The 144179-nt window shown below is 43.1% G+C and overlaps 5 protein-coding genes across 9 annotated transcripts in view; 1 reads left to right on the forward strand and 4 right to left on the reverse strand.

Moving 5' to 3' along the window:
- The window catches only part of LOC124047829 (fibroblast growth factor 10-like), an 18706-nt gene extending 4693 nt beyond the window's left edge, over positions 1 to 14013 (reverse strand). Inside the window, exon 1 of the mRNA XM_046368143.1 lies at positions 12752 to 14013. Coding sequence (XP_046224099.1) covers positions 12752 to 13076 — 325 coding nt within the window. The 5' untranslated portion in view covers positions 13077 to 14013. The remainder of the gene's footprint in view (positions 1 to 12751) is intronic.
- A 45832-nt stretch (positions 14014 to 59845) lies between these two features.
- Positions 59846 to 103862, reverse strand: rai14 (retinoic acid induced 14). Of its 4 annotated transcripts, XM_046369779.1 has the most exons (18): positions 103617 to 103862; positions 102941 to 103023; positions 84433 to 84563; positions 81007 to 81095; positions 80354 to 80418; positions 74438 to 74495; positions 73568 to 73638; positions 68786 to 68892; positions 68362 to 68549; positions 67990 to 68027; positions 67203 to 67289; positions 66574 to 66663; positions 66228 to 66377; positions 65782 to 65883; positions 64036 to 65571; positions 63663 to 63824; positions 62799 to 62864; positions 59846 to 62703 (listed from the first exon to the last, which is right to left on the reverse strand). In XM_046369779.1, exons 2-18 carry the CDS (start codon positions 102974 to 102976, stop codon positions 62617 to 62619), a joined length of 3063 nt encoding a protein of 1020 aa, XP_046225735.1. In that variant the 5' UTR covers positions 102977 to 103023; positions 103617 to 103862; the 3' UTR covers positions 59846 to 62616. The 4 variants fall into 4 exon arrangements, with proteins under 4 accessions (XP_046225735.1, XP_046225733.1, XP_046225734.1 ...); XM_046369777.1 differs by lacking the exons at positions 102941 to 103023; positions 103617 to 103862 and adding an exon at positions 95583 to 95669; XM_046369778.1 differs by lacking the exons at positions 102941 to 103023; positions 103617 to 103862 and adding an exon at positions 84687 to 84771.
- Positions 103863 to 110872: 7010 nt separating this feature from the next.
- On the reverse strand, positions 110873 to 115440 carry gzma (granzyme A). Its single transcript, XM_046368145.1, has 5 exons — positions 115236 to 115440; positions 114962 to 115109; positions 114428 to 114581; positions 111866 to 112135; positions 110873 to 111666 (listed from the first exon to the last, which is right to left on the reverse strand). The coding sequence occupies exons 1-5, from the start codon at positions 115318 to 115320 to the stop codon at positions 111487 to 111489; spliced, it is 837 nt and encodes a 278-aa protein (XP_046224101.1). The 5' UTR covers positions 115321 to 115440; the 3' UTR covers positions 110873 to 111486.
- A 5947-nt stretch (positions 115441 to 121387) lies between these two features.
- On the forward strand, positions 121388 to 123076 carry LOC124047831 (relaxin-3 receptor 1-like). Its single transcript, XM_046368146.1, has one exon. It carries the CDS (start codon positions 121520 to 121522, stop codon positions 122750 to 122752), a length of 1233 nt encoding a protein of 410 aa, XP_046224102.1. The 5' UTR covers positions 121388 to 121519; the 3' UTR covers positions 122753 to 123076.
- Positions 123077 to 127716: 4640 nt separating this feature from the next.
- The window catches only part of slc45a2 (solute carrier family 45 member 2), a 24934-nt gene continuing 8471 nt past the window's right edge, over positions 127717 to 144179 (reverse strand). Inside the window, exons 3-7 of one of the 2 annotated variants that reach the window (XM_046368148.1) lie at positions 138164 to 138522; positions 135121 to 135258; positions 134160 to 134283; positions 130138 to 130343; positions 127717 to 128312 (exon numbers count right to left, since the gene is read on the reverse strand). In XM_046368148.1, the coding sequence (XP_046224104.1) occupies positions 128085 to 128312; positions 130138 to 130343; positions 134160 to 134283; positions 135121 to 135258; positions 138164 to 138522 (1055 nt within the window). In that variant the 3' untranslated portion in view covers positions 127717 to 128084. Of the gene's footprint in view, positions 128313 to 130137; positions 130344 to 134159; positions 134284 to 135120; positions 135262 to 138163; positions 138523 to 144179 lie in introns of both variants that reach the window. The other variant, XM_046368147.1, reaches the window with a different exon arrangement.

Genomic DNA, 144179 nt, shown 5'->3' on the forward strand with positions numbered 1-144179 from the left:
AACTCACACTGACTCACAGTTAAACACACAAACACACAGGCCATTCCGGAATATCCGTCTTTGCGTTCTAAATATGCATTTTAGGGTATGTGAAAAAATTACATTTTATAGTACGTGGAATTTCCTAAAATGTTGTATACTTTACATGCCGGGATGTCAGATTAATTTCGGCGTTTCATCTAGTAGAATTCACTGCACACTGTTAAGGAAGAGATTTGTCTTTCCAGACACGTGTGTTTGATAACAGCTGCGAAATCAGCTGAGGGGACGTGCTTCACCTGACCAAAACTAACAAAAGGCAAGAATCAACGCAATTTTGCTTTAGGTTACAAATTCTCAGTAGGATGAGCCTAGTATCCTGTTATTTGCTGCTTACTGCATTAGCTTTACTAAACAGTACGTTCTAAATGCTGTAGTATGTCGTACTATTAGTACACAGTATGTCGTTTCAGTAAGTAGTAGGCGTGCCAGATCTCAGACACAGTCACAAACACCTTCCCCATCTGCACAAGAGTGAATGGTTCAAAACCAGTTTCAAGTCTGAGCTCCCCTGTAATATAAGTGACACTGCAGTATTTTAGGTAAGCTTGCAATGTCAAAATAAGATCTATCTCTGCCGTGTTGAAAGTCAGGCACCTGTTTTAGCCGTTTGCTTTGGGCCGTTTGATGTGGCGCGTTAAAGCGAAACACTTTTTTATGACCCCCTTGCCAAGTCACCAGAACCATCACCTGTACTCTGGAGTTGAAAGGCAGGGCTGTAACAAAAGGCTTAAATTGCAACAATACGACAGCACTGAACAGACCAGAGACTGAAACATGTTGTTCCTGGCAGCTCGGCAGGACAGGACAGGACAGCACAGGACAGCACAGGACAGCACAGGACAGGACATGACATGACAGGACAGGACAGGACAGGACAGGACAGGACAGCACAAGACAGGACAGCACAAGACAGGACAGCACAAGACAGGACAGGACAAGACAGGACAGGACAGCACAGGACAGCACAAGACAGGACAGCACAAGACAGGACAGGACAGCACAGGACAGGACAGCACAGGACAGCACAGGACAGGACAGGACAGCACAGGACAGCACAGCACAGGACAGCACAAGACAGGACAGCACAGGACAGGACAGCACAGGACAGGACAGCACAGGACAGCACAGGACAGCACAGGACAGGACAGGACAGCACAGGACAGCACAGGACAGCACAGGACAGCACAGGACAGCACAGGACAGGACAGCACAGGATAGCACAGGACAGGACAGCACAGGACAGGACAGCACAGGATAGCACAGGACAGGACAGCACAGGACAGGACAGCGCAGGACAGCACAGGACAGGACAGCACAGCACAGGACAGCACAGGACATGATAGCACAGGGCAGCACAGCATAGGACAGCACAGGACTGCACAGGACAGCACGGCACAGGACAGCACAGCACAGGACATCACAGGACAGTACAGGACTGCACAGCACAGCACAGGCCGGCACAGGACAGCACAGGACAGGACAGCACAGCACAGGACAGTGCAGGACAGCACAGCACAGGACAGCACAGGACAGCACAGCACAGGGCCAGACCCATTTCTCTTCAGCCCCTCCGTTCACAACAGTAAAACGAGTATCCTTACTCTCTCTCTCTTTGCTTCGTTCCTCTCTCTCTTATCCGTCGCTTATCTCTGCGCATCTGTTTCCCTCTATCTTTCTCCCCATTCTGCCCCCGTTCCTGTCTCCTCACTCTGGTTTATTTTTATGCTTGGGGTGGTTGTTTTTTTTTTGTACCTCTGGTTGACACATTGCCCAAAACTTTTATTTATATTTTGTGAGGGTGAACTTTTAAGTGCAGCGAAACAGTTTTATGACCAATATTGAAAGTGTAATAACCAGAGTTTTCTTAACAAACAAGCAAAAAAGGTGCTGACATTCTGCAATCGACATTTTTCAGAAACTACGAAGACAAACACCTGTGTATATAACAGGACTGTGTTAGTTTTATATGGCAGATTAATAAAAACCAGGCCCCAAGGTCCTGTAACAGTCGACTGCAGTCTTCAGTGCTAATGAAGGGTTAGTTCCAGATACAGTATGGACAAGACTATATAAGAGTCCAAAATCAGTTTTCCGCCTCATTTCACTCTATGAAGCTGTATTTGTGCTACCTAGATTTGAGGTCCAATGTTTGCTTGCCTCACTAAAGGAATTTACTGCTGCACACAAGAAGAGGCCGTGTGTTTATGGTGTAATGAGATACCGTATGAGTGCAGGTAAAACATTTCTGAAATATCTTTCTTTAGATAAGGTGAGTCATCTGACTTCTTTCTCTTTTCAACCTCAATTGGTCGATGTGGTTTCACAGTATTTGAGTAATTTGTGTTTCTTGGGTTTCTCCTACAGTACCATTGGCAGAGGCTATGGCTGCTAATTACAGCGTTACTGGAGAGCAGACAGTCGTCTGGTGGCTCAGTTCAGTTCTGCTGGCGGACTGTCCATTGGGTGGTCAAGTCAACCGCCTGGTGTGACTCCCATCGGCAGCAGCCTTGGCTTCTACCCTAGGCACTGTAGGTGGCCTCTCTCCACCCCTCCTCCCACAGACCCCCTATCTCCACATAAGGCCGTGGTTTCTTGGCAGGGTGACAGGACTCCCTTTATCGCATCTTGTCAAAATGACCTCAATGCTTTCACATTTGTAGCTTCATCCAGCCAGCTTTACCACTGAGCCTCCCCCACTTCTATCGCTGTGTACTGTATAGAAGACTACACACTACTATAGAACATACAATGTACGCCCTATTCTGAGATAAATACCTTTTCTCATCAACAACAGGCATCAATTCGATACTAAATTTGAAGCAGCTTAGACCACCATTGTCGTTAACCCAGAGTGTGTGCATAATTATCCTGGGAAACCTAACTTGCTGCCCCTATGACAGGCAAGTCTTTCCTATTAACCTTCCAGATTCAGGGGTGTAGAGGCAGCTCATGTCCTATTAAAGGGGTGCTGGGTTAGTGGCATGGGGGGGTGGGGTAGTGGCAGGAGGGTTTGGGGCTGGGGATAGGGGCCAGATGGGTTGGGGTTGTGGCCGGAGGGGTTGGGGTAGTGGCAGGAGGGGTTGGGGTAGGGGCAGGAGGGGTTGGGTTTGTGGCAGGAGGGGTGGGGTAATGGCAGGAGGGGTTGGGGCTGGGGGTAGGGGCCAGAAGGGTTGGTGCTGTGGCAGGAGGGTTTGGGGTAGTGACAGGAGGGTTTGGGGCTGGGGGTAGGGGTAGGGGTAGGGGTAGGGGCAGGAGGAGGTGGGGTAGTGGCAGCAGAGGTTGGGGTAGTGGCAGGAGTGGTTGGAGGTGGGGGTAGGGGCCAGAGGGGTTGGGGTAGTGTCAGGAGGGGGTGGGGTTTTGGCCAGAGGGGTTGGGGTTTTGACAGGAGATGTGGGGGGTGGCAGGAGGGGTTGGGGTAGTGGCAGGAAGGTTTGGGGTAGTGGCAGAAGGGGCTGGGCCTGAGCTGGGGTAGTGGCAGGGCAAGGGTGGGGGCTGTGTTAATGGCAGTAGAGGGGCCTGGGGGACTGGAGTAGAGGTAGGAAAGGGGGCGGGGGCTGGGGTAGTGGCAGGGGGGTGGGTAGTGGAAGGGCAGAGCAGGGGCTGAGGTAGTGGCAGGGCAGGGCAGGGGGGGCTGAGGAACTGGGTTTGACCCTGGGCTGGCTCCTGACAGCAGTGCCTCGCACCTTTGATCTGGCCTCCACAGGCCTCTGGCTCCCAGGCTCCTGAGAGATCAGTGCAGCAGGGTCTGGGCTCTCTTTAGGGGCCGGCTTCATTAGGCTGCAGAACAACACAGCTCTCCCCCCACCAACCCCACTCTACACCCCTCATCTCCCCTACAAACTCCCCACTGCCTCCTAAACATGGTCAGTGGTGACTCCAGATGAACTTAAGGTTAGGGAGGGCTGTAAAAGTGTTTCCCCAGTTTATCTTAGGCCCGTTTGAAGATTATATTGCTGCTCTGCTTCCATTGTATGGCCCACGACTGGATATGAGATGGTTAGGTACGTGTAAGTGTCTGCATTTTCAATTATAAAACCGGTTTTACCACTTGAGGTACCACTTGAGGTACAACTTTCAAAGAAAATTATGATTTATTTTAACACGAGGGAGGATGTTGGGATTTTAGAGATATATATTGACAATTATATATTATATTAAAACAATGAATTCAAATGCTCTTTGAGGGAATATACAAAATGTGTCACTTCTAAGAGTGTTAGGTTTCTGTACATCAACTGTCCTTCATGTTTTGTTTCCACTTTTCAACAATCCCAAGTTTGATTTGCATTACTTGAGGTTAGAGTGACTAACATCTAAGGCGAGAGATCCTCCCTCCGACAACTGCCGACAGCCTGATTGACGATCTGTCAAATTCACTATGACACAGGGGTTCATATCCGTGGAACGACTTCAGCGTTAAGGGCACGAGGAACACTAGATCCATTGAGAAACACAAACGCCAGTGTGGCGTTGTGGGAATTGTATACTTTGTGAGTCATTTAAATATTGGGGTAGATAAAGTCGGACAATATCCCTCTCCAGCTGGACAAGCCATCAAAAGGTTTGTGCAAAATAAAACTTGAGGATGTTTTTGCCATCCACTGTCATTATAATTTATAAGTACTCAATAACTTTTTGTTTATTAGTTACTTTTCACAGATATTTTACACCACGATAGGGGTTACTCATGTAAATTGCTAGTAACTCATCGGTGACTGGCTAAATCTGTATGAGGGTGCTTTCAGCTTCTTCATGGTGTAATGGGACGCGAGCTTGTGATGGATGCGGTGTAAATGTAGTCTATTGGTGCTAAATAGCGGACGGTGAGCAACATCCAATGAACACATCGCCTGTTCACTGTCTTCATCTTCACCTCGCGACAGTTAAGCCATATTTTCTTTTTGGTTTCATGAGGCTGTTAAGTTGTGTTTTAGATCCATCTCCACACAGAAGTTGTACATCTAATACTTCTTATCCATCCTACTGTCAATATTGTTTTCTTTGCCTGAAACGTGGATCCACAGCAGTCTTACACGGGAGAAACACTGTCAAGCTGTGTGTGATTTTCAACCTGGCAGCAAAGCGTGATTAAAAGCAAATCCAGATACTCAGAAGAAAATAATCACCTGTAATGAGTATAAATGTGTTGTTTCAAATACCTGAGCTCTGTTTTCCAGCCAACAGATAGCATTAGATTCCTCTGAGATAGAACATTCACATTCGCATGGTTTGAGATCAGCTTACCATGCCGGGTAATAGCACCACTGTGTATTATGTCATGGTGGTTTTAAGGACGTTGCAAAACCAAGTGAAGTGCATGTTGATGTTCACGGTGGTTTCAGAAAAAATGCAGTCTTCTCAGATAATGTGATTTACCCAATGCTATTGGTTCTGCAGCATAGTACCTGTGCCAGTAAATGTCAAAACGTGCCATCGGGCACTGAGTGCTTACCATATCAATGTGTGTTTACGGGTTTGATCTGGCAAGGTAATTTATAACCTTTCTTGCATTTTGCATACTATACAAAAACATAATGTCGTGATTCCAATTGTTCTGGACATTCTATAGACGCTTTGAGTCATGTTATGTCATGAACCCGGGGTCATTGGGATTTAAGGTCCCATGTTTTTGAAGTCCAGATGCCTTTTTACTGCTGGGGAAAGTACAATGCACTGCAGCACTCAAGCACTAGGCCTAACAAACTAATCCTCTCCAGAGCCTATCACCACAACTTTCAACATGTCCTGCTGAAAGTGCATCAACAGCTTTTCCTCTGGTTGTTGTGTTGGATCTGTTGTCTTAGGTCCCTCCAGATTCCGGGCAGGATTCGAGCATGTAACGCATACTTTTTCACACTTTACTCTGTCACCATCAAACACACACAAACACACACAACACACACACACACACACACACACACACACACACACAAACACACACACAAACACACACGTGGCGGCACATAGGCTTCTGTTCCCTCTCATAAATGTCAAAGCAGGCACCCATGTGGATGGGGACAGTGTTGGGCCAGCGTTGATCCAGTGTGGGAACGTGTTGTATTAGTGGCCAGTAAAGCAGTGGGGGTCTGGATATAGGATCTGTGACGGATACGATCCAGGGCTCCTGCTCAGCCACCAGTTGCCTCAGGACAGCCCCCATAGTGCCCCCCCCCCCCCCCCCCCCACATCCCTGCCTCTTGCGCACGCAATGGGTAATTAGCTGGCATTCCTGCCTGCTCCTTTAAAATGGGACGGGCTGTCCAGATGCGTCTCTGGTCCGAGCACTGTTCTCCCTGCGCTACCTTTGATGATTCCATTAAGACTCTCTCTCCTCTCTCTCTCTCTCCCAGACTTCCATCTGTCCAACCACACTCGGTGTGTGTGTGTATGTGTGTGTACATACATCTTGAATGTGTTGTGATGTCTGTGGTTCTCAATGTTGGCGACTTTGACCTAATCTAGCGAATGTTTGTAACATTGCAGCACCCAAACACATGAAACATGCTCCCATTTCTTTCACCTGGACAGCCTACCATTCAACGACATTGGCCTATACCATGGATGCCTTACCAGGTTAGATTTAGCAGTGCATCTTCCAAAGTAGAGGAAATGCCATGTATCTTAGCCAATCCTGCGCTCTGGGCAGCAACATACGATTGCAGAGCTGAAGGTATGTTCAAAAGTTGCTCTTCTGCTGAATCATTGTTCCGAATTGTGAGCCTTTGACTTTCTGGTTTGGTTTAAGGAATATAAGTCAAATCCTGCACGTCTGTGAGGGTATTGAATCCGCACATAAGGTAAACATTGAAAACTCAAAACCAGTTAATCAAAACAAAGATGGCCAATTTAAAATTCCAGGGAATTATAATCCATTCTTCAGAGAAGAGAACTGCCCAGTGAAGTGTTGACGTTTCCAGAGAGGTTGCTGACTGAAAGAATAAAGAGGTGGCTGGATGGTATAGTGGCAGGACAGCATGCGGTTCACGAAGTCTGTGTTTTATTACAAAAAATGTTCAGATGAGTCAATGATTGACACAACAGTAAATTGATGGGTGAATATCAGGAAACACTGAAAGAATATGCGTAAATAATTATTTTTAAAGAATAGGGGGAAATTGTGAGTACAGAGAGCGATGCCTCAGTTCCCCCTTGTCCCCTGCGACTTTGGTCAGAGTCACCGCATAGAAAAATATGAAAACTGCTAGCTTTCCTTATTTGAACATACACACGCGCACACACACACACACACACACACACACACACACACACACACACACACACACACACACACACACACACACACACACACACACACACACACACACACACACACACACACACACACACACACACACACACACACACACACACACTGACTGCAGCTTGTTAGAGACAGACAGGACAAAATGATAGTGGGGAGACAGTGGTGTTCTCCTTTAAACCAACCCTGGCACAAATGACCCTCTCTTTAAGTAATGGGGTCAAAGGTTAGTCATACATCTGGACATCCATACCTCCATTTGAACTCTAAATAGAGCCAACGAAGGGGCAGAAACAATAAGATGCTTGAGAGACAAATCTAGGCTTCCCTTGCCAACCTTCTTGTTCAAGAGGGGTTAGTTGAAGATGAGCGAATGATAAAGTATTAAGTTTGTAAAGAACTGGCTTGCCTTCATTCATTGAGGTTCAATTTCAATATGAATCATAACTTTCACACTTTAAACAAAACCGATTTGTACAGTAGGCCTTCACAAATCTACGTGACTGCACAACCTGTTGAAACAGCTCCAACTTCCCCTGCGATAAGGGAGATACTGCTGGGAAGGTCTAAAGGCAGAAAGTGTCGACACAAGTCTAATGACCCGGGGGTGTAGGAGGGTGCAGGGGTTGTGGGGGGGGGGGGTGTCCTGTGCCAGTGGTGTCTGCTTTTAATTACTCCCTTTTGGCTGAGGTCTTCCACTAATGAAGGTATTATGGGGATAATAATAATAATAATAATACATGCCATTTAGCAAATGCTTTTATCCAAATCCATTTCCAGTCATGCATGCCCTCATTTCCATATGGGTGGTCCAGCGGGAATTAAACCCAAACTCCGCCGGACTCTACCAACTGCTGCTATACTGTTATGCTACGTAACAGGCCTAGATTCAAATAATCCCTAAACATGTTGCTTCTAATTATAAGTGTAAAAGGACAGGACGTAGCAGCCAATTGGACGCATTCTCTAGACCCCTGGCCAAACAATTATTTATCAATCAGAAAAGAGAAAGCCTATGAAGATGTTAGGGTCAAATAGATTTTTTTTATTTAAAGCACTGACACGAACCTTTTGTACATCTACACAATCCTCATAACTCACTTGTATTGCCCGTGTGGTTGAGATTTCCCACGATAGCCACACATGGGCACTATAACCACAGAGAGGAGGAGAACACTCAAGAGAGAGTGCCATCCATGTGGTGCAGACGGGTGCAGTTACAACATACATTTACACATTTCACAACATGGTTTCTTGCTATCCTCTCATAAACACATTATAAAGACACACACACACACACACACACACACACACACACACACACACACACACACACACACACACACACACACACACACACACACACACACACACACACACACACACACACACACACACACACACACACACACACACACACACACACACACACACTTTTTTTCTCGCAATATTGACGTGGTTCTACTGCTGAAACATGGAACACCAGAGCCCCCATCCCCCATTTATGGTCTGATGGAACCATAAAAGTACTAGATTTACTTAGCCCTCCCGTCCTCTATGCTGCTAAGACTTCGTTTGCAGCACTTAAGAGGATTCCTGTTGTCAGAACCATTCCTTTCATAAATCTTCCAAGAAATGATGAATCCTGCTACAGAACCAGCCAGGAGAGCTGAGGATAACAAACACTATTAGGTTGGATAGTTATAGGGCCACGTTGAGTCAGTCAGAGGAGCTCAGGATTCAGCCAAGTTTGACTTCATTGGATATGGATCGTTGGAATATAAAACGAAACAGCACCTTGTCCAGGGTCCTTGTCTACATCAAGGAAAGGAGTGGACCATGACATGACAGAAGAAGTGCTGATACTACTTATTCACTGTGCTTGCTGTACACCAGCATCTCCTCCAGGGCTCAACACATCAACGATCTCCTAATGCACTAGAACTTGACAAAAACAAATGAGTTTGGCTTTAGAACAGTCCATTTTGTGAGGGATTGCCTGCAGTGCTAATTCCGCAGCATTAGATTAGAGCGAGGGCTAAATAGGGTGAGAGGAGGATAGATGGCTGCTGGCCTCACCCCTCCGTGATGGACAGCCCGCAAAGTTGGCAACGTGATTGGAAAGAGTCGGACTCTGTGGAGCTCACGATCCAACCTGCAGTTGAACCCTAAACTGCCCTAAGTCCCCTCAATCAAAACTGTCAGGGTCTCATGATGCTCATTAGCCGGACCCCCTTCTCCCCAGTATCCCCAGGTATATAACTTCAGACCACAGTCCGCTGTGGATGAATTCAGTCGTCTATTAGAGAGTGCTTTTTTCGATTCCAGTTTCTTTCATTGATAAGCAAAGTGAAGGGAGAGGAAAGGGAGAGTGGGACCCAGATGCCAAATGAGAGAAAATCACTAAGAGAAAAAAAAAACCCACCCATCTATTATAAACTGTTTGTTATTGGTCAGTGTCATTCTAGATTAGAACAGTAAATAAATTGGACTTGTTGAATAAGTCAGTATGAAAATAAGCCGTTTGTTTGCTTGGTTCACACATGCAGCGCCTTAATATTCTAATGCTGGAGAGAGAGTAACGTGCAGGAAAGCAGTGTGACACTGTAATACTGAGCAGATGGATTCTGAAAGGGAATCACACAATATGGGCTGGATTGGGTTTCAAACCGCACATAGATAGGTCTTTTGTAGAGGGCTGAGAGAGAGAAAAGGGAACCGGGTAACAGACCGGCAGACCTGATCAACCTGACCAACACAACACACAAACAAAGAGGCTCTAAGAACACAGGTTTGTGCTCCGACAGTGTAGCCTACCTACCTGCGTATTTCTACAATGGTTATCATGTCATTCTTCAAAAAGCTATGTTATCAGACTTCATTTTATTTAATTAGAAGATCTTTCATTCATTCGCCTTCTGACTCCACCGTACGTAAACAACGAGCCTCTGTACATGGGCATATCAAAGCTGCAGAGGATAAAGACCCTAACAGGCTGCAATTCTGTGGGCAGTGGAGGCCTGGCCAGGCAATGCCTACTGGTCATACACTATGTAATTAGAGACAAATTCACCGTCTTCTGCCACGCATCAGTCTACAGTGACATCTGAGTTTACAGACAGACACACCTTCCTCAATGTCTGCCTTACCTCACAAAGTGTGACACATTTTCACGCATGCTGGATACAATTCAAGTGAACATGTTTCAGAACAGCACGAAAACTGGAACTAACGAAGTGAAGGTGTTCCCACACACTACAGTCTCTGTCCTGATGAGGAAGGTCTTCTAATATTTGGTTCATTTGAACCCAAAAATGAATTCCATGATGTTGCAGGATACTACATTTACATTACATTTAAGTCATTTAGCAGACGCTCTTATCCAGAGCGACTTACAAATTGGTGCATTCACCTTATGACATCCAGTGGAACAGTCATTTTACAATAGTGCATCTAAATCTTAAAGGGGGGGGGGGGGTGAGAGGGATTACTTATCCTATCCTACTACCAGACTAAGAGGAGTTGACAGGCTAGATGAACATGTACTCAGCACCATTTTATTGCTAATTTTTCAGCTGTCCCAGGGTTTGTGACTGGACAAACTGCTGAGCAAGAACAAAAACAATCGCTCCCCCAGCATCTCACCCTCCACCACCAACTAATAGTAGTAACATTACCCAGCAGCTCTCTGTCTTCCTGCTGCTCTGAGACATTTCAACTAGGCAACAAGTCTCCCTTTCTGGGACCAAACCAGGAGACCTGAAATACCAGTCTGAAGTCTCACCTGTAGTATCTGCAGTTTCCAAATACATAAACCAAGAGATGTTTATCATCTTATCTTGTGCCACATTTGGACTTTTCACCACAAGGTTTCAAGTCAGAGAAACAGAGAACATTACTGCAACCTGGTGGGCATTTTCCTTTTGGATTACAGAAAATGTTTTGTGTTTAATTGTGGCACGTGTCCAAGCTGTTTCGATCGATTCAGATGTATCACCCCTTGGTAGTTCTCTTACTTTGCCTCCAACAGGCCCAGGTCCTCTGCCTCCCCCCAGACATTCGTTCCTAGCCCTGTCTAGCTACACTTCAAATGGGACAGTATTTGAGCAGCATGGGATCTGAATTCCCCAAGAAGTGCTCTGTCCATCTGGTTTCAGAATTATTACCAGGCAGGCTTGTGCCTAAGGTCATTGTGGGAGCTAATGACAACCGCATTATATTCACATGTGGTGGGCTATTGGCGGGAACCACTCACATGCAGCATGCATCGGACACTCACCATAAAACACTACGCACTTATCTTTTTTCTCTCTCTCTCTTTCTAACTGCCATCTTTCCATAAACAAGCAAGCATATTGTAAAGTGGATTTCAAAACATCTATGCATTACATTTCTGCCTAAATGTTTTGAAGCATTAAGGGTAATTTTAGGGTAGATCAAGCCTAGGTGTTATAGTCGCGACCTGATCTCAAACCTTGAACTTTTGGTGGTTATTGACACATCCGCTTCTGATGGTTAAACTCTGAGTGTGCTGAAGGCGAGAGGACGCTCTGCTAATTGAAATTCCTTCAGCCATGTCTTGCAGAGCCTCAGCGTCTGAGTGGCACTGTCTGAGAAGAGAAGCCTCGCACACATGGGCTCCACATGGCAAAGCCTTCTTTTATTGGGGCCAATGTGCGCACAGCGCACTGACGGGAAAGTGTACAACCAGCTTGGAGAGAGCGTGTGGCGGCCAGGTGCTGCGAGCATTGGCAGGAGTCTGGGGTATCGCTCGCTGCGTAGTAATATTTACTGTACCCAGGCAGGCAAGTGTAGTGATTAGAGCAGCATAACGATGAGCTGAGAGATATCATTCTAAGCAGGGGTGTGGATGGATACAAGCACTTCGATACAGATATTAATGTCAGCCCATGACGGACATAGCTACGCAACTGGGAAGTGATGATGATGAAAACCTCAAATGATGATAACACTATATATGCCACTAGTAGCACTAGTTGTATTACATATACAATTGTAATAATAAAATATAATAAGTCACCAAAGAAAGCATATAGGGATGTGATCCCGAAGATATTTGCTCAGAGAGAAAAGAGTTATTCGGTCTATTTCTAATTGGTTCCAGTAGACGTGCTCTAAAGGAAAGTCCACTGAATCAGAGGCAACAACCATGCTGCTTCCACTATCCAAGAACCATCTGCTGCCCAGGCAGAGACACAGGCTACACATCTATGCCCACTGATGCCCGCCACAATACCAGGTAAGTTTTGTGTTATGTGTGGAGGCAGTGGAGTCAAATCAAAGGCAGGGAACCAGAGAGCAGTGCCATAATAATGGGGGGGGGGGGGACCAAACTCTACGGGACTCACATGTGAGAGGGATGAGAAAAGAAGCAAAACTCACAAAACAGAAGCTGAGGGAGTGCATATTTTCCGGGGGGTTACTTACTGTAGAGATCGTCTTTGTTTTTGGTGCCATTGACTTTCCCATTTTTATCAATCCTGAGAAAGAACTTCTGATAGGAGTAGAGTTTCCTCTTGCGCACGTCTCCTTGGAGATGGTTATAGCTGCGCACATGCCGCCCCACAACAGTGTCTGAAGAGGCGTTGGCAGCCCTGGACAAGCGCGCCACGGAGCGAGTGGCGACCCCAGGTGCAATCGGATGACACGTGGAGGGCAGTGGACAGAGCAGCAGGACGAGCAGCACTGAGAGGATGGACAGACGAATGCAGGACCAGGCGGCGGCACCCTTAGTCACTGTCCATATGCACATTGTACTGGAGCTGGGAGGACTGGAGAAAAGCTCACAGAAAGGACCATGCTGGATGGGGGAGAGGGAGAAGGGCTGAGAGCGGGAGATGGAACCCCCGGCGGATGACGACGACAACACTGCTGCTGCTCTTTCTGCTGCTTATTCCTCCCGTGTTCCAAAGGAATGTGTCAACATACATAACTCAAAACTGGGAAACCAGCACCTCTCGCCCTCTGCCGCTCACTCTCCTCGTACAATACTCATGAGAAGCTATCTCTACCACCTCTGGAGAGGATGAGATCAGGGGAGGGTTAGACGAGGGGACGGGGAGACAACAAAAATGTCCAAAAAAAATGAATAAATAAAACAAATCTCAAGATAAACACTACAGCTGTTTCTCATCAAAATGAAGAATCAAAGGATGGGGGGAAAAAAGGAATCATGTAATCCTTGCTTTTCCTCTGGTCTCTGGATGTTCCTCTGAAGTTACTTGTCTGTTTAATAGAGCCTCTTAGCTGGAGTGTCTCTTTCTTGGTGTGCTGTGCTCCTCTATGTGGGGGAAGTGAGAATGGAAGCGCTGGGTCTCTGTGCCCTGGTCCCTCTGAGCTAGAGTAGAGTGTGAGCTGGAGCTCTCCTTCTCTTTTCTCCGTCTCTCTGAGCTGAGTCCCTGTGAGTGGAGTGGCTGCGTGCTGCTTCTCTTCTCTGAGTGCCCCTCTCTCTCTCTCTCTCCTGTTGGGATCCCTGTTGAGGAGTTCCTCTCCCTGTCTGTCTCGCTGCGCTGAGGTGACTGGGTCTTGTCACTCTTCTCACCTTATTTATCTGACGCAATCCCCCCAGATGTAATCTCTTAGGATAATTGGCGGTCTATGAAAGCCAGTTGGCTTTGAAGATCTATGTGTGCGAGTTTTTTTTAATTATGTTGCTTAGTTGCTAGTGTGTGTCTGTGTGTGTGAGGGTGAGTGTGCGTGTGTGTCAGATAGAGTAAGGGAGAGGTTGTTTTTCTCCCCTCCTATCCCTCTCTCTCTCTCTCTTTCTCTCCTCTACCCCTCCCTCTCACCCTGTTCCCTCCCCTTCTGAGTCCAAGTCCTACCAGTTGCTCAGAACAGGTTTGGAGTGAATTGTGGAAATTCTCTCTCCTCAATTTCTATCCTCTCGTTTCCTATTCCCATATCCCCCTCTCCCCCTATCTTCTGTATCTTTTATCTTTATCTATTTTCCTGTCTTTCACGGTGGAAGTGTTGCCGGACAGGTTAGGTCTCTATTGACTTCAGTCTTATCAATGCCACCTGGGTGCTTCTGACCATTGCTGGTATCCTTCTTAAAAGGTGAGGCTCTGAGTGTTTGTCTTCATCTGTTTCCTTAGGGCCTCCTCTTCTTTTTCGAAATAAATATTTGCTGAGGAGTTTGCTGTGGTAATCAACACGACAGAGATGTACCTTTAAAATACAGTCAGGTCCATAATTATTGGCACCGTTGATAAAGATGATATAATACTATAAAATAAATAACACAAATACTGAGCTGTATTGCATGTACAAAAGAAGAAAGGGGAAATTATATTATTTTATGCTGATATAATAGCTCAGGGAGAGATTTGGTTAAATAAGTCATTTAAAAAATCTTTAAAAGATTATGGTAAAAGTGATTGGCACCCGTGTGTTCAATACTCCAGCACCCATTCCTTGCGAGTATAGCGACAGTGAGCCTTTTTCTCAAATGTTTTATGAGATTGGAGAACACAATGGGGGGAATTTTAGACCATTTCTCCATACATAATCTTTCCAGGTCCTTAATTTCCTTTGTCTGCACTGATGAACTGCTCTCTTCAATTCAATGGGGTTTAAGTCCGGAGACAGAGATGGCCATTGCAAAATGTTGTGGTCAATTAATGATTCATTTGTAGATTTTTATGTGTGCTTGGGGTTATCGTCCTGCTGGAGATCCACTTGTGGCCAAATTACAGCCTCCTGGCAAAGGCAACGTGGTTTTTGGCTAAAATGTCCTGGTACTTGATAAAGTGTGTGATGCCGTTGACCTTAACAAGGGCTACAGGACCAGTGAAAACAAAATAGCCCCATAACATCAAAGATGCACCACCATATTTTAAATTAAGTATGGGGTTCTTCTGTTTTATGACGCCAAACCCACCACTTGAGGCCAAAGAGCTCTATTTTCATGTCATCTGACCATAGCACCACTTGGAGTTTGATAAACAGCATTCACACTTAGATTGGAACCCGTGCTATTATCAGATGACATGACAATAGAGCTCCTTGGCGGCAGGTGGCCTAGAGGTTAGTTAGAGAGGCAAGCCAGCAACCGGAGTGCTGCCAGTTGAAATCCCAGGTCCAACAAAGGAATCTATCAGGAAGTGAGCTGGCAACCGGAGGGTTGCTGGTATCAAGCACCAGATGCCATTGCCTGCTGTTGTGCCCTCAAGCAAGGAACTTAACCCCCCACAACAACAGCCCCCTGGGTTCCCAATGCAGCAGCCCCCCCCCCCCCCCCCCCAAAAAAAAAAACCTGTATATGTGCTGTATGTATACAGGTTGGACCTTGGGTGAAATTGACCAATAAAGTAATCTTCGTCTTAATCTATGAAGGAAAGGTCTAAGAACCCTCCCAACGTGTTCTCAAATGTCATAAACCATTTTAGAAAAGGCTCTGTGTCGTTATCCTTGCAAGAGGAGGGTGCTACAGTGTTGAAAACAGGGGTGCCAATAATTTTGACCACTGTCTTTTTCTATATATTTTTGTGTTACTTAATTAAAACAATTTAATTTTTCTCTGAGCAATTGTTTTAGTATAAATAATATCATTTTTTGTTTGGGGCATACAATACAGCTCAGTATTTGTATTATTTATTTTATTCAGTCTTTTTTGCTCATCTTTATCAAGGGTGCCAATAATTATGGATCTGACCATATTACAGATCAAAGAAACAACATTTGATGCAGTATTGCTACAATATTTAGAACTTGACCATGACTAGAATTAATGGACCATCCTGACAAATTACCACAAAACTAAGGTCTAACCAAGTCAGGCAAAGATGTGGACAAACAGACAACACGCTATACATTCAGTTGCAACGCAAGTGATTTACTAGGCTTTTAAAACCCAAAGTAGACCTTCCGTGTGTCAGTCAATTTCACCCTTCAAAGAATCTAGGTCTCATGTCTGGTTTGTTCATTGTTTAATTTCCTTTTCACATTGTCAGACAAAAGCCATATCTCCGGCCCTCTCCCTCCTCTTTACCGACCTATCAAACATCTTGTGTTATGGTGGTCATGCTAAAGCCATTTCCACCACAGCCAGAGAAGTGTCATGCATGTCTCTCAAGATCACGACACTGCTCAGTAAGGAGTGAAACCTTTACATTAAAGATACAGTTCTATTGTAAGACTCCAACTTTTGTCATCAATAAATGTGACACTTTATTTGTGGTGGTTTTGGACTTCAGCCTTTTGACTTTATTCATCCACGGGGAATCTGGCTCAGGTCTTGCGTGACTTCAGTACCTGCATCACAGACCATTCAGACTGTCTCTAGCGTCCCAGAGACGACTGGAATCCCTACCACCCATCCGAGGCAGTGAGAGAGGCCAAACAAACCATGGGATACAAGCAGGCACTCTAGGGAGGGGGATGGAGCGAGGGGCACAGAGCGAGGGGCACGGAGCGAGGGGCACGGAGCGAGGGGCACGGAGCGAGGGGCACGGAGCGAGGGGCACGGAGCGAGGGGCACGGAGCGAGGGGCACGGAGCGAGGGGCACGGAGCGAGGGGCACGGAGCGAGGGGCACTGGATTGGGGATTCCAGAGAGAGAGAGTACATCTGGTCTGTACAACACTGTGCTGAATTCATTGCTATACAATGGTAACACACGTCACTTTCACAAGCACATTTACACACTTGTTTGGTATAGAAGTAACACTTCTGGTCATACACACATGGATAGGTTCTGGAAGTCATTGAGCTAGATATACATATGCTAATAACAAGATAGATAATATGCTCAATTCCGATCATATTTTATGGCTGCCTTTCCAGAACCTCTCAGATGTTGTGGATTATTACTGAGCTACATGTAGGGAAAACGTGCTAAAAACAAACACAGAACTTCACTGAGTCCATCAAGTGAGATAAAAGTTTAAAGAACAGCAAAACAACATTATTCAACAAAAACTCCTCTGAATCCCATTTCTTACACGGTTGTTTGTCTAATCGGATTGTCATCTCACTAGAGAAGATGTCCCTCCCCCTCTTTCCCCACTGGTTGTTAGAGCTCCAACTACTTCTCTGGTAGTCTGCTGTCTGATCCCTTCTGGCCATGCCTTCCAGTTTCCAGTATGACAGCTCAGCACTTAATCTGGTGTTGTACAAACAGCCTAATGTTATCATTCACTTCCCCTGTACTATACTCTGCTTCCTGTAAACCTGATGCAGGGAGGGACAAACAGAATCAGGGGAGACATTTGACATTTTAGACATTTAGCAGACACTCTCATTCAGAGTGACTTACAGTTAGTGCATTCATCTCAGTAATAGTAAGTACATTTGTCCTCAATAAAGTATCTATCGGCAAGGTCAGAGCTAGTAAGGCGGACCTACTGGAGAACAGAATATTGTTTTTCCACAAAACACTTCTTTTAACAAGGTGCAGCAGGTAGCCAAGTGGTTAGAGTGTTTGGCCAGTAACCGGAAGGTTGCTGGATCAAATCCCCGAGCTGACAAGGTAAAACGATGTTGTTCTGCTCCTGAGCAAGGCAGTCAACCCACTGTTCCCTGTGGATGTTGATTAAGGCGGTCCTCTGCGCCTTTCTGAATCAGAGGGTTTGGGTTAAATGCGGAAGACACATTTCAGTTGGACAACTGACTAGGTACCCCCCTTTCCCTACTGTATAAGTCAACTCATCTGATGCATGAATCACCCTGTCATGCATTCAACAACTAACCTTAGTTTTTATCGAAAGCATCGTGTTGCAGGTTTGAAGATCAGTAACTCAGATGCTCAGGTTCTTTGAATGTCATGGATTTCATCTGCATTGCTTCTCTGATGCTCTTCTGTTGTGCAGCAATCCTAATTAAACTCAGATGTTGGGAAGGAGTTCTCTATGAGAAAAAAAAAGCACACTTTGTCACACAAGAAAACAATTTGTTGGATGTTTTGATGCACTGGATATCCGCCCCCCCCCCCAAGCTGCTTTAGGGAAACCGTGGAAACAATCACAGGGGTAGATAAAGGGGTAGCACTGTTAAAACACTATTGTTGGTCTCCTCTGATATTAGTCTACCTCTATGACTTTGGCCAGTGTTTTGTGTGAAGCACATCATTCAAAACAAAACCTATGTAAATACTCTCACCATGTGAGTGTAATTTGAACCCGGTGTCCATATCATGTCAGCTCAGTTGATTGTAGAGACCCACTACTTCATCGGGAATTGTGGCAGCATCAAACCAACAAGAACTCTACCCATGGTTGCGTCTCTCAGAAAGGGGTTAGTTTTGAAAAAATGTCAGCACTGTTCCTTGTGGTTAGCTGCCCCCATTCGAGATAGGAGAGCCTGAGAACTATACAACGGCACTACTAAACGCAATCCAATCTGTCCGCATAGATTTGAATCGCTAACTTACATGTATGAGTGTAGATGGTATCAGGATAACAAGGGGTCTGAATCCGTCTCTGTTACTTCAAAGAGGAGGGGGTGAAATTCTACCTGGTTTCTAGCCTGGATCAGGTCTTCCTGTGGGTCCTCTGTCATGTGTCTGTTTCAGGCAGTGCCTCTTCATAAAACCTGACCACTACTTCTTGTCATGTATTTTTGTCCCTGTTTAAAACCTTATTAAAAGAGCTGATAAAAATACACTATGTGGACACGTTGAACATGTCATTCCAAAAATCATGGGCATTAATTATGACGGTTCAGGTATGAGCCAGATGCAGACAGTGTCAAAGAAGCAAAAGTGTATTTCTAATACAGGGGCAGGCAGGTCAAAGGTAGAAAGGGGTCAATAATCCAGAGAGGGTGCAAAGGGTCCAGAACGGCAGGCAGGCTCAGGGTCAGGGCAGGCAGGGGTCAATAATCCAGTGATGTGGAGCAAGGTATAGAACAACAGGCAGGCTCAGGGTCAGGGCAGGCAGGGGTCAATAATCCAGTGATGTGGAGCAAGGTATAGAACAACAGGCAGGCTCAGGGTCAGGGCAGGCAGGGATCAATAATCCAGTGATGTGGAGCAAGGTATAGAACGGCAGGCAGGCTCAGGGTCAGGGCAGGCAGGGGTCAATAATCCAGTGATGTGGAGCAAGGTATAGAACGGCAGACAGGCTCAGGGTCAGGGCAGGCAGGGGTCAATAATCCAGTGATGTGGAGCAAGGTATAGAACGGCAGACAGGCTCAGGGTCAGGGCAGGCAGGGGTCAATAATCCAGTGATGTGGAGCAGACAGGCTCAGGGTCAGGGCAGGCAGGGGTCAATAATCCAGTGATGTGGAGCAAGGGATAGAACGGCAGACAGGCTCAGGGTCAGGGTCAGGGCAGGCAGAACGGTCAAAACCGGGAAGGACTAGAAAACAGGAGCAAGAAACATGCAGGAGCAGGGGTACAAACGCTGGTAGGTTTCACGAACAAAACGAACTGGCAACAGACAAACAGAAAACACAGGTATAAATACACAGGGGATAATGGGGAAAATGGGCAACACCTGGAGGGGGGTGGAGACAAGCACAAAGACAGGTGAAACAGATCAGGGTGTGACAGTGCCCCCACCTCTAGGGGCGCCACCTGGCGTCCTACCTGGGCGCATACCTGGTTGACCGGGGTGTTGGCATTGGAAATTCTCGATGAGGCCTGGGTCCATGATGTCCCTGGCGGGAACCCAGCCTGTTCAACCTCTCTTTCATATCGTCTGAGATCCCCAAGGACTGGAAAGCTGCCGCAGTCATCCCCCTCTTCAAAGGGGGTGACACCCTGGACCCAAACTGTTACAGACCTATATCCATCCTGCCCTGCCTGTCTAAGGTCTTCGAAAGCCAAGTCAACAAACAGGTGACTGACCACCTCGAATCCCACCGTACCTTCTCCGCTATGCAATCCGGTTTCCGAGCTGGTCACGGGTGCACCTCAGCCACACTCAAGGTACTAAACGACATCATAACCGCCATCGATAAAAGACAGTACTGTGCAGCCGTCTTCATCGACCTTGCCAAGGCTTTCGACTCTGTCAATCACCATATTCTTATCGGCAGACTCAGTAGCCTCGGTTTTTCGGATGACTGCCTTGCCTGGTTCACCAATTACTTTGCAGACAGAGTTCAGTGTGTCAAATCGGAGGGCATGTTGTCCGGTCCTCTGGCAGTCTCTATGGGGGTGCCACAGGGTTCAATTCTCGGGCCGACCCTTTTCTCTGTGTATATCAATGATGTTGCTCTTGCTGCGGGCGATTCCCTGATCCACCTCTACGCAGACGACACCATTGTATACACTTTCGGCCCGTCATTGGACACTGTGCTATCTAACCTCCAATCGAGCTTCAATGCCATACAACACTCCTTCCGTGGCCTCCAACTGCTCTTAAACACTAGTAAAACCAAATGCATGCTTTTCAACCGATCGCTGCCTGCACCCGCATGCCCGACTAGCATCACCACACTGGATGGCTCCGACCTTGAATATGTGGACACCTATAAGTACCTAGGTGTCTGGCTAGACTGCAAACTCTCCTTCCAGACCCATATCAAACATTTCCAATCGAAAATCAAATCAAGAATCGGCTTTCTATTCCGCAACAAAGCCTCCTTCACTCACGCTGCCAAGCTTACCCTAGTAAAACTGACTATCCTACCGATCCTCGACTTCGGCGACGTCATCTACAAAATTGCTTCCAACACTCTACTCAGCAAACTGGATGCAGTTTATCACAGTGCCATCCGTTTTGTCACTAAAGCACCTTATACTACCCACCACTGCGACTTGTATGCTCTAGTCGGCTGGCCCTCGCTACATATTCGTCGCCAGACCCACTGGCTTCAGGTCATCTACAAGGCCATGCTAGGCAAAGCTCCGCCTTATCTCAGCTCACTGGTCACGATGGCAACACCCATCCGTAGCACGCGCTCCAGCAGGTGTATCTCACTGATCATCCCTAAAGCCAACACCTCATTCGGCCGCCTTTCGTTCCAGTACTCTGCTGCCTGTGACTGGAACGAATTGCAAAAATCGCTGAAGTTGGAGACTTTTATCTCCCTCACCAACTTCAAATATCAGCTAGCTGAGCAGCTAACCGATCGCTGCAGCTGTACATAATCTATTGGTAAATAGCACACCCATTTTCACCTACCTCATCCCCACAGTTTTTATTTATTTACTTTTCTGCTCTTTTGCACACCAAATATCTCTACCTGTACATGATCATTTATCACTCCAGTGTTAATCTGCAATATTGTAATTATTCGCCTACCTCCTCATGCCTTTTGCACACATTGTATATAGACTCCCCTTTTTTTCTCTGTGTTATTGACTTGTTAATTGTTTACTCCATGTGTAACTTTGTGTTGTCTGTTCACACTGCTATGCTTTATCTTGGCCGGGTCACAGTTGCAAATGAGAACCTGTTCTCAACTAGCCTACCTGGTTAAATAAAGGTGAAATAAATAAATAAAATATTTTTTTTTAAACCTACCCCGAGGTCAAAACTTCAGCAGACGCCTCACCGTGTACGCCGGTTGGCCGTCGATGAGACGGGGAGAGGAGTGGGCCTGGAAACAGGAGACAAAGGGCTGTGAGACATGGGTTTGACAATGGAAACATGAAAGGTGGGATGTATACGAAGGGTACGGGGCAACAGATGACGAACAGCAGAGGGGCTAATGACTTTGGAGATGGGAAAAAGGTCGACAAACCGGGGTGAGAGTTTGCAGGAATCCACCCGGAGGGGCAGATCCCAGGTGGACAGCCATACCTTCTTCCCAAGACGATACCGAGGAGCCGAGGTCTGGTGGCAATCCGCTTGTCGTCGATACCTGGAGGTGGTCTTGAGGAGGGCCGACCAGGCTCTCCTCCAGGTACGACGACTGCGGAGGACAAACATCTGGGCAGAAGGTATGCTGACCTCTTCTGATACACCAGGGAACACTCAAAAAGTGATAGGCCCGTGGCAGAGCAGGGGAGGGTGTTGCGGGCGTATTCGACCCACACAAGCTGCTGGTTCCAGGTGGTGGGGTTGGTGGAGAGTAGTGAAATTGAGAGTAGTCTCAAGGTCCTGGTTGGCTTGTTCCGACTGGCCATTGGACTGGGTGTGGAACCCAGAGGACAGGCTGGCCAATGACCCAATGAGGGTGCAGAACACCTTCCAGAACCGGGACAAGAACTGAGGACCCCGGTCGGAGGCCATGTCAACTGGCAGTCCATGGGATCCGGAAGACGCGCTGCACAATGACCTGGGCCGTCTCCTTGGCAGAGGGTAGCTTGGGGAGAGGAACGAAGTGGGCAGCTATAGAAAACTGATCCACAATGGTCAGGATGGCAATGTTGCCATCAGATGGGGGGAGACCCATGATAAAGTCCCGGGAGATGTGAGACCAGGGACAGTGAGGAAAAGACAGAGGTTGAAGGAGACCAGCCGGAACTTGCAGAGGAGTCTTGTTCTGTGCACAGACCTTGCAAGCGGCAACAAATACGGAGACGTCAGGAACCATGGTAGGCCACCAAAAGGAGTGTGCCCTCTCCAGGACCGAGGAGCGGCCCGCGTCAGGCACGAACATCCGGTTATCTGGACCCCCCCCGGCTTTTGGCTGGGATCGCTGTGCGTCCTGAACCTGCTTCCCTATTTGCCAGCTGAGTACCGTCGCCAGGCACAAGGTGGAAAGGATGGTCTCAGGTTCCGGTGTAGTAGTCGTGGGGTTATAGCGGCGTGACAGCGCATCCGGCTTGACATTGTTAGATCCCGGCCGGTAGGAGAAGGAGAAGTTGAACCAGGTGAACAGTAGGGCCCACATAGCCTGCCGGGAATTGAGGCCCTTGGCAGTGTGGAGTATTCCAGGTTCTTGTGATCGGTCAACATAGTGCCTCCACTCCTCCAACGCCATCTTCACTGCGAGAAGCTCACGATTTGTAGTTCCTCTTCGTGGCGTTGAGGCGGTGGGAGAAGAAGGCGCAGGGATGCAACTTGAGGTCCAGGTCAGACCGCTGGAACAGGACAGCCCCCACTACGACAATCGAAGCCTCGGCCTCTACCACGATCTGGCGGGACTGGTCAGGATGAACCAAGATGGGAGCTGTGTTTGAGATCCCGGGAACGGCTGGTCAGCAGCTGGGGACCACGTGAACGGAACCTTGGGAGAGCCAGGGTGCTGTAGCCCCGGATAAGGTGGAGAAAGAAGTTGGCAAAACCCAGGAACCGCTGCAGCTGTACTCTGGATGTAGGCTGGGGCCAATCCACCACTACTCTCACCTTCCCGTGATCCATCTGTACGCTCCCTGCAGTGATGATGTAACCCAGGTGAATCGGCAGTGATGATGTAATTTTTTTTAAACATGTCAATACTTTGCCCCTTGATAACCAGCACACTTCTGTATGTTGTAAAAGCGTTACATGGTCACTGCCCATATCATTGCATAGTGCAGAAAATACACAAAAGTTCAGGGGCCTTGCCATAACAAAGTTAACCATTTTCACTGTAGTGTCCAAAATGTCTTTCAAGAAGTCAGGATATTTCCCTTGGCAGTAAGAGCCTCTCGGTGGATGCTGCAGTGTACCCAAGTGGCGTCGGGAGCAACTGCTTGCATGCATGTTACTACTCCACTATGTCTCTCTGTCATGGCTTTTGCGCCATCAGTACAGATACCAACATGAGCAGCAGCTACATTTGGCTACTTACAGACAGTTAGTGGAATTCGCACAAGAGAGTAACTGTTAATGTTATTGGATGTTAATTATTTGACTAGGCTACCTGTATTTGGCATTGTGTTGTTATTTCGTTGAACACTAGATGGTTTGTCCCTTGCGGGACAAGGCAACTCAGGCGAGAATTTATTATTATTTTTAATTAAAAAATTCAATTAAAAATATATAACGTCCCATTTTCAGGGCCCTGACATTCAAAGATAATTCATAAAAATCCAAATAACTTCACAGATCTTCGTTGTAAAGGGTTTAAACACTGTTGCCCATGCTTGTTCAATGTAACAAACAATTAATGAACATGCTCCTGTGGAATGGTCACTAAGACACTAACAGCTTACATACAGTAGGCAATTAAGGTCACAGTTATGAAAACTTAGGACACTAAAGAGGCCTTTCTACTGACACCAAACACCAAAAGAAAGATGCCCAGGGTCCCTGCTCATCTGCGTGAACATGCCTTAGGCATGCTGCAAAGAGGCACGAGGACTGTAGATGTGGCCAGGGCAATAAATTGCAATGTACGTACTGTGACACGACTAAGACAGCGCTACAGGGAGACATGACACACAGCTGATCGTCCTCGCAGTGGCAGACCACGTGTAAACAACACCTGCACAGGATCGGTACAACCGAACATCACACCTGTGGGACAGGTACAGGATGGCAACAACAGCTGCCCGAGTTACACCAGAAGGCCAGGATCCCGGAGTTGCCTTTTCACTGTTGACGTTGAGACTGGTGTTTTGCGGGTACTATTTAATGAAGCTGTCAGTCCTGTGAAGGTATTGGGATGGTGTGGTTATAGGTGGTCTATGGTTGTGAGGTCGGTTCGATGTACTGCCAAATTCTCTAAAATGACAATGGAGGTGGCTTAGGGTAGAGAAACTAACATTAAATTATCTGGCAACAGCTCTGTTGGACATTCCTGCAGTCAGCATGCCAAATGCACACTCCCTCAAACCTTGAAACATCTGTGGCATTGTGTTGTGTGACAAAACTGCACATTTCAGAGTGGCCTTTTATTGTCCCCAGCACGAGGTGCAGCTCGACATGCTGTTTAATCTGCTTCTTGATATGCCACACCTGTCAGGTGGATGGATTATCTTGGCAAAACAGAAATGCTCACCAACAGGGATGTAAACAAATTTGTGCACAACAATTTAAAGAAATAAGCTTTTTGTGCGTATTTAACATTTCTGGGATCTACTATTTTAGCTCATGAAAAATGGGACCAACAGTGTAAATGTTGCGTTTGTAGTTTTTTTTTACAGTGACAAGGGGCAATGAGGGGGATTTAGGTTAAGTTTCTGTGAAAGGGTCCCTGACCAAGGGGACATTATGAAGGACAGCCCTTAGCCGTGGGATGTTGGCAATATACCACAAACGCCCATGGTGCCTTATTGCTATTATAAACTGGTTACCAACATAATTAGAGCAGTAATATATACAGGGTACATATAACAGCCAATCAGCATTTCAGGCCTCGAACCACCCAGTTTATAATTCCCTTTCAAGTCCGTCTGAGCCAATATCTCTCATAGTTTATCTGGTTGATTTAATTTGTTTTCCTTATCAACCCCAACCTTATTCTAGCAATATACCTATATTGCATATTTTTCTAGAAATCAAGAACTTGGAGCAGAACCTGAGATTCAGGTTCCTCAAAAATTCAGACAAACCAGGCACCCCACTTGGAAATCCATCAAACATCTACCCACATTCCACAAAATTAATTTGATTTCTGTGCCTGAATTGGTGTTCCAGGATGTGGTTTTCACAATAACAATGCGCTCCGAATGAGATAAACAAAGATATTAAAACACAAATCAAACAAAATAAAACACAATCACTTGAGTTGCTTTCCTTTGAGGTAGACTACATAACACTGCAGATGGAGGAGGTTTAATTGCAAACAACAGTTCTCCTCCATGCTCCTCGGTCTTCTATCATTAGTCTGTCTCTCCATCTCTCCATCTCTCTCTCCCGCCTGTTCTCTCTCTCTCTCTCTCTCTCTCTCTCTCTCTCTCTCTCTCTCTCTCTCTCTCTCTCTCTCTCTCTCTCTCTCTCTCTCTCTCTCTCTCTCTCTCTCTCTCTCTCTCTCTCTCTCTCTCTCTCTCTCCTATGTTCCCTCCCTCCCGCTCTCTCTCTCTCTCTCTCTTTCTCTCTCTCTCTCTCCCTCTCTCTCCTATGTTCCCTCCCTCCCGCTCTCTCTCACTCGTCTCCTGGGGATCTGTGAATGGTGACTTACTGCTTTCGGTCTTCAGAGACTCTCCCATCATCTGATCGTGAAACGCTTAATGCTGCTAAATGTTTTCTGATCGTCTCCTTATGTGCTGGGGCCAGTGAGCAGTAATCTGAAGTCAACCAACTACAGTATGTGTTCACGTAACTACGTGGTCTTATCTTCTGACAATTCATCTGGGTTAATTGATTTCCCTTCATGGACAGACAAAGCATGTACTGTTGTCCTGCACCAGCTCGAAACAGATAACTGTTAGTTATGACCGGTCCCCGAGACCTAGACTGGTGTAACTCAATGACAAGAATGGCAGAAGAAGTCTCCTACTTTACCTTATTCCATTATCAACAAGGCTACCTAGTGCTTCTGGGGGTTTTTTTGATGACAGAAAGATATGTTCCTGAGAAGTGAGTAAATAATAGAAGTTACTGTATTTTCTGAAGACATAATGCTTCTAATGAGGACATAATGCTTCTAATTATACATGTGAAAGGAAAATGTTGCCTTACTATGTTTTAGATGCTTGGCATCTGTTACACAGACATGATTACTGACATCCGTCTTACAACCACCCATATACTAATTACACTAATGCATACAGTCAAACAATAGTAAGCTTAAAAACATAAACACATGAGAGAAAGAGGAAGTAAATACATCAGGTATAAATCAAACTCTAAGACACCGCTGTTGATCTGAAATCAGTGGAGGCTAATGGGAGGAGCTACAGGAGGGCGGGCTCATTGTAATGGCTAGAATGGAATTAGTGGAACGGAGTCAAACATGTGGTTTCCATATGTTTGATGTGTTTGAGACCGTTCCATGTATTCCATTCCAGCCATCACAATGTACCTGTCCTCCTGAAGCTCTTTCCACCAGCCACCTATGTTTGAAATCAAATTACATGCATGTAAACTGTCCTGAAATGGATGTAAGGATGATTGGGCACTTTTTTACTTCCTGTGACTAATATTACGCTACAGACCATCTGAACATTCAACGTTGCACTGCTATCTCCATCTCACCACTGGCCAGCATAGTGGTGAAATATTCACGGTCAAAGGGTTGGTTATTGGTGAATCATGTATTGGCAAGATTAGTTCTGTTTTCAGGGAAATCGAGTGAGCAAATGAATGAATCATCGTACAGAGCCATTCCTCTACTTGAGGGGATGGGGAAAGGTGATGGACAGAGGCGATGGACAGACTTTGTGGCTGTCAAATAACCAACCAGCAGATACAATTCTCAGGACCATAATAAACTACATTTGAATTGACACTGGCAGAACTACAGTCACATAGGCAAGGAGTTGTAAATTCTATTTTTTTCTTTTTTTTAAAATGTTTCTGTAAAAAAAAAAATGTCTTTGATTCTTATAGTCCTATTATTTATTTCACTAAGCGGAAAGTTAAAAGCGAAGGTCTGTAACCAATCAACGGTCCTATCATTAAAACGTGAGCAGAGTGCCAAACCGTCTTGTTGTCTGAGAGGTTAAAAATAAGCAGGCAATTTCACGTGAGTCATAAAAGCCTGAATGGTGGTTGCCGTCAGAGTGAAGGGGAATGTCTGAAGTGATGCTGATAGGATGATAAAGAACTGTATGTACACCTTTAGAGATGTCATTGCACACTTGCACCCCCTCATCCCCTAAAAGGCAGTTGCCACAGAGAAGTGACTTTCTGTTTGAAGTTCTGCTTCCTGTCTGAAGTTTACCTTTAAAGTCTACATACCTATGAAAACAGTTTAATTGACGTGTTTGTAAGGTGTTTTAGACATATTTTTAGAATGATCAGGACTCTATAGCAATGCTGACTCAATAAAAATGACTAATGGTAAGTGTATTCTGAGGACTCTATCCCTTCAACCTTGGTCCAGAGGTTGTGTAAAGGTCAAGATAATTTACTTCAATTGTGTGAGGTGGTGGAGTGCTTAAACTGAGGGAGACACACAATGGCACTCCCATCGAACTCTAGGTTCTGTGATTAATCGTTGCGTCAGCTGTCATGTGTGAAGCCTGGTTTTATCTGATGTCCAGCTGTTCTATGGCAGATATAGACTGTTAGGAACGGAAGCTCTGAAATGAGTGCCAGGTGTATGTAGGTGGGAAGAGGCTCGGGGCAATTAGGCCAAAACACTCCCAGCCCCTCCGGAATAAGGGGACCTCCTGTAGGTCAGACTCAACACGAGATGATATATCAGGCCCAGATATCTACTATTCAACATGCTAATAAACTTACATTCCCTCCAGCAGCCGATCCTTTTGGAGAACTTTACACAATGAACTGTGGGTTATCTCAGTCAGAACAAAGCCACCTGAGTCAATGGAAAGCTGAGACCTTCTGTGGTAATGGAATCACTGTCTCGGTGGAGGGGGCGACCCTTGTTCTCCTTGAGCCCTCCCTGGGCTGGAGGTCTTGGCTCTGTGTCACCCTGTTGTTGGTGGCCCTGCTGAGGGCCGCGGGCCAGGGAGGAGGAGGGGGCGGGAGGGGGACACACAGGAAGCTCTATCAGTGCACGCCTAGGGTTACTGACGCACATGGCTGCTGTGTCCACACTCCAATTATTCATTCCATCAAAGGTTGAAGGGTTCAACTGCAGTACAATCAACTCTTAACCTCTCTGGGTCCCATTTCAAACATGTAGCCTCTTTAACTATCACAATATTATTGTTATGTATTGCAAGTTGCTGAAATATTTTGATAGCAGTCTTGAGTTAATATCAAAACAGCTAAATGTAACTATTTTGTCTGCTCATTCATTTGTAGTCGTTGATACTGCTCTAATCTCCTGTGGAAAGATTCTGAGTGTAAGGGGACATTCGGCTCGAAACTTGCAAAGAGTGAAGGTGGAGCTCCTCATTACGATTCCACTCACCGTTCTAGAATTTCTTGATCTCTTCTCTTAGGTATGGACCCAGAACTTAATTGAGCAGCTGACCAATTACGTGAATCTTTAGTTTTGGATTAAGTTGGGTGAATTTTGGCCCATTCCTCCTGACAGAGCTAGTGTAACTGAGTCAGGTTTGTAGGCCTCCTTGCTTGCACACGCTTTTCAGTTCTACCCACAAATTGTCTATGGGATTGAGGTCAGGGCTTTGTGATGGCCACTCCAATACCTTGACTTTGTTGTCCTTAAGCCATTTTGCCACAACTTTGGAAGCTTGCTTGGGGTTATTGTCCATTTGGAAGACCCATTTGCGACCAAGCTTTATCTTCCTGACTGATGTCTTGAGATGTTGCTTCAATATGTCCACATCATTTTCTTCCCTCATGATGCCATCTATTTTGTGAAGTGCACCAGTCCCTCCTGCAGCTCAATTTCGAGTCTCATAGCAAAGGGTCTGAATACTTATGTAAATACGTTATTTATGGTTTTTATTCGTCATTATGTATTGTGTGTAGATTGATGAGGATTTTTTTTTTTTAAATCAATTTTAGAATTAGGCTGTAACATAACAAAATGTGGAAAAAGTCAAGGGGTCTGAATACTTTCCGAATGCACTGTGCATGTATCTGATATAATACCAGAAACACTTGAGTAAATGAGGGATACAAAGTATATTGAAAGCAGGTGATTTCACACAAGTGTTGTTCCTGAGTTAATTAAGCAATTAACATCCCATCATGATTGGCCATCATGCTTAGGGTATAAAAACACTGGGCAGGCCATTATTTTGGCTACCATGGCTATGCCCCCATAGGATGACAATGCCCCCATTCACAGGGTACGAGTGGTCACTGAAGGAGATTCTGGAGTGGCGCCTGAGACAGCGTTTTCCACCACCATCAATGAAACACCAAATGATGGACATTATTGTGGAAGAATGGTGTTGCATCCCTCCAGTGGAGTTCCAAGACTATTCGTGTTGGTGTTTCCTTTATTTTGGTAGTTACCTGAATGTTCATGTTCATTTAGTTTTAATACCAAAGACGGAATACATTTGTTTTTCTTGAATACATTTGTGGGTTCACTGGGGTTGTACTGACAAACATACATTGCTACATCCATTTTCGGACTTAATGAATTAATGACATGTACACATTCATTCTTGAAGAATGTTACTTCTACATTTCTCTTGGGCTTAGTTCAACTGTTGTTGAACACAAAATAGAAGCTTCTTTAACACCAATGTTTGTAAACAAAGTAAATTTAGACATATCATTTTATGTGATATCATGGATGGTCAGTACTTACATCCATAGCTCTGTCTTTAATGAAACAGGGGCGGTGTTTCAACTGCTGATTGCCGCTTTAAAGACCAACTACTACAGTACTTTTATGAATAGTCTGATTCTGATTCTCAGAAAAGTTGAATACATGCATGAAGTTAATCCTCACCTGTTTTCATTGAAATCAATATTGCAGTGTGAAGTGAACACACCATTGATAGAGCAAATGAAATACTGTATACAGACCTTTTATTGTAAGAAAGCGGCAATTGAATCAAATTAGAATAGAACATCTCCCTTGTAAACAACAGTGTCTAAAATGTTGCAGCTAAACGGGCTATGATGTCACCTGTTCTAAAAGAAGACAACAACCTGTTCTAAAAGAAGACAACAACCTGTTCTAAAAGAAGACAACAACCTGTTCTAAAAGAAGACAACAACCTGTTATAAAAGAAGACAACTTGTGTAAAATACGGAACAAACCAAATCAGGCAGGACCCCAATGTAAAAGTGAATTTAAAAAACGGGGCGGGGGGTGAACAGAATTATGAACAGAAATGTGTACAAATCAGTACAACGTTGGTATAAAATTGATGTACAGCAGGATCAAGTATCACACTTGTGACTTTACAAGGGACCACGTTCCTACAATCTCTTTGAGGGAAACTTTGGCACATGGGTTAAATATAAAGGGGATGATGTAGCCTAATAAGGGATTATTCATGATGCCCGCTGGGAGGATTTATTCCCATATTCTTCTGAAGAATTATTCCCCTTTGCTGGGTTGTATCTACTCTCTATGTTACAATGTGTGATTACCAACATAAAATCCGCTGTCCCTGACATTTTTGCCAGAAGTCCTCGAAAACATGCCCTGTGGAATTGCCAAATTCATCACAAACATTAACATGCACTCTCTTATAAAAAGGGATCTTTGGCTGTCCCCATAGGAGAACCCTTTGACGAACCCATTTTCTGCTCCAGGTCGAACCCTTTGGGTTCCGTGTAGAACCCTTTCCACGGAGGGTTGTACATGGAACCCAAATAGTTCTACCTGGAACCAAAAAAAAACAACGCATAAGCTGACCTTTTCACTTACGTCAGCACTGCGCTTTGTCTACAATCTTCCTTTTTGTTCTCTCAGCTACCAGCAGCCTTGTGAATAGGGCAGGGCCATTGAAGAGGAGCCATTTGAGTTAGTGTGGGACTTCATGACAAACCCTCAAACCCCCAGGTCTAGAGAGGATCCCATTACACACACTATAGATTGCAACTTCTGCCCCGATGCTGTGCTGCATACCGACGCGAGCCGGTAGCAGGGGACGTGTCCTGTTTCCATTCATTCACCAATGTCAAATCCTACAGAACACAGGGCAGGGGCTAGAAATAAGCCTTTGTTATCCTAGGCTCTGAGACTCTCCACTATACGACTCAGTTTCAGATCGGTGCTCCTCTTAAGCACATCATTCAGTACAGTACATCTCTCTTTTGATGTTGGTGGTAAGCTGGAATCACACAGACACAGTCTCTTCCTGCGCAGGTGGGGTTGGATACTAAGAAACAACTATGTGAAAACAACTCAGAGGCTCTTTTCATCGGGCTAACCTCCAACCTGCTTACACTCTTTTCTCTTATAACTATCTTTATCATACAGGTAAAAAATAAATAAAAAAAGAGACAGGGAAGTTGAAAGGTATGTCTGGAAATTAGAATGACTGAAAAGAACAGAAGAGCCTGAGGCCTGTGAGGGTGGTTTGTAACATCTCTACAGACAATGGCCCATGGACTCAAAGCCCAGCTGTAGTCTAGCCCGGTAGTCTAGTCTGTCTGAACAAGTCCAGAAAGAATTCAAACAAGGAAGACGATCAAGAGGAACAGAACATGTTTGTGTAATATCACTCTGTACAAGAAAGTAATTCTGCCTGCTCCATTTAACAACAAATGTTTTCACTACTATCAGATCACAAACATTCCGCATGGAAGCAACCAAGACCACAACAAACCCAAAACAAAGCATTTGGACACATTGTCTATTTAGTCATAGCTACAGTATAAATCACCAGATTCGGATACGCTCAGATGAAAGAATTAGTTCACCAACAAAAAAGTTTGCTGATGATGGTGTGGTGCCAGGCCATGCAATGTTGTTACTCCTAGCACATGTGCCTGTGGTTGGATGGTTTCTGTCTTTATTATGCCCGTAGCTATGTGATAAAATGCATTCTCACTCGCTGCACTTTCCCTCTTGTCTTGTATGTAGAGCCTTTGGTGCCACTGTCTGTTAGACTGCCTCCTCATCCCATCCCACCACCATCAAATCGTCAACATCAACTCAATTAAAACCTCTAAAGACCAACCCTTAAAAATGTGGGCAATATCAGGGCAACGGACGCATGTTACAACCGTGTATAAACGGGGCTAGAGAGACAGGGAGACAGAACCCTAACCCGACCCTAACCCTTAACCTAGCTTCATGTCCACGCCATGGCTCAACCCTAGCCATAACCCGAACACTTACTCTCACCCTAGCTTCATCTCCTCACACCCACACCCCAAGACAGGCAGACAGACTTTTGATATTTAATTGAAATGGTACTGATGAAACACCATGTATTAATTAAAGGGGGGAAATCCTCCACTCGCATATTTGTGTGAATTTCAAAGACGGGTCATGTGGGGACATTTTGTATGCAACTCTGATGTCCTTTATCAAGAATGTATCGACAGTGGCCAAATTCCCCATATGGAGGCAAACACATTTCGCTTTGATGTTCACACAGTACGCAGACCGCATGGCAAAAATGATGGATAGCAAATAACTGCAATAAATAAATATGGGACTTCATAATACAGGCGTGACTTCAAACATATGTTACATGCACGTTTGTACAAGCAAAAGTGTTTTGTTGTTTGTCTGTTTGTCTGTGATGTGGGCGCTGGCTCAGGCTAAACAGAAGCCACTAGCTAGAGAGCAAGTGTCTTGGGTCAAACTAGGCACTCAGCGGTAGTAGCCAATGGAAAAGGTTTTCTCACCAACCAATTGAAAGAGACTTGGGTTATGCGTGTGTACGGAAGCCGTGCTCCATGACCTATAATTGAATTCTCTCTCGCTCTGACATCGATCCTTGCATCAGCACCTAGCAGTGATGTAAGCTTCAGTGACTTGAAGATCAAACCCAATGGAACAAGACAAAGATGAAAACCCTCATCAAGAGAATCGGACTCTTTGAAAGCAAGCAGAAGAGCACAGCTATCAACCTTTATACCTTAATGACTAGCAATGGAAGAGGAGAGGGAAAGACATTGAGTCTGTGAGTTTCATCTGGTGATCAATCAAAGACTCTACACAACAGAGACACTGACCCTTCTCATCCTGGTCTCAGTTTCAGTTCTGTGTGTTTCGATGTTCTCCACCTTCCCCAACGTGACTGGTGCTGCAGTACTAACGGCTGTTCCCTCCGCAATGACTCAGGGCTAATGTTGTGAGTGGATTTCACAGCAGTGCTGCCTCATCCAATGATTGTGTAACTCTTTGGTTAATTAGTTGTATCATGTTCCTAATAGAATTTGAACTGTAAATGACTGTGAAGCACAAAACATAAAAACAGTTGTAAACCTTTATGAGTCACAAGCCAAAGCCTGGTTGCTTTCAAAGCTAAAGGCATCAGAGGAGGACGCAGCACTGATCAGAAATCAGATCTTAAGTCACAGTACTGTCATTACCACTTTAAAGTAGCCTTTATGAAGGATTCATACGTAGCTTATGGACTGTTTATTATTAATTTGCAGATATTTTATGCAGATTTAGAGTTTATATTCATTTTGCTATGTAAAATCAAAGATTTCTGCATTATAGACACCATTTGAAAGATCCATTAGGGCCAATACTAGTGGAAAGTGTCCCATCAGTGAGGGTCATATAGTAAACCCAACACATGGCTTCCGGGTGGGCTACACAAGCTGCACTTATAAACAAGTCTAGATCCTCCAACATACTCTACCGGGCCTATCTCGACACCACTGAAAGGCTTGTAAAATGGCTCACACATTCTCTATGAGCCATATGCAGACCTATCATCCCAGAGAGAATGGGGCCCCCGCCGTAAGTCAAAGGAGATATCCATTCGACTTGTTTGTTGGCATACCACCCTGACATGATCAGTCACAGATTACTAACATAATGATTTAGCAGCCAGTTTGCATTGAGACAACTAGGTCTTCTCCCCAGAGAAATAACCCTTCATGCAGAATGAAGAGCTCAAGTCAAGCCATCACCATCGCCCCCCCCCCCCTCCCCCCCACTTCTCATGATGTCAACATAACCCGATCCTCAGAGCCCCCCCATGGGACCCCTTTTTGTTGTCTGAGCGATCCATCGGCTCTAGCGCTGCGCTCTAGGTTGATTAGGGAAAGAGAACCCCGTCTGGTGATAATGGGGGAGCTGGCTAGTTTCATAATGACAGGACTGTTGCTCATCCTGACAGGCACTAGCCTCCTCTACCACAGAGCACATTACTCCAGGGACCCTCCCTCCTTCAGCTCCACGGCTGCCCCGTGCTGACACCCTCTGCCTGGTACTGTCAGAGAGGCCCTGACCATATCTCCTTGCCAACTCCTCCACATCCATCCCTTTTTCTCCCTGTCTCATCCATCCAGCTCCCCACAACCACAAAGACCCTCTCTCAACTCCCACTCAGCAGCCCCCCAGCCCCGACTGCACATGTCTCTGTCTGTACTCTTCATAGCCTTCCCCTGCCCCAGTTTGCTCTGCCACTTTACAATGTTCACGGTTTATGGGGCCCATGACCCGAGCCCGTCTTACAAATAAATCACACACGTCCGTCAGAAGAGACCACACACTAACACGTCACACACGTTTGGCTTCTTAACCAAGACACGATGGAGAATGCATTGTCTAAGATCATGTCACTTAATGGGCATAAGGTTTATACCTAAACTATGCAGGCTAACATTTTTGATGTTTTGTTTGTGACATATGTACATAGGAGTCTCCTCTGTAGTTACACTGAGCTATAGTAAAGACTAGAATTTCTCCTCCTGATGTAAGACAAATGAAAACGGTTTCATGGTGAACTATAGTAATACATCAGAAGTATGTTTGGCATAACAGCTGATTTAATGAAATCAGCATTTGCACGCGAGACTGTAGCCCCCAATCATCTCTCACCCGCTGTGGCTAAAACAAGCAATGCAGTTCCGATGACCCCTTCAACCTTTGACTGAAACCAACAGAGCTGGATTATGGTCATATCTCTGTGGGCTATCAATTAAAAGCCTTATCATATCAAGTCTCGTTAGGATTTTAATCCCTACCTGAAGACACCCACAGTATAATGGGATTGAGTAGATTTCCGATCCCGCGGAGAACGACGTAGGTGGATAACTAGGTAACGTTGGAGGCTCGGGGATGGTGGTCACTGTGTACAGGCCCATAGACAGGGATAAGATTGTAGTCATTCCGTCGCGTAACTTCTCCGGCTGACCTGCTCCGGGCTCGAGAAACAACGTGAACAGGCCATGTGGCAAACTCTCAGGTTGGAAAGACGTCCAGCTGGAGCGTTTGGTATTTCACAGCCACGCAGTTTGAGTTTCTCTCAGTGCCAGAACCAATGACCAGGTCTCAAGCCCTGCAAATGAGCGACAGTGACAGTTCAGAAATGGGTGATTTTTTTTGCACAGTCATCACAGAACTGCAATCAGGAACAGAATCATTTCAGAGAAATTCATTGGATTAACAGAAAGGTCAAAAAGGGAGCAATAAATTGCTACATCTGTTTGACTTAACTTCTTGCTCATATAAGCTACAGTAGCTGATTCGTAACTGATCGTTCTCATTAATAGTCGACTAATAGCTCCTCAACTATGGCCAAAATTCAATTATTTATTACGCAATGCAATTTCTCTCCGATTATTGAGGCAACGTTGGACCAAGTCAAGATAATGGCATATTGTTTGTATTGTTCAGTCTATGTGCACTTTGAAGTTATTTTGCTACATTTCCTTCCTTTGTCATGAGGCTGTAGCTGAATATTTTAGTGTCCCACTGTGTCCGGACCTCTGAAGAAGACATTTAGTGGACACTGGTGAGATAGTGTCTCTTTATCTGTCCACCTTTCTCTTCTCATGGCATTATCTCTGTTGTCCACCGCAACAACTTATAGTCATAACATATATTGGCCATGTCCGTATGGAGAGAGTGGTCTAAAGTCAGCTTTGAAGCTCTCAGGTCAGTCTTCTGCCAGATTAGCCCATTTCACATGGCCAAAGAAAGATACTTATTTAAGTCCGGATCTTAGCGTGCCCACACTTTATGGACCGGGACACAGCGTGTTGGCTTATTTGAGTGTTTGAACATCACATGACCCTGACTCCTAGGCCCATGTCAATAACTCCTTAAGCAATAAAACAGTCAATATGTCATGGAATTATATACGTCCATGTGTTCAGTCACAACCATGAAATCACGAGGAGCCTTTGGGATGTTGAGTGGTAGAAGAGGGTGTGTGAGACATGTTCATGGAGATCAGTTCTTTGGGTGATGGAGTAGAGAGTAGAGAGCAGGGGAGTGCAGCATGTGTCCAGCCAGGTAAATCCTTACTTAGAGGAGAAGAGTCAAGTGAGTGAATATATAAATGGCACTCTTGTTTTCAACGCTTCCATTTTTTTGGGCCAATGAAAAAGAAAGTTGACTGTGAACAATGTCACATTAAACGAAACATATTAGCTAGTGCAATCCACAATGACAATAAAGAAATATAATGTTTTATTCTTAGTGCGTTGAGATGGAGAACATAAACTCAGCAACAAAAAAAGAAACGTCACGTTTTTTAGAGCCCTCTCTTTCAAAAGGAATTCGTAAAAATCCAAATAACTTCACATATCTTTATTGTAAAGCGTTAGAACACTTTTCCCCATGCTTGTTCAATGAACCATAAACAATTAGTGAACATGCACCTGTGGAACGGTCGTTAAGACACTAACAGCTTACAGACTGTAGGCAATTAAGGTCACAGTTATGAAAACACAGGACACTAAAAAGGCCTTTCTACTGATTCCAAAAGAAAGATGACCAGGGTCCCTGTTCATGCCTTAGGCATGCTGCAACGAGGCATGAGGACTGCAGATGTGGCCAGGGCAATAAATTGCCATGACTATACTGTGAGATGCCTAAGACAGCACTACAGGGAGACAGGATGGACAGCTGATCGTCCTCACAGTGGCAGACCACATGTAACAACACCTGCACAGGATCGTTACATCCGAACATCACACCTGCAGGACAGGTACAGGATGGCAACAACAACTGCCTAAGTTACACCAGGAACGCACAATCCCTCCTTCAGTGCTCAGACTGTCCGCAAGAGGGTGAGAGAGGCTAGACTGAAGGATTGTAGGCCTGTTGTAAGGCAGGTCCTCACCAGACATCACCGGCAACAACTTCGCCTATGTGCACAAACCCAACGTCGCTGGACCAGACAGGATTGGCAAAAGATGCTCTTCACTGATGAGTCGTAGTTTAGTCTTACCAGGGGTGATGGTCAGATTCACATTTTTCGTTGAAGGAATGAGCGTTACACCGAGGCCTGTACTCTGGAGAGGGATCGATTTGGAGGTATGAGGGTCCGTCATGGTCTGGCGCGGTGGGTCACAGCATCATCGGACTGAGCTTGTTGTCATTGCAGGTAATCTCAATGCTGTGTCACAGGGAAGACATCCTCCTCCTTCATGTGGTATCCTTCCTGCAGGCTCATCCTGACATGACCCTCCAGCATGACAATGCCACCAGCCATCCTGCTCGTTCTGTTCATTATTTCCTGCAAGAGAAGAATGTCAGTGTTCTGCCATGGCCAGCGAAGAGCTCACATCTCAATCCCATTGAGCACGTCTGGGGCCTGATGGATCGGAAAGTGAGGGCTAGAGCCATTCCCCCCAGAAATATCCGGGAGCTTGCAGGTGCCTTGGTGGAAGATTGGGGTAACATCTCACAGCAAGACCTGGCAAATCTGGTGCAGTCCATGAGCACTGCAGTACTTAATGCAGCTGGTGGCCACACCAGATACTGACTATTACTTTTGATTTTGAACCCCCCCCCCCTTTGTTCAGGGACACATTATTCCTTTTCTGTTAGTCAAATGTCTGTGGAACCTATTATTCACTCTCAGTTGTTGAATCATGTTATGTTCATACAAATATTTACACATGTGAAGTTGAAAATAAACGCAGTTGACAGTGAGAGGACGTTTCTTTTTTTGCTGAGTTGAGAAGATGCCATTGTGTAATAGGAATATATTAGAATGTCAGGTCTAAGGAGTATGACATTTTTTTGATTGTATGGGTATTGCGATGGATCACAGTTGTATGTAGAAATGCAGTGTTACCCCAGTATGGACCATGTAAACATCCAGCTTTGTAAATGGAGCAGAGTTTCCAGGAATTCACTGCAGATGGTTTTAGCCAAATGCTACGCTGATTTATCATTGACTAACTAGGTCTGACTTTTCTTAAGCAAATTGGTCTCGGTTTGAGAAGCATCCAAAGACTGCGTAGCACATTTTCTCATGATGTCTGGAGTACACCTTCATTCCACCACCTCAAAGGGCACCAGGAATTCTCCTTGTCTGCCACTGGCTTATTCTTTAGCTTTTGCTTGGCAAGTACCAAATACAATGTTTTTAAGGCATAATTACTTCAGAAAGTGACATGTTGTTCTGAAGAGAGTTATTACTTTATCAACAGGCAACAATTTCAACCATTTTACTGAGTTACAGTTCACATAAGGAAATCAGTCAATCAACATAAATAAATTAGGCCTTAATTTATGGATTCCACATGACTGGGCAGGGGCTCAGACATGGGTGGGCCTGGGAGGGCATAGGCCCACTCACTTTGGAGTCAGGTTCACCCACTGGGGAGCCAGGCCCAACCAGTCAGAATGAGTTTATCACCAGAAACGGGCTTTATTACAGACCGAAGTACTCCTCAGTTTCATCAGCTGTCTGGGTGGCTGGTTTCAGTCGGTCCTGCAGATGAAGAAGCTGGATGTGGAGGTCCTCGGCTAGGGTGGTAATACATGGTCTATCTTTGTGAGGCCGGTTGGACGTACTGTCATATTCTCTAAAGCAATGTTGGAGGCAGCTTATGGTAGAGGAATGAACATTCAATGGACATACCTGCAGTCAGCATGCCAATCGCACGCTCCTTCAAAACATGAGACGTCTGTGGCATTGTGTTGTGTGACAAAACTGCACATTTTAGAGTGGCCTTCCATTGTACCCAGCAGAAGGTGCAGCTGTGTAATGATCATGCTGTTTAATCAGCTTCTTGATATGCCACACCTGTCAGGTGGATGGATTATCTTGGCAAAGGAGAAATGCTCACTAACATGGATGTAAACAAATATGTGCACCAAATTTTAGAGAAATAATCTTTTTGTGCGTATGGGACGTTTCTGGGATCTTTTATTTCAGCTCATGAAGCAGGGACCAACGCTTTACATGTTGCGTTTATATTTTTGTTAGTATTGAAAGGTTCTTTAGCATGGTTTGGGAGGGTTGTAAGGAATTGGAAGATAGTCCGCAAGAAGGTTAGTGGGAAAATGAAGTTGAGTATGGTGCACTCTCAGGCCCAACTTGAGGATCATGAGGATGCGGATGCATGAGGATGCATGGGGAGATTTGCCTTTCTGCATGTCGTAAGGGAAATATCCTGTTGTCAGGATAGCCATCCACGTCTTTCATGTGTTGTTTATCTTCATCTTCAACACACCTCCAAAGGTCTCTTTGAGGTTACATTCACCTGTTTACCCCTCTCCTTGTGTTTCTGTGGAACTACTTTAATCCGGGTCGCGCCCCACTAGAAGGTTTCATTTGTGTCCACAAGTGTCCAATACGCAAATATGTGGTTTTCCAGAACAGAGTGAGTATTTCTTACCATGTGTTCCCCATTCTTCAGCATGTATTCTCTTACCTTTGCTTTACTGGCATAGCAGTACAATAATCATGCAGAACTCTGTGGAAAACCCCAACTAACAGCTGAATTATGTAATGGTCCTATGATGTTACAATTCTATATTAGATTTACTTCTCTCTCACAACCAAGTTTGGTTTATAATCAAACACATTCACGCTGGTGTTCTGAGATAAAATAAAGATTCAGTATTGGGATACAGTAACACAGCACTGCACACGAAGTTTGCGGAATAGCAAGTTGCAGGTGTTTTGTGAGAGAAATGCATGTTGGCCAGATAGACTATAACTCTTTCCAAGTCATTAAAAACATGTGGTGCGAATGGCAGATGGCATGATGAATTTGGAGACAGTTGCACTGTTGACCAAAAGAGCCCAGAACCGTCCTTCTCAGTAACTACCATGTTGATGCATTGCCTCTGCAGCCAAAATGAATCAAAGCATGTAACTTGTATAGAATGACATTACCTGCAGCTTAATGATGCTTACTATCACAGTCCAGAACATGACATCAATGTGGAAAGAGAGAAGAAATATGTCTTTGTTTGTTCTCAGTATTTCTCTTTGTGATGATGAAAGAATTTCCCCGTGTTGATTGCTTGCTGCCATTACTGTACAAACACAACACATGTACTTAATGTATTTGTTTTTGTTTGTAATTGAGATCTCAAGTAAAGCCTGGGTCTCCAGAAGCAGACAGAAAGGGGAAAATAGTCACTTCCCACAAAACTAAATGAATCACTCTTTAACTCATTTCAGATTGTTTTGAAGAAGCCATTTCAAAAGGCTCAAAGGCCAAACATTAATAACATTAAAGGAGAAAGACACTCAGCTGAGGCATTAGAGTGACAATAAAAGCATACATAAAACGGGCTGTGAGTGGGTCGCAAGGAAACAGCCAGCAGAGTAATAGTGTTCAGATGTGACAAAGCGATAATCGTGAATTTGTATTGGAATGGACCCACAGGCGTTTGCCAGGAGTGTGTGGCCAGCTCTAAAAGTATCTCATGGTTTTATTATGTACAGAGATTATTAAGGACATGGGGAGAATATTTCACTCCTTGGCCTCCACTCACACCACAGAGCTAAGTGTATGGAAGAATGATTTTCTCAGATGAGAAAGACCTACACATTTTATTTACAATTTCATAAAATGTTTACTTTTAACTAATGAATTCAAATCATTAGAGACATTAGATATATTGTGAATATAACACAGTATCATGGAGTCACTTAGTTCTTTACTTATTCTCCCCACTGAACCAAAAAAACAGTAAATCTAACTTGGTAGACCTACTAAAGTTTCTGTTGTCACTTCTTCTTTCTGTGTGTAATCCTATTCGAGGTTAATGGAGTAGCCCAGCCCAGCTCTGCTGCTGAGAGGTACACAAAGAGGGAAGCGAGTACACAGAGAAACAGGGTTTACGACTCTTCTGCTGAGAGAAGACAGAGGAGGGAGAGTACTTTGAAAAACAGGCTTATTTACAGGCTGCTGGTAATCTGTTAGTCTGGACTAACACCAGCATTTCTTGGCAACATGAACATTGGGAGATTTGCTCAGCTTTTTGCATGCTGGCCCCTTCCATGCTGGCCCCTTCCATGCACCTGCAGTTTTATCTCCATTGTAGTAGACTTGTAATTATGTAGCTGTAAGTATTGAGGGATTATTTCCCCAGACAAAATGCAAACTTTTATATCAGTCGAGAGGGATTTCTGACCGTGATAATTATCAACGCTTTTGAAAGTTGCTTTTGATACTATTTCTGGTTCAGGTGTCAGAAACCACGGTTAAACGATATCAAAAACAGCAGCTGGGCTGTGTCTGTCAAACTGCCACAGGTTCAACTCAATTCACATGAACAAAAACAGCAGCTGGGCTGTGTCTGTCAAACTGCCACAGGTTCAATTCAATTCACATGAACAAAAACAGCAGCTGGGCTGTGTCTGTCAAACTGCCACAGGTTCAATTCAATTCACATGAACAAAAACAGCAGCTGGGCTGTGTCTGTCGAACTGCCACAGGTTCAACTCAATTCACATGAACAAAAACAGCAGCTGGGCTGTGTCTGTCAAACTGCCACAGGTTCAACTCAATTCACATGAACAAAAACAGCAGCTGGGCTGTGTCTGTCAAACTGCCACAGGTTCAACTCAATGCACATGAACAAAAAAAGCCTTGGAGAGACTGAGAAAAGCCATGACTATGTGTATAAAAGAGATTAAACAACTATTATATTAGAAATGAGGTGTTGAGTTTCAGCTGCCCTTTACGCTCATACAATACTCATGTACGTTCCCCCAGGCCTGCTGTGACCAGGCCATACCCTGTATGAGACACAGGATCTGACCAACCAAGTCTGGAGGCGTACGAGTGTCACTCCAGCTTCCACTCCCCCTCTCTGGCGCTCGAGGGCGCCAGGCGGCCCATCTTTACGCACACCTGTCACCCTCGTTACGCGCAGCAGCGCTTCATGGGACTCACCTGGACTCTATTACTTTATTGATTGCCTCCCCTATATCTGTCACTTCCTCAGTTTCTTCCTCGTGTCTGCATTAATGTTGTTTTGTTCCCCCGTCCAGACGCTGTCCTTGTTTTGTTTCATGTCTGTTATTTATTGAATATTCACTCTCTGTACTTGCTTCTCGTCTCCCAGCGTCTGTCCTCACAATGAGTATAAATGAACATAATGTCTTGCACTTTAACCTTTAACACACACTAACTAAAACTTCATTACAGATACAGATGATACATTCACAAACAAGTCTTCAATATACTGTGGAATAAAGCAAGTTATTCAGCATATTGTTGGTGTATCCCTTGTTGTGGTGCTTTGAAATATCGAGCTCTATAAATGGACTAGGAGTGAAGATGTCTGCTTCCTTACAGTTGTGTGGATAAAAGGGATGATGAATGAAATACTTCCAGAGCTGTTGATGGGAATGTTAATGTGAGCCCACAATGATAAGGCTCTTGTTGCCCAGACTCCTCTGAGAGTGTGTGTTTAGTCTAAGTTGGGTCAACCATCTGCTCCACAGCTGCCTGATTAATTGGAAAAATGTTCATGTCTAATCATCTACGCAACATTAACATCTAAGGGACTGTACGGTATTTATAATGAGGGATACCTGGAGAAAATCTCTCTGGGATAAAAATGATTGGCCCTCCTTTCAGGAAAAATATTTTTTTTAACCCGACCCTCCCTGAACACTTGAAAAAAAAAGGGGACCCCCTTATACCCAAAATTATTATGATAACATGAAGTGGATAGCAGAGAACATGGCTGACTTTTCACCCTCGCTCCTAGGACAGACCCGAGCCTTAGATATGCAGTTTTACAAACTGTTCTTCATGTTGTAAGCAACACATGGCAAAGTAGCCAGAAGGTTGTGGATTCGCAGACCACCACGGACAAGCATAGGGCTGAAAAGATATTCATTATAATAAAAGCATTGCATGAATCTATCATCTAACTTGTGGTCCGGGGAAAGAAATAGCCTTTTATTAACACAATTCTATGTCATTTTACATGACTGGGAAAATAATATTTTTTAATCCCACAACAGAGCATAACAACGAATGAGTGCATGCTGCAGCACCGGAGACATTTTGTTTTCTATACAGGCTATTGTTTTTAAAAAACAAGATAGACAACTTTAGCACTGTTCCAGGCTTAGTCTATCAACAGTTGAGCACAACAGAACCAGTTACAACTGAAGTATCTGATCATCAATGGATTAGAGAAAAAGCTATGTTGTTGTTTAACACAGCAGCTACGTAGGTAGGTCTATATTCAGAGTTGTGGACTTGGACTCAAGTCTGACTCGTGTAACAAATTTGATGACCGGAGACTCAACTTGATAGAAAATAAAATAACTTGAGACTTGGAACATCAAGCCTCAGGACTCGACTTTGACTTGAGACTGATGGCGGCTCTTCCCTTGCGCTCTCCAAACTCTCCCAGTGGAGAGTGCTTTTTTTCTCTTGTTGAAATGTTTGCTGTTGCTTTCACACGTTTAAATGCATAGGCCCTATGTGGTAAATGTATAGTCCATCTAGGTCACTGTGTTCTTGGGGACCTTCAATGCTGCAGAAATGGTTTGGTACCCTTCCCCAGATCTGTGCCTCGACACAATCCTGTCTCGGAGCTCTACGGACAATTCCGCCGACTTCATGTCTTAGTTTTTTCTCTGACATGCATGTCCACTGTGGGACCTTGTATAGACAGGTGTCTGCCTTTCCAAATCATGTCCAATCAATTGAATTTACCACAGGTGGACTCCATTCAAGTTGTAGAAACATCTCAAGGATGATCAATGGAGACAGGATGCACATGAGCTCAATTTTGAGTCTCATAGCAAAGGGTCTGAATAGTTTTATTTGTTATTTTTAATCTTTATTTAACTAGGCAAGTCAGTTAAGAACAAATGTTTATTTATGTAAATAAAATTCCAAAAACCTGTTTCACTTTGTTATTATGGGGTATTGTGTGTAGATTGATGAGGATTTTTTTTAATGTAATTTTTTTTAGAATAAGACTGTAATGTAACAAAATGTGGGAATAGTCCATGGGTCTGAACACTTTCCGAAGGCAATATAAGAGGATCTGATAGGCTAAATAAACAAAGTGCTGTTGTTGATGTGCTGTTGTTGATGTGTTGTTGAAATGCTGTGTGCTCGTGCCAGCCTGTAGCGTGTCACAAATGCTTCACAATGTATTTCTTAAATGGCAGGCTATAGCCTTAAAATAATAATAATATAACCTAAATAATTAATTTTCGTTCCTTCTTAGGCCACCCTGGCTTGCTCCTGACTGATATCGAGTTAGTATGCTGCTGAAATGTCGAACGTCAACTTCAGCAGTCAATTTCATGTCTCCTCGGCTCGAGGTTGTAGTGCAGCCTCTATGGGTCATAGAGACAAACCAAAGATATCCCATATGCATCGGAGTCACATCTTTCCCCTGCATTTTACAGCTTGTTTCTAGCAGGATTAAAGTGTCGTTATAGATCGCTTTATATAATCAGGTCCAAACTCATCTAAATCGTAAACTAACAAGGGGTAGGCCTACGTTTTTAGCAATTCTCTGTAACAAAAGAATATTACCCTCACATACCCCCTCATTTCAAGCTCTGGTTTTAACTCAACACACCAAGCTCTTCACTGACACAGAGATATTTAAGGAGTGCTTGGTGACTGAAGAATTTGGCTGACCAAATCTATGTATAGTAGACTATAGTTTTGTCTGTCAACTACCTTATATTTGAATAGGAAGACATAGGCTCCAACACAAATCCCTCTTGTTGTTAGTAGCCTAAAGTCTAATAAAAATGAAGACTGTTTAAATGAATTAGGCCTTCTCAAATTAGTCTACTTTCAGCACCCATGCGCTGTCCATCCGCTTCTTAGTGATGTAAGTCATGTAAATCACTCAAATATGGCTTATTGTGAGGTCAATAACTCTGACAAATAGCTTGATTACGGGCAATAAAACATTATAAAAAAAAAAAACAATGATAGCAGTAGCACGCTTACCTTCGGTCCCACTCATCTTCACGCTCGCCCTCTCAAATTGAATAGAAAATCAGTAGGCCTAATCCACCCGCACAGACATTGGTTAGGCAGCGCAAAAGGGTTAACATCAGCAAGAGCAGGGCAGGCCGGAGGTCATGATTGGGAATGGCTATCCATTGCCGTGTGTAATGCAGTGTAGCCTAGTGTTATATACACCGTCCCAGCAGTGCAACAACTCAGGAAGTACAATTTCATAGAAATTTAACTTTTCCCTGTGCTTCTCCGAGCATGATCTTCGTCAGTGGTATAAAGTACTTATGTAAAACTACTAAAGTACTATTTAAGTAGTTTTTGGGGGTATCTGTACTTTACTATTAATTTTTTTTGCCAACTTTTACTTCACTTCATTCCTAAAGAAAATGATGTACTTTTTACTCCATACATTTTCCCTGACACCCAAAAGGACTCGTTACGTTTTGACAGGAAAATGGTCCAATTCACACACTTATCTAGAAAACATCCCTGGTCATCCCTACTGCCTCTGATCTGTTAGACTCGTCAAACACAAATGCTTTGTTTGTAAATTATGTGTTGGAGTGTGCCCCCTGGATATCTGTCAATAAAAATAATCATACAATTGTGTTTGTTTAACATAAGGAATTAAGGATGTATACTTTTACTTTTGATACTTAAGTACTTTTGAGCAATTTCCATTTCCATTTGATACTGAAGTATATTTAAAACCAAATATTTTCAGACTTTTACTCAAGTACTATTTTACTGGGTGACTTTCACTTGAGTCATTTCCTATTAAGGTATCTTTACTTTTACTTAAGTATGACTATTGAGTAATTTTTCCACCACTGCTCTTCAAATGACCTAGGCCTATTATACTATAGTGTACGCTTTGGATAATTTTATTGAGACCACATTAGGCGCACTTGATATTGCGCACCCAGCTAAAGGGTGTCGTCGGACACACAGAAATACCAAAATACGCAACTAATTCTCAAACCCTGAACAATATGACATTTAATCGATTACAAATTACATGACCCTGCCATGGACTAAATAAAAAAACAATCCAAAATACCTCCCCCGTTTTCCTCTCGGTCACAATTGTGTAAATTTCGACCGCTCCCTAACCAAAGAAGTGAGGGAAATACTTTGAGAATCAAAGGATGTAGCATTGTCTTTAACTGAAATAGCGACCCTTTCAAGAAATCGCTCACACACTGGTATGCATTTTTTGCTTACTAATCTCTGATTTACATACATTGAATGCCAATGTTAGTCAATTAACAACTGTCCTACTGAGTTATTTTCCTTCTAACCAGGGACACTGGGTAATTAGAATGCCTTAAAAACCCTCCTCACCACTGAATGGTCCTTCGAGCTGGATAGTGACAATTATCCTGGTCCCTTGACCAGCGTCAGACAGGATGAGGAAATTCTCCCCAATGGTTGACAGCAAGAAATCCCCATGTGTCCTTTGGCAGTACAGTAAAAGCGGTCTTTCTTGGCATAACTCCCTATTCCTCAGTCTAGTCAGTTCTCAGTCATAAACACTAGTAGATCTGTGGAGATAATTGTAATGTATTCCAGAGGCAGACTCAAAAAAACCGTGCTGATTCTGATTCTCTCTTCCTAAAGCCCTGAATAAACTCACAAAGAACAACTAATCCCCACTGGAACAAAGTTTCAATATTGCAGAGGAAGAAGCCTGGTGACGTGCCAGTCTGGACACAGAGCAGAGCAGGCCCTGTGGACACAGAGCAGAGCAGGCCCTGTGGACACAGAGCAGAGCAGGCCCTGTGGCACTCACAGTAAAAGAGGATCAGCTCAACCTCACTAGAAAATAAAGCCCTTTCATCACCTCGGCATGCTGGCAGAGGACAGATTGAAGGACAGACCTTGATTGGATATGTCAGTCCACGTAATAACCAGCTGTAAGATCGACAGTCACCCCTAACAAGGTCACCCCTAACACGAACTTTCCCTGTCTAACCTGCTCCCTGTCTAACTCTTCCCCTGTCAGGCTTGTCCCAGTCTCCATTGCCTCAGTCAGAGACTGCCTCCCTCCACCTTCCCTTTCCAACCAGGCGGATTGTCTCCCTCCACATCCCCTCTCCACGAGGCAGTTTCAACTGCCACATGTCGCCACGCCAGAGAAGCAAACCCTTGCTAGCCACTTCCTCCCAGGGTTCCCTTCACGTTTGCTAACACTTTTTCACAAACACCACTAGCCTTTTGAAGTCCTTTTTAAGAGCACAATTATTCCCCCCTCCAGACAGTACACTCACTTCTCACCTTTTTAATAAGCCACTCATAGACAAGTGTCAGACTCTTAGACCTAAAGTACGTCCATAAAATCTCTGTCACTTGGCTGCAAACATTGAAATCCCTCCTTTGAACCCCCCCCCCCCCTCTCCCCTCCAAATGGGTCTGTTTGCTAGTTTTTTGACTCAGTGCAAACACAGCTTCCGGCACCCCTTCGATTTTTGGTGAGTCAGATGTCACGCAGGTTAAAGAAGCCATTTAATTAGGAACCTGTGTGTTAATTCGGGAGCTGTGTTTTAATTAGGGAGCTGTATGCGCTAATTGCTTTACATGTGCCACTCTGGCATCTAACCAAGGCATATTGGGGTGGTGTGGTTATGGGTTGGAGTGGCGCCTCGGAGGGTGGTTAAGGTCAAAGGGGACCAGGGTTTTAGTTCAGGGGTCGATAGCACCTCTGTTAACAGCATGTGTATAGTAGTGTGTGTGTGTGTGGGGTCGGGTGGGGTATGGGGGTAAGCTCTGTGTGTCCGGTTCTCTCTAGTTAGAGAAACTTCTCCAGTAGGAAGTGTGTTGAGATATTTAAGCCCAGCTGAGACTTTTTTTCCCAGCTTGAAACTCTCTGTTATTAATAATGCAACATCATCCCATCTGTTATGAAGTCCGATTGTGGCATGTGTTTCCATTTAGGCTCATCAGAACTTCATGTGTATGCTGTACAAAAAAAGAAAGCCATTTGCCAAAAAGAAAGCCGATTGCCAATAGATTTGCCATTCGCTGTGGAACGATCTCTTGAAACGCACATTGTGATCACTCACATACCTACCCGTACCTCAACGTATCTGAGCAGGTTCCATGATCCCACAAATTTCGATTAAAAAGTGGCAATGGAACTCAATCTCCATGACCTGGGTTCGGGAGCACCGCCACCACTACCACCACACTCCGTGTGCTCTATGGGTAAGCAGTTGGCCACACATCTTGCAGCAATTTAGCAGCATGTGCCTTGTACAGAAAATATATTAATCGGATCTGGTTTTCTGGGCCAGTGTTTATTAGGCAAAGTTTTTGATGGTATGGTTGAGGCATGATGAACAGAGGCAGAACATGTTGCGGACATCAGTTAATTACACGACAATCACATGCGGTTGCATTTGACTGAACACAAGCATGTAACCCAGATATCACTGGAGGTTTAGGAAAGTAATGGGCCTGTGCTGCATGGATGCATGTTTGGCTGAAGACAACATTGTTGTTTTGGAAGTCAAATATTGACAGCATATCAGTAACAACACTGATTTGAAAACGGAATACATTATTGGGTGATTAACCACAATAGGAGTTTTATTCAATAGATATCATTTACTTTAAAAGCTGTGGATAGATCATCATCAATCATTTTTATTTTTACCTGTACAGTTTTACTTACATAATGCGGTAGTAATTCTTCATATTAATGCGATTTGGAAGTCGAAATAATATAATTGACCTCTTATTGCCAACTCCATCCACACATCTTTCATATTTGGTTTTTGAATTGTTTGTTTGTTTTCCTCTAACTTCCTCTGGTACGTCCCTATTATGTCCAGATGCAGGGTCTAGAGACAAGGGATTGATTAGTACGACTTCATTTGACTGCAGTTTAGTTTCTGATGACAGCTTCGCTTAAAGAATGTGGTTGTCAGAAAAGGGAACTGTAATTTGGCCAATATTGTGCGTGATCATACTGTTGGTAAGTCCACACTGCCATCTACCAGAGGCTGAGAGAATTGCTATGGAAATGTTTCCACATTTCCAAAGAGGTGTGTGAATAGCATACAGTCTATGGTAAATAGTACACTTCTTCACTGGTGAAGTAAAGAAATATAGTCAATGAAAGCAAAGTGCATGTGAATCATAATTCGAAAACCTTTTTTTCCTGAACTTTGTCAAACTAATTTGAGTTGGACCTCCCAATATTGCGTTGGCTTCAATGCACTGGCTGGCATAGTGCCTGCATGAAACTGCCTGACTAAATATGGGAGTGTGGTTGTCCCCAGCCCTAGAAGTTTCCACAAGTTTCATCATTGCATCTCCTAGCAGGAATTGAGCCATTAACCCATTCTAACCAGGAAAAAAATATAGAATTGAAAGGTTATAAAGATCTATTGGCGTGAGTCATGAGAAGTGAACTAGTTTGTTGGCTCTAGGAGAGTCAGTATGTGGCAGAGGTTTATAGTGGTGGCTCTCTGTTCTCTGCCCTAGGGGAATGACAGTGGGCCAGGGGAGGAAACTCTAAAAGGGTTGTGCCACCGGGAAGAGGAAAATAGAGCGGATAAATTACCCCAAAATTCAGCTGGCAGCACATCTGAGGCCACGGCACAGCAAGGACAGTCTGTTGACATGTGTGTGTCGGGTGCATACCAAAAGGAGCTGTCAGTGTCCTGAGGTCAGTGCAGGCCTGCAGCAAAGTAAAGTGTCCTCTAACCTGGGCCTAGATTCAATCAGATCAAGCGTTAACCAGCGATAGCCCAGACACCCACATAGCAAATGTTTTGGAGGTGTTGGAGGTGCAACGTAGTCTGGCTGACACATAAAGATAGATAGAGGACATCTTTGTATCTGCACTATTGAGGCTGGACTTGACTCCAACAGGGTCACCAGGAGGGATCCGCCAATGAAATTGAATGTCCCACCCAGTTTATTACATTAAAATGGTGGAATCCCTCAAATGGTGCAACCCATGCTAGTATGGCCTTTTGGCTAGCCTCTAGCTCGCTAGGTAGTCACGTGGGTCGCGTATCAGCCAGGCCAGGTGGAACTGCCAAATCAATGAGCAGCTGCTCTTGATAATTGTTAAGAAGCCATACCAGTCCCACTCCCGTAAAAAGTTCAGAACGAGAAAGTTTAGGCTACAGTATATAGAAATAATTACACTCAAATTGAAAATCATGAAACAAAATCATGAGGATTTCTATCAGCCTAATTAAGGTGTAGATTACATCTCACATTCCAATATTTGAACTTGTAAACCATGCTCCATGGGATTTATTTTATTGCGACTCTGTGCAGCCATTGGAAATGTCCGCTTTAGGTATAATTCCAGGAGCTGCATGTGGATTTGACAGCTCTATCACAGTTCCACCTCCGACACCTCAAAATAATACCTATGCGGATTTTGGCTAAAGCGGATTTGATTGAATAGAGACCCTAGTCCCAAAAAGTGTTGGGTAGGTTACTTTCTAAATGTAATCCGTTACGGTTACCTGTCCAAAATTGTAATCAGTAACGTAACTTTTGGATTACCCAAACTCAGTAACTTAATCTATTTACATTGTTACTTTTAGATGACTTTCCCTTACGAGACATAAGAAGAAGACAACAATCTATGTTACCAATTGAACAACATCTATTGATTTATCCTGCAATGTTAAAGTTTACCTAGCTGGCATGCATTAGACTGAGTAATAAAAGTCCCACTTTATTTCTTAGGCTGGGATCCGCACTATGCAGCTGTTGCAACAGTGCATTTTCACTGGCTGTCCACTGGTTTCCAAAACAATGACTGATAGGCAGTTTAAACTTCTTGAAATGAACCATTATTGGGTTCATATAGACATTTTGATTTGTGAACAGCCACCCACAACAACCACAATCCATAAGACACAAATAGCTAAATGAGAGAGCAGCAGTGTGATTCACATCAATGTGCTATGTAGATATCAATAATAAGTGATATCTGTATCACCGTACACTACACCACTGCTGTCATCCTGACCTCCAAGCGTTTATTCAAGTTGGATAATCTTTGGATGCCGACAGCAGTCGCCCATTGGAAGACACAGCTTAGACTGTAGCCTACAAAAGCCCATTCCTGCTCTTTTCCCGTGATCCATCAAACACATTTGGCGTGTCATCGTAGTGGTCTCTGACTTGTGGTCAGATTCGCAAAGTTGGAACAAATTTAAACTTGCTCCTTTTTTCTAATGTCATTGAGAAAACAGAGAAGTGTTAAAGATTTATTTTCGCAAACATCCTTTCTGAATTCAAAAGTAATCCCTGAAATAATCATCTAGTTTTTCAAAAGTATCTGTAATCTGATTACAATATTTATTTATTTATGCTGCAGTAGTTTATGTGTCGGGGGGCTAGGGTCGGTTTGTTATATCTGGAGTACTTCTCCTGTCCTATTCGGTGTCCTGTGTGAATCTAAGTGTGCATTCTCTAATTCTCTCCTTCTCTCTTTCTTTCTCTCTCTCGGAGGACCTGAGCCCTAGGACCATGCCCCAGGACTACCTGACATGATGACTCCTTGCTGTCCCCAGTCCACCTGGCCGTGTTGCTGCTCCAGTTTCAACTGTTCTGCCTTATTATTATACGACCACGCTGGTCATTTATGAACATTTGAACATCTTGGCCATGTTCTGTTATAATCTCCACCCGGCACAGCCAGAAGAGGACTGGCCACCCCACATAGCCTGGTTCGTCTCTAGGTTTCTTCCTAGGTTTTGGCCTTTCTAGGGAGTTTTTCCTAGCCACCGTGCTGCTACACCTGCATTGCTTGCTGTTTGGGGTTTTAGGCTGGGCTTCTGTACAGCACTTTGAGATATCAGCTGATGTACGAAGGGCTATATAAATAAAGTTGATTTGATTTGAATATATTAGCTTGTAACGTAACGGACTAAAGATAAAAATATATATATTAGCCCTTACATGTAACGGTTTACATCTTTAATCTGTTACTCCCCGACCCTGGTCCCAACCCTTTCTAACTTCCCTGAGGCCTTTAACAGAATGCCTTTCCCTTTACCGGGGTACAGCAGTGATGTTAATATGAGGCTCAGGAAAAGTTTGAATGCTATTGGAGAATTACTTTCAGGGTAGATTACAATCACAAAGAACCACAGATCACAGTCATGCTCGCCTGCAGGCACAATAATATGCACTTGTGATGGGTGTGTTTGGCAGCAGGAGAACGACTGTGCATACAGTACATGTCTGCAGGGCACATTCATCTTATTCCCTCTTCTCTGAAGAAAATGATCAATTGAGAATGACTTCCAATAAGTCAAAGCGAGGGCAGAACTGTCAAATATGTGTGCTGCTTGCCGTCGGTGAGGCTACATCAGCAGTCAGTGTCCTCCTGTTTTTGAAAAGTTGAAGCTTATTAACTGCATTTCTATACAAATAAAAAAAACTTTATGCTATTTAGAGACCAGCAAAAACAAGCAAAAATGACCCCATCCATTATCACCTTGGCTGCTGTACGTTCATTCACCTCAGTCGATCTACAAACACATAGCCTATTAGCCACTGTAATGTTATTCCCCTGAAAGGGAGGAAATATGAGAAATGATTCACACTGACACGTGGCATCAGAGACTAAACGTTCCTAACTTGTTTGGTAAGATTAGTACTGATTTTCTCAAGGGATCCCACATGGTGCCCGACCCCAAGTTTGGGTACTAACTTCTCTGCTTCCTCCTGCATGCATTGCAGCCTGCCTCACCACTAAGCGCCACATCACTATCTGTCTCAGTAGCCTACGCTCTGTAAAACAAAGTTATTTTGAGAACTCAGCAAGAGCAGAAATTATGCTACTGAGGTAGGCTACGATTCACGTAAGCTTCTTACTTCCTTATAGCTGGCTAAGTAATACTAGCCAGAGCATTACTGCAACAGAAGTCTCTGCCGGAAGCTAGTCACCTGACTGACAGCGACTATTTACAAGTTGTGCACTCTTTCTCAGAGAGTCGGTTTTTGTTTGTTTGGGGGATGTTTGTAGACACCGCAGGAGTCGCGGGATGGTTTTAATCAGTGGTGGAAAAAGTAACCAAGTGTCATACTTGAGTAAAAGTATAGATACCTTAATAGAAAGTTACTCAAGTAAAAGTGAAAGTCACCCAGTAAAATAGTACTTGAGTAAAAGTCTAAAAGTATTTTATTTTTAAGTATCAAAATTAAACGTAATTTCTAAAATATACTTACAGTTGAAGTCGGAAGTTTACATACACATTAGCCAACTACATTTCAACTCAGTTTTTCACAATTCCTGACATTTAATCCTAGTAAAAATTCCCTGTTTTAGGTCAGTTAGGATCACCACTTAGTTTTCAAATCAAATCAAAGTTTATTTGTCACGTGCGCCTAATACAACACCATACAGTGAAATGCTTACTTACAGGCTCTAACCAATATTGCGAGAAAAAAAAGGTGTGTGTGTGTGTGTGTGTAAGTAAAGAAATAAAACAGGGTTGGGCACCTGTAAAACTGCTGCCATTCCTTCCAGCGCCAATGTGAAATGTCAGAATAATAGTAGAGAGAATGATTTAGTTCAGCTTTGATTTATTTAAATCACATTCCCCGTGGGTCAGAAGTTTACATACACTCAATTAGTATTTGGTAGCATTGCCTTTAAATTGTTTAACTTCGGTCAAACGTTTAGGGTAGCCTTCCACAAGCTGGGTGGAAGTTGGGTGAATTTTGGCACATTCCTCCTGACAGAGCTGGTGTAACTGAGTCAGGTTTGTCGGCCTCCTTGCTTGCACACGCTTTTTCAGTTCTGCCCACAAATTTTCTACAGGATTGAGGTCAAGGCTTTGTGATGGCCACTCCAAGACCTTGACTTTGTTGTCCTTTGTTGTCAATTTTGCCACAACTTTGGAAGTATGCTTGGGGTCATTGTCCATTTGGAAGACCCATTTGCGACCAAGCTTTAACTTCCTGACTGATGTCTTGAGATGTTCAATATATCCACATAATTTTCCACCAGTCCTTCCTGCAGCACAACACCCCCACAACATGATGCTGCCACCCCGTGCTTCACACTTTTTCCTCCAAACATAACGTTGGTCATTATGGCCAAACAGTTCTATTTTTGCTTCATCACACAAGAGGACATTTCAAAAAGTATGATCTTTGTCCACATGTGCAGTTGCAAACCGTATTCTGGCTTTGTTATGGTGGTTTTGGAGCCGTTGCTTCTTCCTTGCTGAGCTGTGTTTCAGGTTGTCGATATAGGACTCGTTTTACTGTGGATCTATATAATTTGTGCCTGTTTCCTCCAACATCTTCACAAGGTCCTTTGCTGTTGTTCTGGGATTGATTTGCACTTTTCGCACCAAAGTAAATTCATCTCAAGCAGACAGAATGTGTCTCCTTCGTGAGCGGTATGACAGCTGTGTGGTCCCATGGTGTTTATACTTGCGGACTATTGTTTGTACAGATGAATGTGGTACCTTCAGGCTTTTGGAAATTGCTCCCAAGGATAAACAAGACTTGTGGAGGTCTCCAAAAAATGTCTTTTGATTTTTCCATGATGTCAAGCAAAGAGTCACTGAGTTTGAAGGTAGGCCTTGAAATACATCCTCAGGTACACTTCCAATTGACTCAAATGACATCATTTAGTCAATCAGAAGCTTCTAAAGCCATTACATCACTTTCTGAAATTTTCCAAGCTGTTAAAGGCACAGTCAATTAGAGTATGTAAACTTCTGACCCACTGGAATTCTGATATGTGAATTATAAATTAGAAGTGAAATAATATGTCTGTAAACAGTTACTTGTGTCATGCACAAAGTAGATGTCCTAACCAACTTGCCAAAGCTATAGTTTGTTAACAAGAAATTTGTGGAGTGTTTGAAAAACTAGTTTTAATGACTCCAACCTAAGTGTATGTAAACTTCTGACTACAACTGAGTCCGCCAGACCATAGGCAGTAGGGATGACCAAGTGTTCTCTTGATACTGTAAGTGCATTTCACAATTTTCCTATCCTGCTAAACATTCAAAATGTAACCTGCCTCTTTGCAAATGAGTGGAATCATGAACAGTTGTATGTTCATTATGTTCGCCTGCGTCCTCCGGATTTGCCTCCCGGATAAGCCGTTTTAGCAGCACATTCACCACTCTCTCAAATGGCCCGAGGGCCTGAGACAATGGCGCCGACAGAGATGGTCACCTTGCTTCAGGTCTTTAGGAAACTATTCAGTAATTCGTTTTTTTATGTACTATTTCAATTATAGTCACAGAAGTGTATATCCCCCTAAGCAGATACCTCGACGGCTCTGAAAGAACTTCACTGGACTCTATGTAAACTGGAAACCATATATCTTGAGGCTGCATTTATTGTAGCTGGGGATTTTAACAAAGCTAATCTGAGAACCAGGCTTCCTAGATTCTGTCAGCATATCGAATGCGCGACACAAGCTGGTAGCATTCTGGACCATTGCTACTCTAACTTCCACGATGCATACAAAGCTCTCCCCCACCCTTCCTTCTGCAAATCTGACCATGACTCCATTTTGTTGCTCCCAGCCTATAGACTAAGACAGGAAACGTCCGTGCTCAGGTCTATCCAACGCTGGTCTGCCCAATCGGATTCCATTCTTCAAGATTGCTTCGATCACGTGGACTGGGATATGTTCCGGGTAGCCTCAGACAACAACATTGTTGGTGAGCGAGTTTATTAGCAAGTGCATCAGTGATGTTGTACCCACTGTGACATTTAAAACCTTCCCCAACCAGAAACTGTGGATTGATGGCAGCATTCGCACAAAACTGAAAGTGCAAACCACCACTTATAATCATGGCAAGGCGACTGGAAACATGATTGAATACAAACAGTGTAGCTATTCCCTCCGCAAGGTAATCAAGCAAGCAAAGCATCAGTGCAGAGACAAAGTAGAGTCGCAATTCAATGACTCAAACACGAGACGTATGTGGCAGTGTCTACAGTCAATTACGGATTACACACACAAAAAAAACAGCCCTGTTGCAGACATTGACGTCTTGCTCCCAGACAAATTAAACAACTTCTTTGCATGCTTTGAGGACAATACAGTGGCACTGACACGGCCCGCTACCAAAGCCTGTGGGCTCTCCTTCACTGTGGCCAACGTGAGTAAAATATTTCAACGTGTTAACCCTCACAAGGCTGCCGGCCCAGACGGCATCCCTAGCCGCGTCCTCAGAGCATGCGCATACCAGCTGGCTGGTGTGTTTACGGACATATTTAATCAATCCCAGTCTGCTGTGCCCACATGGCTACCATTGTTCCTGTTCCCAAGAAAGCAAAGGTAAATGAGCTAAATAACTATCGCCCCATAGCACTCACTTCTGCCATCATGAGGTGCTTTGAGAGACTAGTTAAAGATCATATCACCTCCACCCTACCTGATACCCTAGACCCACTCCAATTTGCTTAGCACCCCAATAGGTCCATAGACAACACAATCGCCATCACCCTGCCCTATCCCATCTGGAAAAGAGAAATACCTATGTAAGAATGCTATTCATTGACCACAGCTCAGCATTTAACACCATAGTACCCTCCAAACTCATCACTAAGCTTCAGACCCTGGGTCTCAACCCCGCCCTGTGCAACTGGGTCCTGGATTTTGACAGGCCGCCCCCAGGTGGTGAGGATAGGAAACAACATCTCCACCCCGCTGATCCTCAACACTGGGGCCCCACAAGGGTGCGTGCTCAGCCAACACCTGTACTCCCTGTTCACCCACGACTGCGTGGCCATGCATGCCTCCAACTCGATCATCAAGTTTGCAAACGACACTACAGTGGTAGGCTTGATAAACAACAACGACGAGACGGCCTACAGGGAGGAGGTGAGGGCCTACAGGGAGGAGGTGAGGGCCCTCGGAGTGTGCGGTCAGGAAAATAACCTCTCAATCAACGTCAACAACACAAAGGAGATGATCGTGGACTTCAGGAAACAGCAGAGGGAGCATCCCTCCATCCACATCAATGGGACAGTAGTGGAGAAGGTGGAAAGTTTTCAGTTCCTCAGCGTACACATCACAGACAAACTGAAACGGTCCACACACACAGACAGTGTGAACCTCAGGAGGCTGAAGAAATGTGGCTTGTCACCTAAAACACTCAGACTTTTACAGATGCACAATCGAGAGCATCCTGTCAGGCTGTATCACCGCCTGGTACGGCAACTGCTCCGCCCACAACCTCAAGGCTCTCCAGATGGTAGTGTGGTCTGCTCAACGCATCAAAGGGGCAAAGTACCTGCCATCCAGGACACCTACAGCACCCGAGCACAGGAAGGCCAAAAAGATCATCAAGGACAACAACCACCCGAGCCACTGCCTGTTCATCCCACTTCCATCCAGAAGGTACTGTCAGTACAGGTGAATCAAAGCTGGGTCCAAGAGACAAAAACTTCTATCTTATATCTAAGATCTTCTATCTTAAGGCCATCAGACTGTTAAACAGCCATCACTAACACAGAGTGGCTGCTGCCAACATACAGACTGAAATCTCTGGCCACTTTAATAAATGTAATAAATTGATATAATAATGGTAACACCTGTCACTTTAAATAACGTCACTTTAATAATGTCTACATATCCTACATTACTCATCTCATATGCATATACTGTATTCTATACCATCTACTGCATCTTGCCTATGCCGCACGGCCATCGTTCATCCATATATTTGTATGTACATATTCTTATTCATCCCTTTACATTTGTGTGTACAAGGTAGTTGTTGTGAATTTGTTTGATTACTTGTTAGATATTACTGCACTGTCGGAACTAGAAGCACGGAGTATGTTTGCGAGATGCCGGACAAAGGGCAATTTTAGAACCAGTGGTGTAAAGTGCTTAAGTAAAAATACTTTAAAGTACTACTTAAGTCATTTTGGGGGTATATACTTTACTATTTATATTTTTTGACAACTTTTACTTCACTATGTTCCTAACAAAAATATTGTACTTTTTAAAATATTACTCCATACATTTTCCATGACAACCTAAGTTCTCTAGGTTGTCAGAGAAAATGTATAAAGAAAAATGTAGTTAATTTCATGTCTCAGGCCCTCAGCTGTTTGAGACATTGGTGAAAGTGCTGATAAAAAGGCTTACCTGGGAGGCAAATCCGGAGGATGGAGGCAAACATAGTGAACACACAACTGTTCACGATTCCACTCATTCGCAAAGACGCAGGTGCGAATAGAACTCAGTCAGATCAAGGATATAAGCATTCTGAGCTTTGATCAACAACCGGGAGAGAAATGTTCAATGCTGACCCGTAATTGATTTTCTTTGTGTACAAAATATATATTTTTATTATTCATTTCTTTTTTCAAATTAGTTACAGCCATGGCAGCATTTACCTTGAATGTGGTCTCCTCGAACATGGGAACATTGCCTTTTAATTTAAATTCCGCACTATAGTGTAGATCTTCTGCGCTACAGATTGAATCTAGGCCTGAGAGGAACAGACATGAATAATGACCAGAGATAGGGAATAGTGACTGTCCAGGCAAAAGTCTTAGAAACAGGTCCCTGTATACATAAGGAGGATGTCATCAGGGCTGTAAATGCAGTCTGATGTCAGGCTAATAGAGATAAATCCGTATCTAATAGCCATTATACATATAACACACGACATCCATGCCTGGGGAAACCTGAGCCGCTTACCATTTCAACATCCATCTAATGCTCTACTTTTTCTAAAAAGAAGTACGTTTTCCAGAGAACAAATGATGTCCACCTGCTTTACGTCACCAAAAGTGGTATGTGTTGAAATCAGAGCTAGTCATTCTTTAATTGTTTGGCAGAAGCCCCTCTGTCATCCTAATTTATTATTGATTAGGGCCCTTGGGCTCTCTGGCAGGGGTTGAAATAAAAAGCAATCATCCCCACAGCCAATTGGATCAATACACGCCATATTTATGGAAAAGGCAACAGGCGAGGTCTTCACAATTTATTGAATTGGGTGAAAAACAACTGGCAAACAGACACATCAAAATCAGTTTCCATTACAAAAACAGTTGTAAAAACAACAGGAGACAAGGGGCATCTCATCCGTATCCCTTTCTAAATTCAAAACATTCAGGCAATGCTTATTAACCTCTGTCACAAAGAAGAAAAGTCTTCTTTTTTTAACCTTATTAACAAGAGATTTAGATAAAGTCATCGAGTGACCTGGGATATAACTTCACTCCTGTCTTCATCATGTTCTATTATATTCTATTGCTCCGGTGTAGTGGATCATCCTCAATAATTTAGGCTGTGTTTACACAGGCAGCCCAATACTGATATGTTGGTCGTTTGCCCATAATTGAGCCACCTGTGTAAACACAGTGAGGAGCCCAAAGAATGCTGAAACCACAGAGTACAGCACTGTGGTGGTATGTATAGGTTCGGGTTATGTATAACATCCATAACTGGAGTCATCCTGCATATCACGTGTCTGTTGTAATTGCACATCACTGTGATCACTATGGGAGTACACTGTGTAATACATGGCAGTCAATGTAAGAGTGTTCAACCCACTAATATACTCAACTATTTCTCATTGGATGCATCTTCAGCATTGTTCCTTGTACCAGTTTAGTGGTACAACTATAATGGAGCTTGTTTTCCAAAGAGTGATGATGATTTGTAGAGGTCAACAGTGGCAGTGCAGTTCGTACTATTACCAGGCCACAATGATACAGCACCAAATTGGAGCCCTACTAATCCCGGACATCCAGAACAAAATTATTGCGTAATTGCGCCAGGAGACGTGTTTTAAAAAATGTACTAACGAGACCACTAAACTAGAACTAGAGCGTCTAAAATGTCCGACCGTTGTTTCAACGTAATCTTCTCACGTTCGCACACGCCAACTCATGGACCGTCTATATTCGGGTTGCATCCGATTTACTCAGCCCAACTCACTAGCACTCAGTGCACACAGAGCGATTAGCGACGACATCATCACGTGATCCAAAAATATGACAGACATTGGATGAATAGAACATTTTTATATGTTCGGCTGTGTATGAAAATGTATATAAAAACAAATCTAATCTGCCCCAGCGACAATTATTTAAATAATTCAATGGATGTGTGTGCACAAAGGTGACGATTTAAGTGTCTTTTTTGGACTTTTTAAATATAATTTCTCTATTGTATCGTCTATGTGAATTGTCTTTCTTGGCCGGGCATCAGTTAAACTGCAGTACCGAAGAAAGACTGTAGGTGCAGTCGAAATCTTGCTTCTAGATCGGAACAATGGCCTCTTGAACAAGACTAGCTAAATCTCCACCCCTTTAAACGGATAAACCAGCCAGTGTTGGGCAAATCTATGGGCCGGATGTCCCCTTCCTAAAAACGAGAGCGCCTGCGAAATCGTGATTTGTCCAAATGATGAAGAATCTGCTTACCAGAACAAAGTTCCTCGTTCGTAACGCATCCCAGTCTGTCGACAGATGCTAGTACCATTATGTTACGTGCATCTGTCCACCGGAGATTATAGCCATATTTATGAGTAATGAACTTCGTGTTTTATGGTGCTTACTATACCTACTCTACTGCTCATGTACAGTATGTGGATGAAGTGGTTTGAATGAGGCTGAGCAACAGTCCAAAAGACTCACATGCTGCCATACCAAGATAGAGTAACACTGAAATAGTTGGTTGTTTCACCCCCCCCACCCCCCCCAAAAAAAAAAATATATATGACTACCTGCTACAGTTCTTACACTATAATGATATTACAAAATGAGGGAAGAAGATCAAGAATCAAGACAAGTCTGTCAGGCTTCAACACAGAAGGAGCAGGCACATGGGACACAAAAACTAAGATGTCCCGGATGGGACAGGTAATCTGCTGAGGCAATATGGAGTTTGAATGGGAGTACAGCATGATGAAAGTGCATTAGTCACATTGGTATTTTCTGTCCTCAGAGAGACACTCCCCAGAGATCTGATACCACCTCACCCTTCAAGTACTGGATCATTGCTCAATAAATATCATTGTTGACGCAATGGGGGGTTACATTACTCAAAAGGTCGATTCTGTTCATAAAGTCATATTGATTTAAAAAGCCTCCAAGGGAATATGGTGTAAATGAGGACAAAAACCCCCAGTTGGGTAAAATTGGCATTCACAGATCGCAGACACTAAAAAGGGCCTAGGTTATCACACACAATATTGAATTTATACAAAACCCCCAAATAGGGTTGTTAAAAAATACAACTACCAAACTTCTTTGTTTTAATTTCATAAATGTATCTAGAAAAAGCTTCCATACATTTGAAACTATTAGTTTTCATAAACATTTTATGCTATTAGGAAAATATTGATAAATGTGTCGAAAAAGCATTTTGCATGTGGTTGATTTAGGAAAAATTGCATGCAGAGGTCCCAAAAATTGGATTATATCATTGTCATGAAAACCAGAGTTACAATTAAAAACTAATTGACAACAATACAAAACTAACACTGCTAGTTCAAAGATAGGATGCCATTCAAATCTATTGACAAGGATTCTTCATATTGTAGCTCCCCTCTGAAATAATTTGTAGACAAATGAAGAATCATTATCTTTGATTTTGCTGGACGTGTGTCTTTGATGGACGGATGCGGCACACATGTGTGACAGGCCATGTAGGTTAGGAGACCAGCGTGTAAGGATGTCGTTTCCTTGTCTCCTCTCCAGCACTGGCAGTAGATAGATAGGCTGCTCCATCTCAGACACTTAATTTGGCTTCTGTTGGCATTTTGCACATCCTCAGAATCTGCTTCAAGGCTTTCTGAACGTCCTCATCCATCTGACCCTATGAGGAACAAAGCAATGACGTAATACCATTAAAACCACATCTGCTCCATTTAATATGAAATCACAGAGTACCCAGTATGCATAAAAACGTACCTGAACGGCGTATAGGAGATGCATCCTGTATACGGACACAATCTCATGGTGCTGCCTCTTTGACTCCTATAGTAAAGAGATGCAGAAACAGGCTAGCGCGTTAACCAATTGGTTAGTGGAATATCATACATCAGCTATAAAAACCATGATGAAACTGCTCAGAATCATGAAAGATAAGCAATAAACCAAAGACTGAATATTTTAGGCAAACACCCAGCAGTGACCGAAACAGAAATCATAAATTACAGTAGACGTCCTTCAAAGATCAGCATCTACATGTCAAATGTCCTTCCTCAGAGCCATCTGATTTGCACAGTACATCCAGAGGAACAGGGTGGTCAATGGCTAAGGCCTTGATCACACCGACAGCGTTAATGCGCAAACATATTACGCAGCATCATCTGGATGTGTGTGCAACAAAGGTTCAACATTCAACTCCTGCTACCATTTCTGTCAAGCCATCTACACATACAGTTTGATGCATAGGTTTGATAAAGCCAACGTATACACCAACGTGTGCAGCCTGTGACAAGCAGTGGCAGATGGTGAGATACAGGAGGGTCCCGTTTGGCCTCCCCTGGACCAGAGGAGGATGCCCTGTATCAGTACATTACATCTCTTGGCTCTAACACGGAGGCTAATCATGACAGTACAGAGATCTTAATTTCAGCACATAATTCATCGCAATTCCGCTTCCAACTGTCTGGCAGTTGTTCCAGGAAAGTCCTTAGTCGAAGGGATTTGTGTAAACAGTGTATCCTGTCTTCTCTGACGCTATCGGAGTGAGGGTGAATGTAGTATACTGATTCATGGTTGAATGAGCCATATTAGCTATAGTGTGAAGGTGTATGACTCACGACTCACCCCTAGCTGGTACTGCAGCTGCTTGACTTGCTGCTGTAGGTTGTCCAGCTGCTGCTGCTGCAGGGTCTGCTGTCTCTTGGCAGAGCCTGCACTGTAGGATAGCTGAGATAGGCTGTTTAAGGCATCCTTTAACTTCCCCACCTCTCTCGACAGGTCATCAATCTGAGACACAAACAACGCGGGGGATCAATACAAGGAACGAAACTGTCTATCATATGGCCACAACAAAATAAAATGTCATGAGGAAGCAAAATAGAGGGATAGCTTTCTAAACTCAAAGTATTTCCTTTGCCAAACCAGGGAAATTTGCTATATCATTACTGGTGAACATTGTACTAAACACTCTACCAACAGAAAGCTGTAACTTACAAACCTTCTTATTCTTCTCTCTCTCTGAGCTGACGTGTCCCTCCACCAGCTTCTTCAGCTGAGCTATGGCATCCTGGGCACCTCTGAGCTTGGTGCTCAGAGCGTGGTTCTCCTTCTCCCTGCTGACGGCCAGCTCCTGCAGGGCCTCCCTCTTGCTCCTTCCCTCCTTCAGCTCCTGCCACGCTGCAGCCGCATCCAGAGCCACCTCATCCTGCTTCCTCAGGGCCCCCTGGAGAAGCTGCGTCAGGTGGCCCACCTCAGTCTCCAGACCCCCTCTCATCTGCTCGTGCTCCAGCCGTGATATAGAGTCGTCCGGTGTGTGGTCCTTCTCCACGGTCAGTCTGTTCTGTAGGGCGTCCACCTGCAGGGCCCTCTGGGACAGCTGTTGTCTCAGAGCGTCTGCCTGGTCCTCCAGGTCCTTGATGGCGCTGCCCAGAGAGGACACCACCTGGGTGTGGTCAGCTAATGCCACTGACCCCTGGGCCAGAGCATCAGCCTCCTGCTTCAGGAGGGCGATCTCCTCCAGAGAGGCTGAGTACTTGCCCTGTGTGTCGGCTAACGATGCCTGCAGCTCCTCCACTCTGCTCCTCAGCGTGTCCTGCTCTTTGACTGGGGAGAATACAGGGCTGCCAGGCTTAGACTTGACAGCCCGGGTCTCCTCCAGCTGGTTCCTGGTGGAGCTCAGTTCACTCTTGGCCTCGCTGTAGGACTTGGAGAGCTCCAGCAGGCGGCGCTGCAGCCCATCAATAACACTCCCCAGCTCACCCTTCATCTCCTCAAAGTCATTAGCTGCAGCCTCCACAGGGACCGTCCCCCTCAGCGCCTCCTGCAGCATCCTGATTTCCTCCTGTGCCTCCTTGTACCGGTCCACCAGCAAACTCTTATCGTGATCAGAGCTGTGGTCTGCTGCCTTCAGCCTGGCCTCTAGCTCCCTGATCCGGCCTACATCCCTCTCCCTCTGCTGCCCTGACTGGGCCAGCTGGGACCTCAGCTCTTTCACTTCCTGCTCCAGAGAGCTTCTCAGTCTCTGGAGCTCCTGCTCTGCCAATTCTCTTCCTCCAGCACCTCCTCTTTCAATCTGTGCCCTGAGGGCCAGCACCTCCTCTCTGGCCTGCTGGTGTTTCTCCTGTGTCTCCGTCAGCTTGGCCTGGAGCTCTGCTAGACTCTCAAACAGCACCTTTCCCTCCCTTCCCTTCTCCTCATCCTGCTCAGGTATGAACCTGGCATGGAGTGTGCGGTTCTCCTTCTGCGTCTCCTGTAGTTTAGACTGGATGCTCCCTAGGGTCTCCCTCAGCAGCCTGATCTCCTCCTCGCCTCCCTCCTTCCCCCCCTCCTCACTCTCTTCCTCCTCCTGTCTCAGGGAGGTGATGCTGAGCTCCAGGGCGGACCCTTCAGACATGTCCTCCTCGGTCACTTGAGGCTGGAGCAGGGTCTCGCTGGGGGACTCGTGGGTGGTGTGGTAGGAGGCGTTAGAGTTCATACTATCTGGACGGGACGAGTCTTCATGGCCCCCCTCACCTCCCTGGGGAGATGGACGCTTCTACAGAGAGATGGAGAGATGAGAATTGAGGAAAAATAAGTAACCACTGTTTAGTCGATTTTTAGGATCTTAATGGATATTTCTTATGTAGAGTGACAAATTATAGTAAACAAAACACTGGTATTACGATTGACAGAGAAAGGGCCTATTATCACTATAATGGGATATCTACGCTCTTGGAATGACGAGTTGTTTCGTTTGACAGCTTACCTTGAGTATCTGGGCTAACTGCTGGTTCTCCAGAGACAGAGCAGTAATCTTTGCTTGTAGGGCCACTACTAGAGCTGAGTCTACCTTCCCACAGTCCTCTGCCTGTATCAACACAATTATACAGTTAACCTGCAATGGTTTGGACTACCAGGGAATATGTTAAGTTCTTGGGGCATCTCATGAGACTTCCATAACCTTCCATTAGTACATGTAGTAATATTAGTCAACAGTGTGGGTGACTGTGTGGGGTTTTGAGCTACAGCAGGACAGTGCCCTGGAGCAGGCAGGATTCTCTACCTGAACATCCCTAGCCATTAAAAACACAGCACAGCAGCTGTATAAATGGGTTCCAGAGAGATAGAAAGGGGACAGAGAATGCTAGAGGCCTGGGATCAAAGCAGCGCAGGCAAGTGATATTAAAGGCCTGCGCTGTAGCTGTAACTCGCCTTGGGCCCTGGCTCCGTCTCCGTCTGGCTTATAGTCACAGTCTGGTCCACAATCTGCTTCAGATCCTCAATGGTCTCTAGCAGTATGCACTTCTCCCCCTGTAGCTTCTCTACCTCCTCCCTCAGAGACACGCTCTGCAACTCCTCCTCCTGAGACCGAGAGGGGATGGGATGGGGGGGACGAGAGAGAGAGAGCGAGCAGTGAGCAAAACCAACATAAACAAAAATATTGACACAGAACAAAAACATGACGGGCAACAACCAAGATAATACTTTAGAGAAAATAGCTTTTAAATGAGAGCCCTGTAATGACTTCTAAGAAATGATTGAGTGTAAGTGCATGTACCTTATAATTGAATACTTTAGATCCAAAACATTTACTGGAAACCGGAGTTTCATTTGGGGTCATGTACGCGGGAGAGTTGGGGCTCGACATCTAGAAAGTTTGGAAACATAAAACATAAATGACATTTCTCAGTGTTTACTCCTGCGTTCGGAACTAGACCTTTCAGTTACAGTACTTCAGCAATAGTCAATACATACAATTACCCTGAGACAGACAGAATAACAACCCTAATGCACTGAATACAAAGAGTCCTTGAATGAAAGCAGTAGACAAGCAGGGTGAGGGTCCAAAACATTTAAGGACAACACTGGGTATCCAAACAGATACAAAGGTGAATTACATTTCTTACGCGTTTTGCTCTATAAGACACAGTAATTACTACTGGGAATTCAAACAGACACATACGAGGTCAACACATATTATAACGTTCAAGAACTTAATTCAGAGTAAAAGTAAAGCGTTACCTGACACAAACAGGGCTAAGGATCAATCAAAAGGGAAGCAGATACATAGATAGCCACACAGACGGGAAACTAACAGACCCAAAACAGACAGGCAGACTGATTGACAGGCAGGCAGTCAGACTGACAAGTAGGCAGACTGACTGACAGAGAGAGACATGCCTTTACCTGTACAGGACTTATGGGAGGTGGAGGTGCTTTTCGTTTTTTGGGAGTTGTGCTTGGATCGCCACCTAATCTAGCCACTTGATCATGCTGAGGTGTGAGTGAAGGAGTGGGAAGAAAGAAGAACAAAAACAGAAGAACGATCCCGCAGTGTTTAGTTAGGTTAGCTAGTGAAAAAGAAGAATCAAACATTTGGAGAACTTGTAATCAAAGAGAAGGTATTTATCCAGGAGTAGCAAGGGCTTGGAGAGTAATCTGTTTAGCTAAGGTGTTAGATTCATGCTCATACATTGTCCTGTTTTGGGGTGGCAGGTAGCCTAGTGGTTAGAGCGTTGGGCCAGTAACCGAAAGGTTGCTGGATCGAATCCCCGAGCTGACAAGGTAAAAAATCTGTTGTTCTACCCCTGAACAAGGCGGTTAACCTACTGTTCCCTGGTAGGCCGTAAATAAGAATTTGTTCTTAACTGACTTCCCTAGTTAAATAAAAAATAAAATACATGCTGCTTCAAGTGCATTTCAAAACAAGTTTCATTGTGTAAAAAAAACACAAGGTTTAAAAAGAAAGCTAACAATCTTATTCAAGATTGATTGTTTAATGATGATACTGTGGCAAGAGGTTGGTTCTGACTGTTTCATTTGTATTATTCCTTCTGATTAGACTAATAAGTGTAATTTATCACATTCATATCAAGTGAATGTGTGTAGGGTCAATGAGCAGGACAACAGGTTGCAGTTGTGAAGTTTGGAAGAAGATAGCAAGATTGCAGAAGCTGAAGTACTGGTAACTTACCTGAGGAGTTTTGGGGGACTTTGGAGACTTCGGGGTGTCTGTGAATGAGGAGAGGAGAGAAGGGGGGAACAACATTCATGGGACAGCCTGAAGATGGCAGTGTTGGGTCAATTCTGCATAACAGGCAAACTGAAAAGCTGCATTTCAAAGCTTGACCACAAAGAGGTCAATGATGTACATGGGTAGAAATAAATGTGTATTGTTGAGGGCAATGGAGGACTGGAGTTGGGAAACACTGTGCATGAATGTCATAACTTCCACACACCTCAAATAGATTTGAAGGGAAATTAAGCCTGAAGGAGTCTGCTAGAGTCTCTGGTCAACTGCCTCATACTAGGCACGATCCAGTAATGAAGACAGTTCCTGTCTCACCTGAGTCGGAGTGGGCCTTGTGCAGCGCTGCAGTGAGGACGGCCTTGACTTCACTGCTGCCAGACATTTTGGCGTAGTGCAGGACGTCGTGACCCAAAGAGTCCACAGCCTGGAGGTCAGCTCCTCTCTGGACCAGAACCTCCACTACAGACACACTGCTGCTCTCACTGGCCAGCATCACCGCTGTCCTGTATCACACAGTCAGAAATAGTATTGTCATTGTCGTCATCACAATACTCATCATTAACATCATCACCCTCCTTCTCACCATCATCATCACCCTCACCATCATTCTCACCATCATCATCATCATCCTCACCATCAAGGCATTATAATGTAACGTGCTTGTAGACAACCCTGTAATGATGAGATGAAGTTATGAAGTGGAAGGCACGTGTGATCTGCCAGATGAGTCCTCCCCTACCTGCCGTTGTTATCACACGCGTTGACGTCGGCTCCCCAGTCCAGGAGGCTGCCGCACACCTCCGTCTGGGCGTGTCTGGCGGACAGCAGCAGGGGGCTGAGGCCATCCTGCAGGACCCACACATCATAGTTCACTCACAGTAACAGTATCCTGTGTAGATGGCCTGTTCAGATGCCTTGATCATAGCAGGTGAACACAGAAGCACACATACGGCCCCAAACCGACATACTGACGTTCACTGTTAAAGGATCCACAACCTTGTTTTCTCGGGAAAGGAAGAAGTGGGAGAAGTGATTGGAATGTAAGCGCGACAGTACATATTCAGCTGCTGTACACTATAAGCATTGTTTGGTCTGCTGCAATGAAAACATACGAGACGTATAGCACAGAGAAAAAACAGCTGTTTCGCTCATGTAGTCTACGACCACAATGCAATTCCTAAGACGACAATTGGAGCATTGACGAGTGGTAACAGGCTGGGCTACATCCTTCAGCATCCTGCTGAAATAAAAGCAGGACTTTATAGCGCCAGCCTCCACTCAAACAAACCAGAGCAAAGGACTTTTATTATATTATTTTGGCATGCGGAGTTAGCCATTCTCCCCCACAGCTCAGAGAGGGAAAATGAGAAACTTTACTCTACCCCCCGCTCTCTCACACACACAGACTCCTTCGTACACCCCTCCACACACAGCGTTCACCGTCCCATGCACAGACAGTCCTCCTTATCAAATAATGTACACAACACATATGTTCCACATATTTTCTAGATTCCTTTCCTTATATCCTTTCTTTCCCAGGGTTTGGCTTGTCTTAGTAATACGGTTTAGGAAACTGACACCTCATCAAAAGCAGAGGCAGGCAATATCTACATGCGCAGCCTGTCCGCTTCACAGGACATTACACACACTGCACTGGGCGTTGACTCTTAACACAATCAAGAGGATTTACACAATTTCTGTCTCACTGTTAGATGGAACATTTCTCGAAAATCACATATTATCCCTGAAAGCTCTCGGAAAACACATTCTGGACGAACCATAAAAAGTGAAATACACTTCTTTCTTTTTTTAGCTGACACTAAACTTCATACAGATGTGGAATCTTAGTTTGAGCAAGTCTCCTACAGCAGGTAAATAATCCCGCAACAAAAGGAAATATGAATTATTATGTGGATTATAATTCATGGACATTTTTGTAGCGGTTGATATATTTTTCACAAGGGAAAATCAAGTCTGAAATTTCTAAGTGGAAATGACAAACTTTATGGAAGCCTTTTTAGAACCTTGAATTCACAACAAACAAAAAATATTTCCTGTGTTGCAGGAAATTCTCCTGACAAATCTCTGACCAGATTTTCCCTTGTGAAAAATGTATCAGTAGGAAATTCTCCTGCAATGCGGTGATCAAATTAAGATACCTATACCTTCAAAATCAACATCAAAGTAACTTAATTACTTCTAACTTCTACCATACACTAAAACCAGGAGCCAGTTTAAAAAGCATTTCACCATTAGCAACATATTGTCCCCAGAGATACACGTCACATACCATAACTAGTAGGTTGAGTGATTTCTCTGGTGATACCTACATTTCCAAGACCTTGTCTAGACGCTGACTACCAGCTCTGTCAAGGTGATGAGGCTTCTGACAGCCAGGTGTGAGAAAACTGACAGTGACAGCTCTTATTCACCATGAATGACCTTGGATGATTCTCTCGTGTATAAAATGGAACCTTCCAAGCTGTTTAACATATCCGACGTTCAGACCACACTCTGGACAGTTAGACCATATTCTTTGTCACTGGGGTGATTTCTGGTAAATAACATTGGAATCTTTTCAGACCATACTCTACAGTTTTAGTTAGTGTGTGTGTATGTCTATCCAGGTGTAGGTTCTTAATTTGATAATCCTGTTGCAGGAGAACTTTCCAGCAATGCATGAAATGTAAAACTTGTAGGCTATTTGAGGTTTAAAAAGGCTTTTAGGCTATTTGAGGTTTAAAAAGGCTTCGGACTTGATTTTCCCTTACAAAAATGTATCAACCCCTACAAAAATGTCAATTTATAATAATCCACATTTCCTGTTGCTGCAGGATTATTTTCCCGATGTAGCAAACTGGCTCAAATTAAGAGAGAACAGATCAACCTTGGTAGGAAAGAGGAATGAACACTAGCCATTCAGTGTAGGTGTGACAAATACAACATTTGACACATGAGGAATCTAAATGGGGTTCAGAGATGTGCCAGATTTGACTGGGAATGTGTCAGACTTGCTTAGTGTTAAACGAACACACACCACAAAGGGCAAAGCTATTATGTGGGTTTCTAAGGGCCTTATGTCATGTATTTACCAGCCGAAAGTCCTAACTTTGGTCTTGAAAACAGAACAAGACAAAAGTCCTGCTTTCCTCATCTCTGGCAGACAAAGCCCTGGCAGGCGCAGAGTGTGAATGTTTTCCAGAGTGTGAATGTTTTCATACCCCTCACAGTCTGGGGGGGGGAAACAAGGGGATGAGAAATACCTGGACTGATCCTCATGCCTAAATAAAGCTACAGTATGGCATCTGTGGGTTAGGCCAGCAGAGCAGAGGCTGGCTGCCAGGGCCCAGGAGGCTAATGTAACAATCGAACATTAAAACCATGTGTAATCTCAGCACTCAGCAGGGTGCACCACAGAGAGCTGTGGCTAAGGCTGTCTGGTCCGACACACAGAGATGGGGAGGGTTAACCATGAAGGAGTGCCCAGGGTCCTAGCAAAGCCACATTGTTACAGCAATAATGTGCCCCACTGGCTATAGTTTCCCTTATTTCTACTCCATTCGCTCCTGCATTTGAGAGGCCTGCGTGACTACAGTAAGTACCTCATCACCATCCTCTAATGGTATTGACATAGTTCTGTCTCTGTGTGTTTTATCGGTGCGTTGACATGAACATGGATTACAGCCAACCACACGGTAAACATTCCCCCCTCTGCGACTGTGAATGTTCAAAAACCACCAATCCCAGGAATTCTCTCTCTGTTACATCATTTTGTCAGTATTTACAGTATTTAAAGAAGATATATAGGCATGTGGCACGTCAAGTATTAACAAGTTGGCATGTTCTTCCCAGCGCTTTCTGTTAGAAGAGAAGATGAATGAGTTCCAGATGTGAGCGAGACCAGGATCCAGGTTCACCCTTCACTGTGAACCACGGCTATAGTGGTGTTGACCTACAGTAACACAGAGTAAGAGCAGGCGTTAGCTACAGCTCCTCCCACTGAATGTGAAATGCAGCCAAATGAGGTACTTTGGCTTGACGTGTGCGCTGCTGATGACTGTCTCCATCACCTCCTAGTGAGGTCATACTCCGTGAACTTAACAAAACCTCTCAACAAGGATACATACCGCAGCTGACTGCCTCCCGCGCCCGACTGTTTCTGAACAGCAGGCTCTGCCCACACACAGCTAAAGTACCGCCATTCAGATGGCATCAAAGCCCATTTGGATCGGATTGGATAGCCCTCCACCATTACCCGCGATTGTTTCTGAGAGAGACTTTAATTGCTGCAATAGCTCTCTAACAGAAACACAACATAGTTATCTTGTGTGTTTATTATCCGGAGGATACAGACAGGATGACAGGCTCACAGTAATGAAGATGTGTCAACCAGGGTTTGAGTGGGGTGAGAAAGCGATGCACTTTAACAAACTCTGACTGGTGTGTGACTCCCTCCCTGGCCCTACACAGCACCCAGTTCCTTGGAGTGCATCAGTGTTCCGTGCTATTTCAGGATGAAGGAGGGTTGAGGAGAAGCCACAGCTGGATTGGAGAGGTTTGATATCTACACTGCAGCACAGCTCTTTTTTCTAATACTTCCCCCATCAAACGCTAACGTCTTTGATTGGGCCAAATTGACTCATTTGTTAACAAAAGAGTATCGTAATTCCTATCTTGTTTTACGAAAAATGCTCTATGTCAACGTTATAGACTTGGCAAAAGTACAAGGAAATGCAGGATTTGAGAAACGCTGAGGACAGCGGATGTAACACAAACCCTCACGAAAGGAAGAGTATGCTTCTCTACGGAGTTGAATCAGAGGTTCGGACTGTGCTGTATTGGATATTACTGAGACATACAATCTTAAACATGTATCCCCGTGGTAGACTGGCAGTAAATTACTGGATCAGAAGGACTGTAAAAACACTACATAAATAAAAGCCCTCACGGCCCTTTATATGACCCCGGTGCTGCAATTAACGTAATTGGAAGTAACATAGGGATTTTTATATGAGTGTGTGCTGGGAGTGGGTTTGTCAGTGAAACTGGCGGGAGGGAGACATCTTGTACAGCAGGGATGTGGCATCACGCCTCCCAAAGAGGTGGAGGAAAAACAACACCGAGCTGAAAGAAACCACAGACATGTACAATGTCTCCATTGGAGACCACAAGCCCAGCTACCACGATACAAATACACAATGTATGCCTCACACACAGCGAAGCCCCAACACACATACACACCGTTGACGCCACAATAACACACCATCAACTCCACAAACACACACTCGCATGCACACCCGCACGCACACACAGTCAGATGTTAATTTGCTGGTCATTTTTTGAGGCACAGCGGAGCCAGTACAGTGGGACTACTCCATGCGGCATTTATGCGGAACAGCCTTCTCTCAACCCACAGGGTAGTAACAAAACTTCAGGCCTGGATATTTCTTTAGTTGAAGACGATACAAACAATAACTTGACGGAGAAAACAGCACTGTATCTGATCCAATAACATACGTACCGTGTCTTTGATGTTTACCGGACACTTGTGCTCACATAAGGTTTGGACAATCCCAATGCTTCCACTGGCAGCTGAGGGAGAAAAATAAGATACATGGATTGATAAGCCCAAAATGCCCTGCCCACCATGGAGTTATGTACGGAACGAATACAAAACGCCACGGCAGGTTATTGACTAACTGAGAGCCGTGTCAAAGCTCTCCCACAGGCCCCCGGCATGAGTCCTCCTATAGCAGCTTGCTCCCTGAATAGAACCCTACTGTGTCCAACATGGTGCAATTATCTTGCAGTCACCCATAAATGGACGTTGGAACCCGGGAGAAAGAAACCTGTCAGTAGAGTCTCTTACTATGCAATTGACATGGCTCTTTTTACTGTAGTCTTTGATCCAAGCTCCCGCACCTCAGATAAAAGCATCCTCTGCTGGCCGAAGCCTCTCTAAATGTATATGTTCTTTAGTAAAGTATGGTTCACCCCAGGCACAGAAACATTCCTGTCATATACTGTATAAGACTACACCCGAGGTATAGTCTAGTCTTATAGTCGTGGCCGCTTCTGTAATCATCAACAGGACTTTGAGCTGAGGTACAGCAGTGAGATGCTTAGAGGATAGGCTATCTGCTGCTCTGCACCTAAGAAGAGGAATCATCAAGCCATTTTATCCTCCTAGGTTTGATGGTCTCAAGTAATACAAATAGGATCTCAATCGATTTCTGATGAACATCACCATTTCAGTGGGAATCTTCAATGCCCAAGTTACAATTTTCCCAGAGCTGATGCCTAGGGATGCCCTATAGACATAAAGTGTCATACATTCATGTAGGCATTATAGAGGCCTTCTGCATACAAGTTATTCCTAACCAAGTCTTACCTGCGTGATGAAGGGCTGTCTTCCCTGAGCTGTCCAGAGCATCCAACACACATTTACTCTGGTGGGAAAACACAGGCTTAGGTTAACATCTATATCACCATATTATTTTTCCATCACTGTTATATTTGTCTTGAAAAATTGGTCTAAGCCTTAAAAAGGGGAACCACGGCAAATTTTGGAAATTTGTCCAAGTGCCTAAACCTCTCTGCTTAGTGTTGGACTGTCTGTCAAAGTGTGCACCGCTCTCACTCAGGGAGAGCGAGAGAGCCCCTCACTGAGCACTAGATAGAACTTTGTGGAATACAGAAAATATACGGGGGGGGGATGTATGTTCCGTCACAGCAAAAACATACTAAATCTGGGAAGACCAATCATTTGTGCGATGCAACATAAACATTGTATATGATACAACACAGGCACGAGATAACTCCTCATAAAACACAACTCTGTCAACGTCAGTTTTCAAAATACACCCGTCTTTACCACATCACCCAGCATGCCTTTTATTATGTCTGCTAAATGACTTAAATGTAATGTAAATATATTATAGTCCTATAGTCACTCGGGAAATATATACTGAAGCAAATTTCACCCACGTTTTAAATAAGAAAATATTTGCATACCTTATGGGGTAGCTAATCCAGCCTAGTTTCGAGACAGAGATACTGAAAGTTTATGAAGACAAAAGCCAAGCGGACACGTGGAATTATTTTATTTGAATGGATGGTTGACATGACAGAAAGGTATGAGGATATGTTTTTATCGAAAAGGTGGGTAAAAATGTTTGCTTCAGTATACATTTTTTCACGCACTAAAGTTGAATATGTTGTTGTGTCGCACACGCATTTTCTGCTTGGTTTAGGCTACAGAGAAAGGGACTGAAAGAGAAACGGTCTGAAAATAGGATTATAATAAAAGGTGTGTTATGTCATAAGGACATCAGTCAATTCAAATACATTCATTAGGCCCTAATCTATGGATTTCACATGACTGGGGAGGAGCTCAGCTACCGGGGAGCCAGGCCCAGCCAATCAGAATGGGGGTTTTTCTCCACAAAGAAGGGCTTTTATTACAGACAGAAATACTCAGTTTCATCAGCTGTCCGGGTGGCTCTTCTCAGTCAATCCCACTTGTGTAGAAGCCGGATGTGGAGATCCTGGGCTGGCGTGGTTACACGTGGTCTGCGGTTGTGAGGCCAGTTGGAGGCACTGCTAAATTTTCTAAAATAAGTTGGAGGTGGCTTATGGTAGACAAATGAACATTAAATTATCTGGCAACAGCTTTGGTGGACATGCCTGCAGTCAGCATGCCAATTGCACACTCCCTCAAAACTTGAGACATCTGTGGTATTGTGTTGTGTGACAAACCTGCACATTTTAGATTGGCTTTTTATTATCCCAGCACAAGGTGCACCTGTTTAATGATCATGCTGTTTAATTTAGCTTCTTGATATGCCACACCTGTCAGGTGGATGGATTATCTTGGCAAAGGAGAAATGCTCAGTAACAAATTTGTGCACAAAATTTGAGAGAAATATACTTTTTGTGCATATAAACATTTTCTGGGATCTTTTATTTCAGCTCATGAAACATGGGACCAACACTTTACATGTTGTGTTTATATTTTTGTTCAGTATATTTTGAAAACGGTCAGTGACAGTGTTGTGTTTATGAGAAGTTCCCTCATGCGCGTGTTGTTGCACGTGCAGTAAGCCACTGTGGGCTTCTGTTTCCTGCTTGCTTGGCTGAGACCTCAGAAAAGGTCCAATTGGGAACCCGTGAGCACAAAGTTCTATCTAGCGCTCAGTGAGGGGCGCATAACCTTGTGACGCAGCGCTCGCTCTAGCTCTGCCTTGCTCTCCCTGAGTGAGAGAGGTGCACACTTTGACAGGCAGTCCAACTCTAAGCCAGAGAGCTTTAGGCACCGTTGTAAGCCATTTTTTAGACGCATTTTCATTTGGAATTAATGGGAGTGCCCTTGCATCAGATTTCCGACAGTGTGTCAAGTCAATCTGTATGGGCATGTGGCTTAGCTGGCCATTCAAGTGACAGGCAATACCAGAGAGAGGGAAGGATATGTATTACATCTGACTTCAGCTTCCCAACTGTTTGGAAAATGGTCTGAATCTCACGGAGACACTTAAAATGAACCCACTGAAAATAGTTCCCTCAGTTGTTGATAGGCTACGTATCGATTACAAAAACAGCTTTAGTACAGAATTGCTGCACTGAAGCTTTGAATTCAGCTGCTACAAAACAAATATATAAGAAGGACTGATATTAGCATTAAGTAGATGATGTACACACAGACATACTCACAGCAGAGTTCATTTTGGCAGCTATTTTAAATGTAGTTTTCGTCACATTTGAGTTACTTCACCCATTGCTAGTTTCAGTTATCAGTCGCCTAAAAACTATTTTCGTCTAGTTGTAGTCACAGCCATTTTAGTCACATAACAGTCAGTGCATTTTTTCTTCTTCTATTAAATAATGAATATTTAGGCTACCTCCAACTTCCATCATGTGCACATTCAGATAGCCGTGTCCAACTACACTTACTATCTCCTCATCTAACTTAGCTGGCAACATTGATATTGTGGCAGAGTGTAACCAAAGGCAGCCATAATTAATCATACAGTGCATTCGGAAAGTATTCAGACCCCTTGACTCCCCTCCCTCCCATTTTGTTACGTTACAGACTTATTCTAACATGGATGAAATACAAAATACATCCCCAATCTACACATAATAAAACAGCTTTTTAGAATTTTTCCAAATTTATAATAAAATTTAAAAAACAGAAATACCTTATTTACATAACTATTCTGAACCTTTGCTATGAGACTCGAAATTGAGGACAGGTGCATCCTGTTTCCGACTTGATTGGAGTCCACCTGTGGTAAATGCAATTACTTGGACGTGGTTTGGAAAGGCACACACCTGTCTATATAAGGTCCCAAAGTTGACAGTGCATGTCAGAGCAGAAACCAAGCCATGAGGTTGAAGGAATTGTGTCGAGGAACAGATGTGGGGAAGGGTACCAAAACATTCCTGCAGCATTAAAGGTCCCCAAGAATACAGTGGCCTCCATCATTCTTAAATTGAACAAGTTTGGAACCACCAGGACTCTTCCTAGAACTGAATGCCTGGCCAAACTGATCAATCAGGGGAGAAGGGCCTTGGTCAGGGAGGTGACCAAGAACCCAATGGTCACTCTGACAGAGCTCAGGATTTCCTCTGTGGAGATGGATGTCCTTCTGGAAGGTTCTTCCATCTCTGCAGCACTCCACCAATCAGGCCTTTATGGTAGAGTGGCCAGGCGAAAGCCACTCCTCAGTAAAAGGCACATGACAGCCCGCTTGGAGTTTGCCAAAAGGCAACTAAAGGACTCAGACCATGAGAAACAAGATTCTCTGGTCTGATGAAACCAAGATTGAACTCGTTGGCCTGAATGCAAAGCGTCACGTCTAGAGGAAATCTGGCACCATCCCCATGGTGAAGCGTGGTGGTGGCAGCATCATGCTTTGGGGATGTTTTTCAGCGGTAGGGACTGGGAGACTAGTCAGGATCGGGAGAAAGATGGACGGAGCAAAGTACAGAAAGATCCTTGATGAAAACCTGCTCCAGAGCGCTCAGGACCTCAGACTGGGGCGAAGGTTCCCCTTCCAACAGGCCAACGACCCTAAGCACACAGGCAAGGCAGCGCAGGAGTGGCTTCATCACAAGTCTCTGAATATCCTTGAGTGCCCCAGCCAGAGCCCGGACTTGAACCCGATCAAACATCCCTGGAGAGGCCTGAAAAATGCTGTGCAGTGATGCTCCCCATCCAACCTGACAGACCTTGAGAGAATCTGCAGAGAATAATGGGAAAACTTCCACAAATACAGGTGTGCCAAGCTTGTAGCATCATATCCGAGAGTACTTGAAGCTGTAATCGCTGACGAAGGTGCTTCAACAAAGGGTTGAGTAGAGGGTCTGAATACTTATGTAAATTTGCAAACATTTCTGAAAACGCTTTGTCATTATGGGGTATTGTATGTAGATTGATGAGGGGAAAAAAACTATTTAATCCGTTTTCTGTAACGTAACAAAATGTTGAAAAAGTCGAGGGGTCTGAATACTTTCTTTGGCTACAGGTTCAACAATTTACAGCTCAGATTTTCTACCCGAAAATGGGAGAATTTGAGCTTTACAAAAATGCCAGAAGTATTACTGCACTCCTAATATTCAACAGTATTCATTTTTCACTATAGGAAATAAGCAAATTCAAACAGCATTATTTTTTCACTATAGGAAAAAAGCTCATTCAAATAGCATTATTTTTTCACTATAGGAAAAAAGCAACTTCAAATAGCATTAGTTTTTCACTATAGGAAAAAAGCAAATTCAAATAGCATTAGTTTTTCACTATAGGGAAAAAGCTAATTCAAATAGCATTAGTTTTTCACTATAGGAAAAAAGCAACTTCAAATAGCATTAGTTTTTCTCTATAGGAAAAAAGCAACTTCAAATAGCATTAGTTTTTCTCCATAGGAAAAAAGCAAATTCAAATAGCATTAGTTTTTCACTATAGGAAAAAAGCAAATTCAAACAGCATTAGTTTTTCACTATAGGAAAAAAGCAACTTCAAATAGCATTCATTTTTCACTATAGGAAAAAAGCAAATTCAAATAGCATTAGTTTTTCACTATAGGAAAAAAGCAACTTCAAATAGCATTAGTTTTTCACTGTAGGGAAAAAGCTAATTCAAATAGCATTTGTTTTTCTCTATAGGAAAAAAGCAAATTCAAATAGCATTAGTTTTTCACTATAGGAAAAAAGCAAATTCAAACAGCATTAGTTTTTCACTATAGGAAAAAAGCAACTTCAAATAGCATTAGTTTTTCACTATAGGAAAAAAGCTAATTCAAATAGCATTAGTTTTTCACTATAGGAAAAAGGACAACTCAAATAAACTCAAATTTGCGGACCAAGGTGTAAGAGCAGCAACACAGATTAGAGAAAAACAGAGCACATAGGAAAATATAGCTTCTGATGCAATCAAGGCAAAAATAGCCTACATTAAAGTAAGAGAGAGAGTAAACATTGTTTCTAGTTGAGGTTAGTTACAAGTCAAGTGTGCTGGCTTCACATCAGTTCAAAAGTGTGACTGAAGTGACGGCTTGGGAGCTGTGTGGGAGAGCGGAGCAGATCAGTTCAATCAGACCACACAACTGAAAGATGTTTTCATCATAGTTATTGTTGATGAAATTAACACTGACTCGCAGATCATATTACAGTAAGAGTCAGCCATTCTGATTAATGGCCAAGTATTATCTCGTATGCACACTGTGGTGTAGACTTAATTCTGACAGCTTCATAAAATCATATTTTACGTACACAATTATGACATGTTAAAAAATACTGACTAACAACAGTTCATGCACACAGAAATCCCTGATTTCACTACATCAAGACTTGAACAAGCAATCCACTGTACTTGTTGATTTCCACAAGCTCCTGCAGATGCATTAACAGACTTTTATTGTGTGGACGTACGCATGGCTGAACTGAGGTCATATCATAGTTGTGTGAAGGATAGAGAAGAGGTCATGGGGTTAGGTCAGCCGATGCACTAGGGCAGACCGAAGAACCACCAGACAGAACACAACCAGATATGACACACCTCTCACCACAAGACATTACAGTCACTCGGTGAACCCATCTTCACAATGGTCAGAGAGACTCTTTTTAAAATTGGGACTCAACGAAAAGCACAACTGTTTTAGCTCGCTTGCATACACATGACCCATACATACGGGTGATAATGATGAACTACTGGAGAATATATCAATGGCTTCATCCGATACAGCCAGTGAGTGAGTTATCGGTCAACATTTACCTTTGCAGTTTCATTCATTCAGTAGCTCCATCTCACCTGTATAAGCTTTTTGGCACACTCCTGATGGTTGTTTTTGGCAGCGAGGTGTAAAGCACTAAAACCTGAAGGGGAAAAAATACATCCAGGTGAGATATCTTACGTTGCAGCTTCAGTTTAATTCAACTCCCTGCTGGTCTCAAATCTATATCTGTAACCACTAGCAGTAGAATCATACTTGAGAAGAGTTTCTGGGCAGATTAGGTCTATAGGTGAATGGTCACCTACACTATGTTCAGGAGATGTTATGTAAGTAGCTCTGCCTTGAATGATTAATCTGGATCTTTAGGCAGGTACAGTACAAGGTATGTCAGGGGTCCCAATTCAGCCATGTGTGTGGGGTGGGGTGGGTGGGGGCAAAACATAGTTATAAATAATTTGTAGACTAAAAATTGAGCGCAAAAATCCCAAACAGATATAGTATTTGAGAAAAACGGAATAATTTCAAACCTTGATTACATTGGGTTTATACCTCTATGTATGCATGGGAGTACTTGGGAACATTTTAAATCACTTTAAAATGATTTCCTGGTGATTTGACAGTCTTTAAATGTCCAACAACGGAAATTAATTACAAAAAAATTGCTCCGAAAACTCAAGGCGCCAAATAAAAATCACCTATTGGGGAACCCTGAGGAATGCAGTCCACTAACCTGAGGTGTCTATGATTGATGTGTCCACTCCATGGGCCAGGATGACTGCCAGACAATCAGTTTGACCACGGGTGGCAGCCACATGGAGACTGTACGAGGAGAGACAGCATATCGAGATGGTCAGTCTAACACAGTGGAATGGTACAGTGGAGATGAAACATGTCATTGGAGGAATAAACAGAAAATACAGCAATCAATTGTGAAGAAATAAAAAAATACTTCAATTCCCTACACAAAAAGCAAACAAAGTGTCAACAACACTACAATTCAATCTTCACCAATGTGATCTGTCAATATGATTATCACTGTCCAGATCTGCTTCTTCAAGTTGGAAACATCAAGAGAAGGTTAAGTGGGGAGGTGACTTTTGAATTCAGTGCTACGGAATGTGGTGTTAGAACAGGGGGAGTGCATTGCTGTGAATCAATGAGCTCTGCTCCAGGCCATCAAGCAGACTCTGAGCTAATACGCACGCACGCACACACACACACCACACACCCGCATGGCCTCTAGCACCGTTCAACTCAAGAACACGACAACAGAGCAATTACCACCGCTATAGAGGATGTCTTCCTCAAAACTATGAAAACATTTTTTTTTTTAAAGGAAACCGCATAGCAGGTTCCAGATTCCAAGTATTCTGGTGCACTTCTTCCAAATGACTTTGTCTGATCCAAGGACGTGTGAGGGAAATACTGAAGTAGTCAGACTGAGTAATCATCCAAGTGTGTTTGCACCTGTTAATAATTCAGTTCTGCTGTGAAAAGTTGTGATTTTAATTGGAAGAGATAACGAGACCATTTCTTTCACATATTTGTTTTTGGAAGAACACAGATTTTTTTTTGTAATGAACATGGATGATCTAATATTGGACCATTTAGATAAGCAAGTGTTTAGATAAGTTAAGTGTCTAGACTATTTAATAGAGCTTACACAGTGTATCTGCTGAAATGAATTACCCTCAGAATGGAAAGGCATTAATCAAACACACTTGCCTGACTAACATGTTTGATATGCCTGGCACAGCCAGAATAGTCCGTTTCATTTTTAATGAATGTTTAATTAAGCATTCTTCAACAGCTTCCACGGTGAGCCTCATTTCAACACCAATTACACTGCCTCGGGACATCAATTGCTAGGTCAATAAATTATTATTCATTTATGATAACAAGCACAAGTGGAAGGGCACAATTTAACTCCTAGAAAACGATATTATCAATATTAATTTAAGACAATGACTTGCAGTTACACGTCATGTAATGAACTGAATGAGTTACATTTTCCTAATGAATCAGGCTACATAGGACACACACACACACACAAACAGAGTTATCACATGATTATCTGTCTGTGTGTGTTTTGCAATAATAATAATAATAATAATAATAATGAGAGATGTCGTGCTTTCAGACACCAGCACCAACACCACCACCCATTCCAGTCATTATGTATAAATGAGAAGTCTCCAGTATCTCCATGGCTACACTGACTGTTTGGGAATGCCATGCCAGTCAGTGCGTGTCCTTCTGGGAAACATGGGAAGGTCTGATATGTAAACAATGGTGTCTTTGTATTGAGTGACATTAAAAACACCTACGTAGCCTGATAGTTACATATTGCAATATTATTTTTGGACGATATTATATAGACATCTGACTCCAAGTATAGATATTTGACTCCAAGTATTGATTTGTAATATATATATGTGTGTGTGTATATATATATATATATATATATATATATATATATATATATATATTACAAATCGATACTTGGAGTCAAATGTCTCTCTCTATATATATATATATACAAATCAAATTTGTAATATATATATATATATTACAAATCGATTCTTGGAGTCAAATGTCTATATAATATCGTTTGCAATATGTAACTATCAGGCTACGTAGGTGTTTTTAATGTCACTCAATACAAAGACACCATTGTTTACATATCTGACCTTATATATATATATATATATATAGTTTCTGTATTCAGCTGTACCTGTGCCAAAACTCTGGTAGTTTTCATCCCATAGCTTGTCCACCATCTTCTTTTTAAATAGTGAGCCAACATGTTTTCAGCCCTTTCATTCCCGGACTGATCAAAACTCATTCTCATTCTTTCTCTTGTCTCTCTGCAGCAGATATATAGTGAGCAATATTTTGGGGACATCAAATCGCAATAAAATCACAGTTTCCGATTCATAGCACATAGGATCGCGAGAATCGCAATACATATTGTATCGGCAACTAAGTATTGTGATAATATCGTATCGTGAGGTCCCTGGCAATTCCCAGCCCTAATTGTGTGGCTGGCTGGTGTGTGCATATCTCCCTCAAAGTAAATGACTAAATATATTTAGGTCAGTGGTGTCATCTTTCACTGGTCTCTGGTGGTGGTGCTCTGTCTACAACTGTCAGAAAGAGGTCAAACATTAACACTGTCCCTCTGCATTATCTGGTCCAGCTAGGAAGTGGGAGCATGGCTGTCAAGTCCATTCAGAGCCTATAGAAATCAGGACAATATCAGGACACAATCACGCTTTGTGGTATTTGGGAGATTGTTAAACACAAAGGAGACCATGCCCTACTCTATACAATTGGAATTATATCATGTTCAATAGGCGATCAATGAAAGGCCATAGATTCTCACAGGTTTATACACATGAAAAGAGAGAAGGGCACAGGAATGGCTTTGCCAAAACAGTGCGTGGGGTGCATTTTATGAATCATTAGCTCACCAATTTAACCATTTCCCCAATCATGAGTAACAAAAGATGCCATTTAGACGTTAGCACATATTCATTATGGAATAGGAGGAAGGGCAAAGCTAAACAGATAGACAAAAGGAGGAAGAAAGGAGATATACGATGACAGCGATGCTCGTACAGATACAATTACATCTCTATGGTGCTATACTTAGCAACTCATTGTCAGGGTGCAGTTCATTTAGAACCAGCGATTTGCATGACTTTCTTTAACTTTTTCTAACCATGATAATACCTAAACCTTCTCTGGCTCCAGATGACTTATTCCCTCCTTCAACGGGGTATCTAGGGCAGTTCAGTTCAATAGCATCTCCACTAGTGACAGGGGCTATGGCTTATTGAGTCAAACAGTTGCCCGGGGCCAATTCCATTATTATCAACTATTGTAGGATGTGTCATCAGAGAACTGTGGGGGAATATCCACATACTGCAACTTCTATTCTGCACTTAAACAGTTTCAGTGTTGGAGTTGTAGATGGTCTGGGGAAGATGAGCAAATATGTAATTGATTTAAACAATAAACATGACTATACTCATATTTCAAATGGCCTTTAATTCAGTTTGCAAAACCCACCTCCTAAATCTCCAAGCTGTCCCAATTCCCTGTTTCTTATCTGTGTGTGGCTCAACACCATCCCTCAACCCTCCATACTCACGCTGACTTTCCCTCATTGTCCAGTTTGACCGCGCTGGCTCCTTTCTTGGTGAGGAGAGAGGCCACCTTCTCCACCTCCCCATGTTCCACAGCTGCCAGGAGGCGCTCATCATTTTTGCTCCATTCATGGGCCTGAGGAGGGAGAGAAGAAAACAATATGACAGGGGTTAATGCTTCTCATTCACAGAGTTGAATGTACCTACCACCCTCCCACTACTGTTCAAATCCTGTGTGGCAAAAACCACAGTTCCTTACCCATTGTAGACAATTAGCATAAAAGATAAGAGACGTCATAGCCTTTGGTTGGTTTTACTCCACAGTGAACCTAGCTAACACAATTCAGCATGTGAACGCGGCCAGCCGTGTCTCTCTGGTGACCTCTAGTCTAGGTGATAATCCCATTTAGACTTAATCCTTAAATAGGGAACTCCCCATTACATAACTTGATGAACACAGTTCCATTATAGCTTAAAGGCATTAGACAAGATGCACCAGGAGGTTGTTTCAAAGCCATTAACAGAAGATTGTTTCACTTTTAACACATTTTTGGCCACTGTGGCCTGATGACCATGGCTATACTGCATGACACTCATTCAGTTCAAAACCTTAGGCTTATCCCATGTTTTCTTACCTGAGTCCACTGGATCATATTACTGTGAAAACACAATGCCTCGGGGAGCCAGCTTCCCTCTGCTCCTACATCATGAAATCAATTGCTCAAATAAATGCTTGTCTGCAGAGATTTATAAGGGCATTCATTTTACCAGAGCCCAGGGGCCTCATTGATCAACCGTGCACACATTTCTAACACAATTCTGGCCTACATGGAGATTCTAGATTTGCGTGCGCAACAAATAATTGAGATTTACCAAACTGTCGCTTTCAACATAGACGCATGTTTTCATTGATAAATCAGAGCCATTTTATATTTCTGCGCTCGCGTTACAACCCCGCCTGGAAAACGCCTTCCATTAGCGTTTTATGGTAACATAAATCCCCTCATTGGCTGTATGATTTGAAGATGTTGGAACTGGGTCATGACAGTTTCTAAAGCGCTTTGTCAAATGTGATCTTTTTTCGAGAAATTAGCGAGTGACATTGTTTAACTGCGACTGCCAAACACTGGCCGTGAGTGAATTTTGCAGAACGAACTGTCTATTGAACACTTTAAAAGTAAATGCTACAGTGCACACGTTATGCAAAATACGAATTGTTGTTCAATATTTTGTTTATCGAAATGTACTAAATAAAAAGCCCCCCCCCCCGACCCCAAAAAAATGATTAATCAATAATTGATTGTGTTTCTATGTCCTGCCTTGGTATAGGTTTTGAGATTAAACAGGATATTATGTTGCGCAGACTCGAGCTCCTATCGCACAGCAATACTGTACCCTACCCATACTGTCAGAGGCCAGCGGCCTTTACTTTCGAGCATGGTTGACTATTGAATGAGCGATTGATAAATGGTAGTCTACTAATTGTTGTGTATAAACCAGTCATGTGAGAAAAGGATACATGCCCAGCAATATGATTATGATTTAGGCCTATATAATACAAGTACAATAAATATCCTATATTAGGCGACATTGCTATGCGACCTTCTTACCAATAGAAAATGCACCCGTTTTATCATTAGGCCTACTCTAATGGTTTATTAGCCTACCATTATTACAATTGATAAACCACTAGGAGTCGTGCGTAAGCATGGTTTAAGAAGTGCGTGGAAATACGCAAACTTTCCCTTCAAGTTCAGCATTGATAAATACGAACCTTTGCGGGAAAACCAGCGCACGAAAGGTTTAGTGTATTTTTGTGCGCATGCACCATTGATAAATGAGACCACAGGAATGGTTGAAATGTCCCGAAAATGACTAATGTCCCAAAACAGGGAGGATTGTTTTTCTAACTCTGCCACAGTCCATTTTAACAACGAATGGCCCTCATTTGTAATCCTGACTGAATGTCAGTGGTCCTTCTGTAGCTCAGTTGGTAGAGCATGGCGCTTGTAACGCCAGGGTAGTGGGTTCGATCCCCGGGACCACCCATACGTAGAATGTATGCACACATGACTGTAAGTCGCTTTGGATAAAAGCGTCTGCTAAATGGCATATATTATTATTATTATATTAAGACGTACAGGGCTCCAGTCTGACCTCATGATGAGAGGTCACTGGCTGGCCAGGCCACACTGACTCTGCCCTAACCTGCCTGGCATGCTCAATGATAGCAGCAATCCACCCACTCGCGTCCATACTTTTGGAGGGTTAAGGCACTGGCTTAACTGTTAGGATGATGGGAGGCTCCGTCTGGAACGAGAGTTATGAAGGGAGAAGTGTATCCATTCTCTCCGCACTTGTGTGCACGTACGCGCAGAGAGAGAGAGAGAGAGAGAGAGAGAGAGAGAAGGTGACTGAGTAGAGTGGGAACTCTGAAAGTTGACTCTTCAAGCAAGAGGAGGACTATCCATCAGTCTGACAGTCCGCCTCTGTAACAGGGAGGAAAATAACACTGAGAACTCTCCCCCAGTCAAGAGGCTTTAGCACTCCCTCCCACACTAAAAACAAACCGGACCAATGCTTTGTGACTGACTCATGTACTCAGTTTCCTACAGAGCAGCATGTAAAGCTGTCTGGCCTGGTAGGTAGTATTAATTCTGTTTTATTTGAGGGCCATCCTACAATAGAAGTGTCATCAAAAGTCAAGATGTCTATCAGACATCAGTATGTGGATGGTAGGAGATGGTGCTTATTCCATGGTGTCCTTTCCAAAGCTATTTCAAAGGCAGGTTTACGTTGAAGCTATGTTATTAGTTCTTATGGGTTCTACCTGACACCGACACGTGAGCAGAGGAAGGGAACCTGTTGAAGAGACCTGCGACCTCAGGTATGCATAGATGAGCTGCAGAAAGAGCAGAGGGGTCAGACACTCCTCTACTCTATCACTATTTTGGGAATGTTGTAACAGAAACCAGCTCAAAGACAGTCCGGGAATACCAAACCTTACCCTACCCAACACCGGCAAGATGCACTGTTCTGATCTGGTACACATAGCAGGGTATGACACAGTCATCATCTATAAACTCAGCTCACACACAACTTTCCACATAATTTTTTTTACATTTTTTTTTTTATAAATACTGTATTGTTTTTGCGGACTATACTGTAGTATTCACTGTAATCTCTTTTTGCAGAATCTAAAGTCTACACTTAACTATTGTCTAAAATTGGTCAACGAAAACTATAGTATATAATAAAGTAATTAATGTAGTGCTTTTGTGGACTGTTGTATACATTACTGTACTATTTACTACAGTGCTTTTTTGCAGATAATACTTTAGTATTTACTATAGTATTCTACAACATTCTATAGTAAGTACTACACATGATCGAGGGATACTGCAGTGTGTAGTATAGTATTCTATAGACTACTACAGTTTAGTATAGAATTATTTAGTAAGTACTGTAGTATTTCTTTCACGTGGGTAAGTGGACAAATAGGTCAAACAAATCTGAAAACCTCCACGTGATTGGTTTCCAACTTTCCATACATGGTAATAGAGGGCATTTGGATTCAGCCAACTGGTTTTCTTTGAGAAACTCAAACTGAAAGCATATCTTACAGTATTAGATAACACAAGCCTAGTGGTAGCAATTAGTGAACACATGTTTCTTCCCTGTAGAACTCTAGCTCCTAAATAGTGAAGGTGTTATACTGTCAGGATGATCTGACGTTGGTGTTGTATGGTAGATTATTCCTCTTATTAATATCAAGCTCATGTACTGTGCAGGCAGACTACAGTCATCTCATCTGAAGGCTGTTGCTGTGATCTATAGATAATGAACTGAAACGTGACATACTGTATACACTCAGTGGCTAGTTTGTTAGATACACCCATCTACGGTAGTACCAGGCCAGAGCCCCTTTTCTTCCATAACAGCCTGAATTTTTTGGGCCATGGAAACGTTGCTCAATTGGTAACAAGGGACCTAATGTGTGCCAGGAAAACATTCTCCACACTATTAGACCACTGCCACCAGCCTGAACAGGTAACACCAGGCAGGATGGGTCCATGGACTTATGTTGCTTACACCAAATCCTGATTCTGCCATCAGCATGACGCAACAGGAAACTGAGATTCGTCGAACCAGCCAATGATTTTCCAATCCTCAATTGTCCAGTGTTGGTGATCGTGTGGCCACTGGAGCCGGTTCTTTTTGTTTTTAGCTGATAGGAGTGGAACCCGGTGTGGTCGTCTACTGCAATAGCCCATTCGTGACAAGGACCGCCGAGTTGTGCGTTCCGAGACGCCGTTCTGCACACTACTGTTGTACTGTGCCGTTATTTGGCCCGCCTGTTCGCTTGCACGATTCTTGCCATTCTCCTTCGGCCTCTCTCCTCAACGAGCTGTTTTCGTCCACAGGACTGCCGCTGTCTGGATGTTTTGTGTTTGTAAACCCTAGACTATGATGTGTGTGAAAAGCCCAGGAGGCCAGTCGTTTTGTCCATTCGAACGTTCAATTGAACAGGAACTGAAAACCTTGCTGCCCGTCTGCCTGCTTTATATAACAAGCCAGGTGACTCGGTGTATAACGTCAGGGAAAAAATACCCTTTGAAGGCTCCTACAGATGTCAAATATTACATTTACTACATACACTGTAGGAACAGAAAAAAGGTACATTGTCAAAACAACATTTCTAGTATTATGTACTCATGAAAATGACTGTATACTGCATGAATTTGTCCATGGGATGTGATTGAACAGTGGTGCTTACTGCTCACAGTGCTTTGTTTATAAATTGATTCATCCCTTTCTGTTGTAGCGCTAACTGAGCCGTGCTGGAGGAGGACTTGGTGACCTGCAGTTTCTACACAGCAGGGGCCAGGGGAAAGTAGAGCAGCGAAGTCAGCCCTGATATATACTGTAGAGGGCCCGGTGTGGCTGCTGGCTGCTAAAGTCTCTGTCACTATTTTTGGTATGCAGCGTAATGAGACACGGCTCTGCAAGAGATTTGGGAATAGCCAGTGTTATTCCAGTCGGCTAGGATATCTCTACATGGAGCTAGCTGAGGATAACGAAAAAGTCCAGCTGCAAAATGCAGCAGCTCATCACATGCAATCTCCTGGTCATTGAATCTCTGATACAGTCAGGGGTGAAAGTAAGGCGGTACAGTCCAGTACGGCGTCCCGGCAAAAATAAATAGTGGGGGTACGCCGTACTGGTAAAACCTGAGCCAATCACAATAACTAAAACAAAATGTCAAGAAAACTGTAGGCTATTACACAACTTTTTATCATAACCGCATGTCAGAAAAATGTGCGAATGGATTCGAAAATCGGCAGTGGTGGGAAAAGTACTCAATTATCATACTTGAGTAAAAGTATAGATACCTTAATAGAAAGTTACTCAAGTAAAAGTGAAAGTCACCCAGTAAAATAGTACTTGAGTAAAAGACTAAAAGTATAAATGACTTAAATGTAAATGACTTAAATGTAAATTTGGTTTTAAATATACTTAAGTATCAAAAGTAAAAGTATGAATCATTTCAAATTCCTTATATTAAGCAAAGCAGATAGCACCATGTTCTTTGTATTCTATTTTTTTATGTACAGATAGCCAGGGGCACACTCCAACACTCAGATATTATTTACAAAAGATGAATTTCTGTTTACTGAGTCTGCCAGAACATAGGCAGTAGGGATGACCATGTGTTCACTTAATAAGTGCGTGTTCGCCTAAGCATTCAAAATGTAAGGAGTAGTTTGTGGGTTGTCAGGGAAAATGTATGGAGTAAAAAGTACAATATTTTCTTTAGGGATGTAGTGAAGTAAAAGTAAGTGTTGTCAAAAAAAATAGTAAAGTAAAGTACAGACACCCAAAAAAACAACTTAAGTAAAAAATACTTTAAAGTACTACTTTACTTAAGTACTTTACACCACTGAAAATGAGTGGTACAGCCTACGCTCTAAAATGTGATGTGGTTCCACGAGAACACTGACATTTTGCCACGGCATGGATGAGTGGCCGACACTACTGAGCCGTGTGCAGACAACAGTGGACGCATTAATTCTGGCCTAATGACAATCGCCAAATGTCATGACACTTTTTGGTGTTTTGTGTAACGGGTTGTGTTCATGAGACTATAAAAAGTAAAACATTTTAAAGTTAAAATTATAAATCTTTACGACAAGGCCCACAGAGATCCTCGTGAATTAATAGAGATTCTATATGTAATTCTAGAATTAGGCTTATAAAAAAAGTTGGTGCAAACATTGCACACCTGTATTTGGGGAGTTTCTCCCATTCGTCTCTGCAGATCCTCTCAATCTCTGTCAGGTTGGATGGGGAGCGTTGCTGCACATCTATTTTCAGGTCTCTCCAGAGACGTCTGATCGGGTTCATGTCCGGGCTCTGGCCGGGCCACTCAAGGACATTCAGAGACTTGTCCCGAAGTCACTCCTGCGTTGTATTTCGCTTTGTGCTAAAGGTCGTTGTCCTGTTGGAAGGTGAACCTTCACCCCCAATCTGAAGTCCTGAGCACTCTTCATCAAGGATCTCGCTGTACTTTGCTCCATTCATCTTTGCCTCTATCCTGACTAGCCCCTGCCGCTGAAAAACATGTCCACAGCATGATGCTCCCACCACCATGCTTCACCGTAGGGATGGTGCCAGGTTTCCTCCAGACGTGAAGCTTTATTTTTAATACATTTGCAAAAAAAAGAAAAAATACCTGGTTTAGCTTTGTCATTATGGAGTATTGTGTGTAGATTGCTGAGTATTTTTTTAATTTTTTTAAATCCATTTTAGAATAAGACTGTAACGTAACAAAATGTGGAAAAAGTCAAGGGGTCTGAATACTTTCCCATGGCACTGTATGCATTTTATTTTTCATCCATTTTTTTTTACAAAGTTAGAATTTTCTTCCATTAGAAAATGTTGTGTAGATCTTTAAAAAAAAGATACAATTAAATAGATTTGAATCCCACTTTGTAACAACAAAATGTGGAAAAGGTCAAGGGGTGTGAATACTATCTTAATTTTAAATTAATTCCTAAACATTTCAAAAAACATAATTCCACCTTGACATTATGGGGTATTGTATGTAGGCCAGTGACATAACATCTCAATTTAATACATTTTAAATTCAGGCTGTAACACAACAAAATGTGGAAAAAGTCAAGTGGTGTGAATACTTTCTGAAGGCACGGTAAATATATATTCCGGACTCTGACATTGCTCGTTCTGATATTTCTTAATTTCCTAGTTTTTATTTTTGGGATTTGTGTATTGTTTTGTATTGTCAGGTATTACTGCACTGTTGGAGCAAGAAATATAAGCATTTCGCTGCACCTGCGATAACATCTGCGAAATATGTGTACGCAACCAAAAAATGTGATTTGAAGTTACAGACAGTCAGTGACAGACTCCTTGGTAGTGCAGCAAGGAAGTGAGCCAGACAAAGATAGTCAATAACAGTCAGTCAGTGTATAGTACAGTAAGGGAGTGAGCCAGACAAAGATAGTCAATAACAGTCAGTCAGTGTATAGTACAGTAAGGGAGTGAGCCAGACAAAGATAGTCAATAACAGTCAGTCAGTGTATAGTACAGTAAGGGAGTGAGCCAGACAAAGATAGTCAATAACAGTCAGTCAGTGTATAGTACAGTAAGGGAGTGAGCCAGACAAAGATAGTCAATAACAGTCAGTCAGTGTATAGTACAGTAAGGGAGTGAGCCAGACAAAGATAGTCAATAACAGTCAGTCAGTGTATAGTACAGTAAGGGAGTGAGCCAGACAAAGATAGTCAATAACAGTCAGTCAGTGTATAGTACAGTAAGGGAGTGAGCCAGACAAAGATAGTCAATAACAGTCAGTCAGTGTATAGTACAGTAAGGGAGTGAGCCAGACAAAGATAGTCAATAACAGTCAGTCAGTGTATAGTACAGTAAGGGAGTGAGCCAGACAAAGATAGTCAATAACAGTCAGTCAGTGTATAGTACAGTAAGGGAGTGAGCCAGACAAAGATAGTCAATAACAGTCAGTCAGTGTATAGTACAGTAAGGGAGTGAGCCAGACAAAGATAGTCAATAACAGTCAGTCAGTGTATAGTACAGTAAGGGAGTGAGCCAGACAAAGATAGTCAATAACAGTCAGTCAGTGTATAGTACAGTAAGGGAGTGAGTCAGACAAAGATAGTCAATAACAGTCAGTCAGTGTATAGTACAGTAAGGGAGTGAGCCAGCCAGCCAGATAGAGAGACCATAGCGGCTACTGTCAGAATGTGCAGGAGGGTAAACAGGGATTACAGATTAATACAGAGACACAGTGCAGCTACTTTTAAATGGTGGCAGTCCTGCTCTGGTCTGCTCTGTTCTCCAACACCATTAAAAAACACTCACTCTGCACTTCTGACAGACTGAGGTCAAAGTCCACATCACCTTCCTGCCCATTAGGCCTACACTCCAGCTGGATTTCACATGTCGACTAGCCTTATTCACATTTAGTAAATAATCTATAATAAAGTTGTTGATTGGAGCCTGCAAAAACATTTCACAGTTTCAAGGAGAAGTTTCTCTGCATTTTCCAAACCACATCCACAGTTCCCAGTTCTCTTTCATTTGAACCCAGAGGATGTCTGTGGAACTGTGGTTGCACCAGCATTACTTCAACTGCAGTAGAACGGAGAAGATAACAAAACATGAAAATACTGCCGCGCTCTAGAAGAACTAACCAAACAGAACACTGAACAATATCGCGTGACTGTACGGTGTAGTGCGATAGATGAAACGGACACAGGAGGCGGGATATTGCTGCAGTGGACTGTGAATGCCTTACCATTGCATTTGACAGATCTACAGTAGTGGACTAAGTGGAGCGGAATGCAATGCTCAAATTTCAAAGGGAGTGACATTCCATGGAATGGATCAAATTCAAAACCACTGTAATATGGGCGTGGCTGGATGCTGTGCCTCTGATAAAACTGCCATAAAACACACAACAGTAACCCCCCTACTATTATCTTGCAAATGCTAGATAATAGTAATACACACTTACTTATATAGTACACTCACTCACCACACTAAAATGTGTATGTATCAGCCCTCGCACATATGTCACGCGAGACTCCTCACTGCTGCAGATGTTCACTCAAAACAAAATCTAGAGCAATATCTAACTCGGTATACTGTATCCGGGCTGAGTCAGCCCCCTCCCAAAGCATGGAAACACTAGCTACAAATTAGGCTACTGTCCATAAGTAGAAGTACATGGATCACATTAGTGAAGACATGGATCAGCTTGGAATATGCTCTTTTGTCAAACATGGAGACAGATGATCAGTTTGAGTGAGGGGTTGGAGGAAGTTGCGATGTACTCAAACTAATGCAAAAGTTAAAGAGTAAACCATTGAACATATTTTCACTTGGATTTGGACGCGTATAAAACTAAACCATGACTCGCGACATCCCTTCATAAACCCAGAGCTGAAAGAAATATTGTGTAAAATGGCCCAGTGGCTACCGGCTGGTCTGGGGTCTCTCTTGAGTCAGGGCCAAGCCCTGTAAAAACAGGAAACACTTAACATTATCTGGAGGGGCTTGTGTGGCTAAATGACCACCAGGGTAAAGAAAGACGTGGGACAAACATAACCACCCTCTTCCAAGAGTAAACATTCAGCCCTTATCTCTAACAGGTCTTCCTCGGGAGAACGAGAGGGGCGGGAACAGATGTCCTCTGAGTAGTGTTCCCGAAAATCTGAGTAACGTTCCAAAATCAACTAACTTTTCACAAAACTGTATCAATATTGTTCGTTTTGATCTAATGCAGGATAGGTGGGCCTCTTTTGGTAGTTTGTACTGTATCAAGCTACACAAAAATTGGAACAAATTGGATTGTTTCATCTGCCTATGAAACTAGCACCATTATAGTCTCCCAACCTAAACCCCAGGGTACAGACAGTATGGTGTCAGCCCATAGGCCGGTTAAACATGTACCATCTCCTATACAATAGGCCAGTCAAACCTGTGAAAAGCATGCACTCTGCTCCCTAAATCACTACACAATGGTCTCTGTTCATAGCCTGGCAGCAGGATAGCACAATGATAGAGAAACTACTCCCTTTTGGGCACATTACATGCTAAATAGACTATCTTTGCCATGAATTACCCTGACAGTATTTTTTAAAAAGGTTATTATTGTAATGTTCCTGAGTGGGTTTTCCTCTGAACACCCCTATCCCTGATGAGTCCGGTTACAGTATGGAGTACAGGGGGACTACTTTATGTATGGGCTGTGAACTTCACCGGATGCGCCGGTCAGAAACCAAACAGGTGAACCCCCTATCAATGCTCTCTCTGAGACATACGTGACATCTCAAAAAAGAAGGCTTGTTGTCAAACCGGATAGTATCACATGAAATACTAATCCCCATGGAGAATATCAAAACGAGTTTTGAATGGAACAGATATGCACAATTTCATCCTAATTGAGCAAAAGCCTTTTTCTAACCAGCATGGAGAATTCAAGGAAAATAGAGATGAATTAGGTGAAAATAAATGTTCACATCAAATGTTATTCCAAAATCTGTTCTAGACTCAAGTCCACTTCCTGTTCTCTGAGGCCCCGTCTCTCCAATAGAAAAAAAACAAACCCAGACTGCAAAGTTGTAATTCCTTCAGCTACACTCAATGTATTTGTTTAGTTTGAGACACTTTATATTAGGAAGAAGGAAATCAGAAGACTGACCCTTAAAACAGTGAACTGAGTATCCGACTAAAACAAACTGTTGATCCTCTCACCAATGTTGCCATAATAACAATAACGCTTAAAGCTGAATTTGCTAATGCATTCCAAAAGATTGAGTGATGCCTGTCAACAAAATATGTAGAGCAGAACTTATTTAGTCACAGGTCATGCAAGCACCTGGGTCTCCTAGCTGTACCAAGTATGGAATGATCCTAACTGTGCCACTCCCATTACAGTACAGCATGCAACTGGGCCAACATCATAAACACACAGTAAATGAAGCTCACTGGGTCACACCAGGTTAGCAGCACAGCGGTCCCTGGTGATAGCAGGGCTCTTTACTGGATAGCAGAGATCAATCATGTATAGGAGGACTTACTGCATAACAGAAACAAACTACATAAGACCTACTGAGAATTGCAGATGCAGCATTTCTGGAAACTGCTTGAGTGTCCCACTCAACAAAGAGGAGGCCATCTTGCAAAGCTCTATCCTGGATGCAATTTCCTGAGGGCAAAAGTACACTTAGACCATAATCTGCAGCCCAAATCGTATAAATAGATTTGACCTGGGGGGGTTATGGATATTGTGAGAGGGGAAATCTAGGTAAAAGACACCAAGACCCTAGTAAACATTTGATTACGAGTGTATGTTAAGCTCGACATGAAGCAGTCCATGGAAAGTGTGTTCCCTCAACTGTAAATACTGTGAAACAAGGCATGTACTTTCTACACAATAGTCAAGTATATGGGGTGTTCTGTTCTGGATTGCCATCCGAATACACTTTTCCATATGTAGACTTGTTCTCATTCCAATGCTCACAGTTGTGTCACTCAGCCAGCTTCTGGTATTCTCTCTATACTGTTACCGTGCCAACTATTCAGGGATTACTTCTCCACACAATAAGAGCAATGTACTGTATAAGTATTCCTGATGCCTCTGGTATTCTCACTATCGTGCACTGTACTACCATACCGGGTCTGGTCTGAAGGACTTCCACTACGGCCTGCTGGTGAAATCATCAGCCTAGATTTACACAGAGACCACTTAGTGCAGACAGACAGCAACTGTAAAAGTCACTCTCTCTCTCTCTCTTCTCTGGACCCCCAAGGACAAGCAAAACCCAAGAGCCATGATTTTAATGTTTGGCTTATGGAGAAAGTTTTACACCGGAGTGCAAACTTGCTACAGGCAAAATACGGTTTGTTTCTCAGGCTCAGCAAAGGCAACTGCACAAAACAAATGATCTGAGGAACAGCCGATGACCCGAGGTCTGACACCACTTCAAGTGCGTCCCTATGGGTATTGCCTGTCTGCCACCACACAGATGCATGTCTGTGTAGAAAGGGTGGCAAGTATCTACAGCATTACGATAAACAATGGAAATGTTCACTTCGAGCACTTCCTAACACAAAGCACATGCACAATGTCCCCAAAACAAGGCATCCTTTCTACTAAATAACAGCTGAAATTGCTTAAGCAATCTCAAATAGGCTCGAGCAGTATACATGACTTTGAAACTCCAAACAGAATAAGGGATTGGAGACCACAGACAGATCAGAGTTAAACAAAGAACATATGGTAGGTTTCAGACAGACTTCCACTCTCAGACATAGCAGTAGTCTCATATTTTTTTTTCATATAAAATAGTACATTTTCACATGTACATTATTACTTCACGGTATTAAACCTCTAAATGTGTGTTGAATGCACACCCCCACATTTAGTCAAATTAACTTTATGGCCTATTTAGACTAGCAATTGTAGCTAGGAATCCATTGTGTAGACATCATGCAAAAAATACTTGACTGTATATTGCCATGGCATCAATTACTGCTATATAAACAGAGGGAAGAAATTATAATTTCCACATTTCCTTTTGCGTCAAGTCTCTCAGTCCATCCTCTGGCTTCCCCATCGCCGCAGTGCAGACTGAGCTTGGCCAAATTAACTTCACCGTTTTTCATCTTGTAAAGGTGATGAGTAGCCAAGGCAGGGGTACAGACAAGGGACTGTTGTTGGAAAGCATATGTATGCGTTTGAGAGTAAGAACATCATGTTTTCCCTCACATGTGATCTTGGCGAAGATGCTGGTTTTCTGAACCATTGCAGTTTGTGGGGTTTATTATTGTGCAGGAGAAGCACAAGGTTTATTATTGTGCAGGAGAAGCACAAGGTTTATTATTGTGCAGGAGAAGCACAAGGTTTATTATTGTGCAGGAGAAGCACAAGGTTTATTATTGTGCAGGAGAAGCACAAGGTTTATTATTGTGCAGGAGAAGCACAAGGTTTATTATTGTGCAGGAGAAGCACAAGGTTTATTATTGTGCAGGAGAAGCACAAGGTTTATTATTGTGCAGGAGAAGCACAAGGTTTATTATTGTGCAGGAGAAGCACAAGGTTTATTATTGTGCAGGAGAAGCACAAGGTTTATTATTGTGCAGGAGAAGCACAAGGTTTATTATTGTGCAGGAGAAGCACAAGGTTTATTATTGTGCAGGAGAAGCACAAGGTTTATTATTGTGCAGGAGAAGCACAAGGTTTATTATTGTGCAGGAGAAGCACAAGGTTTATTATTGTGCAGGAGAAGCACAAGGTTTATTATTGTGCAGGAGAAGCACAAGGTTTATTATTGTGCAGGAGTTTCCTTTCAGTTACATCCCCAAGGTGAGGCCTAAATGTCGCTTTTGATGCATACAGTAAAAATAAGCCCAGTACTAACACAAATAGCCTTTCCTGTTCAATAAATAAGCCCAGTACTAACACAAATAGCCTTTCCTGTTCAATAAATAAGCCCAGTACTAACACAAATAGCCTTTCCTGTTCAATAAATAAGCCCAGTACTAACACAAATAGCCTTTCCTGTTCAATAAATAAGCCCAGTACTAACACAAATAGCCTTTCATGTTCAATAAATAAGCCCAGTACTAACACAAATAGCCTTTCCTGTTCAATAAATAAGCCCAGTACTAACACAAATAGCCTTTCCTGTTCAATAAATAAGCCCAGTACTAACACAAATAGCCTTTCCTGTTCAATAAATAAGCCCAGTACTAACACAAATAGCCTTTCCTGTTCAATAAATAAGCCCAGTACTAACACAAATAGCATTTCCTGTTCAATAAATAATCCCAGTACTAACACAAATAGCCTTTCCTGTTCAATAAATAAGCCCAGTACTAACACAAATAGTATTTCCTGTTCAATAAATAAGCCCAGTACTAACACAAATAGCCTTTCCTGTTCAATAAATAAGCCCAGTACTAACACTAATAGCCTTTCCTGTTCAATAAATAAGCCCAGTACTAACACAAATAGCCTTTCCTGTTCAATAAATAAGCCCAGTACTAACACTAATAGCCTTTCCTGTTCAATAAATAAGCACAGTACTAACACAAATAGCCTTTCCTGTTCAATAAATAAGCCCAGTACTAACACTAATAGCCTTTCCTGTTCAATAAATAAGCAACATTCGACTTAGAAAGCTCCCCATTTCTAGAAACACTGAATGCCTGTTGAGAAATTGCGGGAAAAACACCTCTCCCTCACAGAAACACATTCATTACTTAGTTTCCTCTTCTCACTCTATGCATTATGGAGGCGCAACTAACAAAATATCCGCTGAATCAGATGGACCAGAGGAGGGATGTTCTGCGAACAAATTGACACAAGGTTGCCAAATTGTGACAAATAGCAGTATGACCTTGTCAGTGATCTCACTTCCAAGCTTTTCACCTGGACTCCTTCAGGTCACATGTCATGCCTGCAGTAATGCAAGACGTCCTAAATCCAATAACTCTGTGCGTTAACCTTAAAGGGAGGCCTTCCTTTACATCTCTACTTAAGTTTCTCTCTCTCCCACTACTCTAGTGGCATTCCCTTCATCAGTGATCAGTGGTCTGTATCATTACCTCATTCCTGGCGATAATGTAACCGACGCCACAGCCCGAGCCCAGGAACATTTGATTTATTACAACATTATTATTTTTTTTCTCATTGTGGCGTTCAAACACAGACAGAATTAGCACCGCGCTCTAAACATCCACAGAGCCATCCTATACCATGCTCCGGGTCAGCGTCAGCTCAACCTAGAATTACTGGGAGTAAAGCCTTCTGTTATTGACCAAGTTCCACTACTTTGTCTCTGCTTCTGTAAACAACTGATAAAGAATCCACGTGGTGCTAGTTTTAATAAACTCCACGTCAGTGTTTGGGCTGTCTCTGAGACCCCCCTCAGACAAGCCTCTGGGATCTACCCCCCCCCCCACACACACACCCCACCAGGCAGCCCAGATTAAAGCCCTCCTACACCGGTTTACTGTCACTGTCCCCCCATTAAGAGGCCTTTCAGTAAGACGACAGAGATAAGAGACAGTGTGCGTGTAGCCTGCTCTGTGCTGAGATCATTCAGACAGCCGTGTTTGGTGAGTCGAGGGTACATAATCCAGCACACGCATGAATTAGACACAGTCTGGAGGCTAGAGGGGATTGGAGGGGGCGGTATGTTGAGACAAGCCTTTGTTAATCCCTCTGGGCAGCCAGGGCAGGCTAATACATCAACTCCAGTGCAGAAGTATGGTAGTAGGCTAGAGAGTCTGTCTGGGAGGGAGAAGGGTAATGCAGGGACACGGTAGTATGTTGACATGACAACAAGATGAGCATGGTCACACATGGTTGTAATAGCTTCCAGTGTTGTTTACAATTTCTCTTCTCGCGACCGGCCAGACCGTGGGTATTTTCAATAGATATACCACAATAATGACTGGAACAACCTCGAGTACACATGCCAATATCTATATTTCTCCAATACTTCAAATGAGGAATATTGTGAAATGTGTAGGTGTGTGTGTACAAAACTGTTCATGGTAACTCGGTCAGACCAGAAGGTAGCTACTGTAAACCACAGAGACCTTGGGAATAGGGATCTACAAAGACTCTAATAGCATAGTACTTCAGAGGCTTGAACTCCTCCCTGTCCCGCTGCGCCCAGCCAGTCTCATTCCCCTATGCTGCGCCGCTGCCAGATTCTACGATTGGTCACCTGCAGTTTGGCCAGGTCTCAAGCTCTCTCCTGATTGGATCTGTGGTCTAGATACTGCAGCTGTGGATTTCTGATTGGTGACTGGGAGGGAGCAGACTGGATATAACCTGGTTTCTGGGAATTTGCTTGGCCATTAGCCACAGAGACTTACTGAGACAGAAAAAAAACAAGGCTCTCACTTTTGTTGCTATCGCCAAATGGGCTTAGACTAAAATGCTAACAATATTCACAGATACATACAAAAAAAACATTCATCAGCTCTTCTCCTTTACCACGACCTTATAGCGAGACACTGTAAGACACCTGCTGCTAATAGTTTACAATGGCTGCTTTTTTTTAAGCAGTGAAACTTGTTTTCTTACATGGCTCACTTGATATAACATTTTCCTTCATGCAACGTTAAATTGGTTTAATACCAAGCTGGGAAAGCACATTTACACCACCTGGCCCTGTCAATACAGGCCTGCTAGATGGTCCAGTTCCAATTTGGGTTGTGAAGGCGCTTGCGTTCCGTAAAACAGCATCAGGTCAACGGAACTGTGTCCAACCTGTATGAGCCAATTGCAACACAGTCTAGCCTAACCAGTAAGACACAGTTGCAGCAACAGAGGCCAATCTGTAACAGAGAGTTGCATACATACTAGATAACTAGACTCAATGAAGGTGTCAGGTAAGGACAGGTCTATAGGGGATTACTGGCTAGTCTGAAAAATACTCACTTGGGCTAGAAGAAAAAGGGGGTAGGGGAGGAGGTGCAGGGGGAAGGATAGCTGAGACTAGGATGTATGAACTATAATGACATAGCTGGAAGTGCTGGGCAAGACTTTTCACTAATAATCACTGTAGACACAACTCCACTCCATTCCTGAACATTCTCAGCTGAGTTCCCTGTTGTAAGAGTGATTGACTTGAATGCCTATTGCAAATAGATCATTGTAGATTTAAGAAAATCCCGAGAGACACATTTAGCATTGATTTGACAGTTAACATTATGGTAGTCCTTGGATAAAATAGCCATTACATTCAAATGACTATTTGGCAAATGGCTGACTACATAAAACGATTTATATACTGGCATTCCAGGTCTCCTTGTTTTGTAAAAGAATGAATGTCTGGCTCTGGAATGAATTCCAACACAATCTCAGGCTACCACACAGCCCTAAAATAGAACCAGGAGGATATTTTCTTTCTATTGCCCTTGATTAGCTTGGTATGGCTGAGGGAAGAATGAATGTGGTCTGTGGAGCTAGCTGATCCACAGTAATCTCACTACTCTGACATATGAGGAGGGTTTTCTCAGATTGTATGAGAGGAAAAGTCAAGCCTCATAATGGCACATGGTTCTGGTATTGACTTAGGCTGTCCATCTAAACGCCACATGGAATATGTACAGGCCGATAGCTCAACTTGAGAACCTCTCATGAGCCTCTTCTTAAAACTAGTAGTAGCATGTTAAATTCATAAAATGGGATCAATTGTATACTAAACCAGAATTCAACAAAAATATAATGTATCCATTAATAAAGAAGGCAAGTCTACGGCTGGTTCTGATGGGGTTTTTCCCCGAGTGAGCAGTTTGTTTTGAATGTATTCAGTCCAAGACTCTACCATGACCACCAGTGAACGATGTGTTTCTTGTGAGGATGAGAGTAGAGAACCGGGTCACAGTTTAGGTCATTTTCGATCTACTAACACTAAGGCAACCAGTAGAAAGAGTGAACTGTAGCCAATCTTGAGGACAGAAGAGGAATTTTTAATAGCAAAAAAAGTGTGAGAAGTGATTAAGTGGGTGTGAAGTAGATGGTCACAGAGATACAGACCGACTGTTCCTAAGCAACCTAATGGGAAAAACACCCACGGGTTGCAACTCCCACTGTTAAACTACATTCATCAGCAATAAGCCATGGTTATGTTTCACCACAAAAGCATCACATCCAAGACTCCATTATCTGTGGCATTAATATTTGCATTCAGCCTCACACTTTTATCATTACAAGCTAATAAAGGTATCTAGGGAAATAATTTCCCATCAGATTTGCATAATGCAAGAAAATATACCTTCCATGTATGTCCTATGATTTAAGGCGCACGTCAAGTGCTAAACACAAAGTACTTTTCCCATAGATAATCCCAACCTGAAACCGTTTTTGGGCCTCTTGGCAACTCTTAGTATTCCAGTGACACAGGAGGACTCATCAACTCTTACATATTTCAGTGAAGGTATTCTGCATTTAAATTCTCTGCCTGTCAATAACATAGGAACGGTTCTGAAATGTAAATTGATTTATGAAAACCCAAACTTGAGTGTCCTAGTCCCTGACCTTTGGACTTCTCCCCAGCTTCCTGATTAGGTACGTACTCCTCCGAGATGACGGAGGTAGCCAATGTAAAGTGTCTAAAATCGCCCCCCCCCCTTCATGGCCACACTCTGGCACTAATGCTGTCTGATACAGGTCACCGTGACGACCAATGAGTCATACTCAGTGGAAGCTGCTCACTTCCTGTAGGATCTTTAGAATACTCCCTGCCTGGAAAAGTCACACCCAAATGATTCAGTCACAACTATGGAGAAACAACCTGTTATTGAAATAGCTTTACGGCTGAGGGCTTCATTGCTATGACAGTCACAGAGCCATACGGATGAATGGATGAATGGATGAAAACATTCTGTCAGGCAATAACATACCACCACCACCCAACCCCACTGACAAGTGATGCATGTTCTTACGTCGCTCTTCCTAAACTTTGCTTTAAGGCTCTTCATGTTAAACCTGGTCCATACAGTTTCCCCCCACTTGTCCAGGAGAGGCTCTGAAACGAACAACAACAAAAAATGCATAGTTACACATCTTACACTTTTAATAAGCCTAACCGCTGAAAAAAGCTAACTCTAAATAGTATTTAAAGTGCAACAGCGCGAGGCATTAACAAAATGTGAAAATGTAACACTTTGTCTAATTACATGTTAACTTATTTGAGAGTTAGCCCTTATTAGCATGAATATTATGTAACTGTGTAATATTAACAATTTGCAATAGAAACGTGTCTTGCCCTCTGCTCATTATTCTAAAGGCGCCATAGCCTATCCAGCACTAATGAATGAAAACAAACTCATGGGACTGAAGTTTTTGGCTGCTACAAAGTATCAAGCGAGCGCTCAAGTCCCATGGCACGTTGGACGTGATTTTGAGGTTGTCTACAGTAGCCTGTAGCAATAGATTACTGAATATAATGGCTACATTAGTGCACAATGTTCAACGGCATTGTTTTTTATTCTTTTTTTATCCGATACATTTGTTTCATTCAACCAAACTTGCTCGTTAGCGAAAGATACGAACAGCTAGCGAGCTAACAGTTAATTCAGTCTAGCATCAACTTCGTAAATATGAACACTGGACACTTACCCTATAAAAGTTGGACTCAAAGAGGAATAGCCTGCTCTTGATAGACTACAAAACCTGTTCAATGCAGAGTTGACTAAATTGTCAGTCGGTAGAAATCTATTCAAATAGCATCGACACATAGAAAAGGAGTGGCTAATATGAACAAATAAGACCACCAAGATAGGCTATGCTGGCTTGGTTCAGGCAGAATACATTAAAAGTTGGGCTATTCAAGTCCCTGTCGCTTGACCGGGAGCTCTCTGATTGTTCAACGGGTTGAAAGGGTGACGTCATTCTTCCCTCGTGACCAAACTCTTCTGCATATTCCCATTCATGAATAAACATTTTGTACAATACATGTGCAATTCAATTATAGTCTTGCTTTTATTTCAATTACAGGAGTAAAAACTGTTTACAACACCGACATCGGGGCGATCACACACCTCTACCACTGTAGAGAAGAAAAGCGTCTACACAAAATCACACTACATTTCTGCAGATTAGTGATGGGCATTCCGACTCTTCTCAGTGAGCCGGCTCGTTCGGCTCAGCTCAACACAGAGCCGGTTCTTTTGGCTCCCAAACGGCTCTTTAAAAAAAATATGTTTTATATTTTTTCAAGTCAAACAGTTTGCGATAGTTTGACTATGATTGGTGTTAAAACAATTCTAATTAAAGTATTAATTGAAATCATACTCTACCTTAACCAAAACGTATTTAAAAATGCATTGGTTTGTTATGAAAATGAATGCTATTAAACATTTGCATTTAAAGTATAACTTTTTAATGAATATAACAAAGTGCATACAAATCTAACCATTCAAAACTAATACAATCTGAACAGCATAATATAATATTGCACCATATCAAAGAGAAATAAATAACAATTTGCAAAACTGCAGCATCCCACAAAGTGAAATAAATGTAAAAAAGAAGGATGCTATTACACATGTGCATTTAAAGTATAACTTTCTAATGTATATAAACAAAGTGCATATAAATGTACCTATTCAAAACGAATACAATCTGAACAACATAAAAATATAATATTGCACCATTTCAAAGAAAAATAAATAACAATGTGCAAAACTGCAGCATCCCACTTAAAACATTAAACTGGTCCCTCTTTTCTCTCTCTTCTTTATTGCCATGTTATAACCAGCAGCACACAGCAATGCTGACCATATTTTGCTTTCATAAGAGATGTGCATTCAGAAATGCAAGCCGCCTCACTTTCGAGGGGCTGATGCGGTTTCTTCTCTCAGTAATTATTTGTCCCGGTTTTGAGAAGACCCTCTCATAGGGAACGGATGTGGCCACTGTGCAGTCTCCCTGTCATGACTTTAGTAAGCCGTGGGTAGACAGAGGCCTTGTTCTTTCACCAGCTCAGAGGATCTGCAGATCTTTGGAGGTGGGGCTCCTCCAATTAGGATCGGACCTCCATTATGACATCTGCTGAGGGATTCCTTCGTGCTGCATTCCCAGTTGCTCTCTCGTCAAACAGCATCCAAACAGCAGACGTTTGTGGCACTACTGCTGGTGCTTCTGCTCCATCTGATCCCTCTTCTTCCTGTTGTCCCTGCCTGCTGCTGGGGTTATACTAAGAGCCTCATCAATCGCTCTGGCATCACTGAAGGCTAACTTCTTAAGCCTGGGGTCAAGTGCAGCAGTTTCTGATAGCACGCGGTTATATTCCATTCTGTGGAACTTTCTGTCCATTGATGAACATAGGGTGCCCATCAACTCTGTCACATGTCCTGTGGTTACATTTGCTTGTCTCTGGCGGCTGGCTGTGATTAGCTGCAGATGCTTACACAGGAGTATCATTTTGTTCATGTTTTGTCTACTGATACAACATTCTCATCTACTGCACATATATATATATATATATATATATATATATATATATATATATATATATATATATATATATATATATATATAATATATTAAATATATGTATAATAATGGATTAAATAATGATGTAGTAATAACTGCTTACTGTACCTCTCTCCACTGAACTCCACAGTAACCTGCTCAAAGGGTTCCAGGACTCTGCACCCCTCCCCTCCCTCCCCCTCCCTCCCCCCACCACCACCTCCCATTCCTCTTGCGTCAGCGCATCAACAGGTGCATTGACAAAGGCTAGAGTAAAGATGATGGCATCCTTTGACTCAAGAAACCGCTTCAACATATAAAATATTGAATTCCACCTTGTAATGCCGTCTTGTTTAGGCCTCAGCTTAGACATCCCCATCTGGCGTTGTGTAGACTTGAGTTTTTCAGCACCTACTATGTTCCTGTGTATAACACAGATGCTTTAACTTTGTCCACAGTGGGCTTCATCACCTTCAGAGCATCTCTTACAATCAGGTTGATTGTGTGGGCAAGACATGGCATTCAAATTCTCATGGCTTTGGTCATGTTAGCTGCATCATCGCTAACTTAACAGACCATTTTTCCATCTACTTGCCATTCTCTGGCCACTCTCGACAGCTCCTCTGCCAAGTTCTCTGAGGTGTGTCTGTCGCTGAACTCATAGCAGTCCAGAAGACAGCTAGACATCGAAAAATCTTCAATGAAGTGACATGTAACCGACATGTAAGAAGTGGTTACCCCTGATGTCCAACGGTCAGTGGTAAGGCAAACTGCAGTAGCTTTTTGGACTCTTTCCCACACTGAAGCCTGTGTGCTCTCGTACAGTTGTGGAATAAGTGATTTTGAAAGGGTGTTCCTGCATGGAATTGTGTACATTGGTTTTAGACTATTGCTATAATTTCTAAAACCATTGTCCTCCACGATTGAAAATGGCTGGAAATCGGTGGCAATCATTTTAGCCAATGCAATATCAGTTTGGCCTTGTTATTTACAGACATAGACATTGGTATAAACTGGTTCATAGATGACTGCATTGCTGTGGGTCGCGGAGTAGGCCTACTTGACTGAGTGGCTCCACCACTATCACTGGCAGGCCCGCTAGTTTCTCAAAGCTCCGCTACAGCTAGCTTCACAGTTGGGCGCACAGTTCGCATATGCCTGTGTAGGTTGTGTGTAGAACCGGCTTTATATGAGATTTTGTTTTGGCAAATTCTACACTGTGCTCTAACATTGTCTACATTATTAAAATGCATCCAAATGCTATTGTGCTTCCAACTCATTATCCAGCTGTTGTTTTCACAGCTTTCCTTACTCTCTCTCCTCTGCTGCTAAGTGTGTGACGGTGAGTGAGTTGGCTCGGCCCTCCCTCACGCATCTTTGGTTCATTGGTTGACACTGCGTGTCTGATTGACAGGAGCAACAGGTGAGGCTGTTAGTCTGAGCAGACAGTCAGAACGAATGTGTGTGCTTGAGTATTTAGGCCTATATTATTTTATTTATTTTTTAGTTCTTTGAATTAGTTAATTCTATTCATTTAAATATTTGAATTATTCATATCTTCATTTTTGTATATATTCTTTTAATAGTTTCGGCTCTTCTGATATGCAAGCCGGCTTCCAACGTTCACCTACAAGAGCCGGCTCTTAGAGCCGACCCATCACTACTGCAGATTCAATTTCTGCACTCTCTTGAAGGCTGCGCCCCGTGTTGGAGCACAAAAATAGCAACACTCCTGTCTGTATAAACTCCAAATAGACTTTGTAGTATAGTTGGCCGGGCAGTCAGTGTTGTGCAGTTCGGTCTATTTTTCTGCTTTGCCCACCAATGCACATCTTTTTTTACTTCTGATACGGTTGGCTATGTCTGCTTTGATGCTCTGTCTATATCCCACGTAAACAACTGTGATATGATAACTCTCTTCTCCTCGGCAGCATGGTTTATTACAATCACAAACATTTAAAAACCATACTTCAGGGCATTTTGAATCATCCATGAATCCATGTTACAAAGACATTTGGCTGGATTAATGAAACAACAAAAGCTGCCTTAAGCAGTGGTAGCCTACATCTGTCGAAATACTAATCCACGTTGCCATAGGCTTTCACCGGCCTGGTTATGTTGTATATTTACAGTAGGCCTATGTCAACTGGAATGTTAATACTGTGTTGGACAACTTCCTATGGGTCCCCACGACCAGGACTGAAGAACAGCCTATCCCAGACCCTACCTAAACGCAATTTTGTTTCAGCATGTTGGAAATTGAGCCAACTCTACCGTGAAGACTACTGGAGGAGTATCACTGTATGCCTCAATCATGATGTAACGGCAGTGAAATATCCTCCAATGAGGGTTTTGTGGCAAAACTGTCGGGGATTAATGAGGTCATGAGCAAAAAAGGGATTGATGTGTGTAGATCTACTATTATCCTATTTCTTTGACTAAAACTGTTAACAGAGATGGGACATTTCTGCACCAAAACTTTCCTTCTATGCACCTTTTTCTTGTCAGGTCTGGCATTCCTCACTCAAAATCATCCATAAAACATGCCATTAATTTCAACTAATACTCACCCTGAGATTGCATCAATACTGCAGTTGTGTGATGTTACTCTGTGTGAGGCACTTTCTTAAATACTTTGTCCAGTAGATGGTGATAATGCTCTGTAATTTCCTCTCTACTCTCGTTCATCAGTATGGCGCTGAGGCCTGTGAGTCGTAAAGTGCAAGATGCTCTGCTCTGGAGATATATAACCATTGTGAACATAGCGGACCTGGCTATTAGATTGCCACTCTCTGGTCTCCCTTGGCTCAGAGATGAGATTGCTTGGCTGAGTCATAGTGGGCTGAAGTATGAACCCACAATTAGGCTTCAACTGTCTGATTGAATCAACTGTCAGACATGTTACGGTATGTGTTTCTCGTACTTACATTGATTGAAGCGTTTTACTTTGACATGACACACCCACAGAAAACGATCTCATGACAGCACAGGAGTGAGCTCTAAAAATGGTATTGAATTCCCTATATTTTTATCTTGATATTTTTTGCAATTTCCCCAGGTTTTTGGGGCATAAGATTGGTACTGAAAGCTGCAATCCTCCAGCAAAGATACTTCTGCTCCCATGAGTCTCTACTCTCATTAACATTGTCGTCCTCTTCATCCATCATTAGTCTGATGTCAGTGTTATAGTATTTTAAAATCAAGAACATCTCTATATTAGTTTTAGAAATAATGGTAGCCAATGAGAAGTGTTGTTGTTGAAAAACAGTCCCTCAAGCTATCCGCTTGAACTCAGCAGGGTGGCTTTGCTTGTTTTTTTGATTTTGTAAATTACAAAGTGACATGATCTATTTTACTGCGTAATGAAATATATTTTGCAGACAACACAAATGTGAATAGTTGTTATTGTGCTTGTCTTTGCTGTGGTCTTTGCAGTTCATTCTTGCCCTCTGACTCTTTACATATTTGTATAATGTGAATGTGTGCTGTGCTGCACTTACCAAAGCATTTACATGGTTTCAACAGAGGGCATCCAATGCTTAATGTTTAGCTCAGCTTGAGAATGCATGGAAATTCTTCACACAATTTTTCAGTGAAACATGCATCCTCTAGAACAGTGGCGATTTTAGCATGTAACACATTTTTTGGGGGGATGCATGCCAACAAAGTCACTACACAACACTAAACAATACATGAATTGCACTATAACGGTAACAAATTGTGCGCACAAAATTTTAGGCCTTACATAAAGCTGTCCCAACAGCAGTCCCAAAACCTTACCACTGCTACACCTGGCTATCAGCAGAGCCTTGTCTGGCAGTGAAACAGTTCATTCAGCCTAATTTACCACTTTTAAAAAGAACATAGCTGATATGATTGACTTGCTTAAATAAATATGTTTTCTACTGACAATTGAGATGTACAAACTATGGCATAAGAGGACGACAAGCGGATAAGAGGCAGACAAGCGGATAAGAGGCAATCCGTCATTTAGATTAAGACATTAATGCGCGAGCTAGGACAAACGTTGTCAATATAACTATTTGTTCAGCACTTTTTTGAAATGTACAGCGACAGAATTCAGAACATGGGCTGTTCTTACAGCATTCTCCCTGTACATCAAGTCAGAACCATAAGATAAATCAAGGGGGCATATAAGCAGACAATTAAAGCTCTTACAATATTCAATGATTACATTTATTTAAAACAGGTTATATGCTACGTGTGCACCACCAAGTCATAACAGTAGGCAAAATTAAGAGGGGAAAATGGACCAAATTATTAGGGTGAGGCACATGGGCTACTAACAGCTTACTACACAAAACACACTTAGTATTACTTTCTTAGCTACAGTATACATATCTCCCTGGCATATTACACATTTTTGGACTCACCTTGTTGTGCTGTGCTCACTTGAACAGGAAGGTCCTTCGTGGGCAGATTTTGTCATCAAACTTTGTCATCAAAGTCTGGCATTCTCTGGATTTATGGTGCGTTCAAGACAACTGGGAATTCGAGAAAAAAACAAGGTTGAATCATGATGACAGCAGTGATCTTCAGGTCGTAGCTCTAGAAAGAACCCAGAGTTTCCGACTAACAATTCCGATTTGGATGACCATTCAAAATGTATTATCCCAGTCGGAGCTCGTTTTTTTCCCAAGTTCCCAGTTGTCTTGAAATCAGATTTCCCAGTTCTGAGTTTCCAGTTGTTTTCAGCACAGCAGAAATTATGCTAGATTTGACAGCATGGCCAATGTTGAATGTTTACCATTTTAAGCTTGGAAACGAGACCCTTAAACCCAGAATTGGGACCACACACCCACTCCACTGAATAGCAGGCTAGGGATTGCTTTGCAATGCTTGCAGTTAGCCACTGATTACCTCCAAACCACTCATTGTTGAATTTACAATTTCCAACTTGTTATGTAATGTTTATGTCCAATGGCCGATGAGCCCCGATATGTTTTATCTATAATTTCTCTTCATTATTTATTTTCATATGACAAGGATAAAAAATAATTTGCCAGTAGATTGTCGACTTGATTCATGATGATGACTGCTAGCTAAAATGTTCAAAGTATCAGTCCAATCAAAGCTACTGTAGATATAACGTGATTTGATGTAATTTTATCTGTGGCCAATGACCTTGAGCCTTCTTGGATGGGCACTTCTAATGTAACTCTATGGCAGCACCCAAGGGGATTGAATTTTCGACCTCTACCCTTAATTTTGGCAGTGACGTAGTGTCCCCATGAGTGACAGAACACTGAGCCAATCACAGTGCTACTAGAGAACATTAGCAACCCCTACGCTCCGTATTTTCCGGTGGCAACCCCACCACCACAGAAACACCTGCATTTTGGAGCTGTCTTACTCAAGAAAGCAAAAAAGAGACCATGGTTGTATATAGCTTTATTAACTCAATTATTTATTTTATTTTTTACATGTTTGCAAACTAATATGTGACACGTATTAATGTCAAAATAACAAGCAAAACAAGCATACCCACCCACAAAAAAAATGTGGGGCTCAAAATGTTACTTTTTTTGTTATTGTTTCTCTGCTAAAAATGTGGGGCTCACATTGTTAGGCATAGAAATGTAACCAAGCTGTGTGACCCACACAAGCAGATATACAGTTGTAGCCTGACGCCCATGGACAGTTCAAGCTATAAAAAACAGAAATGCCGGCGAGGTAAATGGATATACCTAAAGCTGATGTCCTACAGAGATGTGCAACAGAGAAACCTTGTTTGACACATTGAGATCCAGCAAAGACAACCGTTCTCCCTAAAGGAAATACATAAATGACGGGTTGCCACTGCTCTAGAAGGAAAAAGAAAACTGTCCGGAAAAAGTGAACACCACTATAGTTGCAGTTACTCTTTATATATTAAACAGAGAGGCAAACGGGTGATGACAGAAACATATGTATTGTATGAGCCTTAGGGGCCTAGGAGCTGGACTGTATTTGATTCAGGTTCAAACAATCTATGGTCTGACCCATTATATCCTTACAGTATGTCAACATTGGTGGTATTTGATTGATGTTTGATGATCTTGTGGATCCAATCCAGGTGTCTTTTGGAGAACCGGGTGTATACTCCAGGCTTCTTGGGGTTGCCACAGCCCAGTCCCCCAGAAACCAACCCTACAAAAGCTTTCTTACACTCCAACGGACCACCAGAATCCCCCTGGAAAAGGTCAACAAACATTTGACCTTTCATGCAGGTTAACATGGATGTTGGTTGGACCAACTAGAGCTCATGGCATGTGACTGGTTCAAAGGGTAATGCAACAAATTCCCATGAAAAAAATACCCACACAGTCAGTATCTTGCAACAAAATGGTAATATATGTAGTTAGATCTATCAGTTCCCCCACAAACCTTACCTTGCAAGCATCTGCCTGTCTTTTGTTGTTGCTAGCACAGAGCATGTCCTGGGTGATCACAGGGTTTCTGTTGTAGAAGCAGTCACAGAGCTTCCTGTCCAGTATGTCCACCTCTGCCACCTGCAGTGTGTCTGACGGCATGCTACCCGTAGCACTTACCACCCCCCATCCTGTCACCTGGCACTGTGTGCCAACCTGGAGGTCTTTGCCAGACTTTGAAACCTCTTTCACCTTCACTGTCTTGCTGTTTACCTTGACTTTCATCTTCAGCTGTAAGAACAAAACACCCCCTACTGTTAAGCATCAGGTGATTAGCTTGTGAAGATGACATGCAGACTTGGCGTATCTTGCGCTGCGTGATGCAAGCGTCCTCATGTCATCGTCAATAAACAAATAGAGTTGAAGTCGGAAGTTTACATACACTTAGGTTGGAGTCATTAAAACTTGTTTTTTCCATCACTCCACAAATTTCTTGTTAACAAACTATAGTTTTGGCAAGTCGATTAGAACATCTACTTTGTGCATGACGCAAGTATTTCTCCCAACAATTGTTTACAGACCGATTATTTAACTTATAATTCACTGTATCACAATTCCAGTGGGTCGGAAGTTTACATACAATAGGTTGACTGTGCCTTTTAAACAGCTTGGAAAATTCCAGGAAATTATGTCACGGCTTTAGAAGCTTCTGATAGGCTAATTGACATAATTTGAGTCAATTGGAGGTGTACCTGTGGATGTATTTCAAGTCCTACCTTCAAACTCAGTGCCTCTTTGCTTGACATCATGGGAAAATCAAAAGAAATCAGCCAAGACCTCGGATAAAAAAATGTAGACCTCCACAAGTCTGGTTCATCCTTTCTAAACGCCTGGTTCAGCAATTTCCAAACACCTGAAGGTACCACGTTCATCTGTACAAACACTAGTACACAAGTATAAACACCATGGGGGGCCTCCCGGGTGTCGCAGTGGTTAAAGGCCACCAGAGACTCTGGGTTCGCGCCCAGGCTCTGTCGTAACCGGCCGCAACCGGGAGGTCTGTGGGGCTACACACAATTGACCTAGCGTTGTCCGGGTTAGGGAGGGGTTGGCCGGTAGGGGTATCCTTGTCTCAATGCGCACCAGTGACTCCTGTGGCGGGCCGGGTGCAGTGCGCACTAACCAAGGTGCACGGTGTTTCCTCCGACACATTGGTGCGGCTGGCTTCGGGTTGGATGCGCACTGTGTTAAGAAGCAGTGTGGCTTGGTTGGGTTGTGTATCGGAGGACGCATGACCTTTAACCTTCGTCTCTCCCGAGCGTTACGGGAGTTGTAGCGATGAGACAAGATAGTAGCTACTAAACAATTGGATACCACGAAATTGGGTAGAAAACGGGCTAAAAAAAAAAAAAACACACAAAAAAAAAGTATAAACACCATGGGACCATGCAGCCATCATACCGCTCAGGAAGGAGACGCGTTCTGTCTCCTAGAGATTAACCTACTTTGGTGCGAAAAGTGTAAATCAATCCCAGAACAACAGCAAAGGACCTTGTGAAGATGCTGGAGGAAATAGGTACAAAAGTATCTATCAACAGTAAAAATTGTCCTATATCGACATAACCTGAAAGGCCGCTAAGCAAGGAAGAACCCACTGCTCCAAAATCACCATAAAAAAGCCAGAGTACGGTTTGCAACTGCACATGGGGACAAAGTTCGTACTTTTTGGAGAAATGTCCTCTGGTCTGATGAAGCAAAAATAGAACTGCTTGGCCATAATGACCATCGTTATGTTTGGAGGAAAGAGGGGGAGGCTTGCAAGCCGAAGAACACCATCCCAACCGTGAAGCACAGGGGTGGCAGCATCATGTTGTGGGGGTGCTTTGCTGCAGGAGGAACTGGTGCACTTCACAAAATAGATGGCTATATATATATATATATATATATATATATATATATATATATATATATATATATATATATATATATTGAAGAGACATCTCAAGAAATCAGTCAGGAAGTTAAAGCTTGGTCACAAATGGGTCTTCCAAATGGACAATGACCCCAAGCATACTTCCAAAGTTGTGGCAAAATGGACAACAAAGGACAACAAATTCAAGGTATTGGAGTGGCCATCACAAAGCCCTGACCTCAATCCTATAGAACATTTGTGGGCAGAACTGAAAAAGCGTGTGCGAGCAAGGAGGCCTACAAACCTGATTCAGTTACACCAGCTCTGTCAGGAGGAATGGGAATTCACCCAATTTATTGTGGGAAGCTTGTGGAAGGCTACCCGAAACGTTTGGCCCAAGTTAAACAATTCAAAGGCAATGCTACCAAATACTAATTGAGTGTATGTAAACTTCTGACCCACTGGGAATGTGATGAAAGAAATAAAATATGAAATAAATCATTCTCAATGCTATTATTCTGACATTTCACATTCTTAAAATAAAGTGGTGATCCTAACTGACCAAAGACAGGGAATTGTTACTAGGATTAAATGTCAGAAATTGTGAAAAAAATGACAAACTAACGAGGCACAGCGCCCCAGAGTGCATGCTTTTGCTGTGATTAATTCACCTTGATTAACATGATGTCATCTTCCTTGGTTCCGTCACTGTAGGTGCCAGGCACATAGTACTCCTCAATGGCTGCACGCTGTGTGTTTTTGCTGCTTGTCAGAGAGTGAGCTCCAAGGAGGGCTTCCACGAATTTCTTAGACTCACCAAAGCCACTGAAATTCAAGACCACATTTTTCTTGCTCACATTACATAATTTCCTCTGAGCTACCATTTCCAAATACTTTATCCACATGCAAATGAGGTAAAAGCAAAACAAAAAGCACTTATGTTCTAAGCATGGTGTATGTACATGTCTGTATGTCTTTTTCTATGGTTTTAAACGTCTGTTTGTACATAATGTTTTCATCCAATTAGCTTTCAGATAAATCTGGTGCAACGTATCACTTCTCATACTCTGACACTTATGTTTTGTTGTACACTGTCCCTGCCAAATAAACGTTATAAATCCAAATAAAGATGGTGTCCTTGCCTGAACTCAGTAATTGAGATATTCACATGGTGTTAAATCCAAGTTATCAGCCAATTAACCTACCCCTTACAGTGAGCTGCCGTCAGAACCCACTGGTCTCGGATCAGAGTGCCCCCACATATGTGATTGTTCTTGACCTGAAGGGACACCATCCACGGCCTGGAGTGAGGCTTGACCTCATGTCCCCCCACGATTGTAACCTCAGAGCAAGCTGAGAGAAGAAGACATCATCATTGCAATGTGTCACAATAGATACAGCAGCACAGCGCTTTAGAGTGGCACAACATGAAACACAGCCAGGCACAGGTTGAAAGATAGACATAAAAGTTGCCCTTACCTGCTAATTTCCAAAGAGAGACAATCAAGAGGGTGGTTTGCAGCAGTGGTCCCCCAAAACGTATGATTCTGCTGAACCTCTCCATCTCAACTCACTGAGTCCATGGAAGAAGGCACATTTTATGAGTGTTCAGTAGGAGAGATAAGGGGGCTGAGATGGCTCTGCTTTTGCTGTGAGGTTTCTCTTGTGGTTTGTACAAACACATCTGCTGTTCACAACACCTGCAGACAATGCCTTGGTTTTGACACCTTTGCTCTCTCACTGTTACACGGCTTGCAAGATATGTGAACCTGAGCTGGAGAAATGTGTCATGTGTTTCAGCATTGTGTAATTAAGAACAGAGTAAACAATAATAATAATATGCCATTTAGCAGATGCTTTTATCCAAAGCAACTTACAGTCATGTGTGCATACATTCTACACATGGGTGGTCCCGGGAATCGAACCCACTACCCTGGCGTTACAAGCACCATGCTCTACCAACTGAGCTACAGAAGGACATTAAACATTGAAGTGGTGTACAAGATAAGTGGATAAAGGTTTGATTTAAGGAGGAACTTCTGAGATAAGTTTCAGACATGCTCAAATGAGTGCTACCCCACTGGGCACAGACGCCAGTTCAAAGTCTAGTTGTGATTTACATTTGGTTGAGTTATCAACTAATGTGAATTCAACGTGAAATCAACAAACAGTTTTACCCTGTCATTAGATTTAGGTTAAAAGTTGGGTGAAAAAAATACACAATTCCTTTATGTCAATGAGTTTTTGCAAATCCAATCAGTTTCCCACGTTTGAGTCAACGTCATCACATTGATGAACATTTTTTATGACGTGGAAACAACGTTGATTCAACCAGTTTTTGCCCAGTGGGGTGCTAGAATGTTATTAATCTTGCTTTTATATGACACCTGTCTAGGCTGTGGAGATAAACCTTTCTGGCTGTTTCCTCTGAGACTGTAACACTGTTGTTTTAGAAGCAGCTTGAGAGAAGAGCTTTCTTCCCAGCTCAGCGCTGCTTAGTCAGACACTGCAGAGCATGCTTCCTGTCAACACTGTTCACTCACACCTTTTTTGTCTTCACCCCTTGAGATCACACACTTGAGGTATACATTTTTTTTCATGACTGTTAATTACATACCTCAATGCTCATAACAGACAGCGATGTACAATTTCCTTGCAAAACCGGCAGTGTGAGTTTAAAGACTTGATTTACTCTCTGTGATGTTTTTCTACAGAAATCTCTAATATGTCGAATGATGTTAAATATATTGTCTTGCTTTATACATGGTCATTCTAGAAATGGCAGCGCTGTGTAAGTTTAACATCACAACTGTGCCAAATTTTACACTGGCAAATTAGCCACTTTTAAAAGCCTTTGACACTGACACTCAGGGGTTGTCTGCTTGGAATGCTATGTTTTTTTATGCAGAAAACCTTGGCCATGTCACAGACTAACCAGGCTACAACCACCAGTTTCCTTTAAAAAAACGTTACCTCTCGAGTCTATTATTGAGAGCTTAAACAAAAAGCTGAGAACCATGTTTTCTCTTGTTAGAAAATGTCAGAATCATAGAAGTCAATACCATTGAACAGATGGTTCAGATTCTCTTATTTTCACCCAAATAGGCACAGACATTCAAATCACACCGAGTTAAAAGTGGAAGTGTGTTGAACTGCTGAAAAGTTACATCAGGAAAAAAAAACTGTCACCCACTTGCCCTGCGTCAGAGTTTGGTAGGCTGCTACCTTTACGTTCCGTGATGTCCCTATGAGGGGGTTATTTTCCCGCCGTGCAACAGTAGATCACCTTTCATCTCATTCCAGAACGATTTGAAGGAGAGTTTACCTGAGATAAAAGTGTCTTGCTTAATCTATTATTAATGAACATATATGTCTGTGTGTAAGGCCCACCTCACACCTGTAGATTATACACATATTCATCTTTATACTGTCTGTGGTGAGTTTTTCATCTTCAAGCCGTTTTAATGTTGTTTTCCTGTTAGTTCTATCAAAGCAAACAAACAGACCATTAACTATCAATAACTTAACGTCATATAACACCATGGCCGGAATGTTCTTTATGCTGTGCCAAAAGATGTACAACACACCTCCCAATCCGGTTCCTTGGACACTCAACGTTGACATGTACATTGACGGGTTCAATGCAAAGCAACTACAGTTCAGAATGTCTTTGTTCTACTTTCACCACAGATGCTATGGGTGTATAACCAAATGGCTGGTGATGAAATAACACTAAAGGGAGTGTACTGCAACCTTTATAAAAGATGAAGATAGCCGACTGCAACTCCTCATTAATTATTGAAGGGCCAAATGTTACAGTTGCTGTGAGACACAAAAACACGCAAGATGACCTGGGACCAAGAGCACTGAACTGGTGAATTCAGATCACCAGTTCAGAGCGTAAGGCTTACCGTTCAAACAAGGTATTGGGACTGTGTTGTGTGTATGACTTGTGGATAACAACCCCCTATCCCCACTTCTGAGTTGAAGATGATAGACAAAAAAGAAACTAAGAGTTTACAATACACCACACAACACATGATCTTTCGCTTACTGTTTTATCATATTGATAATAACCGAACAGGGCATTATACCTCAAAAGAAACTGGACACAAACAACAGAGATGAGGCTACTGTATGTATTCTTCCCACACATTTCCCCAAGGCAAGAACAGGAAGGATAGAAGATAAAAGACATGTTTAAAAGCCCATCAGACACAGCTCCTTCTCTGACCAGCTCTATTGCCATGACCATCCATTAGCCTTGAGGTAAACAAAACTAGAATAGTCTGAATGAATTGACCATGAATTGATACCTGTGCATTATCACCTTAACGGTCATTTAGACGTTTTCCTCACTACTGTCAAATACTGTACTTCATTTCTAACTAAATATAACAAGTTGGGGAAAAAATACTAGAATAAAAGGAAAAGCTCACTACCTCCTGGGTATAACTAATATTATAGTTTGGATGTAAAATACCTCACACACTTTCCTAAAGGTAATTCTTATCATGTAAATGTAGTTGAAAACAGCAGGGAAAGCACTCTATTCAACTCTAACAAAGTTGTTATTGCTTTTTCCCTTCCAAGTCTCTCACTGAAATAATTGTAAAAACATGGTGGTGTCCAGCTGTCATCTTTAAGCTGAATATGTGTTTTCAAAGAAAGGTGGTACAATTGAATCAAAGGGACGTGTTTTAAGTTTCAATGCCACAAGAGTATGTGAAAGAGGTTGCCAAGTGACAATGACAGAGGTCTTTCTCAAGAGGAGGAGATAGTAAAAAATTACAGGCAGGCCTTGAAGTGAGGCACTCACACCTTGACAATGCCTTTCAAATCCTTCCATTGGGATTGCTGTGTGTGTGTGTGTGTGTGTGTGTGTGTGTGTGTGTGTGTGTGTGTGTGTGTGTGTGTGTGTGTGTGTGTGTGTGTGTGTGTGTGTGTGTGTGTGTGTGTGTGTGTGTGCATGCGTGCGTGCGTGCGTGGATGTGTGAAAGAGAGAGAAAGAGAGAGATGGGGTCTTGATAAAGCCTTTGAACGTCTGCTTCTACCGTTGAGGAACAGGTTTTCTCTCTGGGACTAAATTTAAGCTTTTCATTAAGAGGTGAATATGCTGTAGCTTCACACTATACCACTCAAAGCCTTCACCAGCGAAGCACAGTTCTCTGTTGAAAACAACTGCTTTCTTCTCCTTTCATCTCTTACTTTTCATCACTGCTCCAAGTACCACAGAGAGGACAAACCACCAAAACAAAAATAACTGACTCAGTTAACATAACATGTCTTACGGAAGATTAAAACATGTCCTTTGATGGTATGGCTGTTGTCAGCATCTGATGTCTTCCCTTTTCAAGACTGTACGACTTCTATCAGATTTCATAATCCTTTTAAAACCATGCGTGTAACCCTGCTCATCCCAACTACCAGACTCTCACTATAGTAGATAAATAAATAAAAACATTCTCACAGATCATTCTGCATGCATACTAATAACTGTGCTGAGACTTGCTGAATAGCTTCAATTTGACTCTTATTCAACAAAAGCAGTCAACTGATGACTGCCACCTTGTGGTGTCTTGCCCAAACAGCAGCGAGTTTGAACTTGATACAGTATCTTTGAAAGTTGACATTTAGATGGTGCACAATATTGAGCGTCGACCACCCAGGTACATGCTTGTATGAGGATCCAGATCACATAAATTCACCACTTTTAAAGTCAGTAAAGTCATCAGGTGTATGAATAGGATTTCTCTCGACTCTAACTGTGACAATATTAACTTTAGTATATCTGAATATTGTCTTTTAATTCATGTATGCCATTTAGCAGGCGTTTTTATCCAAAGCGACGTAGAGTCATTCGTGCATACATAACCGTAGGACTTGTAGCACTTGGAAATATGTACAGTCCTCGCGCTTCCTTATCGCGTGGCATTTACTCAGGAAAATTTCAAAAGCAGAGAGAGAGAGAGTAGAGAGGTCGGATATTAATGGAAGAACACACGCAGTGAATGTGAATAATGTGTGAGAGAAAATCCTTGATTGCCAGCTGAGGGACGTGATGATTTACCATGGTGGGGTAAGATCGTTACAGGTTGTATCCAATATAGGAGGTGGTACCATGCACATACAGTACAGTGCAGGTATCCAGGTGCAACAGCCAGGGTTGGAGATCATTTCACAAATTAAATTGTAATTCAATTCCTTCTCCTTGTAAATGCCATTCAATTCAATTCGAATTCCAGGTCAGTCTTTGAATTCAGAGATAATTCAATTACTCGCAGTTCCATTGTTAGGTAAATTTCAAGAATTCAACCCCAATTCAATATTGTCCCCAATAATTCCACAAATTCCTATTGGAATTAAATTCCCTCAGGCTTTTAGGCTGATCATGTCACTGTTCAGACAACTTAGCTATACTGGAAATACAGACATAAAAGTTTAAATAATTTAAAATAAATCATGCAGTTAAATATTGATACTTAAGTGCATTAATTCCATTAACTGGAAATGTACAAATATTGAATTCCAATTCAATTCAAATCCAAAGATTAAATGTTTTAACAATTCCAATTCATTTCCAATCCAAACAGTCCATAGAGTCTAATTCCAACTCAATTCCAATTACATGACTTGGAGATTGTGGCAATTGAATTTAATTAAAAATGAACTTTCCACTTCATGAGCGAATTCAATAATTCAATTGGAATGTCAAATGAACACTGGCAGCAGCTGGCAGCATCAGTGTTAATTATACAGTGTCAAACAGGTGAGGATGATCAAGATAATGATTGCCAACTAAGTGACGTGGTGATTTACCATGGATGGTGGTGTAAGATCGATACAGGTTGTAATATATATATATATATTCTCTCACTGCACAATCAGTCAATTAATGAGCGTTTTACATCAACAGTTGTCAGAAATGTATTTAGAGTGGATGACGGAGATTGTACAAAAATGGATATATACATATAATAAATAAAGGGGGGGGGGGGGTATTTGTAGCCTAGTGGAAGCCTGACTGGAAAGCATGGCTCTCTCACACAACTGTGGATAATGTGGCAGTGGAATTGAAACCACACTTTTAATGTTATAATATATTGAAGTTTTGCAGGTGACATGGAGCTCTCCAGAAATAATGGCAGAGTAATACCAATCATTGGTCTATAATTAATGCATGAGCTCAAATGGTTTAGGACTCCCTTGTCGTTCCATTAAATATGTACTGTAGTGGGGAGCAGAGGAGAAGCTATTTGATTTTGATAGATCCTTTGTTGCTCATGCCCAGTAAATAAACTGCCCGAAATCAGCACTGCGGACCGTAAGTGCACATGCGTGAAAGGCATATTGTCCAATCCCCGCGAAGACGCTTGACTAAAACGCGTCCCCAGCAGATCATTTCAAGTCATATTACAGTAAACACTCAGAGGAAGTGTCCCGTCATGTTGTCTTGATAATATAACTGGTCACACCATATGATTTTTCGCATGATAACATGTATTTATTTAAAAAAAGAATCATAGTAAATTTAGTTTTTCTATCAAAACTTGATAATGGATACATGTATGAAAACACTTTTACTTTTGTGGCAGTTGTCATCTGGGATCGGGAGTGGATTTGACATCCAGCAGGTTGTTGTGTGTTAGCACGTTGCAACAAGAACACTACCTATGGGATTTAGGGAGACTGCCGAGGCTGCAGCAGGTGCGTCTCAACAGTTGGGATACCCATAACATCCAAGGCAACTGGCAGAGCATGGAATGGATTTTCTTAACGGCAGCAGTGCTGGGCTGAGGTCGGAGATGCAGGGGAAACTTGCCGAGGAAGGTTCCGGATTCTATCCTGTTTCTTCGTTGAACTTCTCTTTCGTGCTTAATGAAACGAATCAGTCCTTTGATTTCGTGGGGGATGGATCCGCCGTCCTGAGAATAATCATCTCTGTGATTTACTCTGTGGTCTGTGCTTTGGGGTTGATAGGAAACATCCTAGTCTTATATCTAATGAAGTCTAAACAAGTATGGAAAAAATCGTCAATTAACCTTTTCGTGACGAGTTTAGCAGTGACCGATTTCCAGTTTGTATTAACTCTTCCCTTTTGGGCAATAGAGAACGCTTTGGACTTCACTTGGCTTTTTGGAAAAGCCATGTGCAAGATAGTGTCTTACGTGACGGCGATGAATATGTACGCAAGTGTGTTTTTCCTGACTGCTATGAGTGTGGCACGATACTGGTCCGTTGCTTCTGCGCTCAATAGCAGGCGGCGCCGTCCTCGCTGCTGCTCGGCAGGCTTTATGAGCATTGTCATATGGGTTGCTGCTATATTCGCAGCGTTGCCCCATGCGGTGTTTTCCACAACGGCGACTGTCTCCAACGAGGAACTGTGTCTTGTTAAATTTCCAGACACTGTCGACGCACAATTCTGGCTTGGACTTTACCATAGCCAAAAAGTACTGATCGGGTTTCTAATCCCGCTGGGGATCATCTCCGTCTGCTACCTGCTCCTTCTGCGCTTCATCACATCCAAGAACGTGAACACCTCCACCGCAAAAAGACGCTCCAAAGTGACTAAATCAGTGACTATAGTGGTTCTGTCATTTTTCCTCTGTTGGTTGCCCAACCAGGCACTAACGGCTTGGGGGATTCTTATAAAACACAACGTTGTGCATTTTAGTTGGGCATATTACACCACGCAGGCATATGTATTCCCAGTGTCTGTCTGTTTGGCGCACTCCAACAGCTGTCTAAACCCCATATTGTATTGTCTAATGAGAAGAGAGTTCAGAAAGGCTTTGAAAAAACTTTTTTGGCAAATAACGTCTCCATCGGTAACCAACATGAGACCGTTTACGGCAGTGACCAAGCCGGAACAGGACGAGCACGGCCATGGGATGGTTCCGTTAGCTCTCTGTCCGGCAGAGCCAGCCTTGGTTTTCTATCCACCTGGTGTTGTTATTTACAATGGGAGAAACGATATGCTCCCGAACAGTACGTAGCCTGTCCTAATACATTTGCCAAGCTGTCTATGGTGCCGATTTAAAAGGCGATTTAAAATGAATTATTATTATTATTAATTATTTGAATGAATATATTGCTGTGTTGATCGATTTATTTATTCAATGTATATTTATATATGTATTTATTCATTTCTATCACCACTATTTTGTCAATTTTACGCATCAATCATAAGTGGCATGCTCTCGACTGATTGAAGCAAAAACTGAATAAAGGCTGTTCAAAATGTATTTAGATGCAAATCATTAATGTATAAAAGCAGCCAATTGGTTAATCTGTAAATTGTAGGCTTTAATGTATATGTGTGACACATCAAAATAAAGACCAGGATAATCTTGACATTCACCTCTCTGGTGAATGTGGTAAATAAATCCTACACATGCTCATGAGTTTTACATCCCTAATTACTTGCGTTGCCTTTTTATAATCACAGTACTAGATCTAACCTGTGGGGAATGTGTTCAGTGGGGGCAACATCTATTTCAGTTGTGCAAAGAAGTTATAAATCAGTAATTGAGGTGGAAATGAAATGGGCTATCATAGTCTCTCCTCTCACATTCATGTGGATGACCTGTCCTTTAACATCGTTTAGAGTTCATTTTAAAGTTGTAGTACAGAGATCGTCACTATAATAGGAGCAAAGACCAGCCGTGACAAGTCCTTTATTCTGAGCTAATTACTTCTAGGAAAGATGGGTGTGCCAGCGGTGTGCGGGGATGATCTGTAGAGTTTCTTATGAAAGGTGGGCAGTTGACAGACACATACTCACTCTCCCTGGAAGTGGAACAACTGAAAGAGCACTGCAAGGGGCACATCATTGCCAATAACCCTCTGCGCAGAACACACGACATAATGCACCTCTGTGCATACATAACACATGATATACAGTGGCTTGCGAAAGTATTCATCCACCTTGGCATTTTTCCTATTTTGTTGCCTTACAACCTGGAATTAAAACATTATTTTTGGGGGGGGGGGGGGGTTGTATCATTTGATTTACACAACATACCTACCACTTTGAAGATGAAAAATATTTTTTATAAACTTGAGCGTGCATAACTATTCATCCCCCAAAGTCAATACTTTGTAGAGCCACCTTTTGCAGCAATTACATCTGCAAGAATCTTGGGGTATGTCTCTATAAGCTTGGCACATCTAGCCACTCTGATTTTTTCCCCATGCTTCAAGGCAAAACTGCTCCAGCTCTTTCAAGTTGAATGGGTTCCGCTGGTGTACAGCAATCTTTAAGTCATACCACAGATTGTCAATTGGATTGAGGTCTGGGCTTTGACTAGGCCATTCCAAAACATTTAAATGTTTTCCTATAAACCACTCAGGTGTTGTTTTAGCAGTATGCTTAGGGTCATTGTCCTGCTGGAAGGTGAACCCCCGTCCCTAGTCTCAAATCTCTGGAAGACGAACAGGTTTCCCTCAAGACTTTCCCTGTATTTAGCACCATCCATCATTCCTTCAAATCTGACCAGTTTCCTAGTCCCTGTCGATGAAAAACATCCCCAAAGCATGATGCTGCAACCACCATGCTTCACTCTGAGAATGGTGTTTTCTGGGGTGATGAGAGGTGTTGGATTTGCGCCAGACATATCGTTTTCCTTGATGGCCAAAAAACTCAATTTTAGTCCCATCTGACCGGAGTACCTTCTATATGTTTGGGGAGTCTCCCACATGCCTTTTGGCAAACACCAAATGTGTTTGCTTATTTCTTTCTTTAACCAATGGCTTTTTTCTAGCCACGCTTCCATAAAGCCCAGATCTGTAGAGTGTATGGCTTAAAGTGGTCCTATGGACAGATACTTCAATCTCCGCTGTGGAGCTTTGCAGCTCATTCAGGGTTATCTTTGGTCTCTTTGTTGCCTCTGATTAATGCCCTTCTTGCCTGGTCTGTGAGTTTTTGTGGGCGACCCTCTCTTGGCAGGTGTTACGGTTTTCTACTATCTCCTCCTCTGACGAAGAAGTGTAGCAAGGATCGGACCAAAATGCAGCGTGGTATTCTTGATACATATTTAATGAAGACAAACAAACATACAATACAAAAACAACAAACGTAACGTGAAAACCTAAACAGTCTATCTTGTGCTAACACACACAGAGATATGAACAATCACCCACGAAACACTCAAAGAATATGGCTGCCTAAATATGGTTCCCAATCAGAGACAACGATAATCACCTGCCTCTGATTAAGAACCGCCTCAGGCAACCATAGACTTTCCGAGACAACCCTACTCAACCACAATCCCAATACCTACTAAAACCCCAATACAAAAACACACCACAAAATAAATCCATGTCACACCCTGACCTGACCAAATAAATAAAGAAAACACAAAATACTAAGACCAAGGCGTGACAGCAGGTTTGTTGTGGTGACATATTCTTTCAATTTTTTAAATAATGGATTTAATGGTGCTCTGTGGGATGTTCAAAGTTTCGTATATTTTTTTATAACCCAACCATGATCTGTAATTCTCCACAACTTTGTCCCTGACCTGTTTGGAGAGCTCCTTGGTATTCATGGTGCTGCTTGCTTGATGGTGCCCCTTGCTTAGTGGTGTTGCAGATTCTGGGGCCTTTCAGAACAGGTCTATACAGTTGAAGTGGGAAGTTTACATACACCTTAGCCAAATACATTTAAACTCCTGACATTTAATCCTGGTAAAAACGTCCCTGTCTTAGGTCAGTTTGGATCACCACTTTTTTTAAGAATGTGAAATGTCAGAATAATAGTAAAGAAAATGATTTCTTTCAGATTTGATTTCTTTCATCACATTCCCAGTGGGTCAGAAGTTTACATACCCTCAATTAGTATTTGATAGCATTGCCTTTGAATTGTTTAACTTGAGTCAAACGTTTCGGGTAGCCTTCAACAAGCTTCCCACATTAAGTTGTACATTTTGGCCCATTCCTCCTGACAGAGCTGGTGTAACTGAGTCAGGTTTGTAGGCTTCCTTGCTCACACACGCCTTTTCAGTTCTGCCCACACATTTTCTATAGGATTGAGGTCAGGCTTTGTAATGGCCACTCCAATATCTTGACTTTGTTGTCCTTAAGCCATTTTGCCACAACTTTGGAAGTATGCTTGTGTCATTGTCCATTTGGAAGACCCATTTGCGACCAAGCTTCAACTTCCTGACTGATGTCTTGAGATGTTGCTTCAATATATCCACATAATTTTCATACCTCATGATGCCATCTATTTTGTGAAGTGCACCAGTCCCTCCTGCAGCAAAGCATGGGATGGTGTTCTTCGACTTGCAACCCACCCCCTTTTTCCTCCAAACATAACAATGGTCATTATGGCCAAACAGTTCTATTTTTGTTTCATCAGACTAGAAGACATTTCTCCAAAAAGTACGATCTTTGTCCCCATGTGCAGTTGCAAACCATAGTCTGTTTTTTTGTGGCGGTTTTGGAGCAGTGGCTCTTGCTGAGCGGCCTTTCAGGTTATGTCGATATAGGACTGTGGATATTGATACTTTTGTACCGGTTTCCTTCAGCATCTTCACAAGGTCCTTTGCTGTTGTTCTGGGAATGATTTGCACTTTTTCACTAAAGTACTTTCACTCTAGGAGACAGAAAGCGTCTCCTTCCTGAGCGGAAGGATGATGATGGCTACGTGGTTCCATGGTGTTTATACTTGCATACTATTATTTGTACAGATGAACGTGGTACCTTCAGGCATTTGGAAATTGCTCCCAATGATGAACCAGACTTGTGGAGGTCTACAATTTTTTTCTGAGATCTTGGCTGATTTTTGTTTGATTTCCTCATGATGTCAAGCAAAGAGGCACTGAGTTTGAAGGTAGGCCTTGAAATACATCCACAGGTACACCTACAATTGACTCAAGTGATGTCAATTCGCCTATTAGAAGCTTCTAAAGCCATGACATCATTTTCTGGAATTTTCCAAGCTGTTTAAAGGCACAGTCAACTTAGTGTATGTAAACTTCTGACCCACTGGAATTGTGATACAGTGAATTATAAGTGAAATAATCTGTCTGTAAACAATTGTTGGAAAATGCACAAAGTAGATGTCCTAACCAACTTTTCAAAACCATAGTTTGTTAACAAGAAATTTGTGGTGTGGTTGAAAAACGAGTTTCAATGACACCATCCTAAGTGTATGTAAACTTACGACTTCAACTGTATATACTGAGATCATGTGACAGATCATGTGACACTTAGATTGTACACAAGTGGACTTTATTTAACTAATTATGTGACTTCTGAAGGTAATTGGTTGCACCAGATCTTATTTAGGGGCTTCATAGCACCACTTTACTGTTTTAAAAAAATAATTTAAACAAGTGTTTTTTTTTCTCTCTTCACCAATTTTGACTATTTTGTGTATGTCCATTACACGCAATCCAAATAAAAAATCAATTTAAATTACAGGTTGTAATGCAACAAAATAGGAAAATCGACAAGGGAGATGAATACTTTTGCAAGACTGTACTGCACCTCTGTGCATACATACCACATTATATACTTTACAATACATCAGTTCAATATCTAGTTCTGATGAACATTTGGTTTAGTTGTCAACGAATGTGAATTCAACATGAAATCATCAGAACATTTCACCATGTCATTGGATTTAGGTAAAAAGTTAGGTAAAATAAATTAAAATCCCTTACATTGATTACTTTTCTCAGGTACATTTTTAAAATTTGAATTATTTATTTTTCCCCCCTTTATTTAACCAGGTAGGCCAGTTGAGAACAAGTTCTCATTTACAACTGCGTCCTAGCCAAGATAAAGCAAAGCAGCGTGACAAAAACAACAACACAGTGCGACAACATCATCACATTAAAGTTTTGGGTTGAAATGATGTGGAAACAATGTTGATTCAACCAGTTTTTGCCCAGTGGGATGCTTCTGTGCACATGTGTTAAAAGGAGTTAAACCCACATGAAATAACGTCTAGGATTTCTAACTTCTTTCGTTTCAATGAATTCAATTTTGAGTGATGTGCTAGACAGAATTCATTTGGGGCAACTTGGCTCACAGTTTCGACTTTGATACAGATGGATTTATATTGGTTAAAAGCCTCGCCTAAGGGCACACCATTAGTATGCCCCATCTGTCTTCACCAACATATTTTTTAGAACATCTACTGGTATAGCAAATGGGGAACATAGGGAGGATGAGTGGAACACATTGATCTGCACAGTTTGTTTTGCCTTGCTAAAGAGCATATGAAGAAGCTTTTAATCCATTTACAAACACCTTTATGGGTTGTAAGGAAGAGGGAGACAATGTTAAAGGGTATAAGTAAATATCTTTATTAAGAGGTTATTCCACGTATCTGATGAAGAAGGCGATGAACAGACAGCCAATTAGAGACATTGTCGACGCTGATAGGACCACCACAATCACACTTCCTGCCATGTTAACCAATGCCCCCAGTCCCGCCCCCACGATGATCTGAGCCAGCTGCACCATACACGTGAGTGCAGCACAATCCACACCGGTGCCTCGATCCTGTCCTGCAGGATTCCCTTTCCCCATCTTCCTCTGCACCTGGTGTCACAACAGGAAGAAGCCATTTCAGAAATGCTACTTACAGTATAAAAAACACACTCTCATAGTCGCACATACAGTCCACCCAGTGTATGACACGTTGTGAAAGAACATGTTGTAAAACTAAAGGAAATGTAACCTGTTGTGACACATCACAAGAACAAGAGCAGCTGGGGAAGTAAGCAGAATTACAAGCAATGCTTCAGCTCCAAATCAATAAACTAGTTAACACAAATCCCCTTCATGTCCTGCTCTAAAGGGAGTTAATAGATTGATAGGAAATGGAGCTGAAACAAGATATATTTGGTTTGATATAAATGAGTGTAATTGACTCATCTTTCAGAGGGGAATAGTGGAAAAACAGACATGAACATGATAGTGATATGAAGGAAAAATACAATGGTGGAAAACACTTTTGCTTTGTCAGTTGGAGACATTGTTGGAATCTTCCATCTGTTTGATGGTGCAGTATGAGTCTTTCCCTAACTCTTGGTCGTGCATTGGCAGACTGGACTACAGTCAGTAATTTGGGGTCTTCATTGCTGAATTGATGTTCTCATGAGGATAGCATATCACTTGCCTATAAAAAAGCAATATGTGTTTTATTTTTTAATCTAACTTTCCCATTTTCAATTGAGATAAAATGTGCGTTTCATCAATCTAAATGATTTGGATTAAAAGTATTTCCCCACTTCCTGAGATTATAGAATATATGTGTACTATTTTCACAATTAAACAATTGGGCGCTGTCCAGAGATGCCCTTACTGAAGCTGACAGAATGTCTTGAATCCAAAGTGAAGTGCAGATTGGCTAAACAGAATCTCATTAATCCCTTTTTTTTTATCCAAAGCCAAGCCTTTCCCTATTTACACAATGAAAGGGTGTTCACTGCTTAGCCAAATCACTAACAGCAGCTTGTCTAAGCGAGACCTGTTGAGCATCAGCGTTAAGGAAAGGAACAGGTTGTCCAATCTGTCTGTAGAGACAGGGGAGGGTGTTTGAGAGGCCTGTCTGTTGTGAAGGGCACACCTGCTCTTAGCATGGGGCCCATGCTTACCAACACAGCGCTGACCACTCAACATTGACAGACTCAACAGATAACTGGGATCTATGGCCTGGCAAAGAGTCATGCTCATGGGGAGTGGGGAGACGGGGGTTGGGAGGACAGAAGGTCACCCATCTGATGGTGAAGGGAAGTGGTAATGTAATCAGAAGCGTCCACTCTGTCATCATCTCACTGTATTAAGACACATTTGGATGCCATTCCTCACCACTCCTTGTCTTATAATACGCTCTTCTTTGGAAGGGTGATGGGTATTGATTTAGACAGTTTGGGAATCAATTCAAAAGAAATGTGGGTACAAAGTTATTTCCCCTGAATGACATTCAAAGTATTCCAGAGAAAGCAACCTATTAGTGTGAATACATTTGCATACAAGTGATTTATGACACTCTCGCTGGACAGAAAACAGAATAAAGACTAAATCAATCAATAGAATTAGAAAGTAACTCTACGCCTTCATGAAAGCGAAAAGGGGAGCTGTGACACCTGACACATGGTGAGTATTCAAGTTACAGATGTGCATCACACCATGTATGAGCTACAGACAGGTGGTGGATGAGGTTCGCAACGACTACACATTAGTAGCTTGTAACGTAAGCTGCTGCAGCCTCAGAATGTACTATCCACTATCAGTTCCAACTATCTGAGGTGTGAGAGAGTAGCCTGGTCCCAGATCTGTTTGTGCAGTCTTGCCAACTCCTATGGTCATTGTAGTGGGACAACCAGATCTGGGACCAGGCTATGAGAGAGAGGGAACTGACCTCCTCCTCGCGGTGGTACTCTGAGATGAGGTTGAAGGGGATGGTGTACAAGGTGCTGGACATGACTCCGAAGACACTGCACAGGATGAGGGTGGTGATAATGTTGGGAAACAGGCCGATAAGACTGGTGCCCAGACCAAACACAAAGTATCCTACGAAGTAGAGCCCCTTCAGACCGATGTAGGGCAGCAGCAGCCTCTGGACATCTGCAGACACATCAGAGAGAGAGGGAAGGAGGGGAGGGTGGAGAGAGGGTGAGAGGGAGAGCGAGACAGCGAGAGAGCGATTTCAGCTTTAACCCTTCTGCTGTGTTCCGGTCAAATTGGAACTATTTATACGTTTTCTCTCTGAAAAATGTAGTTAATTTCATCTAATTGTCACAAGGTTCCATGACTTTGTCCACAAAGGTCATCTGAACACACTAAATACATTTGGATGATTTTCATAAAATGTTGGGTGTTTTATTTAACTGTTGTACACCTGTGGAGTTCCCAGTCAAAAATGACCGGTCAATAGAAATTAATGGGTGAGACTACAATTAGTGTATAAAATTGAGTTCAAGCACATGCCCAGTCATCAGATGGACCCACTTCCATTCCCCAGAGCCCCACATGCATGTGTGTTTGAGCACACACACACACACACACACACACACACACACACACACACACACACACACACACACACACACACACACACACACACACACACACACACACACACACACACACACACACACACACACACACACACACACACACACACACACACACACACACATGGCAACCCCCACGGGAACCTTTCCTCAATATAATCTTTCCCCCACAGGAACCACACGTGTTGGCATTCTCACAAACATTGTCAACATTTTTTCAATAATAAATATAACTTTTCTCGCAGCTCTGGTATATAAAGCTTTTTTGAGGCCTTGCTCACAATTCATACTGTGGCAGCACAATGACCAAACGATACACTGTATCTTGATCATATCTCTGATCATGACACTGGTGAGGAAGAGAGTCCTTGTTAAACTTTGACACAAAGTAGTCTGTGATAAATAGCACAACATGTTTCATCTGAGTATTTGTTATTGTCAAAATAATCCATACATTATGCTGCTTTAAAAAAAAATGTTTTACTCAAAAACAAGTTGTAGGAGCTCAGGTCAATGAGGCCTACAGGCTATAAATAGCAAATAGAAGTTCAAAACTTGTAATGTTCACAAGAACTTAAGTTGATAAAAAGATCTAACACAACATTAGGTGATAATATATGTATTATTATGGATTTATAATCAGCTATATTGGGGCGGTCATTTTGGACCGGGAACACAGAATGTATTAACATGAAACAAACACAACAGAAGGGCTAAACGGTATGTGGACTGGTACTGCCAAGTAAGCATTTTCTGTTACATTATATACTACTGTTAATAAACTGGGTGATTCGAGTCCTGAATGCTGATTGGCTGACAGCCATGGTATATCAGACCATCTACCACGGGTTTGACAAAAAAGGTATTTTTACTGCTCTAATTACGTTGGTAACCAGTTTATAATAGCAATAAAGCACCTCAGAGTTTTGTGGTATATGGTCAGTATACCACGGCTAAGGGCTGCGTCCAGGCACTCCGTGATAAGTCGTGCATAAGAGCCGCCCTTAGCCGTGGTATATTGGCCATATACCACACCCCCTCGTGCATTATTGGTTAAGTATAAGAACACAGAACGTGTCCAAGAGATTGCATGGGGCAGCAGGGTAGCCTAGTGGACTAGTAACCGGAAGGTTGCAAGTTCAAACCCCCGAGCTGACAAGGTACAAATCTGTCGTTCTGCCCCTGAACAGGCAGTTAACCCACATTTCCTAGGCCGTCATTGTAAATAAGAATTTGTTCTTAACTGACTTGCCTAGTTAAATAAAGGTTAAAATATATTTTTTAAAATAAAGTATAATTAAGTAGGGGATAATCAATGAGTGGCTATGCGTTCTATGGAAAATAATGAATAACGTGGAAGGTGTGTTCCATGACACGCTAGCGCTCCAGAGTGCTCAGGACCTCCGAATGGGGTGAAGATTAACCTTCCCACAGGACACACTCACTTCAGACTGAAGCTGGAAAGACAGCAAACTAGCTGTATTTCGTTTAGTTTTACGTGTTTTTCTATCAACATTTCTTTGTATATATACAGTAGCAGTCAACACGTTGGACACACCTACTCATTCAAGGCATTTTGACTATTTTCTTAATTGTAGAATAACATCAACATTATGGGGAAAAAACACATATGGAATCATGTAGTAACCAAAAATGTGTTAAACAATTCAACATGTATTTTTAGATTCTTCAAAGTAGCCAACTTTTGCCTTGATGACTGCATTCTCCCAATCAGCTTCATGAGGTAGTCACCTGGAATGCATTTCAATTAACAGGTGTGCCTTGTTAAAGGTTCATTTTAAGTATGCCACCTTGACTTTTTCCACATTTTGTTACGATACAGCCTTATTCTAAAATGGATTGAATTAGATTTTTTTCCTCATCAATTTTCCTCACACAATACCACATAACGAAAAAGCAAAAACATTTTTTTTTACATAAGTATTCAGACCCTTTGCTATGAGACTTGAAATTTAGCGCAGGTGCATCCTGTTCCCATTGATCATCCTTGAGATGTTTTTACAACTTGATTGGAGTCCAACTGTGGGGAATTTAATTGATTGGACATGATTTGGAAAGGCACACACCAGTCTATAGAAGGTCCCACAGTTGACAGTGGATGTCAGAGCAAAAACCAAGCCATGAGGTCGAAGGAATTGTCCACAGAATTCCGAGACAGGATTGCATTGAGGCACAGATCTGGGGATCGGTACCAAAAAATGACTGCCGCATTGAAGGTTCCCAAGAACACAGTGGCCTCCATCTTTCTTAAATGGAAGACGCTTGGAAACACCAAGACTCTTCCTAGAGCTGGCCGCCTGGCCAAACTGAGCAATCGGGGGAGAAGGGCCTTGGTCAGGGAGGTGACCAAGAACCCTATGGTCATTTTGACAGAGCTCAAGAGTTTCTCTATGCAGATGGGAGAACATTCTAGAAGGACAACCATCTCTGCTGTTGGATCTGCAGAGAAGAATGGGAGAAACTCCCCAAATACAGGTGTGCCAAGCTTGACTCAAGCCTGTAATCGCTGCAAAAGGTTTTTCAACAAACTGGTTGTGCCACCTTTAGCTGCAACCAAACACTTCCTGTAGTTATTGATTAGTCTCATGTCACTGTGGAGGAATTTTGGCCCATCTTCTATGCAGAACTGATCTAACTCAGCAATTTTTGTGGGTTTTCAAGCATGAACTGCTCGCTTCAAGTCCTGCCACAACATCTCAATTGGGATTAGGTCTGGACTTTGACTAGGCCATTCCAAAACTTCAATTTTGTTGCTTTTTAGCCATTTTAATGTAGACTTGTGTGTTTTGGATAATTGTCTTGCTGCATGACCCAGCTGCGGTTCACCTTCAGCTCACAGACGGATGGCCTGACATTCTCCTGTAGGATTCTCTGACACAACACAGAATTTATGGTTCCTTCTATTAAGGCAAGTCATCCAGGTCCTGAGGCAGCAACACATCCCCAAACCATCACACTATCACCATCATGCTTGACCATTGGTATAAGGTTATTACTGTGGAATGCATTGTTTGGTTTTCGCCAGGCATAATGGGACCCATGTCATCCAAAATGTTATCATTTTGATTCACCTGTTCATAGAACATTCTTCCAAGAGTCTTGATGATCATCCAGGTGCTTTTTGGCAAACTTGAGTCAACTTTTTGGGTTGAGATGGGTTCCATTATGTATTATTTTTAAACTCAGGTTCCCTATCTAATACTGGGTTTTGTTTGAAGATCTGATAACATTCAGTATCAAAAATATGCAAGTAGAGAAAATCAGAAAGGGGGCCTTGAGCTAAATCACATGTTCTGGACATTAGCTGACTCCAATAATGTCTTATGCTTGCTGCGATACGACTTACAGGAGTAAAGAGCAGAGGAGACGGCGTTGATGCAGAGACCCCAGCATCCAATCTCCACCCCCCTCTCATACCGCTCGTAGGCTGTGGAGTTATGGTCCGCATATGGGTTGCCCTTGTACACAATCTGTCAACACACACAATCAACTCAACCATTATTATACACAAGTTATGACAAAGTATGATAATTGTGATAATCACATACAAAATGGAGGCAAAGTCACCCCCACAAATAATCAATAAAAGTGGTGGTATGGGTGTTGAGGATTGAGATAAAAGCTAGTGCCGGCATGAAGTGATGGATAATGATGACGATAATGATCCATTTGCTTTATAGTGCATGTGCTGTACAGTAGCTTACAACAGTTAACAAGCTCCATCCCATTTGTTATCATATAGCTGCCAAAGCCTGTATCAACATCATAAGCCATCTCTGTGCCACAGCTCTCTGTTGACACAGCCGAAGCAGGTTTTGTTCACGCCTGGCATGCTGCTCCATCTGCCTCAGTCTGCCTGCAACCACTAATTCACCATGACCACCATGTAACTGTGGCCTGTGTGAGTGCTTGTAGCATCCAGATCAGCCGTGATCACTATAAAGCCTGTCTGTCATTACAGACCAATTCATCTAAGCACACAAAACCAATCAGCTAATGCTGTGACAAGAGACTACCCACCAATCAGGGTTTGTTGTGATGGAGCTAAACCAATTGAGGAAGCCTATTAATGAACACGATGGCGAACATTTTGCTATCGCCTAACGTTAAAGACATGAGAATTTAAATTGAGTGAAAAGATTCACTTCGTTAATGACCACCGTCAAATAAGAGTTCATTAGTAGTTTAATGTTTAATGGTAGCGACACAGAACGAACGACCCACTCCTCCCGCCGCACAGACATAGAAACAGACACGCGCGTACACACACTTTCACTCCATCTCTCTCTCTCTCTTGCTCTTCTCACCTGTCCCATGAAGTCTGTGAAGAAAAGCATGTTGCAGAGGAAGGCTGTCCAGCCCAGCAGGTGACTGACACAGAGACAGCGGTAATGACTAGGCATGTTAATCATGGCCAGGAGACATGACTTCAGAGTCATCCTCTTCTGCTGCAGTACAGAGAAACACACAGGGTCAGGTCATGAGACATCAAAAGGACTCACACAGGAACAGCAGGAGGTCAGAAGGAATTTAAAAAAGAACAAGGAACAGTAGGGGGTCAGATAAGAATAAAGAAAGAGGTCAGATGAAGGCTTTTAGCTAATGATAGATATACTAGCCTTATCCTGCAAAAAATCCTGTTTTATCAAGTCAGGAACAGAGGGGCAAAAAAACAAAAGGACAAGGGATTAAAGAAATGGGTGAAATAAAATGTACTGTGTGTTCAATTTCTTTAATCATGTTCTGGTTTAGTATAGTAACTAAGGTTCTTCTCGGATTGAAAGCTTTTGTATATTATGTAAATGTACACAGTGTGGCCTGACAGCATACAATAACTAATGTTATTATCCCCAAATAAATTCCCAATCAACATTTTCTAGGAATCCTGTAAAGTGGCTGTACCCATCGAAATAGAATATGAAAATCTATGGTTGCACCAAAGAACCCTGTCTGACTACTGTGGTAATAGAGGTCCCTTGCCTGCTGGAATAGTATCAACTAAGAACATACAGTAATCATTCCTGTCTCTTTTCATAAAATGTTGAATAACTGAAAAGTCAGTCAGAATTCATTTGCAGCTATATTTACACGCTGGGCATGAATACAGTCATTTCATTCCAGGGGCTGAGCTACCTATACCTGTAGCAAGTGGCGGATTTAGGTAGAGGCGACATGGGCAGCCGCCCTGGGCGGCACCTTGCCAGGGCCGGCACAGGGTGCCCGGACAAAAAAATGAGGAATGGTGACATTTGCGCAATCGGTTTTCTATCGCTCATTTGCACGTCATGTCAATGATATGATGTCACTGTGAGGGACTGTGGGTCAATTAACCTTGTCGGACTGGGTGCCCTGATTCTAGTTTGTGAGCATGGCAGGCTACTGCCTGGGAAGGTCTCCCACTCAGAAGTATGAGATGGGGAGGGGGGCAGGGGTAGGTTGACATCAGGTCTGTCCATTGGAAGCCCAAGGTAGGGGGAGCGGGAGAATCTATCAAAAAGTGCACCTCTAAATTTGTACAGTACTAATGCAATTAGTAAAATCAGTCACACTACGAAATGCTACCAGATAAACCATAATTAATTCATAATACTGATAATATATAGTTTCACAGACATATTGTTGCATTTTTGTCTGGTTTGTGCGAAATGGTTAAGAATAATATAAAAGCAGTCTGCATACCACCAAGGTGAATTGGTTTAGTCTTGACTCTTGGTTGACAGTGTTGGGGGATGGGTAATGTAGTATTGACTCTTGGTTGACAGTGTTGTGGGATGGGTAATGTAGTATTGACTCTTGGTTGACAGTGTTGTGGGATGGGTAATGTAGTATTGACTCTTGGTTGACAGTGTTGGGGGATGGGTAATGTAGTATTGACTCTTGGTTGACAGTGTTGGGGGATGGGTAATGTAGTATTGACTCTTGGTTGACAGTGTTGGGGGATGGGTAATGTAGTATTGACTCTTGGTTGACAGTGTTGGGGGATGGGTAATGTAGTATTGACTCTTGGTTGACAGTGTTGGGGGATGGGTAATGTAGTATTGACTCTTGGTTGACAGTGTTGGGGGATGGGTAATGTATTGATGCTCGAGTGCCAAATCAACATTTGTCTTTGTTACTTCTTTTTGATATTTATTAGTCTTATTTTTGTATATATTTTTATATAGTTTGAAATGTTATGATTACAAGCTAGACCCGCCACTGCCACAGTACAGTATAATGATGGTTTAAATGGCTTTCTCGTGTGAAGTGACATTGCAACCTTTTAGTGGTTGTTTTACACTCTAGCCAGACCTGATGACTGCCTGGTCTAATCAGCATCAAGGTAACCATGCATGTAATCCAGCTGACGCTGGTAACTAAGAAAACCTGTTTCCTCCATTAACACTGGGTTTGGGAACAGACAGACACTAGTTACTGTTTCCTACTTCTTTACATAACTGCATGACCCTTGTCCTCTAACAATCCTTATGTCTCCAATCCCCACCGCCCACCTTCTCTATCCACTCGCCTCCATCCAAACCATATATGGAAATTGTACACATTGAAATACTGTAAAATACTAATTATGTGGTTACTATGGCAATGCCTGTGGAATGGTCACCATTGCCACACACCAGAGCAATGCTACACCATAGAGACGTGAAAGCACATATCTCACACAGCGATACCACATTTGACTAAGGACACAGACCACTCACAATGGTCCAATGAGAGATATGCACACCCAGACTGTTTGCGTAGTCTAATATTGAGAGTATTGACACTCATGGCTTTATAAAAGACTTGTTCTCATACTTAAAGCTCAAGTATTCATTTTGCATTACCAGTATACAACAGAGTCATTGTTACTAATACATAAGTACTTGACATAATTCAGAGGCTTTAACCTATCAAAGACAAACCTAAAGTCAGAGCCTGGAGCCTGGGGGTCAGGGCCTGCGTGCGAGCACGGTTTAGTGAGACACGTGTCAGAAAACACAAAGGTCACACTATACTGTGTAAATAGTATATAATACATATCTCCTCACGAGGAAATCAAGAGCTTTTACCCAAGGAGATACTCGAGAGGTAGTCACCTCTTTTCAAGTGCCATAGAAGTGCCATGAGATATGAACATAAGACCCTAAATCAAAGCATGTATACTTCAGTGTACATTAATATTACTCTACAGTGTGATCACATTCTTCTTAATAAACACTTATGCCATTAAACACTGATGTGTTTCAAAGGATTTGACATTCCATTAGTGTGTGTAGTTTTGTTACCTGTAAAACACAGTATTGGTATCAAAGTCAGGATCTCATAGAGAAGGTCAGCCAGACTAGACTTCATGCTGTGTCTTTGACATACCTCTTTGTTGGGTTGCTTGGCACTGGATGTGACGGAATTGGCTTCCCCCAGGGCAGAGAATGAACGAGGCCGGAGGTCTGCCTCCGACTCTTGGGACATTGATCCATGCAAGGATCCATAGCCACCACTGCTGCTGTGTGTGCTGAGGAGGAGGAGGGCATTTGGGGTCAACACGTCCAAGCTAATGTCCTTGGCCAGGGGTGTCTCTGGGATGCTGAAGAGATGCACGGTGAGGAATACCATCCAGGTCAGAGCAGAGAAGAAGTAGATGACCTGGTACTCTGACCCCAGCAGTCGGCCCAGGGACGAGTGACCCCAGTCCATGGCTCCCACGAGGTACCCAAAGGCACCCCCAAGCCCTACAACAGACAACAGGCACAATAGAGATTGGTTATCAGGTCAGTTGGTGGGGGTCCTAGGCCATTGGTCATAGCACAGTCATCAGACGGCATCTGCAATCCAGGAATTGTAGTGAATATTTTCAAAAACATTTCATCATTAATAATAATAACTTGGATGGTGGTTATATTTGTCCTATTTCACACATGTACAAGTATGTATCATACACGTGTAAATTGGTAATGTGTTTTTGGCAAACTCCGAGACACCCTCTGGGAGTGGGGTCACGGCTAAGGTCTTAACATTAGGATTAAGTGTCTTGCTTAAGGGCACATCAGCAGATTGTTCACCTCTGTCTGATCTGAATTTGAACTATTCACCTTTCGGTTACTGGCCCAACGCTCTAACCGCTAGGCCACCTGACACCATTTTGCCTGTGGTGCTTTTGAATTTTCAAAGGAAGATAACGTGGGCTGTATTTAATAAATACAGTGTCTGATTGATAAAATAATGCTTCTTGCATCTGAATTTAAAGCTCATGTCACAATGTAACGTTTAGGCTGGGTGATCTCAGAGAAGCTGGGAGTAATGTTGTGATAAACGCGTTGTCACGGAGTACGATCCTGCACGCAGATAAGTGGCTTGTTCTGTCAGACATCCCTACAATCGGGACATACTACTGTCTGTTCCCTAAATTCTTACACCAGCATCCTACATTGAGAAGCCTGTAACACAAACCTTCTCGTAAATTATGCAGCAATTTTGAGGACGTCTAACTAGGATTTTACATCAACTGTGTCCGCATTCTCTGGACATACAGTACAAGTCAAAAGTTTGGACACACTTACTCATGCAAGCAAAATATATGGAATCATGTAGTACTCAAAACAGTGTTAAACAAATCCAAATATATTTGGGATTTTAGATTCTTCAAAGTAGCCACCCTTTGATGACAGCTCTGTACACTCTTGGTATTCTCTCAACCAGCTTCATGAGGAATGCTTATCCAGCAGTCTTGAAAGGGTTCCTGCACATGCTGAGCCCTTGTTGACTGCTTTTCCTTCACTCTGTGGTCCAACTCATCCCAAACCATCTCAATTAGGTTGAGGTCAGGTGATTATGGCCAGGTCATATGATGCATCACTCTCCTTGGTCAAATAGCCTTTACACAGCCTGGAGGTCCTGGTTGAAAAACCGATGATAGTCCCACTAAGCGCAAACCAGATGGGATAGCATATCGCTGCAGAATGCTGTGGTAGCCATGCTGGTTAAGTGTGCCTTGAATTCTAAATACAGTTTAAGTCAGAAGTTTACATACAACTTAGCCAAATACATTTAAACTCAGTTTTTCACAATTCCTGACATTTAATCTTAGTAAAAGTTCCCGGTCTTAGGTCAGTTAGGATCACCACTTTATTTTAAGAATATGAAATGTCAGAATAATAGTATAGAAAATGATTTATTTCAGCTTTATTTCTTTCATCACATTCCCAGTGGGTCAGAAGTTTACATACACAATTAGTATTTGGTAGCATTGCCTTTGAATTGTTTAACTTCAAATGGTCAAATGTTTCTGTCACTACTTCCGCCGAAGTTGGACCCTCTCCTTGTTCGGATGGCGTTTGGCGGTCGACGTCACCGACCTTCTAGCCATCGCCGATCCACTTTTCATTTTCCATTGGTTTTGTCTTGTCTTCCATCACACCTGGTTCCATCAATTCCATCAATTACATGTTGTGTATTTAATCCTCTGTTCCCCCTCATGTCCTTGTCCGTAATTGTTTGTTGTAGTGCTTGTGCACGGTATGCTGGTATTTACCGGGTTTTGTTTGACCCATCTATTGTATTTGTCATGCAGGTGAAAGAGGACCCAAAAGCGACTTGGCGAAAACAGAGTCTTTAATCCAGTAAAGTAAATACAATCAAAAAACACAACTTTCACTCGAAATGACGAGGACAAACTGGAGACTCGATCTTGAACAGCAGGTGAACAGCAGGTTGCCTCGGGAAGGCACTTGAACCAGACAGACTCAGACACCTGCTCACCACGCAGCATCTGAGGAAAACACGACACGACAGGGCGATACACAAACACAGCACGGTGAATTCTAGACAAGGAACCGACAGGGCAGAAACGAATAACAAGGGGAGAAATAGGGACTCTAATCAGGGAAAAGGATCGGGAACAGGTGTGGGAAGGCTAAATGATGATTAGGGGAATAGGAACAGCTGGGAGCAGGAACGGAACGACAGAGAGAAGAGAGAGCGAGAGAGTGAGAGAGGGAGGGGGAGAGAGAGGGATAGAAAGAGGGAAAGAACCCAACAAGACCAGCAGAGGGAAACGAATAGAATGGGGAGCACAGGGACAAGACATGATAATAAATGACAAAACATGACAGTACCCCCCCACTCACCGAGCGCCTCCTGGCGCACTCGAGGAGGAATCCTGGCGGCAACGGAGGAAATCATCAATCAGTGAACGGTCCAGCACGTCCCGAGACGGAACCCAACTCCTCTCCTCAGGACCGTAACCCTCCCAATCCACTAAGTATTGGTGACCCCGTCCCCGAGAACGCATGTCCATGATCTTATGTACCTTGTAAATAGGTGCGCTCTCGACAAGGACGGGAGGGGGGAGGGAAGACGAACGGGGTGCGAAGAAAGGGCTTAACACAGGAGACATGGAAGACAGGATGGACGCGACGAAGATGTCGCGGAAGAAGCAGTCGCACAGCGACAGGATTGACGACCTGGGAGACACGGAACGGACCAATGAACCGCGGAGTCAACTTACGAGAAGCTGTCGTAAGAGGAAGGTTGCGAGTGGAAAGCCACACTCTCTGGCCGCAACAATACCTTGGACTCTTAATCCTGCGTTTATTGGCGGCTCTCACAGTCTGTGCCCTGTAACGGCAAAGTGCAGACCTCACCCTCCTCCAGGTGCGCTCACAACGTTGGACAAACGCTTGAGCGGAGGGAACGCTGGACTCGGCAAGCTGGGATGAGAACAGAGGAGGCTGGTAACCCAGACTACTCTGAAACGGAGATAACCCGGTAGCAGACGAAGGAAGCGAATTGTGAGCGTATTCTGCCCAGGGAGCTGTTCTGCCCAAGACGCAGGGTTTCTGAAAGAAAGGCTGCGTAGTATGCGACCAATCGTCTGATTGGCCCTCTCTGCTTGACCGTTAGACTGGGGATGAAACCCGGAAGAGAGACTGACGGACGCACCAATCAAACGACAGAACTCCCTCCAAAACTGTGACGTGAATTGCGGGCCTCTGTCTGAAACGGCGTCTAACGGGAGGCCATGAATTCTGAATACATTCTCGATAATGATTTGTGCCGTCTCCTTAGCGGAAGGAAGTTTAGCGAGGGGAATGAAATGTGCCGCCTTAGAGAACCTATCGACAACCGTAAGAATCACAGTCTTCCCCGCAGACAAAGGCAGACCGGTAATGAAGTATAGGGCGATGTGAGACCATGGTCGAGAAGGAATGGGGAGCGGTCTGAGACGACCGGCAGGAGGAGAGTTACCCGACTTAGTCTGCGCGCAGTCCGAACAAGCAGCCACGAAACGGCGCGTGTCACGCTCCTGAGTCGGCCACCAAAAGCGCTGGCGAATAGACGCAAGAGTGCCTCGAACACCGGGATGACCAGCTAACTTGGCAGAGTGAGCCCACTGAAGAACAGCCAGACGAGTGGAAACAGGAATGAAAAGGAGGTTACTAGGACAAGCGCGCGCGACGCAGTGTGCGTGAGTGCTTGCTTAACCTGTCTTTCAATTCCCCAGACTGTTAACCCGACAACACGCCCATAAGGAAGAATCCCCTCGGGATCAGTAGAAGCCACAGAAGAACTAAACAGACGGGATAAGGCATCAGGCTTGGTGTTCTTGCTACCCGGACGGTAAGAAATCACAAACTCGAAACGAGCGAAAAACAACGCCCAACGAGCTTGACGGGCATTAAGTCGTTTGGCAGAACGGATGTACTCAAGGTTCTTATGGTCTGTCCAAACGACAAAAGGAACGGTCGCCCCCTCCAACCACTGTCGCCATTCGCCTAGGGCTAAGCGGATGGCGAGCAGTTCACGGTTACCCACATCATAGTTGCGCTCAGATGGCGACAGGCGATGAGAAAAATAAGCGCAAGGATGAACCTTATCGTCAGACTGGAAGCGCTGGGATAGAATGGCTCCCACGCCTACCTCTGAAGCGTCAACCTCGACAATGAATTGTCTAGTGACGTCAGGAGTAACGAGGATAGGAGAGGACGTAAAACGTTCTTTTAGAAGATCAAAAGCTCCCTGGGCGGAACCGGACCACTTAAAACACGTCTTGACAGAAGTAAGAGCTGTGAGAGGGGCAGCAACTTGACCGAAATTACGAATGAAACGCCGATAGAAATTAGCGAAACCTAAAAAGCGCTGCAACTCGACACGTGACCTTGGAACGGGCCAATCACTGACAGCTTGGACCTTAGCGGAATCCATCTGAATGCCTTCAGCGGAAATAACGGAACCGAGAAAAGTAACGGAGGAGACATGAAAAGAGCACTTCTCAGCCTTTACGTAGAGACAATTCTCTAAAAGGCGCTGTAGAACACGTCGAACGTGCTGAACATGAATCTCGAGTGACGGAGAAAAAATCAGGATATCGTCAAGATAGACAAAAACAAAGATGTTCAGCATGTCTCTCAGAACATCATTAACTAATGCCTGAAAAACAGCTGGCGCATTGGCGAGACCGAACGGCAGAACCCGGTACTCAAAATGCCCTAACGGAGTGTTAAACGCCGTTTTCCACTCGTCCCCCTCTCTGATGCGCACGAGATGGTAAGCGTTACGAAGGTCCAACTTAGTAAAGCACCTGGCTCCCTGCAGAATCTCGAAGGCTGATGACATAAGGGGAAGCGGATAACGATTCTTAACCGTTATGTCATTCAGCCCTCGATAATCCACGCAGGGGCGCAGAGTACCGTCCTTCTTCTTAACAAAAAGAACCCCGCCCCGGCCGGAGAGGAAGAAGGCACTATGGTACCGGCGTCAAGAGACACAGACAAATAATCCTCGAGAGCCTTACGTTCGGGAGCCGACAGAGAGTATAGTCTACCCCGAGGAGGAGTGGTCCCCGGAAGGAGATCAATACTACAATCATACGACCGGTGAGGAGGAAGGGAGTTGGCTCGGGACCGACTGAAGACCGTGCGCAGATCATGATATTCCTCCGGCACTCCTGTCAAATCGCCAGGTTCCTCCTGAGAAGTAGGGACAGAAGAAACGGGAGGGATGGCAGACATTAAACACTTCACATGACAAGAAACGTTCCAGGATAGGATAGAATTACTAGACCAATTAATAGAAGGATTATGACATACTAGCCAGGGATGACCCAAAACAACAGGTGTAAACGGTGAACGGAAAATCAAAAAAGAAATAGTCTCACTGTGGTTACCAGATACTGTGAGGGTTAAAGGTAGTGTCTCAAATCTGATACTGGGAAGATGACTACCATCTAAGGCGAACATGGGCGTAGGCTTATCTAACTCTCTGAAAGGAATGTCATGTTTCCGAACCCATGCTTCGTCCATGAAACAACCCTCAGCCCCAGAGTCTATCAAGGCACTACATGTAGCACCCGAACCGGTCCAGCGTAGATGGACCGACAAAGTAGTACAGG

Source organism: Oncorhynchus gorbuscha, linkage group LG11 (genome assembly GCF_021184085.1).
Source record: "Oncorhynchus gorbuscha isolate QuinsamMale2020 ecotype Even-year linkage group LG11, OgorEven_v1.0, whole genome shotgun sequence".
Lineage (NCBI taxonomy): Eukaryota > Metazoa > Chordata > Actinopteri > Salmoniformes > Salmonidae > Oncorhynchus > Oncorhynchus gorbuscha.

Excerpts from the sequence above, each read along its gene's own strand:
- rai14 (XM_046369777.1), bottom strand. The coding sequence starts at position 95,648 with ATGGCCTCCTCTTTGTTGAGTGGGACACTCAAGCAGTTTCCAGAAATG. Across the intron at positions 65,884-66,227 it reads AGACGGAGCCAGGGCCCAAG|GCAGAGGACTGTGGGAAGGT; the intron begins GCGAGTTACAGC and ends GTGTTGATACAG. Across the intron at positions 62,704-62,798 it reads ATCTCCTATACGCCGTTCAG|GGTCAGATGGATGAGGACGT; the intron begins GTACGTTTTTAT and ends TGTTCCTCATAG.
- gzma (XM_046368145.1), bottom strand. The coding sequence starts at position 115,320 with ATGGAGAGGTTCAGCAGAATCATACGTTTTGGGGGACCACTGCTGCAA. Across the intron at positions 115,110-115,235 it reads CTCTCTTTGGAAATTAGCAG|CTTGCTCTGAGGTTACAATC; the intron begins GTAAGGGCAACT and ends TTCTTCTCTCAG. Across the intron at positions 114,582-114,961 it reads ACGGCAGCTCACTGTAAGGG|TGGCTTTGGTGAGTCTAAGA; the intron begins GTAGGTTAATTG and ends CTTGAATTTCAG.
- LOC124047831 (XM_046368146.1), top strand. The coding sequence starts at position 121,520 with ATGGATTTTCTTAACGGCAGCAGTGCTGGGCTGAGGTCGGAGATGCAG.